At 42.0% G+C, this 108,050-nt stretch overlaps 272 non-coding genes across 272 annotated transcripts; all 272 read left to right on the forward strand.

Annotated features, from left to right (window-relative positions):
• The first annotated feature begins 17,234 nt into the window (after positions 1–17,234).
• Positions 17,235–17,316, forward strand: TRNAL-AAG (transfer RNA leucine (anticodon AAG)). The gene has a single exon. It is a non-coding gene; the product is annotated as a tRNA-Leu (tRNA).
• A 69-nt stretch (positions 17,317–17,385) lies between these two features.
• On the forward strand, positions 17,386–17,468 carry TRNAL-AAG (transfer RNA leucine (anticodon AAG)). The gene has a single exon. It is a non-coding gene; the product is annotated as a tRNA-Leu (tRNA).
• Positions 17,469–17,690: 222 nt separating this feature from the next.
• Positions 17,691–17,772, forward strand: TRNAL-AAG (transfer RNA leucine (anticodon AAG)). The gene has a single exon. It is a non-coding gene; the product is annotated as a tRNA-Leu (tRNA).
• A 221-nt stretch (positions 17,773–17,993) lies between these two features.
• TRNAL-AAG (transfer RNA leucine (anticodon AAG)) lies at positions 17,994–18,076 on the forward strand. The gene has a single exon. It is a non-coding gene; the product is annotated as a tRNA-Leu (tRNA).
• A 221-nt stretch (positions 18,077–18,297) lies between these two features.
• On the forward strand, positions 18,298–18,379 carry TRNAL-GAG (transfer RNA leucine (anticodon GAG)). The gene has a single exon. It is a non-coding gene; the product is annotated as a tRNA-Leu (tRNA).
• Positions 18,380–18,449: 70 nt separating this feature from the next.
• TRNAL-AAG (transfer RNA leucine (anticodon AAG)) lies at positions 18,450–18,531 on the forward strand. Its single transcript has one exon. It is a non-coding gene; the product is annotated as a tRNA-Leu (tRNA).
• Positions 18,532–18,601: 70 nt separating this feature from the next.
• TRNAL-AAG (transfer RNA leucine (anticodon AAG)) lies at positions 18,602–18,683 on the forward strand. The gene has a single exon. It is a non-coding gene; the product is annotated as a tRNA-Leu (tRNA).
• Positions 18,684–18,753: 70 nt separating this feature from the next.
• TRNAL-AAG (transfer RNA leucine (anticodon AAG)) lies at positions 18,754–18,835 on the forward strand. Its single transcript has one exon. It is a non-coding gene; the product is annotated as a tRNA-Leu (tRNA).
• A 222-nt stretch (positions 18,836–19,057) lies between these two features.
• TRNAL-AAG (transfer RNA leucine (anticodon AAG)) lies at positions 19,058–19,139 on the forward strand. The gene has a single exon. It is a non-coding gene; the product is annotated as a tRNA-Leu (tRNA).
• Positions 19,140–19,360: 221 nt separating this feature from the next.
• TRNAL-AAG (transfer RNA leucine (anticodon AAG)) lies at positions 19,361–19,442 on the forward strand. Its single transcript has one exon. It is a non-coding gene; the product is annotated as a tRNA-Leu (tRNA).
• A 70-nt stretch (positions 19,443–19,512) lies between these two features.
• TRNAL-AAG (transfer RNA leucine (anticodon AAG)) lies at positions 19,513–19,594 on the forward strand. Its single transcript has one exon. It is a non-coding gene; the product is annotated as a tRNA-Leu (tRNA).
• Positions 19,595–19,815: 221 nt separating this feature from the next.
• Positions 19,816–19,897, forward strand: TRNAL-AAG (transfer RNA leucine (anticodon AAG)). Its single transcript has one exon. It is a non-coding gene; the product is annotated as a tRNA-Leu (tRNA).
• A 222-nt stretch (positions 19,898–20,119) lies between these two features.
• Positions 20,120–20,201, forward strand: TRNAL-AAG (transfer RNA leucine (anticodon AAG)). The gene has a single exon. It is a non-coding gene; the product is annotated as a tRNA-Leu (tRNA).
• Positions 20,202–20,270: 69 nt separating this feature from the next.
• Positions 20,271–20,352, forward strand: TRNAL-AAG (transfer RNA leucine (anticodon AAG)). The gene has a single exon. It is a non-coding gene; the product is annotated as a tRNA-Leu (tRNA).
• A 374-nt stretch (positions 20,353–20,726) lies between these two features.
• TRNAL-AAG (transfer RNA leucine (anticodon AAG)) lies at positions 20,727–20,808 on the forward strand. The gene has a single exon. It is a non-coding gene; the product is annotated as a tRNA-Leu (tRNA).
• Positions 20,809–20,878: 70 nt separating this feature from the next.
• TRNAL-AAG (transfer RNA leucine (anticodon AAG)) lies at positions 20,879–20,960 on the forward strand. The gene has a single exon. It is a non-coding gene; the product is annotated as a tRNA-Leu (tRNA).
• A 221-nt stretch (positions 20,961–21,181) lies between these two features.
• Positions 21,182–21,264, forward strand: TRNAL-AAG (transfer RNA leucine (anticodon AAG)). The gene has a single exon. It is a non-coding gene; the product is annotated as a tRNA-Leu (tRNA).
• A 221-nt stretch (positions 21,265–21,485) lies between these two features.
• Positions 21,486–21,567, forward strand: TRNAL-GAG (transfer RNA leucine (anticodon GAG)). The gene has a single exon. It is a non-coding gene; the product is annotated as a tRNA-Leu (tRNA).
• Positions 21,568–21,637: 70 nt separating this feature from the next.
• On the forward strand, positions 21,638–21,719 carry TRNAL-AAG (transfer RNA leucine (anticodon AAG)). The gene has a single exon. It is a non-coding gene; the product is annotated as a tRNA-Leu (tRNA).
• A 70-nt stretch (positions 21,720–21,789) lies between these two features.
• Positions 21,790–21,871, forward strand: TRNAL-AAG (transfer RNA leucine (anticodon AAG)). Its single transcript has one exon. It is a non-coding gene; the product is annotated as a tRNA-Leu (tRNA).
• A 70-nt stretch (positions 21,872–21,941) lies between these two features.
• On the forward strand, positions 21,942–22,023 carry TRNAL-AAG (transfer RNA leucine (anticodon AAG)). Its single transcript has one exon. It is a non-coding gene; the product is annotated as a tRNA-Leu (tRNA).
• A 222-nt stretch (positions 22,024–22,245) lies between these two features.
• Positions 22,246–22,327, forward strand: TRNAL-AAG (transfer RNA leucine (anticodon AAG)). Its single transcript has one exon. It is a non-coding gene; the product is annotated as a tRNA-Leu (tRNA).
• Positions 22,328–22,396: 69 nt separating this feature from the next.
• On the forward strand, positions 22,397–22,478 carry TRNAL-AAG (transfer RNA leucine (anticodon AAG)). The gene has a single exon. It is a non-coding gene; the product is annotated as a tRNA-Leu (tRNA).
• A 222-nt stretch (positions 22,479–22,700) lies between these two features.
• Positions 22,701–22,782, forward strand: TRNAL-AAG (transfer RNA leucine (anticodon AAG)). Its single transcript has one exon. It is a non-coding gene; the product is annotated as a tRNA-Leu (tRNA).
• Positions 22,783–22,852: 70 nt separating this feature from the next.
• On the forward strand, positions 22,853–22,934 carry TRNAL-AAG (transfer RNA leucine (anticodon AAG)). The gene has a single exon. It is a non-coding gene; the product is annotated as a tRNA-Leu (tRNA).
• A 70-nt stretch (positions 22,935–23,004) lies between these two features.
• On the forward strand, positions 23,005–23,086 carry TRNAL-AAG (transfer RNA leucine (anticodon AAG)). The gene has a single exon. It is a non-coding gene; the product is annotated as a tRNA-Leu (tRNA).
• A 69-nt stretch (positions 23,087–23,155) lies between these two features.
• On the forward strand, positions 23,156–23,238 carry TRNAL-AAG (transfer RNA leucine (anticodon AAG)). The gene has a single exon. It is a non-coding gene; the product is annotated as a tRNA-Leu (tRNA).
• A 221-nt stretch (positions 23,239–23,459) lies between these two features.
• On the forward strand, positions 23,460–23,541 carry TRNAL-GAG (transfer RNA leucine (anticodon GAG)). The gene has a single exon. It is a non-coding gene; the product is annotated as a tRNA-Leu (tRNA).
• Positions 23,542–23,762: 221 nt separating this feature from the next.
• Positions 23,763–23,844, forward strand: TRNAL-AAG (transfer RNA leucine (anticodon AAG)). Its single transcript has one exon. It is a non-coding gene; the product is annotated as a tRNA-Leu (tRNA).
• Positions 23,845–23,914: 70 nt separating this feature from the next.
• On the forward strand, positions 23,915–23,996 carry TRNAL-AAG (transfer RNA leucine (anticodon AAG)). Its single transcript has one exon. It is a non-coding gene; the product is annotated as a tRNA-Leu (tRNA).
• A 373-nt stretch (positions 23,997–24,369) lies between these two features.
• On the forward strand, positions 24,370–24,451 carry TRNAL-GAG (transfer RNA leucine (anticodon GAG)). The gene has a single exon. It is a non-coding gene; the product is annotated as a tRNA-Leu (tRNA).
• A 221-nt stretch (positions 24,452–24,672) lies between these two features.
• Positions 24,673–24,754, forward strand: TRNAL-AAG (transfer RNA leucine (anticodon AAG)). The gene has a single exon. It is a non-coding gene; the product is annotated as a tRNA-Leu (tRNA).
• Positions 24,755–24,824: 70 nt separating this feature from the next.
• TRNAL-AAG (transfer RNA leucine (anticodon AAG)) lies at positions 24,825–24,906 on the forward strand. The gene has a single exon. It is a non-coding gene; the product is annotated as a tRNA-Leu (tRNA).
• A 70-nt stretch (positions 24,907–24,976) lies between these two features.
• TRNAL-AAG (transfer RNA leucine (anticodon AAG)) lies at positions 24,977–25,063 on the forward strand. Its single transcript has one exon. It is a non-coding gene; the product is annotated as a tRNA-Leu (tRNA).
• A 65-nt stretch (positions 25,064–25,128) lies between these two features.
• On the forward strand, positions 25,129–25,210 carry TRNAL-AAG (transfer RNA leucine (anticodon AAG)). Its single transcript has one exon. It is a non-coding gene; the product is annotated as a tRNA-Leu (tRNA).
• Positions 25,211–25,280: 70 nt separating this feature from the next.
• TRNAL-AAG (transfer RNA leucine (anticodon AAG)) lies at positions 25,281–25,362 on the forward strand. The gene has a single exon. It is a non-coding gene; the product is annotated as a tRNA-Leu (tRNA).
• A 70-nt stretch (positions 25,363–25,432) lies between these two features.
• Positions 25,433–25,513, forward strand: TRNAL-AAG (transfer RNA leucine (anticodon AAG)). Its single transcript has one exon. It is a non-coding gene; the product is annotated as a tRNA-Leu (tRNA).
• A 70-nt stretch (positions 25,514–25,583) lies between these two features.
• Positions 25,584–25,669, forward strand: TRNAR-ACG (transfer RNA arginine (anticodon ACG)). Its single transcript has one exon. It is a non-coding gene; the product is annotated as a tRNA-Arg (tRNA).
• A 66-nt stretch (positions 25,670–25,735) lies between these two features.
• Positions 25,736–25,817, forward strand: TRNAL-AAG (transfer RNA leucine (anticodon AAG)). Its single transcript has one exon. It is a non-coding gene; the product is annotated as a tRNA-Leu (tRNA).
• Positions 25,818–25,887: 70 nt separating this feature from the next.
• Positions 25,888–25,969, forward strand: TRNAL-AAG (transfer RNA leucine (anticodon AAG)). Its single transcript has one exon. It is a non-coding gene; the product is annotated as a tRNA-Leu (tRNA).
• Positions 25,970–26,039: 70 nt separating this feature from the next.
• Positions 26,040–26,121, forward strand: TRNAL-AAG (transfer RNA leucine (anticodon AAG)). The gene has a single exon. It is a non-coding gene; the product is annotated as a tRNA-Leu (tRNA).
• Positions 26,122–26,191: 70 nt separating this feature from the next.
• TRNAF-AAA (transfer RNA phenylalanine (anticodon AAA)) lies at positions 26,192–26,273 on the forward strand. Its single transcript has one exon. It is a non-coding gene; the product is annotated as a tRNA-Phe (tRNA).
• Positions 26,274–26,646: 373 nt separating this feature from the next.
• TRNAL-GAG (transfer RNA leucine (anticodon GAG)) lies at positions 26,647–26,728 on the forward strand. The gene has a single exon. It is a non-coding gene; the product is annotated as a tRNA-Leu (tRNA).
• A 221-nt stretch (positions 26,729–26,949) lies between these two features.
• On the forward strand, positions 26,950–27,031 carry TRNAL-AAG (transfer RNA leucine (anticodon AAG)). Its single transcript has one exon. It is a non-coding gene; the product is annotated as a tRNA-Leu (tRNA).
• A 70-nt stretch (positions 27,032–27,101) lies between these two features.
• Positions 27,102–27,183, forward strand: TRNAL-AAG (transfer RNA leucine (anticodon AAG)). The gene has a single exon. It is a non-coding gene; the product is annotated as a tRNA-Leu (tRNA).
• Positions 27,184–27,253: 70 nt separating this feature from the next.
• TRNAL-AAG (transfer RNA leucine (anticodon AAG)) lies at positions 27,254–27,335 on the forward strand. The gene has a single exon. It is a non-coding gene; the product is annotated as a tRNA-Leu (tRNA).
• A 70-nt stretch (positions 27,336–27,405) lies between these two features.
• On the forward strand, positions 27,406–27,487 carry TRNAL-AAG (transfer RNA leucine (anticodon AAG)). The gene has a single exon. It is a non-coding gene; the product is annotated as a tRNA-Leu (tRNA).
• A 222-nt stretch (positions 27,488–27,709) lies between these two features.
• On the forward strand, positions 27,710–27,791 carry TRNAL-AAG (transfer RNA leucine (anticodon AAG)). The gene has a single exon. It is a non-coding gene; the product is annotated as a tRNA-Leu (tRNA).
• Positions 27,792–28,012: 221 nt separating this feature from the next.
• Positions 28,013–28,094, forward strand: TRNAL-AAG (transfer RNA leucine (anticodon AAG)). Its single transcript has one exon. It is a non-coding gene; the product is annotated as a tRNA-Leu (tRNA).
• Positions 28,095–28,164: 70 nt separating this feature from the next.
• TRNAL-AAG (transfer RNA leucine (anticodon AAG)) lies at positions 28,165–28,246 on the forward strand. The gene has a single exon. It is a non-coding gene; the product is annotated as a tRNA-Leu (tRNA).
• Positions 28,247–28,467: 221 nt separating this feature from the next.
• Positions 28,468–28,549, forward strand: TRNAL-AAG (transfer RNA leucine (anticodon AAG)). The gene has a single exon. It is a non-coding gene; the product is annotated as a tRNA-Leu (tRNA).
• A 222-nt stretch (positions 28,550–28,771) lies between these two features.
• On the forward strand, positions 28,772–28,853 carry TRNAL-AAG (transfer RNA leucine (anticodon AAG)). The gene has a single exon. It is a non-coding gene; the product is annotated as a tRNA-Leu (tRNA).
• Positions 28,854–28,922: 69 nt separating this feature from the next.
• TRNAL-AAG (transfer RNA leucine (anticodon AAG)) lies at positions 28,923–29,004 on the forward strand. The gene has a single exon. It is a non-coding gene; the product is annotated as a tRNA-Leu (tRNA).
• A 374-nt stretch (positions 29,005–29,378) lies between these two features.
• TRNAL-AAG (transfer RNA leucine (anticodon AAG)) lies at positions 29,379–29,460 on the forward strand. The gene has a single exon. It is a non-coding gene; the product is annotated as a tRNA-Leu (tRNA).
• Positions 29,461–29,530: 70 nt separating this feature from the next.
• Positions 29,531–29,612, forward strand: TRNAL-AAG (transfer RNA leucine (anticodon AAG)). The gene has a single exon. It is a non-coding gene; the product is annotated as a tRNA-Leu (tRNA).
• A 221-nt stretch (positions 29,613–29,833) lies between these two features.
• Positions 29,834–29,916, forward strand: TRNAL-AAG (transfer RNA leucine (anticodon AAG)). The gene has a single exon. It is a non-coding gene; the product is annotated as a tRNA-Leu (tRNA).
• Positions 29,917–30,137: 221 nt separating this feature from the next.
• Positions 30,138–30,219, forward strand: TRNAL-GAG (transfer RNA leucine (anticodon GAG)). Its single transcript has one exon. It is a non-coding gene; the product is annotated as a tRNA-Leu (tRNA).
• Positions 30,220–30,289: 70 nt separating this feature from the next.
• TRNAL-AAG (transfer RNA leucine (anticodon AAG)) lies at positions 30,290–30,371 on the forward strand. Its single transcript has one exon. It is a non-coding gene; the product is annotated as a tRNA-Leu (tRNA).
• A 70-nt stretch (positions 30,372–30,441) lies between these two features.
• TRNAL-AAG (transfer RNA leucine (anticodon AAG)) lies at positions 30,442–30,523 on the forward strand. The gene has a single exon. It is a non-coding gene; the product is annotated as a tRNA-Leu (tRNA).
• A 70-nt stretch (positions 30,524–30,593) lies between these two features.
• On the forward strand, positions 30,594–30,675 carry TRNAL-AAG (transfer RNA leucine (anticodon AAG)). Its single transcript has one exon. It is a non-coding gene; the product is annotated as a tRNA-Leu (tRNA).
• A 222-nt stretch (positions 30,676–30,897) lies between these two features.
• Positions 30,898–30,979, forward strand: TRNAL-AAG (transfer RNA leucine (anticodon AAG)). The gene has a single exon. It is a non-coding gene; the product is annotated as a tRNA-Leu (tRNA).
• Positions 30,980–31,048: 69 nt separating this feature from the next.
• On the forward strand, positions 31,049–31,130 carry TRNAL-AAG (transfer RNA leucine (anticodon AAG)). Its single transcript has one exon. It is a non-coding gene; the product is annotated as a tRNA-Leu (tRNA).
• Positions 31,131–31,352: 222 nt separating this feature from the next.
• On the forward strand, positions 31,353–31,434 carry TRNAL-AAG (transfer RNA leucine (anticodon AAG)). Its single transcript has one exon. It is a non-coding gene; the product is annotated as a tRNA-Leu (tRNA).
• A 70-nt stretch (positions 31,435–31,504) lies between these two features.
• TRNAL-AAG (transfer RNA leucine (anticodon AAG)) lies at positions 31,505–31,586 on the forward strand. Its single transcript has one exon. It is a non-coding gene; the product is annotated as a tRNA-Leu (tRNA).
• Positions 31,587–31,656: 70 nt separating this feature from the next.
• Positions 31,657–31,738, forward strand: TRNAL-AAG (transfer RNA leucine (anticodon AAG)). Its single transcript has one exon. It is a non-coding gene; the product is annotated as a tRNA-Leu (tRNA).
• A 69-nt stretch (positions 31,739–31,807) lies between these two features.
• On the forward strand, positions 31,808–31,890 carry TRNAL-AAG (transfer RNA leucine (anticodon AAG)). The gene has a single exon. It is a non-coding gene; the product is annotated as a tRNA-Leu (tRNA).
• Positions 31,891–32,111: 221 nt separating this feature from the next.
• On the forward strand, positions 32,112–32,193 carry TRNAL-GAG (transfer RNA leucine (anticodon GAG)). The gene has a single exon. It is a non-coding gene; the product is annotated as a tRNA-Leu (tRNA).
• Positions 32,194–32,414: 221 nt separating this feature from the next.
• On the forward strand, positions 32,415–32,496 carry TRNAL-AAG (transfer RNA leucine (anticodon AAG)). The gene has a single exon. It is a non-coding gene; the product is annotated as a tRNA-Leu (tRNA).
• A 70-nt stretch (positions 32,497–32,566) lies between these two features.
• On the forward strand, positions 32,567–32,648 carry TRNAL-AAG (transfer RNA leucine (anticodon AAG)). Its single transcript has one exon. It is a non-coding gene; the product is annotated as a tRNA-Leu (tRNA).
• Positions 32,649–33,021: 373 nt separating this feature from the next.
• TRNAL-GAG (transfer RNA leucine (anticodon GAG)) lies at positions 33,022–33,103 on the forward strand. The gene has a single exon. It is a non-coding gene; the product is annotated as a tRNA-Leu (tRNA).
• A 221-nt stretch (positions 33,104–33,324) lies between these two features.
• TRNAL-AAG (transfer RNA leucine (anticodon AAG)) lies at positions 33,325–33,406 on the forward strand. The gene has a single exon. It is a non-coding gene; the product is annotated as a tRNA-Leu (tRNA).
• Positions 33,407–33,476: 70 nt separating this feature from the next.
• Positions 33,477–33,558, forward strand: TRNAL-AAG (transfer RNA leucine (anticodon AAG)). Its single transcript has one exon. It is a non-coding gene; the product is annotated as a tRNA-Leu (tRNA).
• Positions 33,559–33,628: 70 nt separating this feature from the next.
• Positions 33,629–33,715, forward strand: TRNAL-AAG (transfer RNA leucine (anticodon AAG)). Its single transcript has one exon. It is a non-coding gene; the product is annotated as a tRNA-Leu (tRNA).
• Positions 33,716–33,780: 65 nt separating this feature from the next.
• Positions 33,781–33,862, forward strand: TRNAL-AAG (transfer RNA leucine (anticodon AAG)). The gene has a single exon. It is a non-coding gene; the product is annotated as a tRNA-Leu (tRNA).
• A 70-nt stretch (positions 33,863–33,932) lies between these two features.
• On the forward strand, positions 33,933–34,014 carry TRNAL-AAG (transfer RNA leucine (anticodon AAG)). Its single transcript has one exon. It is a non-coding gene; the product is annotated as a tRNA-Leu (tRNA).
• A 70-nt stretch (positions 34,015–34,084) lies between these two features.
• On the forward strand, positions 34,085–34,165 carry TRNAL-AAG (transfer RNA leucine (anticodon AAG)). The gene has a single exon. It is a non-coding gene; the product is annotated as a tRNA-Leu (tRNA).
• A 70-nt stretch (positions 34,166–34,235) lies between these two features.
• TRNAR-ACG (transfer RNA arginine (anticodon ACG)) lies at positions 34,236–34,321 on the forward strand. The gene has a single exon. It is a non-coding gene; the product is annotated as a tRNA-Arg (tRNA).
• Positions 34,322–34,387: 66 nt separating this feature from the next.
• TRNAL-AAG (transfer RNA leucine (anticodon AAG)) lies at positions 34,388–34,469 on the forward strand. The gene has a single exon. It is a non-coding gene; the product is annotated as a tRNA-Leu (tRNA).
• A 70-nt stretch (positions 34,470–34,539) lies between these two features.
• TRNAL-AAG (transfer RNA leucine (anticodon AAG)) lies at positions 34,540–34,621 on the forward strand. The gene has a single exon. It is a non-coding gene; the product is annotated as a tRNA-Leu (tRNA).
• A 70-nt stretch (positions 34,622–34,691) lies between these two features.
• On the forward strand, positions 34,692–34,773 carry TRNAL-AAG (transfer RNA leucine (anticodon AAG)). The gene has a single exon. It is a non-coding gene; the product is annotated as a tRNA-Leu (tRNA).
• A 70-nt stretch (positions 34,774–34,843) lies between these two features.
• Positions 34,844–34,925, forward strand: TRNAF-AAA (transfer RNA phenylalanine (anticodon AAA)). The gene has a single exon. It is a non-coding gene; the product is annotated as a tRNA-Phe (tRNA).
• Positions 34,926–35,298: 373 nt separating this feature from the next.
• On the forward strand, positions 35,299–35,380 carry TRNAL-GAG (transfer RNA leucine (anticodon GAG)). The gene has a single exon. It is a non-coding gene; the product is annotated as a tRNA-Leu (tRNA).
• Positions 35,381–35,601: 221 nt separating this feature from the next.
• Positions 35,602–35,683, forward strand: TRNAL-AAG (transfer RNA leucine (anticodon AAG)). Its single transcript has one exon. It is a non-coding gene; the product is annotated as a tRNA-Leu (tRNA).
• A 70-nt stretch (positions 35,684–35,753) lies between these two features.
• Positions 35,754–35,835, forward strand: TRNAL-AAG (transfer RNA leucine (anticodon AAG)). The gene has a single exon. It is a non-coding gene; the product is annotated as a tRNA-Leu (tRNA).
• A 70-nt stretch (positions 35,836–35,905) lies between these two features.
• TRNAL-AAG (transfer RNA leucine (anticodon AAG)) lies at positions 35,906–35,987 on the forward strand. Its single transcript has one exon. It is a non-coding gene; the product is annotated as a tRNA-Leu (tRNA).
• A 70-nt stretch (positions 35,988–36,057) lies between these two features.
• TRNAL-AAG (transfer RNA leucine (anticodon AAG)) lies at positions 36,058–36,139 on the forward strand. Its single transcript has one exon. It is a non-coding gene; the product is annotated as a tRNA-Leu (tRNA).
• Positions 36,140–36,209: 70 nt separating this feature from the next.
• TRNAL-AAG (transfer RNA leucine (anticodon AAG)) lies at positions 36,210–36,290 on the forward strand. Its single transcript has one exon. It is a non-coding gene; the product is annotated as a tRNA-Leu (tRNA).
• A 70-nt stretch (positions 36,291–36,360) lies between these two features.
• Positions 36,361–36,446, forward strand: TRNAL-GAG (transfer RNA leucine (anticodon GAG)). Its single transcript has one exon. It is a non-coding gene; the product is annotated as a tRNA-Leu (tRNA).
• A 66-nt stretch (positions 36,447–36,512) lies between these two features.
• On the forward strand, positions 36,513–36,594 carry TRNAL-AAG (transfer RNA leucine (anticodon AAG)). Its single transcript has one exon. It is a non-coding gene; the product is annotated as a tRNA-Leu (tRNA).
• A 70-nt stretch (positions 36,595–36,664) lies between these two features.
• On the forward strand, positions 36,665–36,746 carry TRNAL-AAG (transfer RNA leucine (anticodon AAG)). Its single transcript has one exon. It is a non-coding gene; the product is annotated as a tRNA-Leu (tRNA).
• A 69-nt stretch (positions 36,747–36,815) lies between these two features.
• On the forward strand, positions 36,816–36,897 carry TRNAL-AAG (transfer RNA leucine (anticodon AAG)). Its single transcript has one exon. It is a non-coding gene; the product is annotated as a tRNA-Leu (tRNA).
• Positions 36,898–36,967: 70 nt separating this feature from the next.
• On the forward strand, positions 36,968–37,049 carry TRNAL-AAG (transfer RNA leucine (anticodon AAG)). Its single transcript has one exon. It is a non-coding gene; the product is annotated as a tRNA-Leu (tRNA).
• A 70-nt stretch (positions 37,050–37,119) lies between these two features.
• TRNAH-AUG (transfer RNA histidin (anticodon AUG)) lies at positions 37,120–37,201 on the forward strand. The gene has a single exon. It is a non-coding gene; the product is annotated as a tRNA-His (tRNA).
• A 70-nt stretch (positions 37,202–37,271) lies between these two features.
• On the forward strand, positions 37,272–37,353 carry TRNAL-AAG (transfer RNA leucine (anticodon AAG)). Its single transcript has one exon. It is a non-coding gene; the product is annotated as a tRNA-Leu (tRNA).
• A 70-nt stretch (positions 37,354–37,423) lies between these two features.
• TRNAL-AAG (transfer RNA leucine (anticodon AAG)) lies at positions 37,424–37,505 on the forward strand. The gene has a single exon. It is a non-coding gene; the product is annotated as a tRNA-Leu (tRNA).
• Positions 37,506–37,575: 70 nt separating this feature from the next.
• On the forward strand, positions 37,576–37,657 carry TRNAL-AAG (transfer RNA leucine (anticodon AAG)). Its single transcript has one exon. It is a non-coding gene; the product is annotated as a tRNA-Leu (tRNA).
• Positions 37,658–37,727: 70 nt separating this feature from the next.
• Positions 37,728–37,809, forward strand: TRNAL-AAG (transfer RNA leucine (anticodon AAG)). The gene has a single exon. It is a non-coding gene; the product is annotated as a tRNA-Leu (tRNA).
• A 70-nt stretch (positions 37,810–37,879) lies between these two features.
• Positions 37,880–37,961, forward strand: TRNAL-AAG (transfer RNA leucine (anticodon AAG)). Its single transcript has one exon. It is a non-coding gene; the product is annotated as a tRNA-Leu (tRNA).
• Positions 37,962–38,031: 70 nt separating this feature from the next.
• On the forward strand, positions 38,032–38,113 carry TRNAL-AAG (transfer RNA leucine (anticodon AAG)). Its single transcript has one exon. It is a non-coding gene; the product is annotated as a tRNA-Leu (tRNA).
• Positions 38,114–38,183: 70 nt separating this feature from the next.
• On the forward strand, positions 38,184–38,265 carry TRNAL-AAG (transfer RNA leucine (anticodon AAG)). Its single transcript has one exon. It is a non-coding gene; the product is annotated as a tRNA-Leu (tRNA).
• Positions 38,266–38,335: 70 nt separating this feature from the next.
• On the forward strand, positions 38,336–38,417 carry TRNAL-AAG (transfer RNA leucine (anticodon AAG)). Its single transcript has one exon. It is a non-coding gene; the product is annotated as a tRNA-Leu (tRNA).
• Positions 38,418–38,487: 70 nt separating this feature from the next.
• TRNAL-AAG (transfer RNA leucine (anticodon AAG)) lies at positions 38,488–38,573 on the forward strand. The gene has a single exon. It is a non-coding gene; the product is annotated as a tRNA-Leu (tRNA).
• A 66-nt stretch (positions 38,574–38,639) lies between these two features.
• TRNAL-AAG (transfer RNA leucine (anticodon AAG)) lies at positions 38,640–38,721 on the forward strand. The gene has a single exon. It is a non-coding gene; the product is annotated as a tRNA-Leu (tRNA).
• A 70-nt stretch (positions 38,722–38,791) lies between these two features.
• TRNAL-AAG (transfer RNA leucine (anticodon AAG)) lies at positions 38,792–38,873 on the forward strand. The gene has a single exon. It is a non-coding gene; the product is annotated as a tRNA-Leu (tRNA).
• Positions 38,874–38,943: 70 nt separating this feature from the next.
• On the forward strand, positions 38,944–39,025 carry TRNAL-AAG (transfer RNA leucine (anticodon AAG)). Its single transcript has one exon. It is a non-coding gene; the product is annotated as a tRNA-Leu (tRNA).
• A 70-nt stretch (positions 39,026–39,095) lies between these two features.
• On the forward strand, positions 39,096–39,177 carry TRNAL-AAG (transfer RNA leucine (anticodon AAG)). Its single transcript has one exon. It is a non-coding gene; the product is annotated as a tRNA-Leu (tRNA).
• Positions 39,178–39,247: 70 nt separating this feature from the next.
• On the forward strand, positions 39,248–39,329 carry TRNAL-AAG (transfer RNA leucine (anticodon AAG)). The gene has a single exon. It is a non-coding gene; the product is annotated as a tRNA-Leu (tRNA).
• A 70-nt stretch (positions 39,330–39,399) lies between these two features.
• On the forward strand, positions 39,400–39,481 carry TRNAL-AAG (transfer RNA leucine (anticodon AAG)). Its single transcript has one exon. It is a non-coding gene; the product is annotated as a tRNA-Leu (tRNA).
• Positions 39,482–39,551: 70 nt separating this feature from the next.
• On the forward strand, positions 39,552–39,632 carry TRNAL-AAG (transfer RNA leucine (anticodon AAG)). The gene has a single exon. It is a non-coding gene; the product is annotated as a tRNA-Leu (tRNA).
• Positions 39,633–39,702: 70 nt separating this feature from the next.
• TRNAL-GAG (transfer RNA leucine (anticodon GAG)) lies at positions 39,703–39,788 on the forward strand. The gene has a single exon. It is a non-coding gene; the product is annotated as a tRNA-Leu (tRNA).
• A 66-nt stretch (positions 39,789–39,854) lies between these two features.
• Positions 39,855–39,936, forward strand: TRNAL-AAG (transfer RNA leucine (anticodon AAG)). The gene has a single exon. It is a non-coding gene; the product is annotated as a tRNA-Leu (tRNA).
• Positions 39,937–40,006: 70 nt separating this feature from the next.
• Positions 40,007–40,088, forward strand: TRNAL-AAG (transfer RNA leucine (anticodon AAG)). Its single transcript has one exon. It is a non-coding gene; the product is annotated as a tRNA-Leu (tRNA).
• A 69-nt stretch (positions 40,089–40,157) lies between these two features.
• Positions 40,158–40,239, forward strand: TRNAL-AAG (transfer RNA leucine (anticodon AAG)). The gene has a single exon. It is a non-coding gene; the product is annotated as a tRNA-Leu (tRNA).
• A 70-nt stretch (positions 40,240–40,309) lies between these two features.
• TRNAL-AAG (transfer RNA leucine (anticodon AAG)) lies at positions 40,310–40,391 on the forward strand. The gene has a single exon. It is a non-coding gene; the product is annotated as a tRNA-Leu (tRNA).
• A 70-nt stretch (positions 40,392–40,461) lies between these two features.
• On the forward strand, positions 40,462–40,543 carry TRNAL-AAG (transfer RNA leucine (anticodon AAG)). Its single transcript has one exon. It is a non-coding gene; the product is annotated as a tRNA-Leu (tRNA).
• A 70-nt stretch (positions 40,544–40,613) lies between these two features.
• TRNAL-AAG (transfer RNA leucine (anticodon AAG)) lies at positions 40,614–40,695 on the forward strand. The gene has a single exon. It is a non-coding gene; the product is annotated as a tRNA-Leu (tRNA).
• Positions 40,696–40,765: 70 nt separating this feature from the next.
• Positions 40,766–40,847, forward strand: TRNAL-AAG (transfer RNA leucine (anticodon AAG)). Its single transcript has one exon. It is a non-coding gene; the product is annotated as a tRNA-Leu (tRNA).
• A 70-nt stretch (positions 40,848–40,917) lies between these two features.
• TRNAL-AAG (transfer RNA leucine (anticodon AAG)) lies at positions 40,918–40,999 on the forward strand. The gene has a single exon. It is a non-coding gene; the product is annotated as a tRNA-Leu (tRNA).
• A 70-nt stretch (positions 41,000–41,069) lies between these two features.
• Positions 41,070–41,151, forward strand: TRNAL-AAG (transfer RNA leucine (anticodon AAG)). Its single transcript has one exon. It is a non-coding gene; the product is annotated as a tRNA-Leu (tRNA).
• A 221-nt stretch (positions 41,152–41,372) lies between these two features.
• Positions 41,373–41,454, forward strand: TRNAL-AAG (transfer RNA leucine (anticodon AAG)). The gene has a single exon. It is a non-coding gene; the product is annotated as a tRNA-Leu (tRNA).
• A 70-nt stretch (positions 41,455–41,524) lies between these two features.
• Positions 41,525–41,605, forward strand: TRNAL-AAG (transfer RNA leucine (anticodon AAG)). Its single transcript has one exon. It is a non-coding gene; the product is annotated as a tRNA-Leu (tRNA).
• Positions 41,606–41,675: 70 nt separating this feature from the next.
• TRNAL-AAG (transfer RNA leucine (anticodon AAG)) lies at positions 41,676–41,757 on the forward strand. Its single transcript has one exon. It is a non-coding gene; the product is annotated as a tRNA-Leu (tRNA).
• A 69-nt stretch (positions 41,758–41,826) lies between these two features.
• On the forward strand, positions 41,827–41,908 carry TRNAL-AAG (transfer RNA leucine (anticodon AAG)). The gene has a single exon. It is a non-coding gene; the product is annotated as a tRNA-Leu (tRNA).
• A 70-nt stretch (positions 41,909–41,978) lies between these two features.
• On the forward strand, positions 41,979–42,060 carry TRNAL-AAG (transfer RNA leucine (anticodon AAG)). Its single transcript is given in 2 exon segments — positions 41,979–42,016; positions 42,026–42,060. It is a non-coding gene; the product is annotated as a tRNA-Leu (tRNA).
• Positions 42,061–42,130: 70 nt separating this feature from the next.
• TRNAL-AAG (transfer RNA leucine (anticodon AAG)) lies at positions 42,131–42,212 on the forward strand. The gene has a single exon. It is a non-coding gene; the product is annotated as a tRNA-Leu (tRNA).
• A 373-nt stretch (positions 42,213–42,585) lies between these two features.
• On the forward strand, positions 42,586–42,667 carry TRNAL-AAG (transfer RNA leucine (anticodon AAG)). Its single transcript has one exon. It is a non-coding gene; the product is annotated as a tRNA-Leu (tRNA).
• Positions 42,668–42,736: 69 nt separating this feature from the next.
• Positions 42,737–42,818, forward strand: TRNAL-AAG (transfer RNA leucine (anticodon AAG)). The gene has a single exon. It is a non-coding gene; the product is annotated as a tRNA-Leu (tRNA).
• Positions 42,819–43,192: 374 nt separating this feature from the next.
• Positions 43,193–43,274, forward strand: TRNAL-AAG (transfer RNA leucine (anticodon AAG)). Its single transcript has one exon. It is a non-coding gene; the product is annotated as a tRNA-Leu (tRNA).
• A 69-nt stretch (positions 43,275–43,343) lies between these two features.
• TRNAL-AAG (transfer RNA leucine (anticodon AAG)) lies at positions 43,344–43,426 on the forward strand. The gene has a single exon. It is a non-coding gene; the product is annotated as a tRNA-Leu (tRNA).
• Positions 43,427–43,799: 373 nt separating this feature from the next.
• TRNAL-AAG (transfer RNA leucine (anticodon AAG)) lies at positions 43,800–43,881 on the forward strand. The gene has a single exon. It is a non-coding gene; the product is annotated as a tRNA-Leu (tRNA).
• A 69-nt stretch (positions 43,882–43,950) lies between these two features.
• TRNAL-AAG (transfer RNA leucine (anticodon AAG)) lies at positions 43,951–44,032 on the forward strand. Its single transcript has one exon. It is a non-coding gene; the product is annotated as a tRNA-Leu (tRNA).
• Positions 44,033–44,102: 70 nt separating this feature from the next.
• TRNAL-AAG (transfer RNA leucine (anticodon AAG)) lies at positions 44,103–44,184 on the forward strand. The gene has a single exon. It is a non-coding gene; the product is annotated as a tRNA-Leu (tRNA).
• A 70-nt stretch (positions 44,185–44,254) lies between these two features.
• Positions 44,255–44,336, forward strand: TRNAL-AAG (transfer RNA leucine (anticodon AAG)). Its single transcript has one exon. It is a non-coding gene; the product is annotated as a tRNA-Leu (tRNA).
• Positions 44,337–44,404: 68 nt separating this feature from the next.
• Positions 44,405–44,487, forward strand: TRNAI-AAU (transfer RNA isoleucine (anticodon AAU)). Its single transcript has one exon. It is a non-coding gene; the product is annotated as a tRNA-Ile (tRNA).
• A 221-nt stretch (positions 44,488–44,708) lies between these two features.
• On the forward strand, positions 44,709–44,794 carry TRNAL-AAG (transfer RNA leucine (anticodon AAG)). Its single transcript has one exon. It is a non-coding gene; the product is annotated as a tRNA-Leu (tRNA).
• Positions 44,795–44,860: 66 nt separating this feature from the next.
• Positions 44,861–44,942, forward strand: TRNAL-AAG (transfer RNA leucine (anticodon AAG)). Its single transcript has one exon. It is a non-coding gene; the product is annotated as a tRNA-Leu (tRNA).
• A 69-nt stretch (positions 44,943–45,011) lies between these two features.
• On the forward strand, positions 45,012–45,093 carry TRNAL-AAG (transfer RNA leucine (anticodon AAG)). The gene has a single exon. It is a non-coding gene; the product is annotated as a tRNA-Leu (tRNA).
• A 70-nt stretch (positions 45,094–45,163) lies between these two features.
• On the forward strand, positions 45,164–45,245 carry TRNAL-AAG (transfer RNA leucine (anticodon AAG)). The gene has a single exon. It is a non-coding gene; the product is annotated as a tRNA-Leu (tRNA).
• Positions 45,246–45,616: 371 nt separating this feature from the next.
• TRNAL-GAG (transfer RNA leucine (anticodon GAG)) lies at positions 45,617–45,702 on the forward strand. The gene has a single exon. It is a non-coding gene; the product is annotated as a tRNA-Leu (tRNA).
• Positions 45,703–45,768: 66 nt separating this feature from the next.
• TRNAL-AAG (transfer RNA leucine (anticodon AAG)) lies at positions 45,769–45,850 on the forward strand. Its single transcript has one exon. It is a non-coding gene; the product is annotated as a tRNA-Leu (tRNA).
• Positions 45,851–45,920: 70 nt separating this feature from the next.
• TRNAL-AAG (transfer RNA leucine (anticodon AAG)) lies at positions 45,921–46,002 on the forward strand. Its single transcript has one exon. It is a non-coding gene; the product is annotated as a tRNA-Leu (tRNA).
• Positions 46,003–46,072: 70 nt separating this feature from the next.
• On the forward strand, positions 46,073–46,154 carry TRNAL-AAG (transfer RNA leucine (anticodon AAG)). Its single transcript has one exon. It is a non-coding gene; the product is annotated as a tRNA-Leu (tRNA).
• A 222-nt stretch (positions 46,155–46,376) lies between these two features.
• On the forward strand, positions 46,377–46,458 carry TRNAL-AAG (transfer RNA leucine (anticodon AAG)). Its single transcript has one exon. It is a non-coding gene; the product is annotated as a tRNA-Leu (tRNA).
• A 70-nt stretch (positions 46,459–46,528) lies between these two features.
• Positions 46,529–46,610, forward strand: TRNAL-AAG (transfer RNA leucine (anticodon AAG)). Its single transcript has one exon. It is a non-coding gene; the product is annotated as a tRNA-Leu (tRNA).
• Positions 46,611–46,831: 221 nt separating this feature from the next.
• TRNAL-AAG (transfer RNA leucine (anticodon AAG)) lies at positions 46,832–46,913 on the forward strand. Its single transcript has one exon. It is a non-coding gene; the product is annotated as a tRNA-Leu (tRNA).
• A 70-nt stretch (positions 46,914–46,983) lies between these two features.
• Positions 46,984–47,065, forward strand: TRNAL-AAG (transfer RNA leucine (anticodon AAG)). The gene has a single exon. It is a non-coding gene; the product is annotated as a tRNA-Leu (tRNA).
• A 373-nt stretch (positions 47,066–47,438) lies between these two features.
• Positions 47,439–47,524, forward strand: TRNAL-AAG (transfer RNA leucine (anticodon AAG)). The gene has a single exon. It is a non-coding gene; the product is annotated as a tRNA-Leu (tRNA).
• Positions 47,525–47,590: 66 nt separating this feature from the next.
• TRNAL-AAG (transfer RNA leucine (anticodon AAG)) lies at positions 47,591–47,672 on the forward strand. Its single transcript has one exon. It is a non-coding gene; the product is annotated as a tRNA-Leu (tRNA).
• Positions 47,673–47,741: 69 nt separating this feature from the next.
• Positions 47,742–47,824, forward strand: TRNAL-AAG (transfer RNA leucine (anticodon AAG)). The gene has a single exon. It is a non-coding gene; the product is annotated as a tRNA-Leu (tRNA).
• A 221-nt stretch (positions 47,825–48,045) lies between these two features.
• TRNAL-AAG (transfer RNA leucine (anticodon AAG)) lies at positions 48,046–48,131 on the forward strand. Its single transcript has one exon. It is a non-coding gene; the product is annotated as a tRNA-Leu (tRNA).
• Positions 48,132–48,197: 66 nt separating this feature from the next.
• On the forward strand, positions 48,198–48,279 carry TRNAL-AAG (transfer RNA leucine (anticodon AAG)). Its single transcript has one exon. It is a non-coding gene; the product is annotated as a tRNA-Leu (tRNA).
• Positions 48,280–48,349: 70 nt separating this feature from the next.
• On the forward strand, positions 48,350–48,431 carry TRNAL-AAG (transfer RNA leucine (anticodon AAG)). The gene has a single exon. It is a non-coding gene; the product is annotated as a tRNA-Leu (tRNA).
• A 70-nt stretch (positions 48,432–48,501) lies between these two features.
• On the forward strand, positions 48,502–48,583 carry TRNAL-AAG (transfer RNA leucine (anticodon AAG)). The gene has a single exon. It is a non-coding gene; the product is annotated as a tRNA-Leu (tRNA).
• Positions 48,584–48,804: 221 nt separating this feature from the next.
• On the forward strand, positions 48,805–48,886 carry TRNAL-AAG (transfer RNA leucine (anticodon AAG)). Its single transcript has one exon. It is a non-coding gene; the product is annotated as a tRNA-Leu (tRNA).
• Positions 48,887–49,107: 221 nt separating this feature from the next.
• TRNAL-AAG (transfer RNA leucine (anticodon AAG)) lies at positions 49,108–49,189 on the forward strand. Its single transcript has one exon. It is a non-coding gene; the product is annotated as a tRNA-Leu (tRNA).
• Positions 49,190–49,258: 69 nt separating this feature from the next.
• TRNAL-AAG (transfer RNA leucine (anticodon AAG)) lies at positions 49,259–49,340 on the forward strand. The gene has a single exon. It is a non-coding gene; the product is annotated as a tRNA-Leu (tRNA).
• Positions 49,341–49,410: 70 nt separating this feature from the next.
• Positions 49,411–49,492, forward strand: TRNAL-AAG (transfer RNA leucine (anticodon AAG)). Its single transcript has one exon. It is a non-coding gene; the product is annotated as a tRNA-Leu (tRNA).
• Positions 49,493–49,562: 70 nt separating this feature from the next.
• TRNAL-AAG (transfer RNA leucine (anticodon AAG)) lies at positions 49,563–49,644 on the forward strand. Its single transcript has one exon. It is a non-coding gene; the product is annotated as a tRNA-Leu (tRNA).
• Positions 49,645–50,017: 373 nt separating this feature from the next.
• TRNAL-AAG (transfer RNA leucine (anticodon AAG)) lies at positions 50,018–50,099 on the forward strand. The gene has a single exon. It is a non-coding gene; the product is annotated as a tRNA-Leu (tRNA).
• Positions 50,100–50,168: 69 nt separating this feature from the next.
• TRNAL-AAG (transfer RNA leucine (anticodon AAG)) lies at positions 50,169–50,250 on the forward strand. The gene has a single exon. It is a non-coding gene; the product is annotated as a tRNA-Leu (tRNA).
• A 69-nt stretch (positions 50,251–50,319) lies between these two features.
• Positions 50,320–50,402, forward strand: TRNAL-AAG (transfer RNA leucine (anticodon AAG)). The gene has a single exon. It is a non-coding gene; the product is annotated as a tRNA-Leu (tRNA).
• A 220-nt stretch (positions 50,403–50,622) lies between these two features.
• TRNAL-GAG (transfer RNA leucine (anticodon GAG)) lies at positions 50,623–50,708 on the forward strand. The gene has a single exon. It is a non-coding gene; the product is annotated as a tRNA-Leu (tRNA).
• Positions 50,709–50,774: 66 nt separating this feature from the next.
• TRNAL-AAG (transfer RNA leucine (anticodon AAG)) lies at positions 50,775–50,856 on the forward strand. The gene has a single exon. It is a non-coding gene; the product is annotated as a tRNA-Leu (tRNA).
• Positions 50,857–51,381: 525 nt separating this feature from the next.
• Positions 51,382–51,463, forward strand: TRNAL-AAG (transfer RNA leucine (anticodon AAG)). The gene has a single exon. It is a non-coding gene; the product is annotated as a tRNA-Leu (tRNA).
• A 70-nt stretch (positions 51,464–51,533) lies between these two features.
• On the forward strand, positions 51,534–51,615 carry TRNAL-AAG (transfer RNA leucine (anticodon AAG)). Its single transcript has one exon. It is a non-coding gene; the product is annotated as a tRNA-Leu (tRNA).
• A 70-nt stretch (positions 51,616–51,685) lies between these two features.
• Positions 51,686–51,767, forward strand: TRNAL-AAG (transfer RNA leucine (anticodon AAG)). The gene has a single exon. It is a non-coding gene; the product is annotated as a tRNA-Leu (tRNA).
• Positions 51,768–51,836: 69 nt separating this feature from the next.
• Positions 51,837–51,918, forward strand: TRNAL-AAG (transfer RNA leucine (anticodon AAG)). The gene has a single exon. It is a non-coding gene; the product is annotated as a tRNA-Leu (tRNA).
• Positions 51,919–51,988: 70 nt separating this feature from the next.
• Positions 51,989–52,070, forward strand: TRNAL-AAG (transfer RNA leucine (anticodon AAG)). Its single transcript has one exon. It is a non-coding gene; the product is annotated as a tRNA-Leu (tRNA).
• A 70-nt stretch (positions 52,071–52,140) lies between these two features.
• On the forward strand, positions 52,141–52,222 carry TRNAL-AAG (transfer RNA leucine (anticodon AAG)). The gene has a single exon. It is a non-coding gene; the product is annotated as a tRNA-Leu (tRNA).
• A 70-nt stretch (positions 52,223–52,292) lies between these two features.
• Positions 52,293–52,374, forward strand: TRNAL-AAG (transfer RNA leucine (anticodon AAG)). Its single transcript has one exon. It is a non-coding gene; the product is annotated as a tRNA-Leu (tRNA).
• A 70-nt stretch (positions 52,375–52,444) lies between these two features.
• Positions 52,445–52,526, forward strand: TRNAL-AAG (transfer RNA leucine (anticodon AAG)). Its single transcript has one exon. It is a non-coding gene; the product is annotated as a tRNA-Leu (tRNA).
• A 70-nt stretch (positions 52,527–52,596) lies between these two features.
• Positions 52,597–52,678, forward strand: TRNAL-AAG (transfer RNA leucine (anticodon AAG)). The gene has a single exon. It is a non-coding gene; the product is annotated as a tRNA-Leu (tRNA).
• A 70-nt stretch (positions 52,679–52,748) lies between these two features.
• TRNAL-AAG (transfer RNA leucine (anticodon AAG)) lies at positions 52,749–52,830 on the forward strand. The gene has a single exon. It is a non-coding gene; the product is annotated as a tRNA-Leu (tRNA).
• Positions 52,831–53,051: 221 nt separating this feature from the next.
• Positions 53,052–53,133, forward strand: TRNAL-AAG (transfer RNA leucine (anticodon AAG)). Its single transcript has one exon. It is a non-coding gene; the product is annotated as a tRNA-Leu (tRNA).
• A 70-nt stretch (positions 53,134–53,203) lies between these two features.
• Positions 53,204–53,285, forward strand: TRNAL-AAG (transfer RNA leucine (anticodon AAG)). The gene has a single exon. It is a non-coding gene; the product is annotated as a tRNA-Leu (tRNA).
• A 70-nt stretch (positions 53,286–53,355) lies between these two features.
• TRNAL-AAG (transfer RNA leucine (anticodon AAG)) lies at positions 53,356–53,437 on the forward strand. Its single transcript has one exon. It is a non-coding gene; the product is annotated as a tRNA-Leu (tRNA).
• A 69-nt stretch (positions 53,438–53,506) lies between these two features.
• Positions 53,507–53,588, forward strand: TRNAL-AAG (transfer RNA leucine (anticodon AAG)). The gene has a single exon. It is a non-coding gene; the product is annotated as a tRNA-Leu (tRNA).
• A 68-nt stretch (positions 53,589–53,656) lies between these two features.
• On the forward strand, positions 53,657–53,739 carry TRNAL-AAG (transfer RNA leucine (anticodon AAG)). Its single transcript has one exon. It is a non-coding gene; the product is annotated as a tRNA-Leu (tRNA).
• A 372-nt stretch (positions 53,740–54,111) lies between these two features.
• Positions 54,112–54,193, forward strand: TRNAL-AAG (transfer RNA leucine (anticodon AAG)). The gene has a single exon. It is a non-coding gene; the product is annotated as a tRNA-Leu (tRNA).
• A 525-nt stretch (positions 54,194–54,718) lies between these two features.
• Positions 54,719–54,800, forward strand: TRNAL-AAG (transfer RNA leucine (anticodon AAG)). Its single transcript has one exon. It is a non-coding gene; the product is annotated as a tRNA-Leu (tRNA).
• A 70-nt stretch (positions 54,801–54,870) lies between these two features.
• TRNAL-AAG (transfer RNA leucine (anticodon AAG)) lies at positions 54,871–54,952 on the forward strand. Its single transcript has one exon. It is a non-coding gene; the product is annotated as a tRNA-Leu (tRNA).
• A 70-nt stretch (positions 54,953–55,022) lies between these two features.
• Positions 55,023–55,104, forward strand: TRNAL-AAG (transfer RNA leucine (anticodon AAG)). The gene has a single exon. It is a non-coding gene; the product is annotated as a tRNA-Leu (tRNA).
• Positions 55,105–55,174: 70 nt separating this feature from the next.
• TRNAL-AAG (transfer RNA leucine (anticodon AAG)) lies at positions 55,175–55,256 on the forward strand. Its single transcript has one exon. It is a non-coding gene; the product is annotated as a tRNA-Leu (tRNA).
• Positions 55,257–55,326: 70 nt separating this feature from the next.
• On the forward strand, positions 55,327–55,408 carry TRNAL-AAG (transfer RNA leucine (anticodon AAG)). The gene has a single exon. It is a non-coding gene; the product is annotated as a tRNA-Leu (tRNA).
• Positions 55,409–55,478: 70 nt separating this feature from the next.
• Positions 55,479–55,560, forward strand: TRNAL-AAG (transfer RNA leucine (anticodon AAG)). The gene has a single exon. It is a non-coding gene; the product is annotated as a tRNA-Leu (tRNA).
• A 70-nt stretch (positions 55,561–55,630) lies between these two features.
• TRNAL-AAG (transfer RNA leucine (anticodon AAG)) lies at positions 55,631–55,712 on the forward strand. The gene has a single exon. It is a non-coding gene; the product is annotated as a tRNA-Leu (tRNA).
• Positions 55,713–55,933: 221 nt separating this feature from the next.
• TRNAL-AAG (transfer RNA leucine (anticodon AAG)) lies at positions 55,934–56,015 on the forward strand. The gene has a single exon. It is a non-coding gene; the product is annotated as a tRNA-Leu (tRNA).
• A 70-nt stretch (positions 56,016–56,085) lies between these two features.
• TRNAL-AAG (transfer RNA leucine (anticodon AAG)) lies at positions 56,086–56,166 on the forward strand. The gene has a single exon. It is a non-coding gene; the product is annotated as a tRNA-Leu (tRNA).
• Positions 56,167–56,236: 70 nt separating this feature from the next.
• Positions 56,237–56,318, forward strand: TRNAL-AAG (transfer RNA leucine (anticodon AAG)). Its single transcript has one exon. It is a non-coding gene; the product is annotated as a tRNA-Leu (tRNA).
• Positions 56,319–56,387: 69 nt separating this feature from the next.
• On the forward strand, positions 56,388–56,469 carry TRNAL-AAG (transfer RNA leucine (anticodon AAG)). Its single transcript has one exon. It is a non-coding gene; the product is annotated as a tRNA-Leu (tRNA).
• Positions 56,470–56,539: 70 nt separating this feature from the next.
• On the forward strand, positions 56,540–56,621 carry TRNAL-AAG (transfer RNA leucine (anticodon AAG)). The gene is given in 2 exon segments: positions 56,540–56,577; positions 56,587–56,621. It is a non-coding gene; the product is annotated as a tRNA-Leu (tRNA).
• A 70-nt stretch (positions 56,622–56,691) lies between these two features.
• TRNAL-AAG (transfer RNA leucine (anticodon AAG)) lies at positions 56,692–56,773 on the forward strand. Its single transcript has one exon. It is a non-coding gene; the product is annotated as a tRNA-Leu (tRNA).
• Positions 56,774–57,146: 373 nt separating this feature from the next.
• TRNAL-AAG (transfer RNA leucine (anticodon AAG)) lies at positions 57,147–57,228 on the forward strand. The gene has a single exon. It is a non-coding gene; the product is annotated as a tRNA-Leu (tRNA).
• A 69-nt stretch (positions 57,229–57,297) lies between these two features.
• Positions 57,298–57,379, forward strand: TRNAL-AAG (transfer RNA leucine (anticodon AAG)). Its single transcript has one exon. It is a non-coding gene; the product is annotated as a tRNA-Leu (tRNA).
• Positions 57,380–57,449: 70 nt separating this feature from the next.
• On the forward strand, positions 57,450–57,531 carry TRNAL-AAG (transfer RNA leucine (anticodon AAG)). The gene has a single exon. It is a non-coding gene; the product is annotated as a tRNA-Leu (tRNA).
• A 69-nt stretch (positions 57,532–57,600) lies between these two features.
• Positions 57,601–57,683, forward strand: TRNAL-AAG (transfer RNA leucine (anticodon AAG)). The gene has a single exon. It is a non-coding gene; the product is annotated as a tRNA-Leu (tRNA).
• A 373-nt stretch (positions 57,684–58,056) lies between these two features.
• TRNAL-AAG (transfer RNA leucine (anticodon AAG)) lies at positions 58,057–58,138 on the forward strand. Its single transcript has one exon. It is a non-coding gene; the product is annotated as a tRNA-Leu (tRNA).
• A 69-nt stretch (positions 58,139–58,207) lies between these two features.
• Positions 58,208–58,289, forward strand: TRNAL-AAG (transfer RNA leucine (anticodon AAG)). Its single transcript has one exon. It is a non-coding gene; the product is annotated as a tRNA-Leu (tRNA).
• A 70-nt stretch (positions 58,290–58,359) lies between these two features.
• On the forward strand, positions 58,360–58,441 carry TRNAL-AAG (transfer RNA leucine (anticodon AAG)). Its single transcript has one exon. It is a non-coding gene; the product is annotated as a tRNA-Leu (tRNA).
• A 70-nt stretch (positions 58,442–58,511) lies between these two features.
• TRNAL-AAG (transfer RNA leucine (anticodon AAG)) lies at positions 58,512–58,593 on the forward strand. The gene has a single exon. It is a non-coding gene; the product is annotated as a tRNA-Leu (tRNA).
• A 372-nt stretch (positions 58,594–58,965) lies between these two features.
• On the forward strand, positions 58,966–59,051 carry TRNAL-AAG (transfer RNA leucine (anticodon AAG)). The gene has a single exon. It is a non-coding gene; the product is annotated as a tRNA-Leu (tRNA).
• A 66-nt stretch (positions 59,052–59,117) lies between these two features.
• Positions 59,118–59,199, forward strand: TRNAL-AAG (transfer RNA leucine (anticodon AAG)). Its single transcript has one exon. It is a non-coding gene; the product is annotated as a tRNA-Leu (tRNA).
• A 69-nt stretch (positions 59,200–59,268) lies between these two features.
• Positions 59,269–59,350, forward strand: TRNAL-AAG (transfer RNA leucine (anticodon AAG)). The gene has a single exon. It is a non-coding gene; the product is annotated as a tRNA-Leu (tRNA).
• A 70-nt stretch (positions 59,351–59,420) lies between these two features.
• TRNAL-AAG (transfer RNA leucine (anticodon AAG)) lies at positions 59,421–59,502 on the forward strand. The gene has a single exon. It is a non-coding gene; the product is annotated as a tRNA-Leu (tRNA).
• A 371-nt stretch (positions 59,503–59,873) lies between these two features.
• TRNAL-GAG (transfer RNA leucine (anticodon GAG)) lies at positions 59,874–59,959 on the forward strand. Its single transcript has one exon. It is a non-coding gene; the product is annotated as a tRNA-Leu (tRNA).
• Positions 59,960–60,025: 66 nt separating this feature from the next.
• Positions 60,026–60,107, forward strand: TRNAL-AAG (transfer RNA leucine (anticodon AAG)). Its single transcript has one exon. It is a non-coding gene; the product is annotated as a tRNA-Leu (tRNA).
• Positions 60,108–60,177: 70 nt separating this feature from the next.
• On the forward strand, positions 60,178–60,259 carry TRNAL-AAG (transfer RNA leucine (anticodon AAG)). The gene has a single exon. It is a non-coding gene; the product is annotated as a tRNA-Leu (tRNA).
• A 70-nt stretch (positions 60,260–60,329) lies between these two features.
• On the forward strand, positions 60,330–60,411 carry TRNAL-AAG (transfer RNA leucine (anticodon AAG)). Its single transcript has one exon. It is a non-coding gene; the product is annotated as a tRNA-Leu (tRNA).
• A 374-nt stretch (positions 60,412–60,785) lies between these two features.
• On the forward strand, positions 60,786–60,867 carry TRNAL-AAG (transfer RNA leucine (anticodon AAG)). Its single transcript has one exon. It is a non-coding gene; the product is annotated as a tRNA-Leu (tRNA).
• Positions 60,868–60,936: 69 nt separating this feature from the next.
• Positions 60,937–61,018, forward strand: TRNAL-AAG (transfer RNA leucine (anticodon AAG)). Its single transcript has one exon. It is a non-coding gene; the product is annotated as a tRNA-Leu (tRNA).
• A 70-nt stretch (positions 61,019–61,088) lies between these two features.
• TRNAL-AAG (transfer RNA leucine (anticodon AAG)) lies at positions 61,089–61,170 on the forward strand. Its single transcript has one exon. It is a non-coding gene; the product is annotated as a tRNA-Leu (tRNA).
• A 70-nt stretch (positions 61,171–61,240) lies between these two features.
• Positions 61,241–61,322, forward strand: TRNAL-AAG (transfer RNA leucine (anticodon AAG)). Its single transcript has one exon. It is a non-coding gene; the product is annotated as a tRNA-Leu (tRNA).
• A 372-nt stretch (positions 61,323–61,694) lies between these two features.
• On the forward strand, positions 61,695–61,780 carry TRNAL-AAG (transfer RNA leucine (anticodon AAG)). Its single transcript has one exon. It is a non-coding gene; the product is annotated as a tRNA-Leu (tRNA).
• Positions 61,781–61,846: 66 nt separating this feature from the next.
• On the forward strand, positions 61,847–61,928 carry TRNAL-AAG (transfer RNA leucine (anticodon AAG)). Its single transcript has one exon. It is a non-coding gene; the product is annotated as a tRNA-Leu (tRNA).
• A 69-nt stretch (positions 61,929–61,997) lies between these two features.
• Positions 61,998–62,080, forward strand: TRNAL-AAG (transfer RNA leucine (anticodon AAG)). Its single transcript has one exon. It is a non-coding gene; the product is annotated as a tRNA-Leu (tRNA).
• Positions 62,081–62,301: 221 nt separating this feature from the next.
• Positions 62,302–62,387, forward strand: TRNAL-AAG (transfer RNA leucine (anticodon AAG)). The gene has a single exon. It is a non-coding gene; the product is annotated as a tRNA-Leu (tRNA).
• Positions 62,388–62,453: 66 nt separating this feature from the next.
• TRNAL-AAG (transfer RNA leucine (anticodon AAG)) lies at positions 62,454–62,535 on the forward strand. Its single transcript has one exon. It is a non-coding gene; the product is annotated as a tRNA-Leu (tRNA).
• A 70-nt stretch (positions 62,536–62,605) lies between these two features.
• Positions 62,606–62,687, forward strand: TRNAL-AAG (transfer RNA leucine (anticodon AAG)). The gene has a single exon. It is a non-coding gene; the product is annotated as a tRNA-Leu (tRNA).
• Positions 62,688–62,757: 70 nt separating this feature from the next.
• TRNAL-AAG (transfer RNA leucine (anticodon AAG)) lies at positions 62,758–62,839 on the forward strand. Its single transcript has one exon. It is a non-coding gene; the product is annotated as a tRNA-Leu (tRNA).
• A 221-nt stretch (positions 62,840–63,060) lies between these two features.
• Positions 63,061–63,142, forward strand: TRNAL-AAG (transfer RNA leucine (anticodon AAG)). Its single transcript has one exon. It is a non-coding gene; the product is annotated as a tRNA-Leu (tRNA).
• A 221-nt stretch (positions 63,143–63,363) lies between these two features.
• On the forward strand, positions 63,364–63,445 carry TRNAL-AAG (transfer RNA leucine (anticodon AAG)). Its single transcript has one exon. It is a non-coding gene; the product is annotated as a tRNA-Leu (tRNA).
• A 69-nt stretch (positions 63,446–63,514) lies between these two features.
• On the forward strand, positions 63,515–63,596 carry TRNAP-AGG (transfer RNA proline (anticodon AGG)). The gene has a single exon. It is a non-coding gene; the product is annotated as a tRNA-Pro (tRNA).
• Positions 63,597–63,666: 70 nt separating this feature from the next.
• Positions 63,667–63,748, forward strand: TRNAL-AAG (transfer RNA leucine (anticodon AAG)). The gene has a single exon. It is a non-coding gene; the product is annotated as a tRNA-Leu (tRNA).
• A 221-nt stretch (positions 63,749–63,969) lies between these two features.
• TRNAL-AAG (transfer RNA leucine (anticodon AAG)) lies at positions 63,970–64,051 on the forward strand. Its single transcript has one exon. It is a non-coding gene; the product is annotated as a tRNA-Leu (tRNA).
• Positions 64,052–64,120: 69 nt separating this feature from the next.
• Positions 64,121–64,202, forward strand: TRNAL-AAG (transfer RNA leucine (anticodon AAG)). Its single transcript has one exon. It is a non-coding gene; the product is annotated as a tRNA-Leu (tRNA).
• Positions 64,203–64,272: 70 nt separating this feature from the next.
• On the forward strand, positions 64,273–64,354 carry TRNAL-AAG (transfer RNA leucine (anticodon AAG)). The gene has a single exon. It is a non-coding gene; the product is annotated as a tRNA-Leu (tRNA).
• A 525-nt stretch (positions 64,355–64,879) lies between these two features.
• TRNAL-AAG (transfer RNA leucine (anticodon AAG)) lies at positions 64,880–64,961 on the forward strand. The gene has a single exon. It is a non-coding gene; the product is annotated as a tRNA-Leu (tRNA).
• A 69-nt stretch (positions 64,962–65,030) lies between these two features.
• On the forward strand, positions 65,031–65,112 carry TRNAL-AAG (transfer RNA leucine (anticodon AAG)). The gene has a single exon. It is a non-coding gene; the product is annotated as a tRNA-Leu (tRNA).
• A 70-nt stretch (positions 65,113–65,182) lies between these two features.
• TRNAL-AAG (transfer RNA leucine (anticodon AAG)) lies at positions 65,183–65,264 on the forward strand. The gene has a single exon. It is a non-coding gene; the product is annotated as a tRNA-Leu (tRNA).
• A 70-nt stretch (positions 65,265–65,334) lies between these two features.
• Positions 65,335–65,416, forward strand: TRNAL-AAG (transfer RNA leucine (anticodon AAG)). The gene has a single exon. It is a non-coding gene; the product is annotated as a tRNA-Leu (tRNA).
• A 70-nt stretch (positions 65,417–65,486) lies between these two features.
• Positions 65,487–65,568, forward strand: TRNAL-AAG (transfer RNA leucine (anticodon AAG)). The gene has a single exon. It is a non-coding gene; the product is annotated as a tRNA-Leu (tRNA).
• A 68-nt stretch (positions 65,569–65,636) lies between these two features.
• On the forward strand, positions 65,637–65,719 carry TRNAL-AAG (transfer RNA leucine (anticodon AAG)). Its single transcript has one exon. It is a non-coding gene; the product is annotated as a tRNA-Leu (tRNA).
• A 217-nt stretch (positions 65,720–65,936) lies between these two features.
• On the forward strand, positions 65,937–66,022 carry TRNAL-GAG (transfer RNA leucine (anticodon GAG)). The gene has a single exon. It is a non-coding gene; the product is annotated as a tRNA-Leu (tRNA).
• A 66-nt stretch (positions 66,023–66,088) lies between these two features.
• TRNAL-AAG (transfer RNA leucine (anticodon AAG)) lies at positions 66,089–66,170 on the forward strand. The gene has a single exon. It is a non-coding gene; the product is annotated as a tRNA-Leu (tRNA).
• A 677-nt stretch (positions 66,171–66,847) lies between these two features.
• TRNAL-AAG (transfer RNA leucine (anticodon AAG)) lies at positions 66,848–66,929 on the forward strand. The gene has a single exon. It is a non-coding gene; the product is annotated as a tRNA-Leu (tRNA).
• A 676-nt stretch (positions 66,930–67,605) lies between these two features.
• On the forward strand, positions 67,606–67,687 carry TRNAL-AAG (transfer RNA leucine (anticodon AAG)). The gene has a single exon. It is a non-coding gene; the product is annotated as a tRNA-Leu (tRNA).
• Positions 67,688–67,756: 69 nt separating this feature from the next.
• On the forward strand, positions 67,757–67,838 carry TRNAL-AAG (transfer RNA leucine (anticodon AAG)). Its single transcript has one exon. It is a non-coding gene; the product is annotated as a tRNA-Leu (tRNA).
• Positions 67,839–67,908: 70 nt separating this feature from the next.
• TRNAL-AAG (transfer RNA leucine (anticodon AAG)) lies at positions 67,909–67,990 on the forward strand. The gene has a single exon. It is a non-coding gene; the product is annotated as a tRNA-Leu (tRNA).
• Positions 67,991–68,060: 70 nt separating this feature from the next.
• On the forward strand, positions 68,061–68,142 carry TRNAL-AAG (transfer RNA leucine (anticodon AAG)). Its single transcript has one exon. It is a non-coding gene; the product is annotated as a tRNA-Leu (tRNA).
• Positions 68,143–68,513: 371 nt separating this feature from the next.
• On the forward strand, positions 68,514–68,599 carry TRNAL-GAG (transfer RNA leucine (anticodon GAG)). Its single transcript has one exon. It is a non-coding gene; the product is annotated as a tRNA-Leu (tRNA).
• A 66-nt stretch (positions 68,600–68,665) lies between these two features.
• On the forward strand, positions 68,666–68,747 carry TRNAL-AAG (transfer RNA leucine (anticodon AAG)). Its single transcript has one exon. It is a non-coding gene; the product is annotated as a tRNA-Leu (tRNA).
• A 69-nt stretch (positions 68,748–68,816) lies between these two features.
• TRNAL-AAG (transfer RNA leucine (anticodon AAG)) lies at positions 68,817–68,898 on the forward strand. Its single transcript has one exon. It is a non-coding gene; the product is annotated as a tRNA-Leu (tRNA).
• A 70-nt stretch (positions 68,899–68,968) lies between these two features.
• TRNAL-AAG (transfer RNA leucine (anticodon AAG)) lies at positions 68,969–69,050 on the forward strand. Its single transcript has one exon. It is a non-coding gene; the product is annotated as a tRNA-Leu (tRNA).
• Positions 69,051–69,575: 525 nt separating this feature from the next.
• On the forward strand, positions 69,576–69,657 carry TRNAL-AAG (transfer RNA leucine (anticodon AAG)). The gene has a single exon. It is a non-coding gene; the product is annotated as a tRNA-Leu (tRNA).
• Positions 69,658–69,877: 220 nt separating this feature from the next.
• On the forward strand, positions 69,878–69,959 carry TRNAL-AAG (transfer RNA leucine (anticodon AAG)). Its single transcript has one exon. It is a non-coding gene; the product is annotated as a tRNA-Leu (tRNA).
• A 70-nt stretch (positions 69,960–70,029) lies between these two features.
• Positions 70,030–70,111, forward strand: TRNAL-AAG (transfer RNA leucine (anticodon AAG)). Its single transcript has one exon. It is a non-coding gene; the product is annotated as a tRNA-Leu (tRNA).
• Positions 70,112–70,181: 70 nt separating this feature from the next.
• Positions 70,182–70,263, forward strand: TRNAL-AAG (transfer RNA leucine (anticodon AAG)). The gene has a single exon. It is a non-coding gene; the product is annotated as a tRNA-Leu (tRNA).
• Positions 70,264–70,331: 68 nt separating this feature from the next.
• On the forward strand, positions 70,332–70,414 carry TRNAL-AAG (transfer RNA leucine (anticodon AAG)). The gene has a single exon. It is a non-coding gene; the product is annotated as a tRNA-Leu (tRNA).
• A 220-nt stretch (positions 70,415–70,634) lies between these two features.
• TRNAL-GAG (transfer RNA leucine (anticodon GAG)) lies at positions 70,635–70,720 on the forward strand. Its single transcript has one exon. It is a non-coding gene; the product is annotated as a tRNA-Leu (tRNA).
• Positions 70,721–70,786: 66 nt separating this feature from the next.
• Positions 70,787–70,868, forward strand: TRNAL-AAG (transfer RNA leucine (anticodon AAG)). The gene has a single exon. It is a non-coding gene; the product is annotated as a tRNA-Leu (tRNA).
• Positions 70,869–70,938: 70 nt separating this feature from the next.
• TRNAL-AAG (transfer RNA leucine (anticodon AAG)) lies at positions 70,939–71,020 on the forward strand. Its single transcript has one exon. It is a non-coding gene; the product is annotated as a tRNA-Leu (tRNA).
• Positions 71,021–71,090: 70 nt separating this feature from the next.
• On the forward strand, positions 71,091–71,172 carry TRNAL-AAG (transfer RNA leucine (anticodon AAG)). The gene has a single exon. It is a non-coding gene; the product is annotated as a tRNA-Leu (tRNA).
• Positions 71,173–71,544: 372 nt separating this feature from the next.
• TRNAL-AAG (transfer RNA leucine (anticodon AAG)) lies at positions 71,545–71,626 on the forward strand. Its single transcript has one exon. It is a non-coding gene; the product is annotated as a tRNA-Leu (tRNA).
• Positions 71,627–71,847: 221 nt separating this feature from the next.
• TRNAL-AAG (transfer RNA leucine (anticodon AAG)) lies at positions 71,848–71,929 on the forward strand. Its single transcript has one exon. It is a non-coding gene; the product is annotated as a tRNA-Leu (tRNA).
• A 220-nt stretch (positions 71,930–72,149) lies between these two features.
• Positions 72,150–72,235, forward strand: TRNAL-AAG (transfer RNA leucine (anticodon AAG)). Its single transcript has one exon. It is a non-coding gene; the product is annotated as a tRNA-Leu (tRNA).
• A 66-nt stretch (positions 72,236–72,301) lies between these two features.
• Positions 72,302–72,383, forward strand: TRNAL-AAG (transfer RNA leucine (anticodon AAG)). The gene has a single exon. It is a non-coding gene; the product is annotated as a tRNA-Leu (tRNA).
• Positions 72,384–72,452: 69 nt separating this feature from the next.
• TRNAL-AAG (transfer RNA leucine (anticodon AAG)) lies at positions 72,453–72,535 on the forward strand. Its single transcript has one exon. It is a non-coding gene; the product is annotated as a tRNA-Leu (tRNA).
• Positions 72,536–72,908: 373 nt separating this feature from the next.
• Positions 72,909–72,990, forward strand: TRNAL-AAG (transfer RNA leucine (anticodon AAG)). The gene has a single exon. It is a non-coding gene; the product is annotated as a tRNA-Leu (tRNA).
• Positions 72,991–73,060: 70 nt separating this feature from the next.
• Positions 73,061–73,142, forward strand: TRNAL-AAG (transfer RNA leucine (anticodon AAG)). The gene has a single exon. It is a non-coding gene; the product is annotated as a tRNA-Leu (tRNA).
• Positions 73,143–73,212: 70 nt separating this feature from the next.
• TRNAL-AAG (transfer RNA leucine (anticodon AAG)) lies at positions 73,213–73,294 on the forward strand. Its single transcript has one exon. It is a non-coding gene; the product is annotated as a tRNA-Leu (tRNA).
• A 373-nt stretch (positions 73,295–73,667) lies between these two features.
• Positions 73,668–73,753, forward strand: TRNAL-AAG (transfer RNA leucine (anticodon AAG)). Its single transcript has one exon. It is a non-coding gene; the product is annotated as a tRNA-Leu (tRNA).
• Positions 73,754–73,819: 66 nt separating this feature from the next.
• On the forward strand, positions 73,820–73,901 carry TRNAL-AAG (transfer RNA leucine (anticodon AAG)). The gene has a single exon. It is a non-coding gene; the product is annotated as a tRNA-Leu (tRNA).
• Positions 73,902–73,970: 69 nt separating this feature from the next.
• TRNAL-AAG (transfer RNA leucine (anticodon AAG)) lies at positions 73,971–74,053 on the forward strand. Its single transcript has one exon. It is a non-coding gene; the product is annotated as a tRNA-Leu (tRNA).
• Positions 74,054–74,274: 221 nt separating this feature from the next.
• On the forward strand, positions 74,275–74,356 carry TRNAL-AAG (transfer RNA leucine (anticodon AAG)). Its single transcript has one exon. It is a non-coding gene; the product is annotated as a tRNA-Leu (tRNA).
• A 70-nt stretch (positions 74,357–74,426) lies between these two features.
• Positions 74,427–74,508, forward strand: TRNAL-AAG (transfer RNA leucine (anticodon AAG)). The gene has a single exon. It is a non-coding gene; the product is annotated as a tRNA-Leu (tRNA).
• A 372-nt stretch (positions 74,509–74,880) lies between these two features.
• Positions 74,881–74,963, forward strand: TRNAL-AAG (transfer RNA leucine (anticodon AAG)). Its single transcript has one exon. It is a non-coding gene; the product is annotated as a tRNA-Leu (tRNA).
• Positions 74,964–75,184: 221 nt separating this feature from the next.
• TRNAL-AAG (transfer RNA leucine (anticodon AAG)) lies at positions 75,185–75,266 on the forward strand. The gene has a single exon. It is a non-coding gene; the product is annotated as a tRNA-Leu (tRNA).
• A 222-nt stretch (positions 75,267–75,488) lies between these two features.
• On the forward strand, positions 75,489–75,570 carry TRNAL-AAG (transfer RNA leucine (anticodon AAG)). The gene has a single exon. It is a non-coding gene; the product is annotated as a tRNA-Leu (tRNA).
• Positions 75,571–75,640: 70 nt separating this feature from the next.
• On the forward strand, positions 75,641–75,722 carry TRNAL-AAG (transfer RNA leucine (anticodon AAG)). The gene has a single exon. It is a non-coding gene; the product is annotated as a tRNA-Leu (tRNA).
• A 69-nt stretch (positions 75,723–75,791) lies between these two features.
• Positions 75,792–75,873, forward strand: TRNAL-AAG (transfer RNA leucine (anticodon AAG)). The gene has a single exon. It is a non-coding gene; the product is annotated as a tRNA-Leu (tRNA).
• Positions 75,874–75,943: 70 nt separating this feature from the next.
• On the forward strand, positions 75,944–76,025 carry TRNAL-AAG (transfer RNA leucine (anticodon AAG)). The gene has a single exon. It is a non-coding gene; the product is annotated as a tRNA-Leu (tRNA).
• A 524-nt stretch (positions 76,026–76,549) lies between these two features.
• On the forward strand, positions 76,550–76,631 carry TRNAL-AAG (transfer RNA leucine (anticodon AAG)). The gene has a single exon. It is a non-coding gene; the product is annotated as a tRNA-Leu (tRNA).
• The last annotated feature ends 31,419 nt before the right edge of the window (positions 76,632–108,050 follow it).

The raw sequence follows: 108,050 nt of genomic DNA on the forward strand, positions 1-108,050 counted from the left end.
TTTTTAGGATAATTGCAGGCGCGTTTCAGATACTTTTTAGGATAATTGCAGGTGATTTTCAGATAATTTTTATGATCATTGCAGCCGCATTTCAGATACTTTCCAGGATAATTTCAGGAGCGTTTCATATACTTTGTAGGAAAATTGCAGGCGTGTTTCATATACTTTGTAGGAAAATTGCAGGCGTGTTTCAGGTACTTTTCAGGATCATTGCAGGCGCGTTTGAGGTACTTTTTAGGATAATTGCAGGCGCTTTTCATGTACTTTGTAGGCAAATTGCAGTCGCGTTTCAGATACTTTTCAGGATCATTATTGGCGCGTTTCAGATGCTTTGTAAGATCATTGCAGGTGCTTTTCAGATAATTTTTATGATCATTGCAGCCGCATTTCAGATACTTTGTAGGATAATTACAGGCGCGTTTCAGATACTTTTTAGGATAATTGCAGGCGCGTTTCAGATACTTTTTAGGATAATTGCAGGCGCTTGTCATATACTTTGTAGGCAAATTGCAGTCGCGTTTCAGATACTTTTCAGCATCATTATTGGCGGGTTTCAAATGCTTTGTAGGATCATTGCAGGTGCTTTTCAGATAATTTTTAGGATCATTGCAGCCGAATTTCAGATACTTTGTAGGATAATTACAGGCGCGTTTCAGATACTTTGTAGGATAATTGCAGGCGCTTTTCATATACTTTGTAGGAAAATTGCAGGCGCTTTTCATATACTTTGTAGGATAATTGCAGGTGCGTTTCAGATACTTTGTAGGATCATGGCAGCCGCGTTTCAGATACTTCGCAGGATCATTGCAGGAGCATTTCAGATACTCTGTAGGATAATTGCAGGTGCGTTTCAGATACTTTGCAGGGTCATTGCAGCCGCGTTTCAGATTCTTTGTAGGATCATTGCAGGTGCGATTTAGATACTTTTTGGAATAATATCAGATGCGTTTCAGATACTTCGAAGGATCATTGCAGGTGCATTTCAGATATTTCGCAGGATCATTGCAGGTGCATTTCAGATACTTTGTAGGATAATTGCAGGTGCATTTCAGATTCTTTGCAGGATCATTGCAGGCGCGTTTCAGATGCTTTGCAGGGTCATTGCTGGTTTTCCTATCAATTATTGTGAATCAGTCGCCTTATATACCCTAAATTTCCAAAAAGTTTTAAAGAGGCTTACGCTTGAGTTCAAACGTCAACAATAGCTATGTTTAAAATTATTTTAGGAATAAAGTTCCTTAAAACGATTTAACTAGAATTAAGGTAAATTAATGACGATTAAATTAATAAATATCAATTATATTTTTTTTTAATATTTAAAAATAGCCTCTAAATTGCGTCTCGACTTGGAGAGGTTTATTTTGGATTCCCAACTTGTACTCATCCCTTACAAAAATATTAAGCTGTAATTTATCTGAATACACGCTTTTCTGACTTGCTAAAGTAATATCTGAGATGGTCCAACTGTTTAGGTACATGTACAAGTTCTTACCACATCTAGCTAAAAAGGTCTTTTCGTCTATCTAACATCCACAACATACACACTCACAGAACATAATCGAAAAAGTCTTTAAAACTTGTAGCTAAAAATCGATAACAACTGAAGGGAAGGGTCCCGACAGGCTTGTTTTACGTCTATTCGCAACCAGGAAAACTGCTGTAGACTTATATGATAGCGCTAAAGTTCTTTGGTTCGCAATTTCCTTCACATTTCGAGCGCCATGGTGATAGTAGATCTTGTCTTAATCGGTGAAGTTGGACTGCAAAACCGAGTGTATTCAATTCTCGAGTCATTCTCGAACTAGCTCTCAGTAAGTCTCTAGCATTACGAAGTATAGGCAGTGTCATACTTATTGAAATATATCTGATAAACTTTTGATAACTGTATATACAATACTGGCCCTTTTATGACCAAAAATGTTTCAATTTTCTATATTTTATGGTGGTTTAAATATTTTTAGGATCGAGACGTGACAGTATTAGATCAAAAGATCTTATTGAGATGAATGAGTAAAGCTTTTTTAAGATGCCTTTTTAGGCCTAACCAACTGTTTATTCAAAGTTTAGGAAAATAAAAGCAGTAATATTAATACCTAACAGAAGCAGATAAAAATTTATGGAGCGCTCGAAGTTGACTTCCCGTTAGGGATGGCAAAAATTCCGGAATTCCGGAACATATCCGGAATTTTCCGAAAAATTCCGGTACGGAATTTTCCAAAGTTGAAAACCGGAATTCCGTATCATACGGAATACCGGTTTGTACGGAATTCCGGATCATACGGGATACCGGTTTGTACGGAATTCCGGATCATACGGGATACCGGTTTGTACGGAATTCCGGATCATACGGAATACCGGTTTGAACGGAATTCCGGATCATACGGAATACCGGTTTAAACGGAATTCCGGATCATACGGAATACCGGTTTGTACGGAATTCCGGATCATACGGAATGTTTTGAGCCAACATTACTCAAGAATCAAGAGTAAGACACACCACTATTGTCTTCAATCTTCATCTCTTCAAATAATACAAATGGAAACCTTCCATAAACGGCGTCACACTCTTAAAGGGGGGGGGGAGTTTCTGAATTTGTGACAGTCCGTGACAAGGGGCGGGGGTTCAGAATTTGTGACAGTCCGTGACAAGGGGGAGGTTGGCGTAATGCTATTCGTGGCGTCACATTCAACTTTAATTTTGTTAGGAAGTCGGTGTATAAGAGGGGCGGATTGGCTCTCTTTCGTGATAAAATAATAAAAACAAAATTCTAAATTCCACCGTGGGAAACAAACTCAACAATATACAATAATAGCTAATGGTGTTTAGCCTATTTGTCTGTCCATAATTTAACAAAATTTATTTTCCTTGCCTTGATTAGTTATATAGCTAAAGTTAGTTATAGTTATATAGTTAATGTTAATAGCTCCGGTTTTGATATCGGTTAAATTCCGGATTTAGTGTCGGTGTAATTTTGGTTTTGATTCCGAAATTGAAGCCGGTTTGATTCCAGAATTGAAGCCGGTTTGATTCCGGAATTGAAACCGTTTTGATTCCGGAATTGAAACCGTATTGATTCCGGAATTGAAACCGTATTGATTCCGGAATTGAAACCGTATTGATTCCGGAATTGAAACCGTATTGATTCCGGAATTGAAACCGTATTGATTCCGGAATTGAAACCGTATTGATTCCGGAATCAATGCGGTTTGGTTCCGGATTTAAAACCGGATTGATTCCGGGATTTTTCGAAGTGTCAAAAGATTCCGAAATTCCGGTAAATTCCGGATTTGACATCGTCAAATACCGGTTTCGGAATTTTCCGAAAACCGCCATCCCTACTTCCCGTACAAAATTTTTAAGCTGTAATTCATCTGCATACGCGCTTTTTTATCGCTACCACGCTGTAACCATTAAGGCTACATTTCTGCAGCTCAAAAAACGGGAAAATTTCACAGCAATTCTAGAACTGCAAATTGACTGCCGTTTCAACATTTTCTGTTTGTTAACTGTTAACTGTCTAGCCTGGCAGAAATATGCAGCGCAATTCTGCAAACGCTATGCAAAAGTAGAAATACCAGCTGTTAGTTTAAAATTGTCATTTGACCGTTTTTATAGATATGTTACAGGTCTGCAAAAGTGATAGAAAAGTAGAAATCCAGCTGCTAATTTAAAACTGCAATTTGACCACATTTATAGACATGTTACAGGTCTGCAAAAGTGATGGAAAAGTAGAAATGCAACTTCTAATTTAGAACTGTAATTTGACCATTTTTATAGACATGTTACAGGTCTGCAAAAGTGATAGAAAAGTAGAAATCCAGCTGCTAATTTAAAACTGCAATTCTACCACATTTATAGACATGTTACAGATCTGCAAAAGTGATGGAAAAGTAGAAATGCAGCTGCCAATTTAGAACTGTAATTTGACCATTTTATAGACATGTTACAGGTCTGCAAAAGTGATAGAAAAGTAGAAATCCAGCTGCTAATTTAAAACTGCAATTTGACCACATTTATAGGCATGTTACAGGTCTGAAAGAGTGATTGAAAAGTAGAAATCTAGATGCTAATTTAAAACTGCAATTTGACTACATTTAAAGACATGTTACAGGTCTGCAAAAGTGATGGAACAGTAGAAATGCAGCTGCCAATTTAAAACTTTAATTTGACCAAAATTCACCATTTTTATAGACATGTTACAGGTCTGCTAAAGTGGTGGAAAAGTAGAAATTCAGCTACCAACTTAAAACTGTAATTTAACCACATTTAGAGAGATATTGCAGGTATTCAAAAGTAGGAAATTCTACTTTTGAATACCTGCAATATGTCTATAAATGTGGAATAGTTACAGTTTTAAATAGGCAGCTGGATTTCTACTTTTCCATCACTTTTTCAGACTTGTAACATGTCTATAAATATGGTCAAATTACAGTTTTAAATTGGCAGCTGGATTTCTACTTTTCCATCACTTTTTCAGACTTGTAACATGTCTATAAATATGGTCAAATTACAGTTTTAAATTGGCAGCTGGATTTCTACTTTTCCATCACTTTTTCAGACTTGTAACATGTCTATACATGTAGTCAAATTACAGTTTTAAACTAGCATCTGGTATTTCTACTTTTCTATCACTTTTGCACACCTGTAACATGTCTATAAAAATGGCCAAATTACAGTTTTAAATTGGCAGCTGGATTTCTGCTTTTCCATCACTTTTGTAGACCTGTTACATGTCTATAAATTTGGTCAAATTACAGTTTTAAATTGGCAGATGGATTTCTGCTTTTCCATCACTTTTGTAGACCTGTTACATGTCTATAAATGTGGTCAAATTGCAGTTTTAAATTGGCAGCTGAATATCTACTTTTCCATAAGTTTTGCAGACCTGTAACATGTCTATAAATGAGGTGAAATTACAGTTTTAAATTGGCATCTGGATTTCTACTTTTCCATCACATTTGCAGGCCTGTAACATGTCTATAAATGTGGTCAAGTTGCAGTTTTAAACTAGCAGCTGGTATTTCTACTTTTTCATCACTTTTGCAAACCTGTAACATGTCAATAAATATAGTCAAATTGCAGTTTTAAATTGGCAGCTGGATTTCTACTTTTCCATTACTTTTTCAGACTTGTAACATGTCTATAACTGTGGTCAAATTACAGTTTTAAACTAGCAGCTGTTATTTCTACTTTTGCATCGCGTTTGCAGAATCGCGCTGCATATTTCGGCCAGTACAGACAATTAACAGATAATAAACAGAAAATGTAGAAACGGCAGACAATTTGCAGTTCTGGAATTGTTGTTAAATTTTCGCGTTTTTCGAGCTGCAGAAAATGTAGCCTTAATGTATACCTATTACAGCGTGATAGCGATAAAAAAGCGCGTATGCAGATGAATTACAGCCTAAAATTTTTGTACGGGTAGGAAAGTTGGAAGGCGGGTTAAACATTTTTTACGTATCACGATAATACAGGGTGTTTCTGGAAAGTCTGGCACAAATTAACAGACATGTTCCTTGGGTCAAAAGGAGTCCGAAAGGTCCTATGACGTTTTGGGGTAAAGCGCTCCGTTGCGACGTTATGGGCTCTAAAAAGTAGGCCGAAAAACAAGGAGATTTTGCAGAATTATAGCACTAGTATTGTGGCTTTGACCCAATTGTTTTCGATTATTGAGCATAAGGCAATGATCAAAATAATTTCAAACCTAGTGGAAGACCGTGAACGTGTTAAACGGCCAAAAGCGTTAATCCCTTTGTTTTTATTAATGATTGTAATTAAAGGTAAGGAAAGTAGCTCAGATATTGGTTACTTGTTTGTTCAGATGTACTGGTAACTGACCAGTTTTTTATTCTTTATTTGAATTAGACTCATAACCTTTACAATAATTCGAATAAACCCCTTAAGTTTTACAATAATTCGAATGAACCCCTTAAGTTTTACAATAATTCGAATGAACCCCTTAAGTTTTACAATAATTCTAATGGTGGGGTGGCGTAGCGGTTAGCGCTTTCGCCTCGCAGCAAGAGGATCCCGGGTTCGAGCCCGGACTGTGGCACCGGGTGAAAATCTGGGAACAAATCCTTCTGCGTAGAGTTTGCAAGTTCTCTCCCCGCTTGTTAAAGGAGTTTTCCTCCGCGGTCTAACCCGGTTTCTCCTTTCCATCAAAACTTGCAGAGGTTAACGGTAATAGTTAGTATAGGGCGCTGTCGGTTAGCTGTGGCATAGGGGCTAGCCACCACCCCTCTATGCATTGTAAAGGGACCCACCTGTAAACAAGCCACAGGCTTAGTGTGGAAATCCCTTCGTAGGCAAAAGCTTAGATTATTATTATTATTTTAACCCCATTACATTTACAATAATTCTAATGAACCCCATTACATTTACAATAATTCGAATGAACCCCCATTACATTTACAATAATTCGAATGAACCCCATTACATTTACAATAATTCTAATGAACCCCATTACATTTACAATAATTCTAATGAACCCCATTACATTTAGGATAATTTGAATGAACCCCATTACATTTACAATAATTCGAATGAACCCCATTACATTTACAATAATTCTAATGAACCCCATTACATTTACAATAATTCGAATGAACCCCATTACATTTACAATAATTCTAATGAACCCCATTACATTTACAATAATTCTAATGAACCCCATTACATTTACGATAATTCGAATCGAACCCCATTACATTTACGATAATTCGAATCGAACCCCATTACATTTACAATAATTCGAATGAACCCCATTACATTTACAATAATTCTAATGAACCCCATTTCATTTACAATAATTCGAATGAACCCCCATTACATTTACAATAATTCGAATGAACCCCCATTACATTTACAATAATTCGAATGAACCCCCATTACATTTACAATAATTCTAATGAACCCCATTACATTTACAATAATTCTAATGAACCCCATTACATTTACAATAATTCTAATGAACCCCATTACATTTACAATAATTCTAATGAACCCCATTACATTTACAATAATTCTAATGAACCCCATTACATTTACAATAATTCTAATGAACCCCATTACATTTACGATAATTCGAATCGAACCCCATTACATTTACAATAATTTGAATGAACCCCATTACATTTACAATAATTCTAATGAGCCCCATTACATTTACAATAATTCGAATGAACCCCCATTACATTTACAATAATTCGAATGAACCCCCATTACATTTACAATAATTCGAATGAACCCCCATTACATTTACAATAATTCGAATGAACCCCCATTACATTTACAATAATTCTAATGAACCCCATTACATTTACAATAATTCTAATGAACCCCATTACATTTACAATAATTCTAATGAACCCCATTACATTTACAATAATTCTAATGAACCCCATTACATTTACAATAATTCTAATGAACCCCATTACATTTACGATAATTCGAATCGAACCCCATTACATCTACAATAATTTGAATGAACCCCATTACATTTACAATAATTCTAATGAGCCCCATTACATTTACAATAATTCGAATGAACCCCCATTACATTTACAATAATTCGAATGAACCCCCATTACATTTACAATAATTCTAATGAACCCCATTACATTTACAATAATTCTAATGAACCCCATTACATTTACAATAATTCTAATCGAACCCCATACTTTTACAATAATTCGAATGAAACCCAATTGCATTGTTCTACAAAAATTGTTCAAAATGGGCACCATCAACGTTTAAGCAAACTTTCGCGCGTACGCCATGAAGCACGTTAAGGTACACACATTTAAGCCGTCTGTAAAAAACCTACAACTTCTGACGTTGAAAACTACCCTAATGTTTAGACCAACACAGCACGGGAAAAATTCGAATTATTGTAAATGTAATGGGTTCAATTCGAATTATTGTAAATGTAATGGGTTCAATTCGAATTATTGTAAATGTAATGGGTTCAATTCGAATTATTGTCAATGTAATGGGTTCAATTCGAATTATTGTAAATGTAATGGGTTCGATTCGAATTATTGTAAAATTAATGGGTTCGATTCGATTTATTGTAAAATTAATGGGTTCGATTCGATTTATTGTAAAGTTAATGGGTTCGATTCGATTTATTGTAAAATTTAAAGGGGTTTATTCGAATTATTGTAAAAATTAAGGGGTTCATTCGAATTATTGTAAAGGTTAAGGGGTTCTTTCGAATTAATATTGTAAAAGTAATGGGGTTCATTCGAATTATTGTAAAAGTAATGCGTCTAATTCAAATAAAGAATAAAAGACTGGTCAATTACCAGTACATCTGAACAAACAAGTAACCAGTATCTGAGCTACTTTCCTTACCTTTAATTACAGTCAATAATAAAAACGAAGGGATTAACGCTTTTGGCCGTTTAACACGTTCACGGTCTTCCACTAGGTTTGAATTTATTTTGATCATTGCCTTATGCTCAATAATCGAAAACAATTGGGTCAAAACCACAATACTAGTGCTATAATTCTGCAAACTCTCCTTGTTTTTCGGCCTACTTTTGAGAGCCCATAGCGTCGCAACGGAGCGCTTTACCCCAAAACGTCATAGGACCTTTCGGACTCCTTTTGACCCAAGGAACATGCCTGTTAATTTGTGCCAGACTTTCCAGAAACACCCTGTATAAGTTAGTTTCTGATACTTGTTAGTTATGCTATTTTCAACGGTTCCGAGAATAATCGAAAGGCACTGCTTACGGGTCTACGACAATTGGGTGAAAGACATTTGGCTGACGACGATTTGGTGTCCGAAAATTGGAAGCGCGACTATTTAGAACGATGAAAATTGTATGTCCGACTATCGGGGGAGGGGGGATTGAAAATTAGGTATCCGAAAACTGGGAGAATTCAAAGTTGAATGAAAGTGGCAGAGCGTCAATTGGGTGAATAGAAAATATATTTTTTGAAAAGTACATATTTCTAGTAAAACCATGAAAGTTTGACGAAAGATAAAACCTAACCTAACCTGATCAATCTAAACTAAACCTAACCTGACCAATCTAAACCTAACCTGACCTATTTCAACCAAACTTACCTATCTCCACCAAACCAAACCTAACCTACCTCAACCAAACAAAACCTAACCTACCTCAACCAAACCAAACGAAACCCACCTTTACCAAACCAAACGTCACCCATCTCAACCAAACCTAACCTATCTCAACCAAACCTAACCTATCTCAACCAAACCTAACCTATCTCAACCAAACCAAACCAAATCTAACCTATGTCTACCAAACCAAATCTAACCTATCTCTACCAAACCAAATCTAACCTATCTCTACCAAACCAAAACTGACCTAACCTAACCAAACTTAACCTATATCAACAGAATCTAACCGGACCTATCTCAACATAACTTTGGCTCATTGTTTTAAAATAAAATTGAGATATTTGTAATTTTTACAAAATAAAATTTTATTCACCCAATTGACGCTCTGCCAGTTTCATTGACACGAAATTGTCGCTCAACCGATTTTAAATTATTCATATTTTCGGATACCCAGTTTTCAACGCTCCAAATTTTGACGCACCCATTTGTCAGACACTCAAGCGTTGTCACCCAATTGTCGTGCTCCCCTACTAACTACATGAATCTTAGAAAAAGTTACATTTCGTTACTTTATCCTTACAAATAGGAAGACAAATTGCCCCGGGGAAGGATCTCTTTGGAAAGGTTTGGTAAGGTGGATGTGGTGGAAAGTGTCTCCGCCGTTTTCGTTGAGAAACTTGCCGAAGGAAAGCACGATATTCTAGTTCCGGAAGTCTTTCTTCATTTTATGCTTGATGTGGCGTGCGATTTCTTCTTAGACAAACCCAAACTTTTCATTGGCGAAAAATCCCTGGCAACGTTGAAGTACGTTTTCGCGTTTAAAAAAACGATGTTAGATGCTCCTTGGCTCGTGGAGGCTGCATTGGTTATGTAAGTATTACCACAAGTTGGGAAAACCAAAATATTACCTCTCCGTGTCGAGAAGATTATATAAACAAAACTATCCAATGAAAACACTTTTGCCCTCATCCTTTATATATATATAGGAGGCAATGAATGAAATATATCACAATGCACGGGCCTTGATAGATATAGGAGGCAATGAATGAAATATATCACAATGCACGGGCCTTGATAGATATAGGAGGCAATGAATGAAATATATCACAATGCACGGGCCTTGATAGATATAGGATGCAATGAAGGAAGTATATCGCATGCACGGGCCTTGGTAGATATAGGAGGCAATGATAATCTATCTCTTTGCACGAGAGGTTTATCTTTAATATTTAAATAAATATAATTATTTTTAATTATTTTAATCTTCAATAATTAACATTAATAATAGTTAAATCGTTTAAAGTAAAGTTATACCTATTATCTTCTCAAAATTTGCTAATATTGACGTTTAAAGTGAAGGGTACCCCTCTTCCCGCTTTCTTCCAATTTTGGGGTATATATACGATTCGTTTCCATTATAATAGTAAGGAAAAACCGCAAATGCGAAAACCTTTGGTAGCGATCCTGCCTTAGGGAGCGGCTAGACGTTTCTCGTAACCCTAGCTGATCGCCGCGTATATCCTAAAACCAAACGATGATAATGGAGTAGAAGCCAATGATACAGATTGGTGTCTATGTGGAATAGACGGAAGACCAGTGGATGGTGGTGTTAGAAGGCAGTGTAAGTGCAGACGGGTGTCAATGTGGGATTGACAAAGAACAGAAGATAGTGGTGTTTAGAAGCCAGTAAGAACAGACTAGTGTCCATGTGGTATGGACAAAGACCAGAAGATGGTGGTGTGAGAACTCAAGTAGAGGAGCCGTTTCCGAGACTGTGAAAGCAGTTCGGAAATGGCGAACACGTTTGCTCCGATACGCAAACTGCGAACGCGGTCACGTGGGTGTAACAACGGACAGACAGACACACAGACACACACACACACACAGACACGGCCGTTACAGAACCTCTCCTGGACTACGTCACACGGAGAGGTAAAAATAACTTATTGTACGCTGTCACGCAGAAACAATGTATTTCACCATCCCGCTTTTCTATGAAATCCCATGCATGGAGTAATTACTTCAATAGTAATAAAGAGATATAATGTGATTAGCGAACTTTCCTGTGGAGTGAAGTCAACGACGACGGCAGTTCGGCCGGAGATACCAACGTGATAACATAGAATCAATCTCATGCGTGTATTCTTTAATTAGTAATAAATACGATGTAGCATGGCTGCCAGATTCCGGGAGTTTCTACTCCTTGGATCTGGCAGGGTATTAAGCCTCCATGCTACATACTCCTCCTCCAGTTTACTTGTTGAGATAGATCACAAGAAAAGTTTAGTTACGATTAGTCTCGGGTCGAGAGCGGTTCTCTCCCCCTTTTTGTTAAAGTCTTCTAAGACGGAGTTTTTCTGTATAAACCAAGTTAGGTTTCGGGATCGTTGTCCCTTATTTCTTTTTTGAGAATAAACTAAAGAAGATCAGTCTTCTTATATTAGATACTAACAGTAAGTTGTCTTTATTCTTTTTTATGGCCCTCGGGTGGGATTTTTCCCTCGGTTAAATTATCATACAGAGGGTTACATAAATTGGCGCCCGAACAGGTGCCCAATAAATTCCCCTAACAAGAAGCGTGTCGCGTTTCCCTTGAGGATTGAATCAGTCCGAAAAGGGTTCAGTTTATAAAAGGGTTACTATTCCCGTTACTTTTGAACACGCGACAGTTCACGCTAAATTAGATAGTGGGGCCGATGCCTCTTTTGTTAGTCTTGACCAGTGGGAAAAAATTTGTAAACATAGAAATTCTTCAGAATTACCTGAAGATGTACAACTAGATTGTGTTGTTTGGGGCGACGGCCGTTATACGTTTACAAAAGGTTCTCACGAGTTAGAATTTACTCTTAAGTCAATTGACAGTGAGAAACAATTCAAATTTAATTTCTACATAGTTCCTTCCCTTAATAGTGACTTTATATTGGGTCAAGATTTTCTTGAAGAAAACAGGGTCAAATTAGATTTTGAGTCATCTCAATGCTTAGTGGGTAACTTAAGGATCCCTTTTTCAATACCATCAGAAAAGGATCCAATAGATAAGGAGATTGTAGAGAATATTAGGGACGCAGTTTCCGCAGCCCCTATTACTGATGAACAACGTCATCAACTAGAAACCCTTTTATTGAAATTCCCTGAGTTTTTTTCTGATAAAGTAGGAAGAACAGGACTAGTCTTCCACGAGATTCATACGGGTTCTAGTCCGCCCATAAAATCCCAGCCTTATCGAGTTAATGACCAGAAAAGGAAAAATATTGAACAACATGTAAAGGAAATGTTAGATGACGGGATAATTAGACCCTCAGTATCTCCTTGGGCTTCGCCCGTAGTTTTAGTTGATCAAACAAAACGGGGTAAACCCTATAGGTTTTGTATTGATTACAGAAAACTAAATCAAGTTACCATCAAGGACCCTTATCCTTTGCCTAATATAGAGGACATGTTAGCTAGGGTTGGAAGACCTAAATACATCACAACACTTGACCTTAAATCAGGGTACTGCCAAGTGGAAATGCACCCTAAGAGTAGAGAAAATCAGCTTTTGTGACTCATATGGGAAAGTACGAATTCAATGTACTCCCTTTTGGGCTTTGTAATGCCCCTAGCTCCTTTCAGCGTCTAATCGACGAGATTTTTAGAGACACAGATTACTTCCAATTAATAGACTATTTAGATGATTTAATCTCGCTTAGCGAAGATTGGGATCAATATTTAACGTGTTTAGAATATGTCCTAAATAGATTAAAGGAAGCGGGTCTCACCCTTCAGTTAAAAAAATGTCGTTTTGCTCAAAAAGAAGCTACCATATTTGGTCACATAGTCAATGAAACAGGGGTGCATATAGATGCTTCTAAGATAGAAGCCATTCAGAAATTTCCTCCTCCTAAAAATATTAAGGAAGTTCAGAGACTTTTATGGATGGCAGGTTGGCACAATAGGTTTATTAGCCACTATTCTCAAATAGTAGCCCCTATTAATAAGCTTAAAAGAAAGGATCAAAAATTTATTTGGGGTTTCGAACAGCAACAAGCGTTCGAAAAAATTAAGGAAGCCATTTGTAAGGCTCATCCGTTAGCTTCCTTTAGAAGGGATTCCCCGTGCATTTTAACTACAGATGCTAGTGATGCAGGGTTAGGTGCCCTTCTTTTCCAAATTCAGGATAATATAGAAGTCCCTATAGCTTATACTAGCACAGGGCTAAAAGATGCCGAAACTAGGTACTCCACTAGCGAGAAAGACTGTTTAGCCATCTGTTGGGCGGTTAAGAAGTTTAGGCCCTTTCTAGAAGGTCGTAAATTCACTGTCCTTACTGACCATCAGGCTTTACAGTGGTTGTTTAATATTAGGGAACCTAATTCTCGTCTAGTTAAATGGGCAATGTACCTTCAAACATTTGACTTTACAATCAAACATAAGAAAGGAGTAGAAACCGTAGTAGCAGACGCTTTGTCGAGGGCCCCGATAAACCTTCTAAGTATCAATCTTAGTTCCTCTACTTCCAATTCTACTAGTAATTTGGATCCAACTAGTAGTAGTACTAGTCAAAATTCTACCGGTAGTAGTAATTCATCTTCCTCTAGTGATTCTGTTGAAGGTCGGATACGTCCTCCAAGTCCTAGAGCTTTATATTCAGTCTTTACCATAGAAGACGTAAGAAAGTCTCAGAGGGAAGACCCATTTGCTTCCCTTATTATCAATTCCTTGCAAGGACCTAACCCAGTTAGGAATAAAATGTTTGAGTTAAAAAATGATCTTCTTTATAGAAGACCTTACAGGAATCATCCTGAAAAGATTTATTTACCGCCTCGTTTAAGGCTAGAAGCCATGAGGTTATTACACGACCACCCTTTATCGGCTCACAGGGGCAAAGATAAGACCCTTAGTAAAGTTACATATAGATATTGGTGGCCCACTATAGTTAATGACGTCCAGGATTATGTTAGAGGATGCTCCTTATGCCAACAATTTAAGGCTAGAAATAGGAAAAAGCCGGGGCTAATGCAACCCTCAGAAATAACAAGTCCTTGGGACCAAATCAGTGTCGACATAATGGGACCTTTCCCTTCCAGTAGACACCACTATAAATATTTAATAGTCTTTGTCGATTACATGACTAAATTTGTGGAAATGATTCCACTAAAAACTATTACTGCTAAAACCTGTGTACAGGCTTTTAAGTCTATTATTACTATGTTGGGAGCACCGAAAGCTATTCTTAGTGATAAAGGGGTACAGTTTACTTCAAAACTTTGGCTGCAAACTTGCAGAGCATTTCGAACTAACTCAAAGTTTACCACCCCCTATACTCCTAAGGGAAATCCCACTGAAAGAGTAAATAGAGTAATAGGCGAGTTAATATCGTTTTATGTAGGGAATCACCATGATAGATGGGGATGAATCCCTTGACCTTCTTCAGTTCGCAATAAATTCCGCACCCCATGATACGACGGGAAGATCCCCTTTCTTTTTGAACTTAGGGCGGGAGCCACGTCTCCCTTGGGATTTAGATATTGAAGAACCCATTCAGGACAATGATGACCCTAGTCGTAGTAAGGCCTTGAAAGTTCTTATGGAACAATTAGCATTCAGTAATGAATTGTCTAAGTTAGCTAAAGCACACCAGAAGAAATACTATGACCTCCGCCATGACCCTTTAGAGTTTGAGGTAGGAACTTTAGTATGGATGGAAACTCATCCTTTATCCAGTACGACAGGTCAGCTTATGAAAAAGCTTAGTCCTAAATGGGCAGGTCCCTTTAAAATAGTAGCAAAGCATTCTCCCGTTGTCTACGAGTTAGAAGACGCTAACTCAGGGCAAAATGTAGGGAAAGTTAATCTAGAGCATCTGAAACTCTACTGGACTAAAGTAGCTGTCTTCGACAATACCGAAAATGCCCCCCCTTCTCAATCCAACGTTGCAGATGATCCTGAGTCTAGTCCCGCAACTAATGGTGGTACCGCGGCCCACCATCTTACGGAGACTTCCTCAACCACGTCATCAGAATCATCATCATCTTCTACGTCACCGTCACCGCCTCAGGACGGTCCGTAAATCAATCAACCAATTATTCCTGTTATGCCAGATGTCCTTCAAACCTCGACATCAACTACTCTAGAAGATCAAGCAGCTGATCAACAGATCCCTACTGCAGTTCGAGATGATTCACATCAACCTACAGATTCTGATAGTGAACCGAGCATGGCCCTTTTCGAAGACCCACCTCTCCTCCTTTTTACCTATCACGATATGAGAGCTTTTCAGCTCGATCATCCCTCTAACGATAGTCCGCCTTCTGCGGCAGGGGAGGCTTCCCCGTCTGATCATGAATCAGTCGTGGAAACAAAGCTACATACACAAACATCCAGTTTTTCGGAAGAAATTCTAATGCCAGAAGATATATCAACGTCTTCGGAACAATCAGTAACGGACCCGGCGTTACACCAGTCACCTTCTTCTGGTTTTGCGGAGGAAATAGTACCTCCTAAACCGATTTCTACTCCTTCGGAGGAAATATCTAACCCTGAACAGATACCTCAATCGAAATCCCAATCACAGCGTGCGTCAGACAGTTCATCAACCACGTTGTCGGAATCAATGAGAACTCCTAGATTGAATAGGGCCTCCTTACCCGATTGTTATTTAGAACCTTTTAAATTGGGATGGCGACAAGAGGTGTGTAAGAGGGCGACGGTTCAGCCCGGAGGTAATGAAGTAGATATCTACTATCGACCTCCTGATGATAAAAGGTTAAGGTCACCTTATGAGGTTCAAGTTTACCTTAACAATAATAACATAAAGAACCTAAAAAGGGAATATTTCTGTTTCTCCCGAGAGCCAATTTCTGTTTTCCCTTGGGAATTTATTTCCCAAGCAACGAAAAGAAAATACTAACCACTTTTTATTTTAGATGTCCGAAGGGAACGGGAAAAATAAAAGACCTGAAGAGACTCCCTGGTATTTTGAAGTACCTAAAGGAGTTCAAATTAAAGAGAATAGACCTTTGAAACCCCTAAGCTCAACTGGCAAGTCCGTTGAGATATTGACCCTCAAAATCAAGTACATTGCCGAAACTGTGGTGAATTAGGACATGTCGCCAACGATTGCTACGTACCCAATCGATTTAGAAATTCAACATATTCTTGCCCATACTGCTATACCCAAGGGCATTCGGGAACCGATTGTCCTTTCTTGGAGGAGGAATCTCTCGTATTAGAAGTTCCTCAGGAAGAATTAAAAGAATTCCTGAATCCTGAGGGATCGAGTCCCTTGAGTGTGCCTTCTTCGTCTCCCAGGCAAGAAGAAACTGCTGGGGTTACCCTTAATTCAGAAGTGACCTCCCAAGCGGGTTTTGACCCTTTTTCTCTTACTCCGTATTTGCCTCCCAATGATCTACAAACTGCAGTCCGTGAACCAATCACTGCTTACCGTAAATTGAGGGAGCAAGCTAATGCAGACCCTACTCCTATGCACGTCAACGAATCTCCGAATCCACTCCCACTCCCTCCTTCACATAAATGGAAACCTTTACCAGAATCATCTGAGGTGCAGGACGATAACTGGGAACGTTTTGGTTCCATGGGATGGGTTCCCAAAAGAACCTTCCCGAAGACGTTAGTGTATTCCGCTATTCCTGACGCAAGGCGTCCAGTGTTTTGGAACACTGTTATATGCTGGCGATGTCATAAAAACGGCGACCATGTCGTGTCGGACTGTCCAAACAAGAGAAGTAAAGCTAAGGAGAAGCGGAGAGAAGCCCGAAGGATAGCCCGTTTTTATTTTCTAATATTGATATTATGAAGCTTTTGCTTATTTGTCTGAGTTGACTCGAGTGTTCAGGAAGAGTGGCCGAGTGGCCTAAGGCGCTGGTATAAGGTACCAGTCTCTTCGGAGGCGTGGGTTCGAATCCCACCTCTATCAGGCTAATGTCTTTTCTTTGATTAACCTTATGGAATTTTTTCTTTTTAGTAGGAGTTGACTAAAGTGTTCAGGTAGAGTGGCCGAGTGGTCTAAGGCGCCGGTTTCAGGTGCCATCATCTTCGGGAGCGTGGGTTCGAATCTACCTCAATTTGACTGATGGATTTTCTACGATTAATTATATGAAGTTTTTCCTAATTTGTCTGAGTTGACGTGATTGTTCAGGTAGAGTGGCCGAGTGGTCTACGGCGCTGGTTTAAGGCACCAGTCTCTTCGGAGGCGTGGGTTCGAATCCCACCTCTATCAGACTAATGTATTTTCTTTGATTAACCTTATGGACCTTTTGTTTTTTTGGAGGAGTTGACTAAAGTACTCAGGTAGAGTGGCCGAGTGGTCTAAGGCGCTGGTTTAAGGCACCAGGCTCTTCGGAGGCGTGGGTTCGAATCCCACCTCTCTTAGGCGGATTCGTTTTCTTAGATTGATATTATGAAGCTTTTGCTTATTTGTCTGAGTTGACTTGAGTGTTCAGGTAGAGTGGCGGAGGGGTCTAAGGCGCTGGTTTAAGGCACCAGTCTCATGGAAGATGTGGGTTCGAATCCCACCTCTATCAGACTAATGTATTTTCTTTGATTACTAATATGAACCTTTTGCTTTTTAGTTGGAGTTGAGTTTTGCGTTCAGGTAGAGTGGCCGAGTGGTCTAAGGCGCTGGTTTAAGGCACCAGTCTCTTCGGAGGCGTGGGTTCGAGTCCCACTTCAATCAGACTAATGTATTTTCCTTGATTAACCTTATGGACCTTTTGCTTTTTAGTATGAGTTGGCTAAATTGTTCAGGTAGAGTTGCCGAGTGGTCTAAGGCGCTGATTTAAGGCACCAGTCTCTTCGGAGGCGTGGGTTCGAATCCCACGTCTATCAGACTAATGTCTTTTCTTTGATTAACCTTATGGACCTTTTGTTTTTTTGGAGGAGTTGACTAAAGTGCTCAGGTAGAGTGGCCGAGTGGTCTAAGGCGCTGGTTTAAGGCACCAGGCTCTTCGGAGGCGTGGGTTCGAATCCCACCTCTCTTAGGCGGATTCATTTTCTAAGATTGATATTAAGAAGCTTTTGCTTATTTGTCTGAGTTGACTTTAGTGTTCAGGTAGAGTGGCGGAGCGGTCTAAGGCGCTGGTTTAAGGCACCAGATCTTCGGAAGCGTGGGTTCGAATCCGACCTCTATCAGACTAATGTCTTATCTTTGATTAACCTTATGGATCTTTTGTTTTTTTGTAGGAGTTGACTAAAGTGTTCAGGTAGAGTGGCCGAGTGGTCTAAGGCGCTGGTTTGAGGCACCAGTCTCTTCGGAGGAGTGGGTTCGAATCCCACCTCTATCAGACTAATGTCTTTTCTTTGATTAACCTTATGGACCTTTTGCTTTTTAGTATGAGTTGACTAAACTGTTTAGGTAGAGTGGCATAGTGGTCTAAGGCGCTGGTTTAAGGCACCAGTCTCTTCGGAGATGTGGGTTCGAATCCCACCTCTATCAGACTAATGTATTTTCTTTGATTACTAATATGAACCTTTTGCTTTTTAGTTGGAGTTGAGTTTTGCGTTCAGGTAGAGTGGCCGAGTGGTCTAAGGCGCTGGTTTAAGGCACCAGTCTCTTCGGAGGCGTGGGTTCGAGTCCCACTTCTATCAGACTAATGTATTTTCCTTGATTAACCTTATGGACCTTTTGCTTTTTAGTATGAGTTGGCTAAACTGTTCAGGTAGAGTGGCCGAGTGGTCTAAGGCGCTGATTTAAGGCACCAGTCTCTTCGGAGGCGTGGGTTCGAATCCCACGTCTATCAGACTAATGTCTTTTCTTTGATTAACCTTATGGACCTTTTGTTTTTTTGGAGGAGTTGACTAAGGTGCTCAGGTAGAGTGGCCGAGTGGTCTAAGGCGCTGGTTTAAGGCACCAGTCTTTTCCGAGAAGTGGGTTCGAATCCGACCTCTATCAGACTAATGTCTTTTCTTTGATTAACCTTATGGACCTTTTATTTTTTAGTAGGAGTTGACTAAAGTGTTCAGGTAGAGTGGCCTAGTGGTCTAAGTCGCTGGTTTAAGGCACCAGTCTCTTCGGAGGCGTGGGTTCGAATCCCACTTCTATCAGACTATATCTTTTCTCAGATTAACCTTATGGACCTTTTGCTTTTTAATAGGAGTTGAATTTTGTGTTCAGGTAGAGTGGCCTAATGGTCTAAGGCGCTGGTTTAAGGCACCACTCTCTTCGGAGGAGTGGGTTCGAATCCCACCTCTATCAGACTAATGTCTTTTCTTTGATTAACCTTATGGACCTTTTGCTTTTTAGTAGGAGTTGACTAAAGTGTTCAGGTAGAGTGGGCGAGTGGTCTAAGGCGCTGGTTTAAGGCACCAGTCTCTTCGGAGGCGTGGGTTCGAATCCCACCTCTATCAGACTAATGTCTTTTCTTTGATTACTAATATGAACCTTTTGCTTTTTAGTTGGAGTTGAGTTTCGTGTTCAGGTAGAGTGGCCGAGTGGTCTACGGCGCTGGTTTAAGGCACCAGTCTCTTCGGAGGCGTGGGTTCGAATCCCACCTCTATCAGACTAATGTCTTTTCTTTGATTAACCTTATGGACCTTTTGTTTTTTTGGAGGAGTTGACTAAAGAGCACAGGTAGAGTGGCGGTGCGGTCTAAGGCGCTGGTTTAAGGCACCAGATCTTCGGAAGCGTGGGTTCGAATCCGACCTCTATCAGACTAATGTCTTTTCTTTGATTAACCTTATGGACCTTTTACTTTTTAGTAGGAGTTAACTAAAGTGTTCAGGAAGAGTGGCCGAGTGGTCTAAGGCGCTGGTATAAGGCACCAGTCTCTTCGGAGGCGTGGGTTCGAATCCCACCTCTATCAGACTAATGTCTTTGCTTTGATTAACCTTATGGAACTTTTGCTTTTTAGTAGGAATTGACTAAAGTGTTCAGGTAGAGTGGGCGAGTGGTCTAAGGCGCTGGTTTAAGGCACCAGTCTTTTCGGAGGCGTGGGTTCGAATCCGACCTCTATCAGACTAATGTCTTTTCTTTGATTAACCTTATGGACCTTTTATTTTTTAGTAGGAGTTGACTAAAGTGTTCAGGTAGAGTGGCCTAGTGGTCTAAGTCGCTGGTTTAAGGCACCAGTCTCTTCGGAGGCGTGGGTTCGAATCCCACTTCTATCAGACTATATCTTTTCTCAGATTAATCTTATGGACCTTTTGCTTTTTAGTAGGAGTTGAATTTTGTGTTCAGGTAGAGTGGCCTAATGGTCTAAGGCGCTGGTTTAAGGCACCAGGCTCTTCGGAGGCGTGGGTTCGAATCCCACCTCTATCAGACTAATGTCTTTTCTTTGATTACTAATATGAACCTTTTGCTTTTTAGTTGGAGTTGAATTTTGTGTTCAGGTAGAGTGGCCGAGTGGTCTACGGCGCTGCGTTAAGGCACCAGTCTCTTCGAAGGCGTGGGTTCGAATCCCAGCTCTATCAGACTAATGTCTTTTCTTTGATTAACCTTATGGACCTTTTGTTTTCTAGTAGGAGTTGACTAATGTGTTCAGGTAGAGTCGCCGGGTGGTCTAAGGCGCTGGTTTAAGGCACCAGTCTCTTCGGAGGCCTGGGTTAGAATCCCACCTGTATCAGACTAATGTCTTTTCTTTGATTAACCTTATGGACCTTTTGTTTTTTAGTAGGAGTTGACTAAAGTGTTCAGGTAGAGTGGCCTAGTGGTCTAAGGCGCTGGTTTAAGGCACCAGTCTCTTCGGAGATGTGGGTTCGAATCCCACCTCTATCAGACTAATGTATTTTCTTTGATTACTAATATGAACCTTTTGCTTTTTAGTTGGAGTTGAGTTTTGCGTTCAGGTAGAGTGGCCGAGTGGTCTAAGGCGCTGGTTTAAGGCACCAGTCTCTTCGGAGGCGTGGGTTCGAGTCCCACTTCAATCAGACTAATGTATTTTCCTTGATTAACCTTATGGACCTTTTGCTTTTTAGTATGAGTTGGCTAAATTGTTCAGGTAGAGTTGCCGAGTGGTCTAAGGCGCTGATTTAAGGCACCAGTCTCTTCGGAGGCGTGGGTTCGAATCCCACGTCTATCAGACTAATGTCTTTTCTTTGATTAACCTTATGGACCTTTTGTTTTTTTGGAGGAGTTGACTAAAGTGCTCAGGTAGAGTGGCCGAGTGGTCTAAGGCGCTGGTTTAAGGCACCAGGCTCTTCGGAGGCGTGGGTTCGAATCCCACCTCTCTTAGGCGGATTCATTTTCTAAGATTGATATTAAGAAGCTTTTGCTTATTTGTCTGAGTTGACTTTAGTGTTCAGGTAGAGTGGCGGAGCGGTCTAAGGCGCTGGTTTAAGGCACCAGATCTTCGGAAGCGTGGGTTCGAATCCGACCTCTATCAGACTAATGTCTTATCTTTGATTAACCTTATGGATCTTTTGTTTTTTTGTAGGAGTTGACTAAAGTGTTCAGGTAGAGTGGCCGAGTGGTCTAAGGCGCTGGTTTGAGGCACCAGTCTCTTCGGAGGAGTGGGTTCGAATCCCACCTCTATCAGACTAATGTCTTTTCTTTGATTAACCTTATGGACCTTTTGCTTTTTAGTATGAGTTGACTAAACTGTTTAGGTAGAGTGGCATAGTGGTCTAAGGCGCTGGTTTAAGGCACCAGTCTCTTCGGAGATGTGGGTTCGAATCCCACCTCTATCAGACTAATGTATTTTCTTTGATTACTAATATGAACCTTTTGCTTTTTAGTTGGAGTTGAGTTTTGCGTTCAGGTAGAGTGGCCGAGTGGTCTAAGGCGCTGGTTTAAGGCACCAGTCTCTTCGGAGGCGTGGGTTCGAGTCCCACTTCTATCAGACTAATGTATTTTCCTTGATTAACCTTATGGACCTTTTGCTTTTTAGTATGAGTTGGCTAAACTGTTCAGGTAGAGTGGCCGAGTGGTCTAAGGCGCTGATTTAAGGCACCAGTCTCTTCGGAGGCGTGGGTTCGAATCCCACGTCTATCAGACTAATGTCTTTTCTTTGATTAACCTTATGGACCTTTTGTTTTTTTGGAGGAGTTGACTAAGGTGCTCAGGTAGAGTGGCCGAGTGGTCTAAGGCGCTGGTTTAAGGCACCAGTCTTTTCCGAGAAGTGGGTTCGAATCCGACCTCTATCAGACTAATGTCTTTTCTTTGATTAACCTTATGGACCTTTTATTTTTTAGTAGGAGTTGACTAAAGTGTTCAGGTAGAGTGGCCTAGTGGTCTAAGTCGCTGGTTTAAGGCACCAGTCTCTTCGGAGGCGTGGGTTCGAATCCCACTTCTATCAGACTATATCTTTTCTCAGATTAACCTTATGGACCTTTTGCTTTTTAATAGGAGTTGAATTTTGTGTTCAGGTAGAGTGGCCTAATGGTCTAAGGCGCTGGTTTAAGGCACCAGGCTCTTCGGAGGCGTGGGTTCGAATCCCACCTCTGTCAGACTAATGTCTTTTCTTTGATTACTAATATGAACCTTTTGCTTTTTAGTTGGAGTTGAATTTTGTGTTCAGGTAGAGTGGCCGAGTGGTCTACGGCGCTGCGTTAAGGCACCAGTCTCTTCGAAGGCGTGGGTTCGAATCCCAGCTCTATCAGACTAATGTCTTTTCTTTGATTAACCTTATGGACCTTTTGTTTTTTAGTAGGAGTTGACTAATGTGTTCAGGTAGAGTCGCCGGGTGGTCTAAGGCGCTGGTTTAAGGCACCAGTCTCTTCGGAGATGTGGGTTCGAATCCCACCTCTATCAGACTAATGTATTTTCTTTGATTACTAATATGAACCTTTTGCTTTTTAGTTGGAGTTGAGTTTTGCGTTCAGGTAGAGTGGCCGAGTGGTCTAAGGCGCTGGTTTAAGGCACCAGTCTCTTCGGAGGCGTGGGTTCGAGTCCCACTTCTATCAGACTAATGTATTTTCCTTGATTAACCTTATGGACCTTTTGCTTTTTAGTATGAGTTGGCTAAATTGTTCGGGTAGAGTGGCCGAGTGGTCTAAGGCGCTGATTTAAGGCACCAGTCTCTTCGGAGGCGTGGGTTCGAATCCCACGTCTATCAGACTAATGTCTTTTCTTTGATTAACCTTATGGACCTTTTGTTTTTTTGGAGGAGTTGACTAAAGTGCTCAGGTAGAGTGGCCGAGTGGTCTAAGGCGCTGGTTTAAGGCACCAGGCTCTTCGGAGGCGTGGGTTCGAATCCCACCTCTCTTAGGCGGATTCATTTTCTAAGATTGATATTAAGAAGCTTTTGCTTATTTGTCTGAGTTGACTTGAGTGTTCAGGTAGAGTGGCGGAGCGGTCTAAGGCGCTGGTTTAAGGCACCAGTTCTTCGGAAGCGTGGGTTCGAATCCGAACTCTATCAGACTAATGTTTTATCTTTGATTAACCTTATGGATCTTTTGTTTTTTTGTAGGAGTTGACTAAAGTGTTCAGGTAGAGTGGCCGAGTGGTCTAAGGCGCTGGTTTGAGGCACCAGTCTCTTCGGAGGAGTGGGTTCGAATCCCACCTCTATCAGACTAATGTCTTTTCTTTGATTAACCTTATGGACCTTTTGTTTTTTGGAGGAGTTGACTAAAGTGCTCAGGTTGAGTGGCCGAGTGGTCTAAGGCGCTGGTTTAAGGCACCAGTCTCTTCGGAGGCGTGGGTTTGAGCCGCACCTCTATCAGACTAATGTATTTTCTTTTATTAACCTTATGGACCTTTTGCTTTTTAGTATGAGTCGACTAAACTGTTCAGGTAGAGTGGCATAGTGGTCTAAGGCGCTGGTTTAAGGCACCAGTCTCTTCGGAGATGTGGGTTCGAATCCCACCTCTATCAGACTAATGTATTTTCTTTGATTACTAATATGAACCTTTTGCTTTTTAGTTGGAGTTGAGTTTTGCGTTCAGGTAGAGTGGCCGAGTGATCTAAGGCGCTGGTTTAAGGCACCAGTCTCTTCGGAGGCGTGGGTTCGAGTCCCACTTCTATCAGACTAATGTATTTTCCTTGATTAACCTTATGGACCTTTTGCTTTTTAGTACGGAGCTGACCAAAGTGCTCAGGTAGAGTGGCCGAGTGGTCTAAGGCGCTGGTTTAAGGCACCAGGCTCTTCGGAGGCGTGGGTTCGAATCCAACCTCTCTTAGGCGGATTCATTTTCTAAGATTGATATTAAGAAGCTTTTGCTTATTTGTCTGAGTTGACTTGAGTGTTCAGGTAGAGTGGCGGAGCGGTCTAAGGCGCTGGTTTAAGGCACCAGATCTTCGGAAGCGTGGGTTCGAATCCGACCTCTATCATACTAATGTCTTATCTTTGATTAACCTTATGGATCTTTTGTTCTTTGTAGGAGTTGACTAAAGTGTTCAGGTAGAGTGGCCGAGTGGTCTAAGGCGCTGGTTTGAGGCACCAGTCTCTTCGGAGGAGTGGGTTCGAATCCCACCTCTATCAGACTAATGTCTTTTCTTTGATTAACCTTATGGACCTTTTGTTTTTTGGAGGAGTTGACTAAAGTGCTCAGGTTGAGTGGCCGAGTGGTCTAAGGCGCTGGTTTAAGGCACCAGTCTCTTCGGAGGCGTGGGTTTGAGTCGCACCTCTATCAGACTAATGTATTTTCTTTTATTAACCTTATGGACCTTTTGCTTTTTAGTATGAGTTGACTAAACTGTTCAGGTAGAGTGGCCGAGTGGTCTAAGGCGCTGGTTTAAGGCACCAGTCTCTTCGGAGGCGTGGGTTCGAATCCCACCTCTATCAGACTAATGTCTTTTATTTGATTAACCTTATTGACCTTTTATTTTTTAGTAGAAGTTGACTAAAGTGTTCAGGTAGAGTGGCCTAGTGGTCTAAGGCGCTGGTTTAAGGCACCAGTCTCTTCGGAGATGTGGGTTCGAATCCCACCTCTATCAGACTAATGTCTTTTCTTTGATTACTAATATGAACCTTTTGCTTTTTAGTTGGAGTTAAGTTTTGCGTTCAGGTAGAGTGGCCGAGTGGTCTAAGGCGCTGGTTTAAGGCACCAGTCTCTTCGGAGGCGTGGGTTCGAATCCCACCTCTATATGACTAATATCTTTTCTTTGATTAACCTTATGGACCTTTTGTTTTTTAGTAGGAGTTGACTAAAGTGTTCAGGTAGAGTGGCCGGGTGGTCTAAGGTACTGGTTTAAGGCACCAGTCTCTTCGGAGGCATGGGTTCGAATCCCACCTCTATCAGACTAATGTCTTTTCTTTGATTAACCTTATGGACCTTTTGTTTTTTTGGAGGAGTTGACTAAAGTGCTCAGGTAGAGTGGCCGAGTGGTCTAAGGCGCTGGTTTAAGGCACCAGTCTCTTCGGAGGCGTGGGTTCGAGTCCCACTTCTATCAGACTAATGTATTTTCCTTGATTAACCTTATGGAACTTTTGCTTTTTAGTATGAGTTGACTAAACTGTTCAGGTAGAGTGGCCGAGTGGTCTAAGGCGCTGGTTTAAGGCACCAGATCTTCGAAAGCGTGGGTTCGAATCCGACCTCTATCAGACCAATGTCTTTTCTTTGATTAACCTTATGGATCTTTTGTTTTTTTGTAGGAGTTGACTAGAGTGTTCAGGTAGAGTGGCCGAGTGGTCTAAGGCGCTGGTTTACGGCACCAGTCTCTTCGGAGGCGTGGGTTCGAATCCCACCTCTCTTAGCCGGATTCATTTTCTAAAATTTATAATATGAAGCTTTTGCTTATTTTTCTGAGTTGACGTGAGTGTTCAGGTAGAGTGGCCGAGTGGTCTGAGGCGCTGGTTTAAGGCACCAGTCTCTTCGGAGGCGTGGGTTCGAATCCCACCTCTATCAGACTAATGTGTTTTCTTTGATTAACCTTATTGACCTTTTATTTTTTAGTAGGAGTTGACTAAAGTGTTCAGGTAGAGTGGCAGAGTGGTCTAAGGCGCTGGTTTAAGGCACCAGTCTCTTCGGAGATGTGGGTTCGAATCCCACCTCTATCAGACTAATGTCTTTTCTTTGATTACTAATATGAACCTTTTGCTTTTTAGTTGGAGTTGAGTTTTGCGTTCAGGTAGAGTGGCCGAGTGGTCTAAGGCGCTGGTTTAAGGCACCAGTCGCTTCGGAGGCGTGGGTTCGAGTCCCACTTCTATCAGACTAATGTATTTTCCTTGATTAACCTTATGGACCTTTTGCTTTTTAGTATGAGTTGGCTAAACTGTTCAGGTAGAGTGGCCGAGTGGTCTAAGGCGCTGATTTAAAGCACCAGTCTCTTCGGAGGCGTGGGTTCGAATCCCACGTCTGTCAGGCTAATGTCTTTTCTTTGATTAACCTTATGGACCTTTTGTTTTTTTGGAGGAGTTGACTAAAGTGCTCAGGTAGAGTGACCGAGTGGTCTAAGGCGCTGGTTTAAGGCTCCAGGCTCTTCGGAGGCGTGGGTTCGAATCCCACCTCTCTTAGGCGGATTCATTTTCTAAGATTGATATTAAGAAGCTTTTGCTTATTTGTCTGAGTTGACTTGAGTGTTCAGGTAGAGTGGCGGAGCGGTCTAAGGCGCTGGTTTAAGGCACCAGATCTTCGGAAGCGTGGTTTCGAATCCGACCTCTATCAGACTAATGTCTTATCTTTGATTAACCTTATGGATCTTTTGTTTTTTTGTAGGAGTTGACTAAAGTGTTCAGGTAGAGTGGCCGAGTGGTCTAAGGCGCTGGTTTGAGGCACCAGTCTCTTCGGAGGAGTGGGTTCGAATCCAACCTCTATCAGACTAATGTCTTTTCTTTGATTAACCTTATGGACCTTTTGTTTTTTGGAGGAGTTGACTAAAGTGCTCAGGTTGAGTGGCCGAGTGGTCTAAGGCGCTGGTTTAAGGCACCAGTCTCTTCGGAGGCGTGGGTTTGAGTCGCACCTCTATCAGACTAATGTATTTTCTTTTATTAACCTTATGGACCTTTTGCTTTTTAGTATGAGTTGACTAAACTGTTCAGGTAGAGTGGCCGAGTGGTCTAAGGCGCTGGTTTAAGGCACCAGTCTCTTCGGAGGCATGGGTTCGAATCCCACCTCTATCAGACTAATGTCTTTTATTTGATTAACCTTATTGACCTTTTATTTTTTAGTAGAAGTTGACTAAAGTGTTCAGGTAGAGTGGCCTAGTGGTCTAAGGCGCTGGTTTAAGGCACCAGTCTCTTCGGAGGCATGGGTTCGAATCCCACCTCTATCAGACTAATGTCTTTTCTTTGATTAACCTTATGGACCTTTTGTTTTTTTGGAGCAGTTGACTAAAGTGCTCAGGTAGAGTGGCCGAGTGGTCTAAGGCGCTGGTTTAAGACACCAGTCTCTTCGGAGGCGTGGGTTCGAGTCCCACTTCTATCAGACTAATGTATTTTCCTTGATTAACCTTATGGACCTTTTGCTTTTTAGTATGAGTTGACTAAACTGTTCAGGTAGAGTGGCCGAGTGGTCTAAGGCGCTGGTTTAAGGCACCAGTCTCTTCGGAGGCGTGAGTTCGAATCCCACCTCTATCAGACTAATGTCTTTTCTTTGATTAACCTTATGGACCTTTTGTTTTTTTGGAGGAGTTGACTAAGGTGCTCAGGTAGAGTGGCCGAGTGGTCTAAGGCGCTGGTTTAAGGCACCAGTCTTTTCCGAGAAGTGGGTTCGAATCCGACCTCTATCAGACTAATGTCTTTTCTTTGATTAACCTTATGGACCTTTTATTTTTTAGTAGGAGTTGACTAAAGTGTTCAGGTAGAGTGGCCTAGTGGTCTAAGTCGCTGGTTTAAGGCACCAGTCTCTTCGGAGGCGTGGGTTCGAATCCCACTTCTATCAGACTATATCTTTTCTCAGATTAACCTTATGGACCTTTTGCTTTTTAATAGGAGTTGAATTTTGTGTTCAGGTAGAGTGGCCTAATGGTCTAAGGCGCTGGTTTAAGGCACCACTCTCTTCGGAGGAGTGGGTTCGAATCCCACCTCTATCAGACTAATGTCTTTTCTTTGATTAACCTTATGGACCTTTTGCTTTTTAGTAGGAGTTGACTAAAGTGTTCAGGTAGAGTGGGCGAGTGGTCTAAGGCGCTGGTTTAAGGCACCAGTCTCTTCGGAGGCGTGGGTTCGAATCCCACCTCTATCAGACTAATGTCTTTTCTTTGATTACTAATATGAACCTTTTGCTTTTTAGTTGGAGTTGAGTTTCGTGTTCAGGTAGAGTGGCCGAGTGGTCTACGGCGCTGGTTTAAGGCACCAGTCTCTTCGGAGGCGTGGGTTCGAATCCCACCTCTATCAGACTAATGTCTTTTCTTTGATTAACCTTATGGACCTTTTGTTTTTTTGGAGGAGTTGACTAAAGAGCACAGGTAGAGTGGCGGTGCGGTCTAAGGCGCTGGTTTAAGGCACCAGATCTTCGGAAGCGTGGGTTCGAATCCGACCTCTATCAGACTAATGTCTTTTCTTTGATTAACCTTATGGACCTTTTACTTTTTAGTAGGAGTTAACTAAAGTGTTCAGGAAGAGTGGCCGAGTGGTCTAAGGCGCTGGTATAAGGCACCAGTCTCTTCGGAGGCGTGGGTTCGAATCCCACCTCTATCAGACTAATGTCTTTGCTTTGATTAACCTTATGGAACTTTTGCTTTTTAGTAGGAATTGACTAAAGTGTTCAGGTAGAGTGGGCGAGTGGTCTAAGGCGCTGGTTTAAGGCACCAGTCTTTTCGGAGGCGTGGGTTCGAATCCGACCTCTATCAGACTAATGTCTTTTCTTTGATTAACCTTATGGACCTTTTATTTTTTAGTAGGAGTTGACTAAAGTGTTCAGGTAGAGTGGCCTAGTGGTCTAAGTCGCTGGTTTAAGGCACCAGTCTCTTCGGAGGCGTGGGTTCGAATCCCACTTCTATCAGACTATATCTTTTCTCAGATTAATCTTATGGACCTTTTGCTTTTTAGTAGGAGTTGAATTTTGTGTTCAGGTAGAGTGGCCTAATGGTCTAAGGCGCTGGTTTAAGGCACCAGGCTCTTCGGAGGCGTGGGTTCGAATCCCACCTCTATCAGACTAATGTCTTTTCTTTGATTACTAATATGAACCTTTTGCTTTTTAGTTGGAGTTGAATTTTGTGTTCAGGTAGAGTGGCCGAGTGGTCTACGGCGCTGCGTTAAGGCACCAGTCTCTTCGAAGGCGTGGGTTCGAATCCCAGCTCTATCAGACTAATGTCTTTTCTTTGATTAACCTTATGGACCTTTTGTTTTTTAGTAGGAGTTGACTAATGTGTTCAGGTAGAGTCGCCGGGTGGTCTAAGGCGCTGGTTTAAGGCACCAGTCTCTTCGGAGGCCTGGGTTAGAATCCCACCTGTATCAGACTAATGTCTTTTCTTTGATTAACCTTATGGACCTTTTGTTTTTTAGTAGGAGTTGACTAAAGTGTTCAGGTAGAGTGGCCTAGTGGTCTAAGGCGCTGGTTTAAGGCACCAGTCTCTTCGGAGATGTGGGTTCGAATCCCACCTCTATCAGACTAATGTATTTTCTTTGATTACTAATATGAACCTTTTGCTTTTTAGTTGGAGTTGAGTTTTGCGTTCAGGTAGAGTGGCCGAGTGGTCTAAGGCGCTGGTTTAAGGCACCAGTCTCTTCGGAGGCGTGGGTTCGAGTCCCACTTCAATCAGACTAATGTATTTTCCTTGATTAACCTTATGGACCTTTTGCTTTTTAGTATGAGTTGGCTAAATTGTTCAGGTAGAGTTGCCGAGTGGTCTAAGGCGCTGATTTAAGGCACCAGTCTCTTCGGAGGCGTGGGTTCGAATCCCACGTCTATCAGACTAATGTCTTTTCTTTGATTAACCTTATGGACCTTTTGTTTTTTTGGAGGAGTTGACTAAAGTGCTCAGGTAGAGTGGCCGAGTGGTCTAAGGCGCTGGTTTAAGGCACCAGGCTCTTCGGAGGCGTGGGTTCGAATCCCACCTCTCTTAGGCGGATTCATTTTCTAAGATTGATATTAAGAAGCTTTTGCTTATTTGTCTGAGTTGACTTTAGTGTTCAGGTAGAGTGGCGGAGCGGTCTAAGGCGCTGGTTTAAGGCACCAGATCTTCGGAAGCGTGGGTTCGAATCCGACCTCTATCAGACTAATGTCTTATCTTTGATTAACCTTATGGATCTTTTGTTTTTTTGTAGGAGTTGACTAAAGTGTTCAGGTAGAGTGGCCGAGTGGTCTAAGGCGCTGGTTTGAGGCACCAGTCTCTTCGGAGGAGTGGGTTCGAATCCCACCTCTATCAGACTAATGTCTTTTCTTTGATTAACCTTATGGACCTTTTGCTTTTTAGTATGAGTTGACTAAACTGTTTAGGTAGAGTGGCATAGTGGTCTAAGGCGCTGGTTTAAGGCACCAGTCTCTTCGGAGATGTGGGTTCGAATCCCACCTCTATCAGACTAATGTATTTTCTTTGATTACTAATATGAACCTTTTGCTTTTTAGTTGGAGTTGAGTTTTGCGTTCAGGTAGAGTGGCCGAGTGGTCTAAGGCGCTGGTTTAAGGCACCAGTCTCTTCGGAGGCGTGGGTTCGAGTCCCACTTCTATCAGACTAATGTATTTTCCTTGATTAACCTTATGGACCTTTTGCTTTTTAGTATGAGTTGGCTAAACTGTTCAGGTAGAGTGGCCGAGTGGTCTAAGGCGCTGATTTAAGGCACCAGTCTCTTCGGAGGCGTGGGTTCGAATCCCACGTCTATCAGACTAATGTCTTTTCTTTGATTAACCTTATGGACCTTTTGTTTTTTTGGAGGAGTTGACTAAGGTGCTCAGGTAGAGTGGCCGAGTGGTCTAAGGCGCTGGTTTAAGGCACCAGTCTTTTCCGAGAAGTGGGTTCGAATCCGACCTCTATCAGACTAATGTCTTTTCTTTGATTAACCTTATGGACCTTTTATTTTTTAGTAGGAGTTGACTAAAGTGTTCAGGTAGAGTGGCCTAGTGGTCTAAGTCGCTGGTTTAAGGCACCAGTCTCTTCGGAGGCGTGGGTTCGAATCCCACTTCTATCAGACTATATCTTTTCTCAGATTAACCTTATGGACCTTTTGCTTTTTAATAGGAGTTGAATTTTGTGTTCAGGTAGAGTGGCCTAATGGTCTAAGGCGCTGGTTTAAGGCACCAGGCTCTTCGGAGGCGTGGGTTCGAATCCCACCTCTGTCAGACTAATGTCTTTTCTTTGATTACTAATATGAACCTTTTGCTTTTTAGTTGGAGTTGAATTTTGTGTTCAGGTAGAGTGGCCGAGTGGTCTACGGCGCTGCGTTAAGGCACCAGTCTCTTCGAAGGCGTGGGTTCGAATCCCAGCTCTATCAGACTAATGTCTTTTCTTTGATTAACCTTATGGACCTTTTGTTTTTTAGTAGGAGTTGACTAATGTGTTCAGGTAGAGTCGCCGGGTGGTCTAAGGCGCTGGTTTAAGGCACCAGTCTCTTCGGAGATGTGGGTTCGAATCCCACCTCTATCAGACTAATGTATTTTCTTTGATTACTAATATGAACCTTTTGCTTTTTAGTTGGAGTTGAGTTTTGCGTTCAGGTAGAGTGGCCGAGTGGTCTAAGGCGCTGGTTTAAGGCACCAGTCTCTTCGGAGGCGTGGGTTCGAGTCCCACTTCTATCAGACTAATGTATTTTCCTTGATTAACCTTATGGACCTTTTGCTTTTTAGTATGAGTTGGCTAAATTGTTCAGGTAGAGTGGCCGAGTGGTCTAAGGCGCTGATTTAAGGCACCAGTCTCTTCGGAGGCGTGGGTTCGAATCCCACGTCTATCAGACTAATGTCTTTTCTTTGATTAACCTTATGGACCTTTTGTTTTTTTGGAGGAGTTGACTAAAGTGCTCAGGTAGAGTGGCCGAGTGGTCTAAGGCGCTGGTTTAAGGCACCAGGCTCTTCGGAGGCGTGGGTTCGAATCCCACCTCTCTTAGGCGGATTCATTTTCTAAGATTGATATTAAGAAGCTTTTGCTTATTTGTCTGAGTTGACTTGAGTGTTCAGGTAGAGTGGCGGAGCGGTCTAAGGCGCTGGTTTAAGGCACCAGTTCTTCGGAAGCGTGGGTTCGAATCCGAACTCTATCAGACTAATGTTTTATCTTTGATTAACCTTATGGATCTTTTGTTTTTTTGTAGGAGTTGACTAAAGTGTTCAGGTAGAGTGGCCGAGTGGTCTAAGGCGCTGGTTTGAGGCACCAGTCTCTTCGGAGGAGTGGGTTCGAATCCCACCTCTATCAGACTAATGTCTTTTCTTTGATTAACCTTATGGACCTTTTGTTTTTTGGAGGAGTTGACTAAAGTGCTCAGGTTGAGTGGCCGAGTGGTCTAAGGCGCTGGTTTAAGGCACCAGTCTCTTCGGAGGCGTGGGTTTGAGCCGCACCTCTATCAGACTAATGTATTTTCTTTTATTAACCTTATGGACCTTTTGCTTTTTAGTATGAGTCGACTAAACTGTTCAGGTAGAGTGGCATAGTGGTCTAAGGCGCTGGTTTAAGGCACCAGTCTCTTCGGAGATGTGGGTTCGAATCCCACCTCTATCAGACTAATGTATTTTCTTTGATTACTAATATGAACCTTTTGCTTTTTAGTTGGAGTTGAGTTTTGCGTTCAGGTAGAGTGGCCGAGTGATCTAAGGCGCTGGTTTAAGGCACCAGTCTCTTCGGAGGCGTGGGTTCGAGTCCCACTTCTATCAGACTAATGTATTTTCCTTGATTAACCTTATGGACCTTTTGCTTTTTAGTACGGAGCTGACCAAAGTGCTCAGGTAGAGTGGCCGAGTGGTCTAAGGCGCTGGTTTAAGGCACCAGGCTCTTCGGAGGCGTGGGTTCGAATCCAACCTCTCTTAGGCGGATTCATTTTCTAAGATTGATATTAAGAAGCTTTTGCTTATTTGTCTGAGTTGACTTGAGTGTTCAGGTAGAGTGGCGGAGCGGTCTAAGGCGCTGGTTTAAGGCACCAGATCTTCGGAAGCGTGGGTTCGAATCCGACCTCTATCATACTAATGTCTTATCTTTGATTAACCTTATGGATCTTTTGTTCTTTGTAGGAGTTGACTAAAGTGTTCAGGTAGAGTGGCCGAGTGGTCTAAGGCGCTGGTTTGAGGCACCAGTCTCTTCGGAGGAGTGGGTTCGAATCCCACCTCTATCAGACTAATGTCTTTTCTTTGATTAACCTTATGGACCTTTTGTTTTTTGGAGGAGTTGACTAAAGTGCTCAGGTTGAGTGGCCGAGTGGTCTAAGGCGCTGGTTTAAGGCACCAGTCTCTTCGGAGGCGTGGGTTTGAGTCGCACCTCTATCAGACTAATGTATTTTCTTTTATTAACCTTATGGACCTTTTGCTTTTTAGTATGAGTTGACTAAACTGTTCAGGTAGAGTGGCCGAGTGGTCTAAGGCGCTGGTTTAAGGCACCAGTCTCTTCGGAGGCGTGGGTTCGAATCCCACCTCTATCAGACTAATGTCTTTTATTTGATTAACCTTATTGACCTTTTATTTTTTAGTAGAAGTTGACTAAAGTGTTCAGGTAGAGTGGCCTAGTGGTCTAAGGCGCTGGTTTAAGGCACCAGTCTCTTCGGAGATGTGGGTTCGAATCCCACCTCTATCAGACTAATGTCTTTTCTTTGATTACTAATATGAACCTTTTGCTTTTTAGTTGGAGTTAAGTTTTGCGTTCAGGTAGAGTGGCCGAGTGGTCTAAGGCGCTGGTTTAAGGCACCAGTCTCTTCGGAGGCGTGGGTTCGAATCCCACCTCTATATGACTAATATCTTTTCTTTGATTAACCTTATGGACCTTTTGTTTTTTAGTAGGAGTTGACTAAAGTGTTCAGGTAGAGTGGCCGGGTGGTCTAAGGTACTGGTTTAAGGCACCAGTCTCTTCGGAGGCATGGGTTCGAATCCCACCTCTATCAGACTAATGTCTTTTCTTTGATTAACCTTATGGACCTTTTGTTTTTTTGGAGGAGTTGACTAAAGTGCTCAGGTAGAGTGGCCGAGTGGTCTAAGGCGCTGGTTTAAGGCACCAGTCTCTTCGGAGGCGTGGGTTCGAGTCCCACTTCTATCAGACTAATGTATTTTCCTTGATTAACCTTATGGAACTTTTGCTTTTTAGTATGAGTTGACTAAACTGTTCAGGTAGAGTGGCCGAGTGGTCTAAGGCGCTGGTTTAAGGCACCAGATCTTCGAAAGCGTGGGTTCGAATCCGACCTCTATCAGACCAATGTCTTTTCTTTGATTAACCTTATGGATCTTTTGTTTTTTTGTAGGAGTTGACTAGAGTGTTCAGGTAGAGTGGCCGAGTGGTCTAAGGCGCTGGTTTACGGCACCAGTCTCTTCGGAGGCGTGGGTTCGAATCCCACCTCTCTTAGCCGGATTCATTTTCTAAAATTTATAATATGAAGCTTTTGCTTATTTTTCTGAGTTGACGTGAGTGTTCAGGTAGAGTGGCCGAGTGGTCTGAGGCGCTGGTTTAAGGCACCAGTCTCTTCGGAGGCGTGGGTTCGAATCCCACCTCTATCAGACTAATGTGTTTTCTTTGATTAACCTTATTGACCTTTTATTTTTTAGTAGGAGTTGACTAAAGTGTTCAGGTAGAGTGGCAGAGTGGTCTAAGGCGCTGGTTTAAGGCACCAGTCTCTTCGGAGATGTGGGTTCGAATCCCACCTCTATCAGACTAATGTCTTTTCTTTGATTACTAATATGAACCTTTTGCTTTTTAGTTGGAGTTGAGTTTTGCGTTCAGGTAGAGTGGCCGAGTGGTCTAAGGCGCTGGTTTAAGGCACCAGTCGCTTCGGAGGCGTGGGTTCGAGTCCCACTTCTATCAGACTAATGTATTTTCCTTGATTAACCTTATGGACCTTTTGCTTTTTAGTATGAGTTGGCTAAACTGTTCAGGTAGAGTGGCCGAGTGGTCTAAGGCGCTGATTTAAAGCACCAGTCTCTTCGGAGGCGTGGGTTCGAATCCCACGTCTGTCAGGCTAATGTCTTTTCTTTGATTAACCTTATGGACCTTTTGTTTTTTTGGAGGAGTTGACTAAAGTGCTCAGGTAGAGTGACCGAGTGGTCTAAGGCGCTGGTTTAAGGCTCCAGGCTCTTCGGAGGCGTGGGTTCGAATCCCACCTCTCTTAGGCGGATTCATTTTCTAAGATTGATATTAAGAAGCTTTTGCTTATTTGTCTGAGTTGACTTGAGTGTTCAGGTAGAGTGGCGGAGCGGTCTAAGGCGCTGGTTTAAGGCACCAGATCTTCGGAAGCGTGGTTTCGAATCCGACCTCTATCAGACTAATGTCTTATCTTTGATTAACCTTATGGATCTTTTGTTTTTTTGTAGGAGTTGACTAAAGTGTTCAGGTAGAGTGGCCGAGTGGTCTAAGGCGCTGGTTTGAGGCACCAGTCTCTTCGGAGGAGTGGGTTCGAATCCAACCTCTATCAGACTAATGTCTTTTCTTTGATTAACCTTATGGACCTTTTGTTTTTTGGAGGAGTTGACTAAAGTGCTCAGGTTGAGTGGCCGAGTGGTCTAAGGCGCTGGTTTAAGGCACCAGTCTCTTCGGAGGCGTGGGTTTGAGTCGCACCTCTATCAGACTAATGTATTTTCTTTTATTAACCTTATGGACCTTTTGCTTTTTAGTATGAGTTGACTAAACTGTTCAGGTAGAGTGGCCGAGTGGTCTAAGGCGCTGGTTTAAGGCACCAGTCTCTTCGGAGGCATGGGTTCGAATCCCACCTCTATCAGACTAATGTCTTTTATTTGATTAACCTTATTGACCTTTTATTTTTTAGTAGAAGTTGACTAAAGTGTTCAGGTAGAGTGGCCTAGTGGTCTAAGGCGCTGGTTTAAGGCACCAGTCTCTTCGGAGGCATGGGTTCGAATCCCACCTCTATCAGACTAATGTCTTTTCTTTGATTAACCTTATGGACCTTTTGTTTTTTTGGAGCAGTTGACTAAAGTGCTCAGGTAGAGTGGCCGAGTGGTCTAAGGCGCTGGTTTAAGACACCAGTCTCTTCGGAGGCGTGGGTTCGAGTCCCACTTCTATCAGACTAATGTATTTTCCTTGATTAACCTTATGGACCTTTTGGTTTTTAGTATGAGTTGACTAAACTGTTCAGGTAGAGTGGCCGAGTGGTCTAAGGCGCTGGTTTAAGGCACCAGTCTCTTCGGAGGCGTGAGTTCGAATCCCACCTCTATCAGACTAATGTCTTTTCTTTGATTAACCTTATGGACCTTTTGTTTTTTTGGAGGAGTTGACTAAAGTGCTCAGGTAGAGTGGCCGAGTGGTCTAAGGCGCTGGTTTAAGGAACCATATCTTCGGAAGCGTGGGTTCGAATCCCACCTCTATCAGATTAATGTCTTTTCCTTGATTAACCTTATGGATCTTTTGTTTTTTTGTAGGAGTTGACTAAAGTGTTCAGGTAGAGTGGCCGAGTGGTCTAAGGCGCTGGTTTGAGGCACCAGTCTCTTCGGAGGAGTGGGTTCGAATCCCACCTTTCTTAGCCGGATTCATTATCTAAGATTGATATTATGAAGCTTTTGCTTATTTGTCTGAGTTGACGTAAGTGCTCAGGTAGAGTGGCCGAGTGGTCTAAGGCGCTGGTTTAAGGCACCAGTGTCTTCGGAGGCGTGAGTTCGAATCCCACCTCTATCAGACTAATGTCTTTTCTTTGGTTAACCTTATGGACCTTTTGCTTTTTAGTATGAGTTGACTAAATTGTTCAGGTAGAGTGGCCGAGTGGTCTAAGGCGCTGGTTTAAGGCACCAGTCTCTTCGGAGGCATGGGTTCGAATCCCACCTATATCAGACTAATGTCTTTTCTTTGATTAACCTTATGGACCTTTTGTTTTTTGGAGGAGTTGACTAGAGTGCTCAGGTAGAGTGGCCGAGTGGTCTAAGGCGCTGGTTTAAGGCACCAGTCTCTTCGGAGGCGTGGGTTTGAGTCGCACCTCTATCAGACTAATGTATTTTCTTTTATTAACCTTATGGACCTTTTGCTTTTTAGTATGAGTTGACTTAACTGTTCAGGTAGAGTGGCCGAGTGGTCTAAGGCGCTGGTTTAAGGCACCAGTCTCTTCGAAGGCGTGGGTTCGAGTCCCACTTCTATCAGACTAATGTATTTTCCTTGATTAACCTTATGGACCTTTTGCTTTTTAGTATGAGTTGACTAAACTGTTCAGGTAGAGTGGCCGAGTGGTCTAAGGCGCTGGTTTATGGCACCAGTCTCTTCGGAGGCGTGGGTTTGAGTCGCACCTCTATCAGACTAATGTATTTTCTTTTATTAACCTTATGGACCTTTTGCTTTTTAGTATGAGTTGACTAAACTGTTCAGGTAGAGTGGCCGAGTGGTCTAAGGCGCTGGTTTAAGGCACCAGTCTCTTCGGAGGCGTGGGTTCGAGTCCCACTTCTATCAGACTAATGTATTTTCCTTGATTAACCTTATGGACCTTTTGCTTTTTAGTATGAGTTGACTAAACTGTTCAGGTAGAGTGGCCGAGTGGTCTAAGGCGCTGGTTTAAGGCACCAGTCTCTTCGGAGGCGTGGGTTCGAGTCGCACCTCTATCAGACTAATGTATTTTCTTTTATTAACCTTATGGACCTTTTGCTTTTTAGTATGAGTTGACTAAACTGTTCAGGTAGAGTGGCCGAGTGGTCTAAGGCGCTGGTTTAAGGCACCAGTCTCTTCGGAGGCGTGGGTTCGAGTCCCACTTCTATCAGACTAATGTATTTTCCTTGATTAACCTTATGGACCTTTTGCTTTTTAGTATGAGTTGACTTAACTGTTCAGGTAGAGTGGCCGAGTGGTCTAAGGCGCTGGTTTAAGGCACCAGTCTCTTCGAAGGCGTGGGTTCGAGTCCCACTTCTATCAGACTAATGTATTTTCCTTGATTAACCTTATGGACCTTTTGCTTTTTAGTATGAGTTGACTAAACTGTTCAGGTAGAGTGGCCGAGTGGTCTAAGGCGCTGGTTTAAGGCACCAGTCTCTTCGGAGGCGTGGGTTTGAGTCGCACCTCTATCAGACTAATGTATTTTCTTTTATTAACCTTATGGACCTTTTGCTTTTTAGTATGAGTTGACTAAACTGTTCAGGTAGAGTGGCCGAGTGGTCTAAGGCGCTGGTTTAAGGCACCAGTCTCTTCGGAGGCGTGGGTTCGAGTCCCACTTCTATCAGACTAATGTATTTTCCTTGATTAACCTTATGGACCTTTTGCTTTTTAGTATGAGTTGACTAAACTGTTCAGGTAGAGTGGCCGAGTGGTCTAAGGCGCTGGTTTAAGGCACCAGTCTCTTCGGAGGCGTGGGTTCGAGTCCCACTTCTATCAGACTAATGTATTTTCTTTTATTAACCTTATGGACCTTTTGCTTTTTAGTATGAGTTGACTAAACTGTTCAGGTAGAGTGGCCGAGTGGTCTAAGGCGCTGGTTTAAGGCACCAGTCTCTTCGGAGGCATGGGTTCGAATCCCACCTCTATCAGACTAATGTCTATTCTTTGATTAACCTTATGGACCTTTTGTGTTTTAGTAGGAATTGGCTAAAGTGTTCAGGTAGAGTGGCCGGGTGGTCTAAGGCGCTGGTTTAAGGCACCAGTCTCTTCGGAGGCGTGGGTTCGAATCCCACCTCTCTTAGCCGGATTCATTTTCTAAAATTGATATTAGGAAGCTTTTGCTTTTTTTTCTGAGTTGACGTGAGTGTTCAGGTAGAGTGGCCGAGTGGTCTAAGGCGCTGGTTTAAGGCACCAGTCTCTTCGGAGGCGTGGGTTCGAATCCCACCTCTATCAGACTAATGTCTTTTATTTGATTAACCTTATTGCCCTTTTATTTTTTAGTAGAAGTTGACTAAAGTGTTCAGGTAGAGTGGCCTAGTGGTCTAAGGCGCTGGTTTAAGGCACCAGTCTCTTCGGAGATGTGGGTTCGAATCCCACCTCTATCAGACTAATGTCTTTTCTTTGATTACTAATATGAACCTATTGCTATTTAGTTGAAGTTAAGTTTTGCGTTCAGGTAGAGTGGCCGAGTGGTCTAAGGCGCTGGTTTAAGGCACCAGTCTCTTCGGAGGCGTGGGTTCGAATCCCACCTCTATCAGACTAATGTCTTTTCTTTGATTAACCTTATGGACCTTTTGTTTTTTAGTAGGAGTTGGCCAAAGTGTTCAGGTAGAGTGGCCGGGTGGTCTAAGGCGCTGGTTTAAGGCACCAGTCTCTTCGGAGGCATGGGTTCGAATCCCACCTCTATCAGACTAATGTCTTTTCTTTGATTAACCTTATGGACCTTTTGTTTTTTTGGAGCAGTTGACTAAAGTGCTCAGGTAGAGTGGCCGAGTGGTCTAAGGCGCTGGTTTAAGACACCAGTCTCTTCGGAGGCGTGGGTTCGAGTCCCACTTCTATCAGACTAATGTATTTTCCTTGATTAACCTTATGGACCTTTTGCTTTTTAGTATGAGTTGACTAAACTGTTCAGGTAGAGTGGCCGAGTGGTCTAAGGCGCTGGTTTAAGGCACCAGTCTCTTCGGAGGCGTGAGTTCGAATCCCACCTCTATCAGACTAATGTCTTTTCTTTGATTAACCTTATGGACCTTTTGTTTTTTTGGAGGAGTTGACTAAAGTGCTCAGGTAGAGTGGCCGAGTGGTCTAAGGCGCTGGTTTAAGGAACCATATCTTCGGAAGCGTGGGTTCGAATCCCACCTCTATCAGATTAATGTCTTTTCCTTGATTAACCTTATGGATCTTTTGTTTTTTTGTAGGAGTTGACTAAAGTGTTCAGGTAGAGTGGCCGAGTGGTCTAAGGCGCTGGTTTGAGGCACCAGTCTCTTCGGAGGAGTGGGTTCGAATCCCACCTTTCTTAGCCGGATTCATTATCTAAGATTGATATTATGAAGCTTTTGCTTATTTGTCTGAGTTGACGTAAGTGCTCAGGTAGAGTGGCCGAGTGGTCTAAGGCGCTGGTTTAAGGCACCAGTGTCTTCGGAGGCGTGAGTTCGAATCCCACCTCTATCAGACTAATGTCTTTTCTTTGATTAACCTTATGGACCTTTTGCTTTTTAGTATGAGTTGACTAAATTGTTCAGGTAGAGTGGCCGAGTGGTCTAAGGCGCTGGTTTAAGGCACCAGTCTCTTCGGAGGCATGGGTTCGAATCCCACCTATATCAGACTAATGTCTTTTCTTTGATTAACCTTATGGACCTTTTGTTTTTTGGAGGAGTTGACTAGAGTGCTCAGGTAGAGTGGCCGAGTGGTCTAAGGCGCTGGTTTAAGGCACCAGTCTCTTCGGAGGCGTGGGTTTGAGTCGCACCTCTATCAGACTAATGTATTTTCTTTTATTAACCTTATGGACCTTTTGCTTTTTAGTATGAGTTGACTTAACTGTTCAGGTAGAGTGGCCGAGTGGTCTAAGGCGCTGGTTTAAGGCACCAGTCTCTTCGAAGGCGTGGGTTCGAGTCCCACTTCTATCAGACTAATGTATTTTCCTTGATTAACCTTATGGACCTTTTGCTTTTTAGTATGAGTTGACTAAACTGTTCAGGTAGAGTGGCCGAGTGGTCTAAGGCGCTGGTTTAAGGCACCAGTCTCTTCGGAGGCATGGGTTCGAATCCCACCTATATCAGACTAATGTCTTTTCTTTGATTAACCTTATGGACCTTTTGCTTTTTAGTATGAGTTGACTAAACTGTTCAGGTAGAAAGGCCGAGTGGTCTAAGGCGCTGGTTTAAGGCACCAGTCTCTTCGGAGGCGTGGGTTCGAGTCCCACTTCTATCAGACTAATGTATTTTCCTTGATTAACCTTATGGACCTTTTGCTTTTTAGTATGAGTTGACTAAACTGTTCAGGTAGAGTGGCCGAGTGGTCTAAGGCGCTGGTTTAAGGCACCAGTCTCTTCGGAGGCATGGGTTCGAATCCCACCTCTATCAGACTAATGTCTTTTCTTTGATTAACCTTATGGACCTTTTGTTTTTTTGGAGCAGTTGACTAAAGTGCTCAGGTAGAGTGGCCGAGTGGTCTAAGGCGCTGGTTTAAGACACCAGTCTCTTCGGAGGCGTGGGTTCGAGTCCCACTTCTATCAGACTAATGTATTTTCCTTGATTAACCTTATGGACCTTTTGCTTTTTAGTATGAGTTGACTAAACTGTTCAGGTAGAGTGGCCGAGTGGTCTAAGGCGCTGGTTTAAGGCACCAGTCTCTTCGGAGGCGTGAGTTCGAATCCCACCTCTATCAGACTAATGTCTTTTCTTTGATTAACCTTATGGACCTTTTGTTTTTTGGAGGAGTTGACTAAAGTGCTCAGGTTGAGTGGCCGAGTGGTCTAAGGCGCTGGTTTAAGGCACCAGTCTCTTCGGAGGCGTGGGTTTGAGTCGCACCTCTATCAGACTAATGTATTTTCTTTTATTAACCTTATGGACCTTTTCCTTTTTAGTATGAGTTGACTAAACCGTTCAGGTAGAGTGGCCGAGTGGTCTAAGGCGCTGGTTTAAGGCACCAGTCTCTTCGGAGGCATGGGTTCGAATCCCACCTCTATCAGACTAATGTCTTTTCTTTGATTAACCTTATGGACCTTTTGTTTTTTTGGAGGAGTTGACTAAAGTGCTCAGGTAGAGTATCCGAGTGGTCTAAGGCGCTGGTTTAAGGCACCAGATCTTCGGAAGCGTGGGTTCGAATCCCACCTCTATCAGATTAATGTCTTTTCCTTGATTAACCTTATGGATCTTTTGTTTTTTTGTAGGAGTTGACTAAAGTGTTCAGGTAGAGTGGCCGAGTGGTCTAAGGCGCTGGTTTAAGGCACCAGTCTCTTCGGAGGCATGGGTTCGAATCCCACCTCTATCAGACTAATGTCTTTTCTTTGATTAACCTTATGGACCTTTTGTTTTTTGGAGGAGTTGACTAAAGTGCTCAGGTAGAGTGGCCGAGTGGTCTAAGGCGCTGGTTTAAGGCACCAGTCTCTTCGGAGGCGTGGGTTTGAGTCCTACCTCTATCAGACTAATGTATTTTCTTTTATTAACCTTATGGACCTTTTGCTTTTTAGTATGAGTTGACTAAACTGTTCAGGTAGAGTGGCCGAGTGGTCTAAGGCGCTGGTTTAAGGCACTAGTCTATTCGGAGGCGTGGGTTCGAGTCCCACTTCTATCAGACTAATGTATTTTCCTTGATTAATCTTATGGACCTTTTGCTTTTTAGTATGAGTTGACTAAACTGTTCAGGTAGAGTGGCCGAGTGGTCTAAGGCGCTGGTTTAAGGCACCAGTCTCTTCGGAGGCGTGGGTTTGAGTCGCACCTCTATCAGACTAATGTATTTTCTTTTATTAACCTTATGGACCTTTTGCTTTTTAGTATGAGTTGACTAAACTGTTCAGGTAGAGTGGCCGAGTGGTCTAAGGCGCTGGTTTTATACACCAGTCCCTTCGGAGGCGTGAATTCGAGTCCCACTTCTATCAGACTAATGTATTTTCCTTGATTAACCTTATGGACCTTTTGCTTTTTAGTATGAGTTGACTAAACTGTTCAGGTAGAGTGGCCGAGTGGTCTAAGGCGCTGGTTTAAGGCACCAGATCTTCGGAAGCGCGGGTTCGAATCCGACCTCTATCAGACTAATGTATTTTCTTTTATTAACCTTATGGACCTTTTGCTTTTTAGTATGAGTTGACTAAACTGTTCAGGTAGAGTGGCCGAGTGGTCCAAGGCGCTGGTTTAAGGCACCAGTCTCTTCGGAGGCATGGGTTCGAATCCCACCTCTATCAGACTAATGTCTTTTCTTTGATTAACCTTATGGACCTTTTGTTTTTTGGAGGAGTTGACTAAAGTGCTCAGGTAGAGTGGCCGAGTGGTCTAAGGCGCTGGTTTAAGGCACCAGTCTCTTCGGAGGCGTGGGTTTGAGTCGCACCTCTATCAGACTAATGTATTTTCTTTTATTAACCTTATGGACCTTTTGCTTTTTAGTATGAGTTGACTAAACTGTTCAGGTAGAGTGGCCGAGTGGTCTAAGGCGCTGGTTTAAGGCAACAGTCTCTTCGGAGGCGTGGGTTCGAGGCCCACTTCTATCAGACTAATGTATTTTCCTTGATTAACCTTATGGACCTTTTGCTTTTTAGTATGAGTTGACTAAACTGTTCAGGTAGATTGGCCGAGTGGTCTAATGCGCTGGTTTAAGGCACCAGTCTCTTCGGAGGCGTGGGTTTGAGTCGCACCTCTATCAGACTAATGTATTTTCTTTTATTAACCTTATGGACCTTTTGCTTTTTAGTATGAGTTGACTAAACTGTTCAGGTAGAGTGGCCGAGTGGTCTAAGGCGCTGGTTTAAGGCACCAGTCTCTTCGGAGGCGTGGGTTCGAGTCCCACTTCTATCAGACTAATGTATTTTCCTTGATTAACCTTATGGACCTTTTGCTTTTTAGTATGAGTTGACTAAACTGTTCAGGTAGAGTGGCCGAGTGGTCTAAGGCGCTGGTTTAAGGCACCAGGCTCTTCGGAGGCGTGGGTTCGAATCCCACCTCTCTTAGGCGGATTCATTTTCTAAGATTGATATTATGAAGCTTTTGCTTATTTGTCTGAGTTGACTTGAGTGTTCAGGTAGAGTGGCGGAGCGGTCTAAGGCGCTGGTTTAAGGCACCAGATCTTCGGAAGCGTGGGTTCGAATCCGACCTCTATCAGACTAATGTCTTTTCTTTGATTAACCTTATGGATCTTTTGTTTTTTTGTAGGAGTTGACTAAAGTGTTCAGGTAGAGTGGCCGAGTGGTCTAAGGCGCTGGTTTAAGGCACCAGTCTCTTCGGAGGAGTGGGTTTGAATCCCACCTCTCTTAGCCGGATTCATTATCTAAGATTGATATTATGAAGCTTTTGCTTATTTGTCTGAGTTGACGTGAGTGTTCAGGTAGAGTGGCCGAGTGGTCTAAGGCGCTGGTGTAAGGCACCAGTCTCTTCGGAGGCGTGGGTTCGAATCCCACTTCTATCAGACTATATCTTTTCTCAGATTAACCTTATGGACCTTTTGCTGTTTAGTAGAAGTTGACTAAAGTGTTCAGGTAGAGTGGCCTAGTGGTCTAAGGCGCTGGTTTAAGGCACCAGTCTCTTCGGAGGCGTGGGTTCGAATCCCATCTCTATCACACTAATGTCTTTTCTATGATTACTAATATGAACCTTTTGCTTTTTAGTTGGAGTTGAGTTTTGCGTTTAGGTAGAGTGGCCGAGTGGTCTAAGGCGCTGGTTTAAGGCACCAGTCTCTTCGGAGGCGTGGGTTCGAGTCCCACTTCCATCAGACTAATGTATTTTCCTTGATTAACCTTATGGATCTTTTGCTTTTTAGTATGAGTTGACTAAACTGTTCAGGTAGAGTGGCCGAGTGGTCTAAGGCGCTTGTTTAAGGCACCAGTCTCTTCGGAGGCGTGGGTTCGAATCCCACCTCTATCAGACTAATGTCTTTTCTTTGATTAACCCTATGGACCTTTTGTTTTTTGGAGGAGTTGATTAAAGTGCTCAGGTAGAGTGGCCGAGTGGTCTAAGGCGCTGGTTTAATGCACCAGGCTCTTCGGAGGCGTGGGTTCGAATCCCACCTCTCTTAGGCGGATACATTTTCTAAGATTGATATTATGAAGCTTTTGCTTATTTGTCTGAGATGACTTGAGTGTTCAGGTAGAGTGGCGGAGCGGTCTAAGGCGCTGGTTTAAGGCACCAGATCTTCGGAAGCGTGGGTTCGAATCCGACCTCTATCAGACTAATGTCTTTTCTTTGATTAACCTTATGGATCTTTTGTTTTTTTGTAGGAGTTGACTAAAGTGTTCAGGTAGAGTGGCCGAGTGGTCTAAGGCGCTGGTTTAAGGCACCAGTCTCTTCGGAGGAGTGGGTTCGAATCCCACCTCTCTTAGCCGGATTCATTATCTAAGATTGATATTATGAAGCTTTTGCTTATTTGTCTGAGTTGACGTGAGTGTTCAGGTAGAGTGGCCGAGTGGTCTAAGGCGCTGGTTTAAGGCACCAGTCTCTTCGGAGGCGTGGGTTCGAATCCCACTTCTATCAGACTATATCTTTTCTCAGATTAACCTTATGGACCTTTTGCTGTTTAGTAGGAGTTGACTAAAGTGTTCAGGTAGAGTGGCCTAGTGGTCTAAGGCGCTGGTTTAAGGCACCAGTCTCTTCGGAGGCGTGGGTTCGAATCCCACCTCTATCACACTAATGTCTTTTCTATGATTACTAATATGAACCTTTTGCTTTTTAGTTGGAGTTGAGTTTTGCGTTCAGGTAGAGTGGCCGAGTGGTCTAAGGCGCTTGTTTAAGGCACCAGTCTCTTCGGAGGCGTGGGTTCGAATCCCACCTCTATCAGACTAATGTCTTTTCTTTGATTAACCCTATGGACCTTTTGTTTTTTGGAGGAGTTGACTAAAGTGCTCAGGTAGAGTGGCCGAGTGGTCTAAGGCGCTGGTTTAACGCACCAGGCTCTTCGGAGGCGTGGGTTCGAATCCCACCTCTCTTAGGCGGATTCATTTTCTAAGATTGATATTATGAAGCTTTTGCTTATTTGTCTGAGATGACTTGAGTGTTCAGGTAGAGTGGCGGAGCGGTCTAAGGCGCTGGTTTAAGGCACCAGATCTTCGGAAGCGTGGGTTCGAATCCGACCTCTATCAGACAAATGTCTTTTCTTTGATTAACCTTATGGATCTTTTGTTTTTTGTAGGAGTTGACTAAAGTGTTCAGGTAGAGTGGCCGAGTGGTCTAAGGCGCTGGTTTGAGGCACCAGTCTCTTCGGAGGAGTGGGTTCGAATCCCACCTTTCTTGGCCGGATTTATTATCTAAGATTGATATTATGAAGCTTTTGCTTATTTGTCTGAGTTGACGTGAGTGTTCAGGTAGAGTGGCCGAGTGGTCTAAGGCGCTGGTTTAAGGCACCAGTCTCTTCGGAGGCATGGGTTCGAATCCCACCTCTATCAGACTAATGTCTTTTCTTTGATTAACCTTATGGACCTTTTGTTTTTTTGGAGGAGTTGACTAAAGTGCTCAGGTAGAGTGGCCGAGTGGTCTAAGGCGCTGGTTTAAGGCACCAGTCTCTTCGGAGGCGTGGGTTTGAGTCGCACCTCTATCAGACTAATGTATTTTCTTTTATTAACCTTATGGACCTTTTGCTTTTTAGTATGAGTTGACTAAACTGTTCAGGTAGAGTGGCCGAGTGGTCTAAGGCGCTGGTTTAAGGCACCAGTCTCTTCGGAGGCGTGGGTTCGAATCCCACCTCTATCAGACCAATGTCTTTTCTTTGATTAACCTTATGGACCTTTTGCTTTTTAGTATGAGTTGACTAAAGTGCTCAGGTAGAGTGGCCGAGTGGGTTAATTCGCTGGTTTAAGGCACCAGGCTCTTCGGAGGCGTGGGTTCGAATCCCACCTCTCTTAGGCGGATTCATTTTCTAAGATTGATATTATGAAGCTTTTGCTTATTTGTCTGAGTTGACGTGAGTGTTCAGGTAGAGTGGCCGAGTGGTCTAAGGCGCTGGTTTAAGGCACCAGTCTCTTCGGAGGCCTGGGTTAGAATCCCACCTGTATCAGACTAATGTCTTTTCTTTGATTAACCTTATGGACCTTTTGTTTTTTAGTAGGAGTTGACTAAAGTGTTCAGGTAGAGTGGCCTAGTGGTCTAAGGCGCTGGTTTAAGGCACCAGTCTCTTCGGAGGCGTGGTTTCGAATCCCACTTCTATCAGACTATATCTTTTCTCTCATTCACCTTATGGACCTTTTGCTTTTTAGTAGGAGTTGACTAAAGTGTTCAGGGTGAGTGGGCGAGTGGTCTAAGGCGCTGGTTTAAGGCACCAGTCTCTTCGGAGGCGTGGGTTCGAATCCCACCTCTATCAGACTAATGTCTTTTCTTTGATTACTAATATGAACCTTTTGCTTTTTAGTTGGAGTTGAGTTTTGTGTTCAGGTAGAGTGGCCGAGTGGTCTATGGCGCTGGTTTAAGGCACCAGTCTCTTCGGAGGCGTGGGTTCGAGTCCCACTTCTATCAGACTAATGTATTTTCTTTGATTAACCTTATGGACCTTTTGCTTTTTAGTATGAGTCGACTAAACTGTTCAGGTAGAGTGGCCGAGTGGTCTAACGCGCTGGTTTAAGGCACCAGTCTCTTCGGAGGCGTGGGTTCGAGTCCCACCTCTATCAGACTAATGTCTTTTCTTTGATTAACCTTATGGACCTTTTGCTTTTTAGTATGAGTTGACAAAAGTGCTCAGGTAGAGTGGCCGAGTGGTCTAAGGCGCTGGTTTAAGGCACCAGGCTCTTCGGAGGCGTGGGTTTGAATCCCACCTCTCTTAGGCGGATTCATTTTCTAAGATTGATATTATGAAGCTTTTGCTTATTTGTCTGAGTTGACTTGAGTGTTGAGGTAGAGTGGCGGAGAGGTCTAAGGCGCTGGTTTAAGGCACCAGATCTTCGGAAGCGTGGGTTCGAATCCGACCTCTATCAGACTAATGGCATTTCTTTGATTAACCTTATGGATCTTTGTTTTTTTTGTAGGAGTTGACTAAAGTGTTCAGGTAGAGTGGCCGAGTGGTCTAAGGCGCTGGTTTAAGGCACCAGTCTCTTCGGAGGAGTGGGTTCGAATCCCACCTCTCTTAGCCGGATTCATTATCTAAGATTGATATTATGAAGCTTTTGCTTATTTGTCTGAGTTGACGTGAGTGTTCAGGTAGAGTGGCCGAGTGGTCTAAGGCGCTGGTTTAAGGCACCAGTCTCTTCGGAGGCGTGGGTTCGAATCCCACCTCTATCAGACTAATGTCTTTTCTTTGATTAACCTTATGGACCTTTTGTTTTTTAGTAGGAGTTGACTAAAGTGTTCAGGTAGAGTGGCCTAGTGGTCTATGGCGCTGGTTTAAGGCACCAGTTTCTTCGGAGGCGTGGGTTCGAATCCCACCTCTCTTAGGCGGATTCATTTTCTAAGATTGATATTATGAAGCTTTTGCTTATTTGTCTGAGTTGACTTGAGTGTTCAGGTAGAGTGGCGGAGAGGTCTAAGGCGCTGGTTTAAGGCACCAGATCTTCGGAAGCGTGGGTTCGAATCCGACCTCTCTTAGCCTGATTCATTATCTAAGATTGATATTATGAAGCTTTTGCTTATTTGTCTGAGTTGACGTGAGTGTTCAGGTAGAGTGGCCGAGTGGTCTAAGGCGCTGGTTTAAGGCACCAGTCTCTTCGGAGGAGTGGGTTCGAATCCCACCTTTCTTAGCCGGATTTATTATCTAAGATTGATATTATGAAGCTTTTGCTTATTTGTCTGAGTTGACGTGAGTGTTCAGGTAGAGTGGCCGAGTGGTCTAAGGCGCTGGTTTAAGGCACCAGTCTCTTCGGAGGCATGGGTTCGAATCCCACCTCTATCAGACTAATGTCTTTTCTTTGATTAACCTTATGGACCTTTTGTTTTTTTGGAGCAGTTGACTAAAGTGCTCAGGTAGAGTGGCCGAGTGGTCTAAGGCGCTGGTTTAAGACACCAGTCTCTTCGGAGGCGTGGGTTCGAGTCCCGCTTCTATCAGACTAATGTATTTTCCTTGATTAACCTTATGGACCTTTTGCTTTTTAGTATGAGTTGACTAAACTGTTCAGGTAGAGTGGCCGAGTGGTCTAAGGCGCTGGTTTAAGGCACCAGTCTCTTCGGAGGCGTGAGTTCGAATCCCACCTCTATCAGACTAATGTCTTTTCTTTGATTAACCTTATGGACCTTTTGTTTTTTGGAGGAGTTGACTAATGTGCTCAGGTTGAGTGGCCGAGTGGTCTAAGGCGCTGGTTTAAAGCACCAGTCTCTTCGGAGGCGTGGGTTTGAGTCGCACCTCTATCAGACTAATGTATTTTCTTTTATTAACCTTATGGACCTTTTGCTTTTTAGTATGAGTTGACTAAACTGTTCAGGTAGAGTGGCCGAGTGGTCTAAGGCGCTGGTTTAAGGCACCAGTCTCTTCGGAGGCATGGGTTCGAATCCCACCTCTATCAGACTAATGTCTTTTCTTTGATTAACCTTATGGACCTTTTGTTTTTTTGGAGGAGTTGACTAAAGTGCTCAGGTAGAGTATCCGAGTGGTCTAAGGCGCTGGTTTAAGGCACCAGATCTTCGGAAGCGTGGGTTCGAATCCCACCCCTATCAGATTAATGTCTTTTCCTTGATTAACCTTATGGATCTTTTGTTTTTTTGTAGGAGTTGACTAAAGTGTTCAGGTAGAGTGGCCGAGTGGTCTAAGGCGCTGGTTTAAGGCACCAGTCTCTTCGGAGGCATGGGTTCGAATCCCACCTCTATCAGACTAATGTCTTTTCTTTGATTAACCTTATGGACCTTTTGTTTTTTGGAGGAGTTGACTAAAGTGCTCAGGTAGAGTGGCCGAGTGGTCTAAGGCGCTGGTTTAAGGCACCAGTCTCTTCGGAGGCGTGGGTTTGAGTCCTACCTCTATCAGACTAATGTATTTTCTTTTATTAACCTTATGGACCTTTTGCTTTTTAGTATGAGTTGACTAAACTGTTCAGGTAGAGTGGCCGAGTGGTCTAAGGCGCTGGTTTAAGGCACCAGTCTATTCGGAGGCGTGGGTTCGAGTCCCACTTCTATCAGACTAATGTATTTTCCTTGATTAATCTTATGGACCTTTTGCTTTTTAGTATGAGTTGACTAAACTGTTCAGGTAGAGTGGCCGAGTGGTCTAAGGCGCTGGTTTAAGGCACCAGTCTCTTCGGAGGCGTGGGTTTGAGTCGCACCTCTATCAGACTAATGTATTTTCTTTTATTAACCTTATGGACCTTTTGCTTTTTAGTATGAGTTGACTAAACTGTTCAGGTAGAGTGGCCGAGTGGTCTAAGGCGCTGGTTTAAGGCACCAGTCTCTTCGGAGGCGTGAATTCGAGTCCCACTTCTATCAGACTAATGTATTTTCCTTGATTAACCTTATGGACCTTTTGCTTTTTAGTATGAGTTGACTAAACTGTTCAGGTAGAGTGGCCGAGTGGTCTAAGGCGCTGGTTTAAGGCACCAGATCTTCGGAAGCGCGGGTTCGAATCCGACCTCTATCAGACTAATGTATTTTCTTTTATTAACCTTATGGACCTTTTGCTTTTTAGTATGAGTTGGCTAAACTGTTCAGGTAGAGTGGCCGAGTGGTCTAAGGCGCTGGTTTAAGGCACCAGTCTCTTCGGAGGCATGGGTTCGAATCCCACCTCTATCAGACTAATGTCTTTTCTTTGATTAACCTTATGGACCTTTTGTTTTTTGGAGGAGTTGACTAAAGTGCTCAGGTAGAGTGGCCGAGTGGTCTAAGGCGCTGGTTTAAGGCACCAGTCTCTTCGGAGGCGTGGGTTTGAGTCGCACCTCTATCAGACTAATGTATTTTCTTTTATTAACCTTATGGACCTTTTGCTTTTTAGTATGAGTTGACTAAACTGTTCAGGTAGAGTGGCCGAGTGGTCTAAGGCGCTGGTTTAAGGCACCAGGCTCTTCGGAGGCGTGGGTTCGAATCCCACCTCTCTTAGGCGGATTCATTTTCTAAGATTGATATTATGAAGCTTTTGCTTATTTGTCTGAGATGACTTGAGTGTTCAGGTAGAGTGGCGGAGCGGTCTAAGGCGCTGGTTTAAGGCACCAGATCTTCGGAAGCGTGGGTTCGAATCCGACCTCTATCAGACTAATGTCTTTTCTTTGATTAACCTTATGGATCTTTTGTTTTTTGTAGGAGTTGACTAAAGTGTTCAGGTAGAGTGGCCGAGTGGTCTAAGGCGCTGGTTTGAGGCACCAGTCTCTTCGGAGGAGTGGGTTCGAATCCCACCTTTCTTGGCCGGATTTATTATCTAAGATTGATATTATGAAGCTTTTGCTTATTTGTCTGAGTTGACGTGAGTGTTCAGGTAGAGTGGCCGAGTGATCTAAGGCGCTGGTTTAAGGCACTAGTCTCCTCGGAGGCATGGGTTCGAATCCCACCTCTATCAGACTAATGTCTTTTCTTTGATTAACCTTATGGACCTTTTGTTTTTTTGGAGGAGTTGACTAAAGTGCTCAGGTAGAGTGGCCGAATGGTCTAAGGCGCTGGTTTAAGGCACCAGTCTCTTCGGAGGCGTGGGTTTGAGTCGCACCTCTATCAGACTAATGTATTTTCTTTTATTAACCTTATGGACCTTTTGCTTTTTAGTATGAGTTGACTAAACTGTTCAGGTAGAGTGGCCGAGTGGTCTAAGGCGCTGGTTTAAGGCACCAGTCTCTTCGGAGGCGTGAATTCGAGTCCCACTTCTATCAGACTAATGTCTTTTCTTTGATTAACCTTATGGACCTTTTGCTTTTTAGTATGAGTTGACTAAAGTGCTCAGGTAGAGTGGCCGAGTGGGTTAATTCGCTGGTTTAAGGCACTAGTCTCTTCGGAGGCATGGGTTCGAATCCCACCTATATCAGACTAATGTCTTTTCTTTGATTAACCTTATGGACCTTTTGTTTTTTGGAGGAGTTGACTAGAGTGCTCAGGTAGAGTGGCCGAGTGGTCTAAGGCGCTGGTTTAAGGCACCAGTCTCTTCGGAGGCGTGGGTTTGAGTCGCACCTCTATCAGACTAATGTATTTTCTTTTATTAACCTTATGGACCTTTTGCTTTTTAGTATGAGTTGACTTAACTGTTCAGGTAGAGTGGCCGAGTGGTCTAAGGCGCTGGTTTAAGGCACCAGTCTCTTCGAAGGCGTGGGTTCGAGTCCCACTTCTATCAGACTAATGTATTTTCCTTGATTAACCTTATGGACCTTTTGCTTTTTAGTATGAGTTGACTAAACTGTTCAGGTAGAGTGGCCGAGTGGTCTAAGGCGCTGGTTTAAGGCACCAGTCTCTTCGGAGGCGTGGGTTTGAGTCGCACCTCTATCAGACTAATGTATTTTCTTTTATTAACCTTATGGACCTTTTGTTTTTTGGAGGAGTTGACTAGAGTGCTCAGGTAGAGTGGCCGAGTGGTCTAAGGCGCTGGTTTAAGGCACCAGTCTCTTCGGAGGCGTGGGTTTGAGTCGCACCTCTATCAGACTAATGTATTTTCTTTTATTAACCTTATGGACCTTTTGCTTTTTAGTATGAGTTGACTTAACTGTTCAGGTAGAGTGGCCGAGTGGTCTAAGGCGCTGGTTTAAGGCACCAGTCTCTTCGAAGGCGTGGGTTCGAGTCCCACTTCTATCAGACTAATGTATTTTCCTTGATTAACCTTATGGACCTTTTGCTTTTTAGTATGAGTTGACTAAACTGTTCAGGTAGAGTGGCCGAGTGGTCTAAGGCGCTGGTTTAAGGCACCAGTCTCTTCGGAGGCGTGGGTTTGAGTCGCACCTCTATCAGACTTATGTATTTTCTTTTATTAACCTTATGGACCTTTTGCTTTTTAGTATGAGTTGACTAAACTGTTCAGGTAGAAAGGCCGAGTGGTCTAAGGCGCTGGTTTAAGGCACCAGTCTCTTCGGAGGCGTGGGTTCGAGTCCCACTTCTATCAGACTAATGTATTTTCCTTGATTAACCTTATGGACCTTTTGCTTTTTAGTATGAGTTGACTAAACTGTTCAGGTAGAGTGGCCGAGTGGTCTAAGGCGCTGGTTTAAGGCACCAGTCTCTTCGGAGGCATGGGTTCGAATCCCACCTCTATCAGACTAATGTCTTTTCTTTGATTAACCTTATGGACCTTTTGTTTTTTTGGAGCAGTTGACTAAAGTGCTCAGGTAGAGTGGCCGAGTGGTCTAAGGCGCTGGTTTAAGACACCAGTCTCTTCGGAGGCGTGGGTTCGAGTCCCACTTCTATCAGACTAATGTATTTTCCTTGATTAACCTTATGGACCTTTTGCTTTTTAGTATGAGTTGACTAAACTGTTCAGGTAGAGTGGCCGAGTGGTCTAAGGCGCTGGTTTAAGGCACCAGTCTCTTCGGAGGCGTGAGTTCGAATCCCACCTCTATCAGACTAATGTCTTTTCTTTGATTAACCTTATGGACCTTTTGTTTTTTGGAGGAGTTGACTAAAGTGCTCAGGTTGAGTGGCCGAGTGGTCTAAGGCGCTGGTTTAAGGCACCAGTCTCTTCGGAGGCGTGGGTTTGAGTCGCACCTCTATCAGACTAATGTATTTTCTTTTATTAACCTTATGGACCTTTTCCTTTTTAGTATGAGTTGACTAAACCGTTCAGGTAGAGTGGCCGAGTGGTCTAAGGCGCTGGTTTAAGGCACCAGTCTCTTCGGAGGCGTGGGTTTGAGTCGCACCTCTATCAGACTAATGTATTTTCTTTTATTAACCTTATGGACCTTTTGCTTTTTAGTATGAGTTGACTAAACTGTTCAGGTAGAGTGGCCGAGTGGTCTAAGGCGCTGGTTTAAGGCAACAGTCTCTTCGGAGGCGTGGGTTCGAGTCCCACTTCTATCAGACTAATGTATTTTCCTTGATTAACCTTATGGACCTTTTGCTTTTTAGTATGAGTTGACTAAACTGTTCAGGTAGAGTGGCCGAGTGGTCTAAGGCGCTGGTTTAAGGCACCAGTCTCTTCGGAGGCGTGGGTTCGAGTCCCACTTCTATCAGACTAATGTATTTTCCTTGATTAACCTTATGGACCTTTTGCTTTTAGTATGAGTTGACTAAACTGTTCAGGTAGAGTGGCCGAGTGGTCTAAGGCGCTTGTTTAAGGCACCAGTCTCTTCGGAGGCGTGGGTTCGAATCCCACCTCTATCAGACTAATGTCTTTTCTTTGATTAACCCTATGGACCTTTTGTTTTTTGGAGGAGTTGATTAAAGTGCTCAGGTAGAGTGGCCGAGTGGTCTAAGGCGCTGGTTTAAGGCACCAGGCTCTTCGGAGGCGTGGGTTCGAATCCCACCTCTCTTAGGCGGATTCATTTTCTAAGATTGATATTTTGAAGCTTTTGCTTATTTGTCTGAGATGACTTGAGTGTTCAGGTAGAGTGGCGGAGCGGTCTAAGGCGCTGGTTTAAGGCACCAGATCTTCGGAAGCGTGGGTTCGAATCCGACCTCTTTCAGACTAATGTCTTTTCTTTGATTAACCTTATGGATCTTTTGTTTTTTGTAGGAGTTGACTAAAGTGTTCAGGTAGAGTGGCCGAGTGGTCTAAGGCGCTGGTTTGAAGCACCAGTCTCTTCGGAGGAGTGGGTTCGAATCCCACCTTTCTTGGCCGGATTTATTATCTAAGATTGATATTATGAAGCTTTTGCTTATTTGTCTGAGTTGACGTGAGTGTTCAGGTAGAGTGGCCGAGTGGTCTAAGGCGCTGGTTTAAGGCACTAGTCTCCTCGGAGGCATGGGTTCGAATCCCACCTCTATCAGACTAATGTCTTTTCTTTGATTAACCTTATGGACCTTTTGTTTTTTTGGAGGAGTTGACTAAAGTGCTCAGGTAGAGTGGCCGAATGGTCTAAGGCGCTGGTTTAAGGCACCAGTCTCTTCGGAGGCGTGGGTTTGAGTCGCACCTCTATCAGACTAATGTATTTTCTTTTATTAACCTTATGGACCTTTTGCTTTTTAGTATGAGTTGACTAAACTGTTCAGGTAGAGTGGCCGAGTGGTCTAAGGCGCTGGTTTAAGGCACCAGTCTCTTCGGAGGCGTGAATTCGAGTCCCACTTCTATCAGACTAATGTCTTTTCTTTGATTAAACTTATGGACCTTTTGCTTTTTAGTATGAGTTGACTAAAGTGCTCAGGTAGAGTGGCCGAGTGGGTTAATTCGCTGGTTTAAGGCACTAGTCTCTTCGGAGGCATGGGTTCGAATCCCACCTATATCAGACTAATGTCTTTTCTTTGATTAACCTTATGGACCTTTTGTTTTTTGGAGGAGTTGACTAGAGTGCTCAGGTAGAGTGGCCGAGTGGTCTAAGGCGCTGGTTTAAGGCACCAGTCTCTTCGGAGGCGTGGGTTTGAGTCGCACCTCTATCAGACTAATGTATTTTCTTTTATTAACCTTATGGACCTTTTGCTTTTTAGTATGAGTTGACTTAACTGTTCAGGTAGAGTGGCCGAGTGGTCTAAGGCGCTGGTTTAAGGCACCAGTCTCTTCGAAGGCGTGGGTTCGAGTCCCACTTCTATCAGACTAATGTATTTTCCTTGATTAACCTTATGGACCTTTTGCTTTTTAGTATGAGTTGACTAAACTGTTCAGGTAGAGTGGCCGAGTGGTCTAAGGCGCTGGTTTAAGGCACCAGTCTCTTCGGAGGCGTGGGTTTGAGTCGCACCTCTATCAGACTAATGTATTTTCTTTTATTAACCTTATGGACCTTTTGCTTTTTAGTATGAGTTGACTAAACTGTTCAGGTAGAAAGGCCGAGTGGTCTAAGGCGCTGGTTTAAGGCACCAGTCTCTTCGGAGGCGTGGGTTCGAGTCCCACTTCTATCAGACTAATGTATTTTCCTTGATTAACCTTATGGACCTTTTGCTTTTTAGTATGAGTTGACTAAACTGTTCAGGTAGAGTGGCCGAGTGGTCTAAGGCGCTGGTTTAAGGCACCAGTCTCTTCGGAGGCATGGGTTCGAATCCCACCTCTATCAGACTAATGTCTTTTCTTTGATTAACCTTATGGACCTTTTGTTTTTTTGGAGCAGTTGACTAAAGTGCTCAGGTAGAGTGGCCGAGTGGTCTAAGGCGCTGGTTTAAGACACCAGTCTCTTCGGAGGCGTGGGTTCGAGTCCCACTTCTATCAGACTAATGTATTTTCCTTGATTAACCTTATGGACCTTTTGCTTTTTAGTATGAGTTGACTAAACTGTTCAGGTAGAGTGGCCGAGTGGTCTAAGGCGCTGGTTTAAGGCACCAGTCTCTTCGGAGGCGTGAGTTCGAATCCCACCTCTATCAGACTAATGTCTTTTCTTTGATTAACCTTATGGACCTTTTGTTTTTTGGAGGAGTTGACTAAAGTGCTCAGGTTGAGTGGCCGAGTGGTCTAAGGCGCTGGTTTAAGGCACCAGTCTCTTCGGAGGCGTGGGTTTGAGTCGCACCTCTATCAGACTAATGTATTTTCTTTTATTAACCTTATGGACCTTTTCCTTTTTAGTATGAGTTGACTAAACCGTTCAGGTAGAGTGGCCGAGTGGTCTAAGGCGCTGGTTTAAGGCACCAGTCTCTTCGGAGGCATGGGTTCGAATCCCACCTCTATCAGACTAATGTCTTTTCTTTGATTAACCTTATGGACCTTTTGTTTTTTTGGAGGAGTTGACTAAAGTGCTCAGGTAGAGTATCCGAGTGGTCTAAGGCGCTGGTTTAAGGCACCAGATCTTCGGAAGCGTGGGTTCGAATCCCACCTCTATCAGATTAATGTCTTTTCCTTGATTAACCTTATGGATCTTTTGTTTTTTTGTAGGAGTTGACTAAAGTGTTCAGGTAGAGTGGCCGAGTGGTCTAAGGCGCTGGTTTAAGGCACCAGTCTCTTCGGAGGCATGGGTTCGAATCCCACCTCTATCAGACTAATGTCTTTTCTTTGATTAACCTTATGGACCTTTTGTTTTTTGGAGGAGTTGACTAAAGTGCTCAGGTAGAGTGGCCGAGTGGTCTAAGGCGCTGGTTTAAGGCACCAGTCTCTTCGGAGGCGTGGGTTTGAGTCCTACCTCTATCAGACTAATGTATTTTCTTTTATTAACCTTATGGACCTTTTGCTTTTTAGTATGAGTTGACTCAACTGTTCAGGTAGAGTGGCCGAGTGGTCTAAGGCGCTGGTTTAAGGCACTAGTCTATTCGGAGGCGTGGGTTCGAGTCCCACTTCTATCAGACTAATGTATTTTCCTTGATTAATCTTATGGACCTTTTGCTTTTTAGTATGAGTTGACTAAACTGTTCAGGTAGAGTGGCCGAGTGGTCTAAGGCGCTGGTTTAAGGCACCAGTCTCTTCGGAGGCGTGGGTTTGAGTCGCACCTCTATCAGACTAATGTATTTTCTTTTATTAACCTTATGGACCTTTTGCTTTTTAGTATGAGTTGACTAAACTGTTCAGGTAGAGTGGCCGAGTGGTCTAAGGCGCTGGTTTAAGGCACCAGTCCCTTCGGAGGCGTGAATTCGAGTCCCACTTCTATCAGACTAATGTATTTTCCTTGATTAACCTTATGGACCTTTTGCTTTTTAGTATGAGTTGACTAAACTGTTCAGGTAGAGTGGCCGAGTGGTCTAAGGCGCTGGTTTAAGGCACCAGATCTTCGGAAGCGCGGGTTCGAATCCGACCTCTATCAGACTAATGTATTTTCTTTTATTAACCTTATGGACCTTTTGCTTTTTAGTATGAGTTGACTAAACTGTTCAGGTAGAGTGGCCGAGTGGTCCAAGGCGCTGGTTTAAGGCACCAGTCTCTTCGGAGGCATGGGTTCGAATCCCACCTCTATCAGACTAATGTCTTTTCTTTGATTAACCTTATGGACCTTTTGTTTTTTGGAGGAGTTGACTAAAGTGCTCAGGTAGAGTGGCCGAGTGGTCTAAGGCGCTGGTTTAAGGCACCAGTCTCTTCGGAGGCGTGGGTTTGAGTCGCACCTCTATCAGACTAATGTATTTTCTTTTATTAACCTTATGGACCTTTTGCTTTTTAGTATGAGTTGACTAAACTGTTCAGGTAGAGTGGCCGAGTGGTCTAAGGCGCTGGTTTAAGGCACCAGTCTCTTCGGAGGCGTGGGTTCGAGTCCCACTTCTATCAGACTAATGTATTTTCCTTGATTAACCTTATGGACCTTTTGCTTTTTAGTATGAGTTGACTAAACTGTTCAGGTAGAGTGGCCGAGTGGTCTAAGGCGCTGGTTTAAGGCACCAGGCTCTTCGGAGGCGTGGGTTCGAATCCCACCTCTCTTAGGCGGATTCATTTTCTAAGATTGATATTATGAAGCTTTTGCTTATTTGTCTGAGTTGACTTGAGTGTTCAGGTAGAGTGGCGGAGCGGTCTAAGGCGCTGGTTTAAGGCACCAGATCTTCGGAAGCGTGGGTTCGAATCCGACCTCTATCAGACTAATGTCTTTTCTTTGATTAACCTTATGGATCTTTTGTTTTTTTGTAGGAGTTGACTAAAGTGTTCAGGTAGAGTGGCCGAGTGGTCTAAGGCGCTGGTTTAAGGCACCAGTCTCTTCGGAGGAGTGGGTTTGAATCCCACCTCTCTTAGCCGGATTCATTATCTAAGATTGATATTATGAAGCTTTTGCTTATTTGTCTGAGTTGACGTGAGTGTTCAGGTAGAGTGGCCGAGTGGTCTAAGGCGCTGGTGTAAGGCACCAGTCTCTTCGGAGGCGTGGGTTCGAATCCCACTTCTATCAGACTATATCTTTTCTCAGATTAACCTTATGGACCTTTTGCTGTTTAGTAGGAGTTGACTAAAGTGTTCAGGTAGAGTGGCCTAGTGGTCTAAGGCGCTGGTTTAAGGCACCAGTCTCTTCGGAGGCGTGGGTTCGAATCCCATCTGTATCACACTAATGTCTTTTCTATGATTACTAATATGAACCTTTTGCTTTTTAGTTGGAGTTGAGTTTTGCGTTTAGGTAGAGTGGCCGAGTGGTCTAAGGCGCTGGTTTAAGGCACCAGTCTCTTCGGAGGCGTGGGTTCGAGTCCCACTTCTATCAGACTAATGTATTTTCCTTGATTAACCTTATGGATCTTTTGCTTTTTAGTATGAGTTGACTAAACTGTTCAGGTAGAGTGGCCGAGTGGTCTAAGGCGCTTGTTTAAGGCACCAGTCTCTTCGGAGGCGTGGGTTCGAATCCCACCTCTATCAGACTAATGTCTTTTCTTTGATTAACCCTATGGACCTTTTGTTTTTTGGAGGAGTTGATTAAAGTGCTCAGGTAGAGTGGCCGAGTGGTCTAAGGCGCTGGTTTAATGCACCAGGCTCTTCGGAGGCGTGGATTCGAATCCCACCTCTCTTAGGCGGATACATTTTCTAAGATTGATATTATGAAGCTTTTGCTTATTTGTCTGAGATGACTTGAGTGTTCAGGTAGAGTGGCGGAGCGGTCTAAGGCGCTGGTTTAAGGCACCAGATCTTCGGAAGCGTGGGTTCGAATCCGACCTCTATCAGACTAATGTCTTTTCTTTGATTAACCTTATGGATCTTTTGTTTTTTTGTAGGAGTTGACTAAAGTGTTCAGGTAGAGTGGCCGAGTGGTCTAAGGCGCTGGTTTAAGGCACCAGTCTCTTCGGAGGAGTGGGTTCGAATCCCACCTCTCTTAGCCGGATTCATTATCTAAGATTGATATTATGAAGCTTTTGCTTATTTGTCTGAGTTGACGTGAGTGTTCAGGTAGAGTGGCCGAGTGGTCTAAGGCGCTGGTTTAAGGCACCAGTCTCTTCGGAGGCGTGGGTTCGAATCCCACTTCTATCAGACTATATCTTTTCTCAGATTAACCTTATGGACCTTTTGCTGTTTAGTAGGAGTTGACTGAAGTGTTCAGGTAGAGTGGCCTAGTGGTCTAAGGCGCTGGTTTAAGGCACCAGTCTCTTCGGAGGCGTGGGTTCGAATCCCACCTCTATCACACTAATGTCTTTTCTATGATTACTAATATGAACCTTTTGCTTTTTAGTTGGAGTTGAGTTTTGCGTTCAGGTAGAGTGGCCGAGTGGTCTAAGGCGCTTGTTTAAGGCACCAGTCTCTTCGGAGGCGTGGGTTCGAATCCCACCTCTATCAGACTAATGTCTTTTCTTTGATTAACCCTATGGACCTTTTGTTTTTTGGAGGAGTTGACTAAAGTGCTCAGGTAGAGTGGCCGAGTGGTCTAAGGCGCTGGTTTAACGCACCAGGCTCTTCGGAGGCGTGGGTTCGAATCCCACCTCTCTTAGGCGGATTCATTTTCTAAGATTGATATTATGAAGCTTTTGCTTATTTGTCTGAGATGACTTGAGTGTTCAGGTAGAGTGGCGGAGCGGTCTAAGGCGCTGGTTTAAGGCACCAGATCTTCGGAAGCGTGGGTTCGAATCCGACCTCTATCAGACAAATGTCTTTTCTTTGATTAACCTTATGGATCTTTTGTTTTTTGTAGGAGTTGACTAAAGTGTTCAGGTAGAGTGGCCGAGTGGTCTAAGGCGCTGGTTTGAGGCACCAGTCTCTTCGGAGGAGTGGGTTCGAATCCCACCTTTCTTGGCCGGATTTATTATCTAAGATTGATATTATGAAGCTTTTGCTTATTTGTCTGAGTTGACGTGAGTGTTCAGGTAGAGTGGCCGAGTGGTCTAAGGCGCTGGTTTAAGGCACCAGTCTCTTCGGAGGCATGGGTTCGAATCCCACCTCTATCAGACTAATGTCTTTTCTTTGATTAACCTTATGGACCTTTTGTTTTTTTGGAGGAGTTGACTAAAGTGCTCAGGTAGAGTGGCCGAGTGGTCTAAGGCGCTGGTTTAAGGCACCAGTCTCTTCGGAGGCGTGGGTTTGAGTCGCACCTCTATCAGACTAATGTATTTTCTTTTATTAACCTTATGGACCTTTTGCTTTTTAGTATGAGTTGACTAAACTGTTCAGGTAGAGTGGCCGAGTGGTCTAAGGCGCTGGTTTAAGGCACCAGTCTCTTCGGAGGCGTGGGTTCGAATCCCACCTCTATCAGACCAATGTCTTTTCTTTGATTAACCTTATGGACCTTTTGCTTTTTAGTATGAGTTGACTAAAGTGCTCAGGTAGAGTGGCCGAGTGGGTTAATTCGCTGGTTTAAGGCACCAGGCTCTTCGGAGGCGTGGGTTCGAATCCCACCTCTCTTAGGCGGATTCATTTTCTAAGATTGATATTATGAAGCTTTTGCTTATTTGTCTGAGTTGACGTGAGTGTTCAGGTAGAGTGGCCGAGTGGTCTAAGGCGCTGGTTTAAGGCACCAATCTCTTCGGAGGCCTGGGTTAGAATCCCACCTGTATCAGACTAATGTCTTTTCTTTGATTAACCTTATGGACCTTTTGTTTTTTAGTAGGAGTTGACTAAAGTGTTCAGGTAGAGTGGCCTAGTGGTCTAAGGCGCTGGTTTAAGGCACCAGTCTCTTCGGAGGCGTGGTTTCGAATCCCACTTCTATCAGACTATATCTTTTCTCTCATTCACCTTATGGACCTTTTGCTTTTTAGTAGGAGTTGACTAAAGTGTTCAGGTTGAGTGGGCGAGTGGTCTAAGGCGCTGGTTTAAGGCACCAGTCTCTTCGGAGGCGTGGGTTCGAATCCCACCTCTATCAGACTAATGTCTTTTCTTTGATTACTAATATGAACCTTTTGCTTTTTAGTTGGAGTTGAGTTTTGTGTTCAGGTAGAGTGGCCGAGTGGTCTATGGCGCTGGTTTAAGGCACCAGTCTCTTCGGAGGCGTGGGTTCGAGTCCCACTTCTATCAGACTAATGTATTTTCTTTGATTAACCTTATGGACCTTTTGCTTTTTAGTATGAGTCGACTAAACTGTTCAGGTAGAGTGGCCGAGTGGTCTAACGCGCTGGTTTAAGGCACCAGTCTCTTCGGAGGCGTGGGTTCGAGTCCCACCTCTATCAGACTAATGTCTTTTCTTTGATTAACCTTATGGACCTTTTGCTTTTTAGTATGAGTTGACAAAAGTGCTCAGGTAGAGTGGCCGAGTGGTCTAAGGCGCTGGTTTAAGGCACCAGGCTCTTCGGAGGCGTGGGTTTGAATCCCACCTCTCTTAGGCGGATTCATTTTCTAAGATTGATATTATGAAGCTTTTGCTTATTTGTCTGAGTTGACTTGAGTGTTCAGGTAGAGTGGCGGAGAGGTCTAAGGCGCTGGTTTAAGGCACCAGATCTTCGGAAGCGTGGGTTCGAATCCGACCTCTATCAGACTAATGGCATTTCTTTGATTAACCTTATGGATCTTTGTTTTTTTGTAGGAGTTGACTAAAGTGTTCAGGTAGAGTGGCCGAGTGGTCTAAGGCGCTGGTTTAAGGCACCAGTCTCTTCGGAGGAGTGGGTTCGAATCCCACCTCTCTTAGCCGGATTCATTATCTAAGATTGATATTATGAAGCTTTTGCTTATTTGTCTGAGTTGACGTGAGTGTTCAGGTAGAGTGGCCGAGTGGTCTAAGGCGCTGGTTTAAGGCACCAGTCTCTTCGGAGGCGTGGGTTCGAATCCCACCTCTATCAGACTAATGTCTTTTCTTTGATTAACCTTATGGACCTTTTGTTTTTTAGTAGGAGTTGACTAAAGTGTTCAGGTAGAGTGGCCTAGTGGTCTATGGCGCTGGTTTAAGGCACCAGTTTCTTCGGAGGCGTGGGTTCGAATCCCACCTCTCTTAGGCGGATTCATTTTCTAAGATTGATATTATGAAGCTTTTGCTTATTTGTCTGAGTTGACTTGAGTGTTCAGGTAGAGTGGCGGAGAGGTCTAAGGCGCTGGTTTAAGGCACCAGATCTTCGGAAGCGTGGGTTCGAATCCGACCTCTCTTAGCCTGATTCATTATCTAAGATTGATATTATGAAGCTTTTGCTTATTTGTCTGAGTTGACGTGAGTGTTCAGGTAGAGTGGCCGAGTGGTCTAAGGCGCTGGTTTAAGGCACCAGTCTCTTCGGAGGAGTGGGTTCGAATCCCACCTTTCTTAGCCGGATTTATTATCTAAGATTGATATTATGAAGCTTTTGCTTATTTGTCTGAGTTGACGTGAGTGTTCAGGTAGAGTGGCCGAGTGGTCTAAGGCGCTGGTTTAAGGCACCAGTCTCTTCGGAGGCATGGGTTCGAATCCCACCTCTATCAGACTAATGTCTTTTCTTTGATTAACCTTATGGACCTTTTGTTTTTTTGGAGCAGTTGACTAAAGTGCTCAGGTAGAGTGGCCGAGTGGTCTAAGGCGCTGGTTTAAGACACCAGTCTCTTCGGAGGCGTGGGTTCGAGTCCCGCTTCTATCAGACTAATGTATTTTCCTTGATTAACCTTATGGACCTTTTGCTTTTTAGTATGAGTTGACTAAACTGTTCAGGTAGAGTGGCCGAGTGGTCTAAGGCGCTGGTTTAAGGCACCAGTCTCTTCGGAGGCGTGAGTTCGAATCCCACCTCTATCAGACTAATGTCTTTTCTTTGATTAACCTTATGGACCTTTTGTTTTTTGGAGGAGTTGACTAATGTGCTCAGGTTGAGTGGCCGAGTGGTCTAAGGCGCTGGTTTAAAGCACCAGTCTCTTCGGAGGCGTGGGTTTGAGTCGCACCTCTATCAGACTAATGTATTTTCTTTTATTAACCTTATGGACCTTTTGCTTTTTAGTATGAGTTGACTAAACTGTTCAGGTAGAGTGGCCGAGTGGTCTAAGGCGCTGGTTTAAGGCACCAGTCTCTTCGGAGGCATGGGTTCGAATCCCACCTCTATCAGACTAATGTCTTTTCTTTGATTAACCTTATGGACCTTTTGTTTTTTTGGAGGAGTTGACTAAAGTGCTCAGGTAGAGTATCCGAGTGGTCTAAGGCGCTGGTTTAAGGCACCAGATCTTCGGAAGCGTGGGTTCGAATCCCACCCCTATCAGATTAATGTCTTTTCCTTGATTAACCTTATGGATCTTTTGTTTTTTTGTAGGAGTTGACTAAAGTGTTCAGGTAGAGTGGCCGAGTGGTCTAAGGCGCTGGTTTAAGGCACCAGTCTCTTCGGAGGCATGGGTTCGAATCCCACCTCTATCAGACTAATGTCTTTTCTTTGATTAACCTTATGGACCTTTTGTTTTTTGGAGGAGTTGACTAAAGTGCTCAGATAGAGTGGCCGAGTGGTCTAAGGCGCTGGTTTAGGGCACCAGTCTCTTCGGAGGCGTGGGTTTGAGTCCTACCTCTATCAGACTAATGTATTTTCTTTTATTAACCTTATGGACCTTTTGCTTTTTAGTATGAGTTGACTAAACTGTTCAGGTAGAGTGGCCGAGTGGTCTAAGGCGCTGGTTTAAGGCACCAGTCTCTTCGGAGGCATGGGTTCGAATCCCACCTCTATCAGACTAATGTCTTTTCTTTGATTAACCTTATGGACCTTTTGTTTTTTTGGAGGAGTTGACTAAAGTGCTCAGGTAGAGTATCCGAGTGGTCTAAGGCGCTGGTTTAAGGCACCAGATCTTCGGAAGCGTGGGTTCGAATCCCACCCCTATCAGATTAATGTCTTTTCCTTGATTAACCTTATGGATCTTTTGTTTTTTTGTAGGAGTTGACTAAAGTGTTCAGGTAGAGTGGCCGAGTGGTCTAAGGCGCTGGTTTAAGGCACCAGTCTCTTCGGAGGCATGGATTCGAATCCCACCTCTATCAGACTAATGTCTTTTCTTTGATTAACCTTATGGACCTTTTGTTTTTTGGAGGAGTTGACTAGAGTGCTCAGGTAGAGTGGCCGAGTGGTCTAAGGCGCTGGTTTAAGGCACCAGTCTCTTCGGAGGCGTGGGTTTGAGTCCTACCTCTATCAGACTAATGTATTTTCTTTTATTAACCTTATGGACCTTTTGCTTTTTAGTATGAGTTGACTAAACTGTTCAGGTAGAGTGGCCGAGTGGTCTAAGGCGCTGGTTTAAGGCACCAGTCTATTCGGAGGCGTGGGTTCGAGTCCCACTTCTATCAGACTAATGTATTTTCCTTGATTAATCTTATGGACCTTTTGCTTTTTAGTATGAGTTGACTAAACTGTTCAGGTAGAGTGGCCGAGTGGTCTAAGGCGCTGGTTTAAGGCACCAGTCTCTTCGGATGCGTGGGTTTGAGTCGCACCTCTATCAGACTAATGTATTTTCTTTTATTAACCTTATGGACCTTTTGCTTTTTAGTATGAGTTGACTAAACTGTTCAGGTAGAGTGGCCGAGTGGTCTAAGGCGCTGGTTTAAGGCACCAGTCTCTTCGGAGGCGTGAATTCGAGTCCCACTTCTATCAGACTAATGTATTTTCCTTGATTAACCTTATGGACCTTTTGCTTTTTAGTATGAGTTGACTAAACTGTTCAGGTAGAGTGGCCGAGTGGTCTAAAGCGCTGGTTTAAGGCACCAGATCTTCGGAAGCGCGGGTTCGAATCCGACCTCTATCAGACTAATGTATTTTCTTTTATTAACCTTATGGACCTTTTGCTTTTTAGTATGAGTTGACTAAACTGTTCAGGTAGAGTGGCCGAGTGGTCTAAGGCGCTGGTTTAAGGCACCAGTCTCTTCGGAGGCATGGGTTCGAATCCCACCTCTATCAGACTAATGTCTTTTCTTTGATTAACCTTATGGACCTTTTGTTTTTTGGAGGAGTTGACTAAAGTGCTCAGGTAGAGTGGCCGAGTGGTCTAAGGCGCTGGTTTAAGGCACCAGTCTCTTCGGAGGCGTGGGTTTGAGTCGCACCTCTATCAGACTAATGTATTTTCTTTTATTAACCTTATGGACCTTTTGCTTTTTAGTATGAGTTGACTAAACTGTTCAGGTAGAGTGGCCGAGTGGTCTAAGGCGCTGGTTTAAGGCAACAGTCTCTTCGGAGGCGTGGGTTCGAGTCCCACTTCTATCAGACTAATGTATTTTCCTTGATTAACCTTATGGACCTTTTGCTTTTTAGTATGAGTTGACTAAACTGTTCAGGTAGAGTGGCCGAGTGGTCTAAGGCGCTGGTTTAAGGCACCAGTCTCTTCGGAGGCGTGGGTTCGAGTCCCACTTCTATCAGACTAATGTATTTTCCTTGATTAACCTTATGGACCTTTTGCTTTTTAGTATGAGTTGACTAAACTGTTCAGGTAGAGTGGCCGAGTGGTCTAAGGCGCTTGTTTAAGGCACCAGTCTCTTCGGAGGCGTGGGTTCGAATCCCACCTCTATCAGACTAATGTCTTTTCTTTGATTAACCCTATGGACCTTTTGTTTTTTGGAGGAGCTGATTAAAGTGCTCAGGTAGAGTGGCCGAGTGGTCTAAGGCGCTGGTTTAAGGCACCAGGCTCTTCGGAGGCGTGGGTTCGAATCCCACCTCTCTTAGGCGGATTCATTTTCTAAGATTGATATTATGAAGCTTTTGCTTATTTGTCTGAGATGACTTGAGTGTTCAGGTAGAGTGGCGGAGCGGTCTAAGGCGCTGGTTTAAGGCACCAGATCTTCGGAAGCGTGGGTTCGAATCCGACCTCTATCAGACTGTCTTTTCTTTGATTAACCTTATGGATCTTTAGTTTTTTGTAGGAGTTGACTAAAGTGTTCAGGTAGAGTGGCCGAGTGGTCTAAGGCGCTGGTTTGAGGCACCAGTCTCTTCGGAGGAGTGGGTTCGAATCCCACCTTTCTTGGCCGGATTTATTATCTAAGATTGATATTATGAAGCTTTTGCTTATTTGTCTGAGTTGACGTGAGTGTTCAGGTAGAGTGGCCGAGTGGTCTAAGGCGCTGGTTTAAGGCACTAGTCTCTTCGGAGGCATGGGTTCGAATCCCACCTCTATCAGACTAATGTCTTTTCTTTGATTAACCTTATGGACCTTTTGTTTTTTTGGAGGAGTTGACTAAAGTGCTCAGGTAGAGTGGCCGAATGGTCTAAGGCGCTGGTTTAAGGCACCAGTCTCTTCGGAGGCGTGGGTTTGAGTCGCACCTCTATCAGACTAATGTATTTTCTTTTATTAACCTTATGGACCTTTTGCTTTTTAGTATGAGTTGACTAAACTGTTCAGGTAGAGTGGCCGAGTGGTCTAAGGCGCTGGTTTAAGGCACCAGTCTCTTCGGAGGCGTGAATTCGAGTCCCACTTCTATCAGACTAATGTCTTTTCTTTGATTAACCTTATGGACCTTTTGCTTTTTAGTATGAGTTGACTAAAGTGCTCAGGTAGAGTGGCCGAGTGGGTTAATTCGCTGGTTTAAGGCACCAGGCTCTTCGGAGGCGTGGGTTCGAATCCCACCTCTCTTAGGCGGATTCATTTTCTAAGATTGATATTATGAAGCTTTTGCTTATTTGTCTGAGTTGACTTGAGTGTTCAGGTAGAGTGGCGGAGAGGTCTAAGGCGCTGGTTTAAGGCACCAGATCTTCGGAAGCGTGGGTTAGAATCCGACCTCTATCAGACTAATGTCTTTTCTTTGATTAACCTTATGGACCTTTTGTTTTTTTGGAGGAGTTGAGTAAAGTGCTCAGGTAATGTGGCCGAGTGGTCTAAGGCGCTGGTTTAAGGCACCAGGCTCTTCGGAGGCGTGGGTTCGAATCCCACTTCTATCAGACAATATCTTTTCTCTGATTCACCTTATGGACCTTTTGCTTTTTAGTAGGAGTTGACTTAAGTGTTCAGGTTGAGTGGGCGAGTGGTCTAAGGCGCTGGTTTAAGGCACCAGTCTCTTCGGAAGCGTGGGTTAGAATCCGACCTCTATCAGACTAATGTCTTTTTTTTTATTAACCTTATGGACCTTTTGTTTTTTTGGAGGAGTTGACTAAAGTGCTCAGGTAAAGTGGCCGAGTGGTCTAAGGCGCTGGTTTAAGGCACCAGGCTCTTCGGAGGCGTGGGTTCGAATCCCACCTCTCTTAGGCGGATTCATTTTCTAAGATTGATATTATGAAGCTTTTGCTTATTTGTCTGAGTTGACTTGAGTGTTCAGGTAGAGTGGCGGAGCGGTCTAAGGCGCTGGTTTAAGGCACCAGATCTTCGGAAGCGTGGGTTCGAATCCGACCTCTATCAGACTAATGTCTTTTCTTTGATTAACCTTATGGATCTTTTGTTTTTTTGGAGGAGTTGACTAAAGTGTTCAGGTAGAGTGGCCGAGTGGTCTAAGGCGCTGGTTTAAGGCACCAGTCTCTTCGAAGGAGTGGGTTCGAATCCCACCTCTCTTAGCCGGATTCATTATCTAAGATTGATATTATGAAGCTTTTGCTTATTTGTCTGAGTTGACGTGAGTGTGCAGGTAGAGTGGCCGAGTGGTCTAAGGCGCTGGTTTAAGGCACCAGTCTCTTCGGAGGCGTGGGTTCGAATCCCACTTCTATCAGACTATATCTTTTCTCAGATTAACCTTATGGACCTTTTGCTGTTTAGTAGGAGTTGACTAAAGTGTTCAGGTAGAGTGGCCTAGTGGTCTAAGGCGCTGGTTTAAGGCACCAGTCTCTTCGGAGGCGTGGGTTCGAATCCCACCTCTATCACACTAATGTCTTTTCTATGATTACTAATATGAACCTTTTGCTTTTTAGTTGGAGTTGAGTTTTGCGTTCAGGTAGAGTGGCCGAGTGGTCTAAGGCGCTGGTTTAAGGCACCAGTCTCTTCGGAGGCGTGGGTTCGAGTCCCACTTCTATCAGACTAATGTATTTTCCTTGATTAACCTTATGGATCTTTTGCTTTTTAGTATGAGTTGACTAAACTGTTCAGGTAGAGTGGCCGAGTGGTCTAAGGCGCTTGTTTAAGGCACCAGTCTCTTCGGAGGCGTGGGTTCGAATCCCACATCTATCAGACTAATGTCTTTTCTTTGATTAACCCTATGGACCTTTTGTTTTTTGGAGGAGTTGACTAAAGTGCTCAGGTAGAGTGGCCGAGTGGTCTAAGGCGCTGGTTTAACGCACCAGGCTCTTCGGAGGCGTGGGTTCGAATCCCACCCCTCTTAGGCGGATTCATTTTCTAAGATTGATATTATGAAGCTTTTGCTTATTTGTCTGAGATGACTTGAGTGTTCAGGTAGAGTGGCGGACCGGTCTAAGGCGCTGGTTTAAGGCACCAGATCTTCGGAAGCGTGGGTTCGAATCCGACTTCTATCAGACTAATGTCTTTTCTTTGATTAACCTTATGGATCTTTTGTTTTTTGTAGGAGTTGACTAAAGTGTTCAGGTAGAGTGGCCGAGTGGTCTAAGGCGCTGGTTTGAGGCACCAGTCTCTTCGGAGGAGTGGGTTCGAATCCCACCTTTCTTGGCCGGATTTATTATCTAAGATTGATATTATGAAGCTTTTGCTTATTTGTCTGAGTTGACGTGAGTGTTCAGGTAGAGTGGCCGAGTGGTCTAAGGCGCTGGTTTAAGGCACCAGTCTCTTCGGAGGCATGGGTTCGAATCCCACCTCTATCAGACTAATGTCTTTTCTTTGATTAACCTTATGGACCTTTTGTTTTTTGGAGGAGTTGACTAAAGTGCTCTGGTAGAGTGGCCGAGTGGTCTAAGGCGCTGGTTTAAGGCACCAGTCTCTTCGGAGGCGTGGGTTTGAGTCGCACCTCTATCAGACTAATGTATTTTCTTTTATTAACCTTATGGACCTTTTGCTTTTTAGTATGAGTTGACTAAACTGTTCAGGTAGAGTGGCCGAGTGGTCTAAGGCGCTGGTTTAAGGCACCAGTCTCTTCGGAGGCGTGGGTTCGAATCCCACCTCTATCAGACCAATGTCTTTTCTTTGATTAACCTTATGGACCTTTTGCTTTTTAGTATGAGTTGACTAAAGTGCTCAGGTAGAGTGGCCGAGTGGGTTAATTCGCTGGTTTAAGGCACCAGGCTCTTCGGAGGCGTGGGTTCGAATCCCACCTCTCTTAGGCGGATTCATTTTCTAAGATTGATATTATGAAGCTTTTGCTTATTTGTCTGAGTTGACTTGAGTGTTCAGGTAGAGTGGCGGAGAGGTCTAAGGCGCTGGTTTAAGGCACCAGATCTTCGGAAGCGTGGGTTAGAATCCGACCTCTATCAGACTAATGTCTTTTCTTTGATTAACCTTATGGACCTTTTGTTTTTTTGGAGGAGTTGAGTAAAGTGCTCAAGTAATGTGGCCGAGTGGTCTAAGGCGCTGGTTTAAGGCACCAGGCTCTTCGGAGGCGTGGGTTCGAATCCCACCTCTCTTAGGCGGATTCATTTTCTAAGATTGATATTATGAAGCTTTTGCTTATTTGTCTGAGTTGACGTGAATGTTCAGGTAGAGTGGCCGAGTGGTCTAAGGCGCTGGTTTAAGGCACCAGTCTCTTCGGAGGCGTGGGTTCGAATCCCACCTCTATCAGACTAATGTCTTTTCTTTGATTAACCTTATGGACCTTTGTTTTTTAGTAGGAGTTGACTAAAGTGTTCAAGTAGAGTGGCCTAGTGGTCTAAGGCGCTGGTTTAAGGCACCAGTCTCTTCGGAGGCGTGGTTTCGAATCCCACTTCTATCAGACTATATCTTTTCTCTCATTCACCTTATGGACCTTTTGCTTTTTAGTAGGAGTTGACTAAAGTGTTCAGGTTGAGTGGGCGAGTGGTCTAAGGCGCTGGTTTAAGGCACCAGTCTCTTCGGAGGCGTGGGTTCGAATCCCACCTCTATCAGACTAATGTTTTTTCTTTGATTACTAATATGAACCTTTTGCTTTTTAGTTGGAGTTGAGTTTTGCGTTCAGGTAGAGTGGCCGAGTGGTCTAAGGCGCTGGTTTAAGGCACCAGTCTCTTCGGAGGCGTGGGTTCGAGTCCCACTTCTATCAGACTAATGTATTTTCCTTGATTAACCTTATGGATCTTTTGCTTTTTAGTATGAGTTGACTAAACTGTTCAGGTAGAGTGGCCGAGTGGTCTAAGGCGCTTGTTTAAGGCACCAGTCTCTTCGGAGGCGTGGGTTCGAATCCCACCTCTATCAGACTAATGTCTTTTCTTTGATTAACCCTATGGACCTTTTGTTTTTTGGAGGAGTTGACTAAAGTGCTCAGGTAGAGTGGCCGAGTGGTCTAAGGCGCTGGTTTAAGGCACCAGGCTCTTCGGAGGCGTGGGTTCGAATCCCACCTCTCTTAGGCGGATTCATTTTCTAAGATTGATATTATGAAGCTTTTGCTTATTTGTCTGAGATGACTTGAGTGTTCAGGTAGAGTGGCGGAGCGGTCTAAGGCGCTGGTTTAAGGCACCAGATCGTCGGAAGCGTGGGTTCGAATCCGACCTCTATCAGACTAATGTCTTTTCTTTGATTAACCTTATGGATCTTTTGTTTTTTGTAGGAGTTGACCATAGTGTTCAGGTAGAGTGGCCGAGTGGTCTAAGGCGCTGGTTTGAGGCACCAGTCTCTTCGGAGGAGTGGGTTCGAATCCCACCTTTCTTGGCCGGATTTATTATCTAAGATTGATATTATGAAGCTTTTGCTTATTTGTCTGAGTTGACGTGAGTGTTCAGGTAGAGTGGCCGAGTGGTCTAAGGCGCTGGTTTAAGGCACCAGTCTCTTCGGAGGCATGGGTTCGAATCCCACCTCTATCAGACTAATGTCTTTTCTTTGATTAACCTTATGGACCTTTTGTTTTTTTGGAGGAGTTGACTAAAGTGCTCAGGTAGAGTGGCCGAGTGGTCTAAGGCGCTGGTTTAAGGCACCAGTCTCTTCGGAGGCATGGGTTCGAATCCCACCTCTATCAGACTAATGTATTTTCTTTTATTAACCTTATGGACATTTTGCCTTTTAGTATGAGTTGACTAAACTGTTCAGGTAGAGTGGCCGAGTGGTCCAAGGCGCTGGTTTAAGGCACCAGTCTCTTCGGAGGCGTGGGTTCGAATCCCACCTCTATCAGACCAATGTCTTTTCTTTGATTAACCTTATGTACCTTTTGCTTTTTAGTATGAGTTGACTAAAGTGCTCAGGTAGAGTGGCCGAGTGGTCTAATTCGCTGGTTTAAGGCACCAGGCTCTTCGGAGGCGTGGGTTCGAATCCCACCTCTCTTAGGCGGATTCATTTTCTAAGATTGATATTATGAAGCTTTTGCTTATTTGTCTGAGTTGACTTGAGTGTTCAGGTAGAGTGGCGGAGAGGTCTAAGGCGCTGGTTTAAGGCACCAGATCTTCGGAAGCGTGGGTTAGAATCCGACCTCTATCAGACTAATGTCTTTTCTTTGATAAACCTTATGGACCTTTTGTTTTTTGGAGGAGTTGAGTAAAGTGCTCAGGTAATGTGGCCGAGTGGTCTAAGGCGCTGGTTTAAGGCACCAGTCTCTTCGGAGGCGTGGGTTCGAATCCCACTTCTATCAGACTATATCTTTTCTCTGATTCACCTTATGGACCTTTTGCTTTTTAGTAGGAGTTGACTAAAGTGTTCAGGTTGAGTGGGTGAGTGGTCTAAGGCGCTGTTTTAAGGCACCAGTCTCTTCGGAGGCGTGGGTTCGAATCCCACCTCTATCAGACTAATGTATTTTCTTTGATTACTAATATGAACCTTTTGCTTTTTAGTTGGAGTTGAGTTTTGTGTTCAGGTAGAGTGGCCGAGTGGTCTATGGCGCTGGTTTAAGGCACCAGTCTCTTCGGAGGCGTGGGTTCGAGTCCCACTTCTATCAGACTAATGTATTTTCTTTGATTAACCTTATGGAACTTTTGCTTTTTAGTATGAGTCGACTAAACTGTTCAGGTAGAGTGGCGGAGAGGTCTAAGGCGCTGGTTTAAGGCACCAGATCTTCGGAAGCGTGGGTTCGAATCCGACCTCTATCAGACTAATGGCATTTCTTTGATTAACCTTATGGATCTTTGTTTTTTTGTAGGAGTTGACTAAAGTGTTCAGGTAGAGTGGCCGAGTGGTCTAAGGCGCTGGTTTAAGGCACCAGTCTCTTCGGAGGAGTGGGTTCGAATCCCACCTCTCTTAGCCGGATTCATTATCTAAGATTGATATTATGAAGCTTTTGCTTATTTGTCTGAGTTGACGTGAGTGTTCAGGTAGAGTGGCCGAGTGGTCTAAGGCGCTGGTTTAAGGCACCAGTCTCTTCGGAGGCGTGGGTTCGAATCCCACCTCTATCAGACTAATGTCTTTTCTTTGATTAACCTTATGGACCTTTTGTTTTTTAGTAGGAGTTGACTAAAGTGTTCAGGTAGAGTGGCCTAGTGGTCTATGGCGCTGGTTTAAGGCACCAGTTTCTTCGGAGGCGTGGGTTCGAATCCCACCTCTCTTAGGCGGATTCATTTTCTAAGATTGATATTATGAAGCTTTTGCTTATTTGTCTGAGTTGACTTGAGTGTTCAGGTAGAGTGGCGGAGAGGTCTAAGGCGCTGGTTTAAGGCACCAGATCTTCGAAAGCGTGGGTTCGAATCCGACCTCTATCAGACTAATGTCTTTTCTTTGATTGACCTTCTGGATCTTTTGTTTTTTTGTAGGAGTTGACAAAAGTGTTCAGGTAGAGTGGCCGAGTGGTCTAAGGCGCTGGTTTAAGGCACCAGTCTCTTCGGAGGAGTGGGTTCGAATCCCACCTCTCTTAGCTGGATTCATTATCTGAGATTGATATTATGAAGCTTTTGCTTATTTGTCTGAGTTGACGTGAGTGTTCAGGTAGAGTGGCCGAGTGGTCTAAGGCGCTGGTTTAAGGCACCAGTCTCTTCGGAGGCGTGGGTTCGAGTCCCACCTCTATCAGACTAATGTCTTTTCTTTGATTAACCTTATGGACCTTTTGTTTTTTAGTAGGAGTTGACTAAAGTGTTCAGGTAGAGTGGCCGAGTGGTCTATGGCGCTGGTTTAAGGCACCAGTCTCTTCGGAGGCGTGGGTTCGAGTCCCACTTCTATCAGACTAATGTATTTTCTTTGATTAACCTTATGGACCTTTTGCTTTTTAGTATGAGTCGACTAAACTGTTCAGGTAGAGTGGCCGAGTGGTCTAACGCGCTGGTTTAAGGCACCAGTCCCTTCGGAGGCGTGGGTTCGAATCCCACCTCTATCAGACTAATGTCTTTTCTTTGATTAACCTTATGGACCTTTTGCTTTTTAGTATGAGTTGACAAAAGTGCTCAGGTAGAGTGGCCGAGTGGTCTAAGGCGCTGGTTTAAGGCACCAGGCCCTTCGGAGGCGTGGGTTTGAATCCCACCTCTCTTAGGCGGATTCATTTTCTAAGATTGATATTATGAAGCTTTTGCTTATTTGTCTGAGTTGACTTGAGTGTTCAGGTAGAGTGGCGGAGAGGTCTAAGGCGCTGGTTTAAGGCACCAGATCTTCGGAAGCGTGGGTTCGAATCCGACCTCTATCAGACTAATGGCTTTTCTTTGATTAACCTTATGGATCTTTTGTTTTTTTGTAGGAGTTGACTAAAGTGTTCAGGTAGAGTGGCCGAGTGGTCTAAGGCGCTGGTTTAAGGCACCAGTCTCTTCGGAGGAGTGGGTTCGAATCCCACCTCTCTTAGCCGGATTCATTATCTAAGATTGATATTATGAAGCTTTTGCTTATTTGTCTGAGTTGACGTGAGTGTTCAGGTAGAGTGGCCGAGTGGTCTAAGGCGCTGGTTTAAGGCACCAGTCTCTTCGGAGGCGTGGGTTCGAATCCCACCTCTATCAGACTAATGTCTTTTCTTTGATTAACCTTATGGACCTTTTGTTTTTTAGTAGGAGTTGACTAAAGTGTTCAGGTAGTGTGGCCTAGTGGTCTATGGCGCTGGTTTAAGGCACCAGTCTCTTCGGAGGCGTGGGTTCGAATCCCACCTCTCTTAGGCGGATTCATTTTCTAAGATTGATATTATGAAGCTTTTGCTTATTTGTCTGAGTTGACTTGAGTGTTCAGGTAGAGTGGCGGAGAGGTCTAAGGCGCTGGTTTAAGGCACCAGATCTTCGGAAGCGTGGGTTCGAATCCGACCTCTATCAGACTAATGTGTTTTCTTTGATTAACCTTATGGATCTTTTGTTTTTTTGTAGGAGTTGACTAAAGTGTTCAGGTAGAGTGGCCGAGTGGTCTAAGGCGCTGGTTTAAGGCACCAGTCTCTTCGGAGGCGTGGGTTCGAATCCCACCTCTATCAGACTAATGTCTTTTCTTTGATTAACCTTATGGACCTTTTGTTTTTTAGTAGGAGTTGACTAAAGTGTTCAGGTAGAGTGGCCGAGTGGTCTATGGCGCTGGTTTAAGGCACCAGTCTCTTCGGAGGCGTGGGTTCGAGTCCCACTTCTATCAGACTATATCTTTTCTCTGATTAACCTTATGGACCTTTTGCTTTTTAGTAGGAGTTGACTAAAGTGTTCAGGTTGAGTGGGCGAGTGGTCTTAGGCGCTGGTTTAAGGCACCAGTCTCTTCGGAGGCGTGGGTTCGAATCCCACCTTTATCAGACTAATGTCTTTTCTTTGATTAACCTTATGGACCTTTTGCTTATTTGTCTGAGTTGACTTGAGTGTTCAGGTAGAGTGGCGGAGAGGTCTATGGCGCTGGTTTAAGGCACCAGTCTCTTCGGAGGCGTGTGTTCGAATCCCACCTCTATCAGACTAATGTCTTTTCTTTGATTAACCTCATGGACCTTTTGCTTTTTAGTATGAGTTGACTAAAGTGCTCAGGTAGAGTGGCCGAGTGGTCTAAGGCGCTGGTTTAAGGCACCAGGCTCTTCGGAGGCGTGGGTTCGAATCCCACCTCTCTTAGGCGGATTCATTTTCTAAGATTGATATTATGAAGCTTTTGCTTATTTGTCTGAGTTGACTTGAGTGTTCAGGTAGAGTGGCGGAGAGGTCTAAGGCGCTGGTTTAAGGCACCAGATCTTCGGAAGCGTGGGTTCGAATCCGACCTCTATCAGACTAATGTCTTTTCTTTGATTAACCTTATGGATCTTTTGTTTTTTTGTAGGAGTTGACTAAAGTGTTCAGGTAGAGTGGCCGAGTGGTCTAAGGCGCTGGTTTAAGGCACCAGTCTCTTCGGAGGCGTGGGTTCGAATCCCACCTCTATCAGACTAATGTCTTTTCTTTGATTAACCTTATGGACCTTTTGTTTTTTAGTAGGAGTTGACTAAAGTGTTCAGGTAGAGTGGCCGGGTGGTCTAAGGCGCTGGTTTAAGGCACCAGGCTCTTCGGAGGCGTGGGTTCGAATACCACCTCTCTTAGGCGGATTCATTTTCTAAGATTGATATTATGAAGCTTTTGCTTATTTGTCTGAGTTGACGTGAGTGTTCAGGTAGAGTGGCCGAGTGGTCTAAGGCGCTGGTTTAAGGCACCAGTCTCTTCGGAGGCGTGGGTTCGAATCCCACCTCTATCAGACTAATGTCTTTTCTTTGATTAACCTTATGGACCTTTTGTTTTTTTGGAGGAGTTGAGTAAAGTGCTCAGGTAAAGTGGCCGAGTGGTCTAAGGCGCTGGTTTAAGGCACCAGTCTCTTCGGAGGCGTGGGTTCGAATCCCACTTCTATCAGACTATATCTTTTCTCTGATTCACCTTATGGACCTTTTGCTTTTTAGTAGGAGTTGACGTGAGTGTTCAGGTAGAGTGGCCGAGTGGTCTAAGGCGCTGGTTTAAGGCACCAGTCTCTTCGGAGGCGTGGGTTCGAATCCCACCTCTATCAGACTAATGTTTTTTCTTTGATTAACCTTATGGACCTTTTGTTTTTTAGTAGGAGTTGACTAAAGTGTTCAGGTAGAGTGGCCTAGTGGTCTAAGGCGCTGGTTTAAGGCACCAGTCTCTTCGGAGGCGTGGGTTCGAATCCCACTTCTATCAGACTATATCTTTTCTCTGATTAACCTTATGGACCTTTTGCTTTTTAGTAGGAGTTGACTAAAGTGTTCAGGTTGAGTGGGCGAGTGGTCTTAGGCGCTGGTTTAAGGCACCAGTCTCTTCGGAGGCGTGGGTTCGAATCCCACCTCTATCAGACTAATGTCTTTTCTTTGATTAACCTTATGGACCTTTTGCTTATTTGTCTGAGTTGACTTGAGTGTTCAGGTAGAGTGGCGGAGAGGTCTAAGGCGCTGGTTTAAGGCACCAGATCTTCGGAAGCGTGGGTTAGAATCCGACCTCTATCAGACTAATGTCTTTTCTTTGATTAACCTTATGGACCTTTTGTTTTTTTGGAGGAGTTGAGTAAAGTGCTTAGGTAAAGTGGCCGAGTGGTCTAAGGCGCTGGTTTAAGGCACCAGGCTCTTCGGAGGCGTGGGTTTGAATCCCACCTCTCTTAGGCGGATTCATTTTCTAAGATTGATATTACGAAGCTTTTGCTTATTTGTCTGAGTTGACGTGAGTGTTCAGGTAGAGTGGCCGAGTGGTCTAAGGCGCTGGTTTAAGGCACCAGTCTCTTCGGAGGCGTGGGTTCGAATCCCACCTCTATCAGACTAATGTCTTTTCTTTGATTAACCTTATGTCAAGAGCTTATTACAGATTAAATAGGAAGATGCGTATAATAATGATTTTATTTACGGGAAGAGAAAGCAATAACTGATTATTGTGACCCGCGTCATATCACACAGCACAAATAATAAGAATAATAAAGGAAAAAAATATAAAAGATAGAATATAAAGAAAAATAAGACAACAAACGAAAATTAATTAATAAAAAGACTCAAACAAAACACAATAAATTAGCACTTGCACAAAGAAAGTAGCCTCAAAAAGATTGCCACCAATCACGAAATTTGTCCAGTCTAGATTTAAAAGCAGCCACGGACGACTGCTGTTTAACCCCGCTAGATAGGTAGTGTCATACTTATGGAACATATCTTATAAACTTATGGTCACGTCCTTTTCCCAGTTTCGGTGGAATTTGAGGGGCTGGGATAGGTGAAGGTGTAGTTATAAGTTTTACTAGCCCCTCCTCTTCCATTTTATATAAATTCATAAGAATTAAATTATTATAAAATGCACATAAGCATAAAAATATAAAGTTTTCATTTGGGTTTAGTAGGAGGAACCCGTTCAATAGAGCTACCAAGTCAGCGTGAAGATCGCGGGCGCCTAAAAAAACGACTTTCAGGGGACGGCAGCTTTGGCCTATAAAACTCGTAATTCCTCCACTGTGAGTCGTAGAGAAACTTTACTTTCCCGCCAACTATCCTCCATACTTCGATTTGGGGGAAAGGATAGTTTTTGAAAAGGGGTTTCGCTAGTTTTGTGTTGAAAATTTCGCGGGGTGCGCGATGGACGCTGTAAAAGGGCCCCGTTTATTGGCAGGCCCACCTTTGACTACTCACCCACCGTTCAATTGAATGGAATTCGCCTGAGAAACTCAAGTTACATTCACTTTTCTTGTGCTTTCTGCATCGATAAGAGTTCATTTTTCTTTACTTTTTAAAGTTAAATTTTAGCACAAACAGTTTTTTTAAAAACTTCTTAAACCTTTATTTTTTTCCACGAGAAATATTTTTTATTAAATTTTTTGAACTCTGAGTTTTTTAAGCTCGGAGAGTTCCTAGTTCGCAATTTTTAAGTGAACTTTTTGATTTTTGACTTTTATTTTTTTTTCGTTCTGCAGTATGTCAAGCCAAGCTTCTTTGTCTTTTGATTCCTCTTTGGACAATCAGTCTCCAAGAGGGAGTGCCACCAATTCTGGGTCGAGCAATTTCAGCCTGGACGAGTTGAGGACCAATACAGTATTAATCAAAAATGTCTTGATTAGAATCAAGTCCTAAAAAGTATCGATAAGACTGAGGTTATCACTTGACTGAAGGATCAGATATTAATTTTTCTTTTAATTGAAACTTAAAGGCATGCTTAAGAAAAAAACAACGTTCCATTACCGTTTTCCGTTGAAATAACTTATTTTACAGGTAATCAATTTCAAAAATTTACTTATCTCGGGTTTTCGGGCACAATTCCATTCCCCCAAAACATTTTATCATTACATTAATTACTTTTGAGAGATAACGTGTCAAAATAAGCTTTAAAACAGTAGAAAACTGAATGAGCGGTCTGTTTAGCCATGACCAAAACCTTCAAATCAGTGTTGCTAATGTAAGAAAGTGGATGTTCCCACTTCCATTTTAAAAATTTGCTGCATTTCCCACACCCCCTTTTTTACAGTCATATTTATCTGGACTATTTTATCATACTAAGTTTAATATGGAATATCACTCCGCATGGCTTTGGCAATATGTACAAATGCTATAAAGCTTTAAAATTCTCAAAATATGCTTTCTTTTTTTTCAGTGCCAAACTTAAAATCACCGAATTTATTTCAAAATGTCGCTTAAAATTATTAAACCGGATAAAATTTTTGAAAATTTGATTGATTTCGGAAAAATATTACTTTTTCCCCACAGAGCCTAAAACCAAACCTAAATCTCCCACGATGTGGGAAATTACCCACACATTGGCAACACTGCTTTAAAAACTTACAACAAGCACACTTTCGAGACATGTTCTGAACAAATTAGTGCTTAACCCGCTAATAGTACGACCACGGAGAATTGATGTGTTTCGGAACAGGACAATATGGTCTCGCCGCATTGGTCTCACCGATTTGGTCTCGGTACTATTTGGTCTCGTGATTTTTTGGTCTCGGGACGGTTTGGTATCGTGATAATTTGGTCTCGGGACTATTTGGTAACGTGATTATTTGGTCTCGGGACGGTTTGGTCTCGTGATTATTTGGTTACCTAATTAGTTGCCTCCTTTTCCAAAGCAGTGGTCCCAATAATTCGTTGCCACCTTTTCCAAAATAATGGTTCCTATGATTCGTTGCCACCTTTTCCAAAATATTCTCCTATTAATTATCTGACACCTTAAAAAAATAAATCTATCCCTGGTTTTATTAAGTTGGTTATTTGTAGTATTTTTAGGGTGAGTAAAACCCATTAAAACCGTGGGTTTTTGGGGTGGGTTTATAATTCGAACCTTGGTCAGGGAACCAATTAATTTCCAATTATTTAATGTTTTTCATTGTCACTCGCAAATAAGAAGAGTACATTGATTTCAATTTATGGACCATGAAAATATACTGTCAAGATACAGGGAGAGGTTTTCATAATTATTTTGCGACTCTTATCAAAAATAGGCCTATATGCAAGTTTGATAAATTAACAAATATGTTAAACTTCCTCACCCAAGAACTGCATTTTTCATGCCAGAATCACCAGATGGTGACGGTGACCGAGTCAATTTCAGAATTTTTATTTATTCAGATTTCAGACCCGCAAAATATACTCAAAATTATACATTATCTGTCTAAATAAACCATCTGTTAAAAAAGTGTACCCTCTTCTTGGTGGTGAAATCTTGCGTCTAACTCTCAAAAAATATCCACCACGTAATATTAAGCTACATAGAGATTAACATTACGATTTCAAAAAAATTTCGATTATAAACACTTTCAACAAATCGGCTTTGATACAGCTGTCCATCAAATGAAACCTTAACTTGTGGGTTGCTACCATAATACCGGATGAATTCTTTGACGATGCCAATGTTTTTCCTTTCCTAATACTTCCAAGAGCCTGAAGCGGATCTCTTCTTAAAAGGGCAAACTTGTTTTTTTGTTTATCAGCAGTCACAGTAGCCAATATAAACTCGTATGATAGAACCAATGTATTTTATTTCGCAATTCCTTCAAATTACGACCTCCGAAGTGATACTGACCTTCGCTTATTCGGTTAAGAGAACATGGTATCTAAAACACTTAGTTACGGAGATATGGGTTTCCAAAACATTTGACTTGAAAATTGCGTTTTATTGCCTTGTTATATTATAATGACACAAAAATGCAAATAGTCAAAAATTCGAAACTCATTAAAGTGTTGATTACAAAGGCGTATCGGTCAGGAATATAGAATAATAAGAGGTATGCTCCTTTGTAAACATCACTTTCATGTTTCTTAAAAGAACAAACACAATTCTTTTCCCAATTTTAAGTATAACAATGGACCTACACGTACAGATGAACATCTTTCTCTAGAATTAAATATGCATTTTCCGTGTTAAAATGTCAGGGAAGCTTTCTACATCTGAAATTGGATCATTTTCAGAGGTTTCGAATGAATACTTCCGTGTTGAATCTTTAGAATTTTAAACTCAAGTCAATACTATCTACTTAAATTTATCATTTTTGATGCATTTCTTAAACGTAAAAAGAAAGAATTTCCAGGACTCCCTCAAGTATTACTTAGATATTTCAGAAAATGATTTGTAGAGTTAAGTCTTAGACCAAAGGATAATAAGATAACTGGAAGTTCTGCAATATTTTAGGCAAATAAGGCGATGATAAACACGTGAGACAAAACCCTTTCATTTCTTCAGCATAAGATCTACCTTTTTATATTTGCAATTAGTCTATGAAATGAAAGTCATTAGAGGAAAGGTCAAAGCAATCAGAATACCTATGAGTTTATGATAATTAACATTTCATATGACACACTTCAGCCACGTTTACATTAGTCATTTTGAAATCGTTTTTAACCGCCTGAGAAAGGTCGAAATCGGTCGAAATGCAACAATATAGATTCTTCACAAAAAATGTTCAACCAACACTACCAACGACGGGAGAAGGAGGATTGGGGGTTTAAGTCGCAACAGATTGGCCAAAAAATTGTACTACAAACTGTCCTCTAGTGAGCATCTTGATAAGGAACAAGCTGGTTGAGCAAGACCATAACATATTTGCACACCAAATAAATTTATAGGACATTGGTCTAGTGAGACAGTGACCCCTATAGGAGTCTCAAAGTTATATTATTTCCGTCCCAGCTAAAAAGAAAACCGACATAATAGCACGGTTCATACAACTTTTGGAAAACAAATTTCCCTGAGATTTCCAGGTTTTTCCCCATATAGTTGCCTGAGTTTCCTAGATTTTTCCCGTATATGGAGTATCCTATGGAGCAAATGTTAACGAAGGAGGAGGGGTAAATAGGACTATTACATAATCAAAGGGCATCCCCGTATCTCTAATATAACCAGAGTTGTGAGCCTCCAAAAAATAGTGTAATGTTCACGAACATTTTGCTTAATTACTCGGTCCCTGTTTGACGAAATCCCAAGTTTTTGGTATCGTTGGATTGGGGGTAAATAAGACTATAACATACTTGAAGGACATCCCCTTATCTCCAGTAGAACCAGAGTTATGAGCCTCCAAAGTATAGTGTAATGTTAATCCTACGGAGGGGATTTTTATGAACATTTTGCTTAATTACTCGACCCCTGTTTGACGCAAAGTTCTCTGATTTCAATGAATTTTACTAAAAATTCTAAATTTCCAGGAGTTTTCCCTGAGGTTTTCGACCACTATTTATTTTCCTGATTTTTCCAGGTTTTCCCTGTTTCCAGGTTGTATGAACCCTGACCTGGCCTGTTGTTGTTGTTGGTGGTGGTGGTGGTGGTGATGGTGGCGTCGTGTAAAAGAACCGTATTAAGCAGTATAAATTTTTTCCTTCGTCCTTGAAGGGAGAGAATTGTGGTGAGGTGATATTTTTCGTTCGTGTATTTTAAAAGGATGGGGATTAAAATAGTAAGTTTAAGCATCGCATTTAATTTTACTAGTAAGGTAAAGCATTGTAAATTGTGTTTTACGTTTGCTCGATATATTTAAAGCGAGAGAGAGGATTATGGTATTGCCTTAATTTAAATGGACGGTTTAATACTCCTTTTAAAATTGCTGTCACCCGTCGATAATATGGGGTTACACGCTTTCAATACCGCTCCCCTATTTCAGAATTCAACGAAATCGAGGGGAATTTTTAAAAAGCAAAGGCAAGTAAATACTGACGTTATATACGTCTATTTCTCCATAAATCGAGAAGAGTTTTAAAAGAAAGTACTAGCTTGGGGTCCCGGATATTTCAATTGTAACGTAAGTAAATTTATTGATGTAAGGATTAAGGGTTATAATTTTTTGTTAGGGCATCGAGGGGTAAAGGTTTTGATTCGTGTCGCCATTTTATAGTCTACACTCGCTGAGCGTATGTGGTAAGCCTTGGTTGGTACTCGCTTGTGATTTTGAAATTATAGAAATTAGAACCACGTGGCTTTGTGATATTTATATGTCGAAACTCGATACAAAATTACTAGGCCTAATAGGAAAAATTATGAAGTATACATATCTTTTGGGATAAAAGATAACAGAATAACTTCAATCGCCGCATTGTTCTCATACTTTGCGGGTTTGTTTTCTCGTTTTTCACCCAGTGAAAACCGACACGCGTCAATAAAAACCCCAGCCGCGAAATTTACGTTTTCGCTTTATTTTGCGATATTTTTGCGCAACGAAAAACGCCCAGTGAAAACCCAGTGTTAAGGAATTAGCCATAAACACAACTACAGGTTTTAGGTGTTTACCATTATTTGATGTTTCTGGATATGAGAAACGTTTAGTCTCCCCATGGAAGGGCTTCCACATAAGGTTCACGCAATTGCGGGTTTTCTGACCGTTTAATGTGAATCAATCGCCTTATATACCCTAAAATTACAAAAATTGTTAAAGAGGCATACACTGGAATTGAATCGTCAACGATAGCTAAATTTTTAATGATTTTAGGAATAACCTTTCTTAAAACGACTTAACTAACACTAAGGTAAATTAAAGACGATAAAAATAATTAATATCAATTATATTTATTTAATACTTCAAGAAAAACCTCTTTATTGTGTCTCGACACGGAGAGGTTTAAATTGGTTTCCCCACTTCTTAATGTTTGTATTAACGTTTGCAGGTTATTGATGTGAGTATCATGGCTTATTCAGTAGATCCTGGAAACGTTTTTCTGTATCACATTTCTCCATCCGTCATTATGGGTGATAATCGCATTGCAACGTGCCTGAACACAGTAAATGAACACGACACGCGTTTATCCGTGAATGGTTTAGATCCGCCCACGTGGTGCTTGATCGCAACGGCATTGCTCATCATGTCTATGGTATCGTCGTTGGCTAAATCCTTTTCTGTAGCGGAAAGTTTCAGAATTCGCAGAGGTATATACGCGTGTTTAAAAGGCAACATTTTATTTAAGAGCCAGCTATTTTTACGTGCCACGAACATAGTTATTTCACTTTTAATGGAACTTTTTCTAGGGTGGATACCTGCTTTTACGACTAACTTCAATCAGTGTTTGGCAATATTTATCGAATTTCCTAGAAAACAGTTTCGAGAACATAAATTGGAAATCACCGACGTTCTTGCTGTGCGGGTGTACGGTGTTGTCCAGATGCTTTTCGGGTGCTTTGAAATCAGAACTGCTATTAACCAAAACAAAGTACATAAATACCATTGACGATCTTTTTGAGCAGAAAGACATTACTTTAATGATAAAGGAGAATCATGCTATTCACTCGTCGCTGAAGGTAACACTTCATTTTTACTAGATGTGATTACGTAATCGCATATAGCTTTGCGATGGTGTTTTGTGGGTGGGTGTGGCCCCGGACAAACGAAAAACAAGCGGGGATAGAAACCGATTAATGCAAGATCCACGATAACCTTGGAGCTCGTAATCTGAAAGAAATTGCAAAAGAAAATGTATTAGCGCTATGGTATGAGTTAACAGCAGTTTTACAACTTGGGATGGACGTAAAACTAGTTTGTTGGGCCGCTTGTTAAGAAAAGATCGTCTTTCGACTCTTGGATGTATTGGGAAAGAAAAGAAATATTTATCAACTAAGATCCGCCTTTTCCTTATTTTTGGCATTTCTAAATTTTTCTTTACGCAATATTTCGGAAATTTCTCAGATTACTTTTCGATCCCGGTACCAAAAATGAATGGTTTTGGTATATTCAGTAGGTCTTAAAATTTCCATAGCTATACTTCCGTCGCGAGTCCTTGAAGTTCTTATAGTTGCCCTTCCCCCGGCATATTATGAAAGATTGAGTGCATAATGCGTTTAGTCTATAGCGGTAAGTACATGCAATTTTAAAATTTCCAAAAATTTTTGGACCAACTTGCGGCGGGTTTAGAATTTTTTCACTATTTTTTCCGAAGTCCCCGTGGTCTAATTAGTCAGTAACCGCTGTTAGTTGAGTTAGTTGGATAAAGTGCAATCCTACCGCAGCGTATGAACAAAAAGAGAGATCAGAGTCATTTTTGTCAATATCCGGTAATTCCGCTGTCTGCAAAACAAAATGGCTCGTGTTTGCAGTATGATACGAAGGCGCTCACAAATAAATAATTTAGCGATATTCTCGGTTTTATTACTTAATCACCGAAAACGATTGAAAAGGAAAAGAAGGATTTGGGTCAGGGAAGTATTCTTGGAGAGACAAAACGTCGGAGATTATCATAACTTAATTCCCAATTATGAACTTTATGCGGACTATGTTCAATATTGCCGACTGGTTCCAGCACAATTTGATTATTTGTTGAGATTGCTAAAGGTACATCTCACAAAACAAGATACGCATTTACGAAAAAGTATATCAGCTTAAGAAAGGCTGTACTTAACATTAGGGTAAAATAACTACATAAATGAAATAGGCATTATTTAAGCCGCTAATTTACACATTTGGAATTGTAGATATTTAGCGACTGGTGATAATTATCGATCTCTCTCTTTGGCGTTTCGTATGGGAAAGTCAACTGTCGCCGAAATCATTCCAGAAACTTGCAGGGTCATATGGGGTGTCCTCCAGCCAACATATTTACCACCAATGACGAAAGAATCAATGCTAAACACAGCCCTAGATTTTTTAAAAAAGTGGAACTTTCCCAATTGTGTTGGTGCCATTGATGGCAAACACGTGCAATTAGTAGCTCCTCGTAATGCCGGATCACCGTACTTTAACTATAAAGGGCACCACAGTATTGTTTTAATGGCTTCATGTGATGCAAATTATAAATTCAATTACGTTGATATTGGAAATTTCTAACGGATAAGTGATGGTGGAGTATTTGCTGCTTGTGATTTGGGAAAAGCTATTCTGGACGATGAGTTTTTCCCGAGCCCAAGGAAAGTGGAAAAAGATGGCCTTGATCTTCCTTTCTGTTTTGTGGGGTAATGTGATATAATGGACTCGCAGATATGTTTAAGACTCGTTACTTTATTGACTTCATTCCACAAGATCCAAACGACAACTAATTTTATTTACATTGCTAGACTAAAGGAAAGCTGCCCTTTGTCCCCGCGTGATCTTATCTTATCTCTCGACTACTATGTTTAGTCTGTTGTTTTTATGTCTATTATTATGTCTATTAACGGTTTAAAACGGTTTCAAAGTGTCTCGTGTAAACGCGGCTTATATCTCCCACGTTGGTTTCTATCACCAATTCGGGTTCGACTTCAGTCGACTTGCCATTTTCACATACTTGTACGCTATTTTTTTGGATTAGTCATTCTACTTGTTGTTCTAAAACAAAACAGAGTTCATTTAAATCAAACGGCAAATGAAGAAACAATCAGTTTTACATACTTTCTAGGTTTGATGGTATCCTTCAGAAATTCCATTAACTCAAACAGTTCCCATTTGTCCCTTGATGATATTCCACTTCCACTTAACTGTGAAGCGGTTATAGACTTTTTCTCTCTAACATATTTATCTCTAAGCTGCTTCCATTTTGCCTTCAATTCTTCCAATAAAAAGACGAAAATAATACTTAGATTATAAGTTTAAACAACAAATTTGTATCTAAGCCTTGGTCATACTTACTAGGATATTTCATCCTCTCCAAAATTCTAATCCATACTGCGTCTTTATTTTTAGTATTTTTGTAGATCTGCAGTTTAGTATCCCACAGCTCGGAAAAACTTCTCACTTCATTAATTATTTCTTCCTCGTTGATTGCTAAATTATCACGGCAACTCATTTTCCCGCCCGGTACTTTCCAAGAGTTCTACGATTTTTTTTAGCAGAGAGATCGCAGACCGGAAGCCGGATATAGTAAGGTGCGCGAATGCTGCGCAGAAGCTCTTCAAATGGTCGCGCGGGCGCGATCTGTGCGAAAATCTTTGACACGCCAAAGATTTTTGCTTCGTTCGCAGAGATCTACGCTTTCAGCTTAGAGGCGTATTTTTGATGTGGGAACGAAGTTCGCCAAAGGCGTACCACGCGCGCGCGAGCGTTACGTAACGAGCAAAGCGAAGAAAATCATGTAGTCTGGACAAGCCTTATGTTCCACTATATGATGTGTGGCTCGGGTTTTTTTTAAGGTCTATTAGAGACTTGAGGGCAGGTTCGTCTCTTTGGGCTCTCCTGATATCCTCAAGGGTAATGGTACATAGCATGAGAGGGAAATGTAATTCTTTGGGGGTCCTCACTGGAGGATTCCGCGGTTGAGGCGCTAGCTTCCTCGCTCCCTGAAAGATCCTGAGACTCCAAAGTCTCCCCTGTATCCCGATATGATGTTATACTGCCTACGCCGATAACCAAGAGACTCATGGGGCCCTCGATATTGCATCCGCCACTACATTTTCCACACCTTTTTTATGGACAACTTTAAAATCTAATTAAGGACTGGAGATTACTAGCCCACCGAACTAATCTGGAGTTGGGTTCCCTAAGGTTAAATAGCCATTGTAAAGCGTTGTGGGTCCGTGATCACCGTAAAGGGATGGTTCTCTAAATACGGCATGGTAGAATAATGTATTTCCACGCCTTTCAAGAGGGTACCGGTGTAGGCGCGTTCCTGCTTCTGGGACAGAAAAGACCTTAATCCTTCCTCACTCGCATCTGTGGTCAAAATGCATGGTAGTTGGGGTTATAAGCCCCAAGTTGGAAGCCTTGCATATAGCTTCTTTCAGTTTAGAAAAGGACTCCTCCTCCTCGGGTCCCCATACAAAGGGAATATTCATTCGTTTTAATTTTATCAAGGGGGCCGCAATTTGCGAAAAATGGGAGATAGACCGGTAATGCCACCCGGCCATGCCCAGAAAGCGTTGAACGCCTTTCACATTGGAAGGTCTAGACCTTCGCAATGACCTCAAGTTTTGTCGGATCTATAAGGATACCGGACGCAATAATAATATGTGCCAAGACTACACCCTCCGATTGACCAAATTTACACTTTCTCAACTGTAAGGTTAACCCGGCATCTTCGAGGCGATGAAAAACGTATTCAAAGGCCTCCAGATGTTCTTCCCAGGTCGAAGAGGGTATTATGATATCGTCTAAATACACAAAGACGGAGTAATGATCTCCCTCCTTGAATATCTCATCCACCTGCGTTGAAAACTTGAGGGGGCATTACAGAGGCCAAAAGGCATCACGTTTAACTCATATTTCCCGGAATGAGTATTGAAGGCAGTTTTGCATTTGCTGTCTGGATGCAATTCCATTTGCCAATACCCGGATTTTAAGTCTAGAGCAGAGATACCTTAGGGCAACCTAATTTTTCTAGTGTCTCGTCAATCCGGGGTATAGGATAAGGATCTTTGACGGAGCAGGACAATTTGGTCTCGCCGATTTGGTCTCGGTACTATTTGGTGTCGGTACTATTTGGTCTCGGGACTATTTGGTCTCGGGAATATTTTTGCCTCGGGACTATTTGATCTCGGGACTATTTGGTCTCGGGACTATTTGGTCTCGGGACTATTTGGTCTCGGGACTATTTGGTCTCGGGACTATTTGGTCTCGTGATTATTTGGTCTCGTGATTATTTGGTCTCGGGACTATTTGGTATCGTGATTATTTGGTCTCGGGACTATTTGGTATCGTGACTATTTGGTCTCGGGACTATTTGGTCTCGTGATTATTTGGTCTCGGGACTATTTGGTATCGTGACTATTTGGTCTCGGGACTATTTGGTATCGTGATTATTAGGTCTCGGGACTATTTGGTATCGTGATTATTTTGTCTCGGGACTATTTGGTCTCGTGATTATTTGCTTACCTAATTAGTTGCCTCCTTTTCGAAAGCAATGGTCCCAATAATTCGTTGCCACCTTTTCCAAAATTTTCTCCGATTAATTCGTTGCCACCTTTACCAAAATTTTCTCCTATTAATTAGCTGACACCTTTTCCAAAACATTCTTCTTCTAATTAGCTGCCACCTTTTCCAAAACATTCTCCTACTAATTAGCTGTCACCTTTTTGCAAAATATTCTCCTAATAGTTAGCTGCCACATTTTCCCAAATATTCTCCTATTAATTAGCTGTCACCTTTTTGTAAAATATTCTCCTAACAGTTAGCTGCCACCTTTTCCAAAATATTCTCCTAATAGTTAGCTGCCACATTTTCCAAAATATTCTCCTATTAATTAGCTGCCACCTTTTCCAAAACATTCTCCTATTAATTAGCTGCCACCTTTTCCAAAACATTCTCCTATTAATAAGCTGCCACCTTTTCCAAAAGAATCTCCTACTAATTAGCTACCACCTTTTCCAAAAGAATCTCCTACTAATTAGCTACCACCTTTTCCAAATCTTTCTCCTACTAATAGCTGTCACCTTTTTGCAAAATATTCTCCTAATAGTTAGCTGCCACCTTTTCCAAAATATTCTCCTATTAATTAGCTGCCACCTTTTCCAAAACATTCTCCTATTAATTAGCTGCCACCTTTTCCAAAACATTCTCCTACTAATTAGCTGTCACCTTTTTGCAAAACATTCTCCTACTAATTAGCTGTCACCTTTTTGCAAAACATTCTCCTACTAATTAGCTGTCACCTTTTTGCAAAATGTTCTCCTAATAGTTAGCTGCCACCTTTTCCAAAATATTCTCCTATTAATTATTTGACACCTTTTCCAAAATATTTCGATTATTGCTAATAAATTGTTCGTGGTAAGAGGCGGGCTTTTAATACTCATATAAATAATCTTCTTACCTCCAAGCAAGGTTGGGTTGGGTTAGGTCCCGAGACCCATTTGTCCCGAAAAACAATTGTCCCGAGAAATAATTGTCCCGAGAAACAATTGTCTCGAGACGCATTTGTCCCGAGACGAATTTGTCCCGAGACGCATTTGTCCCGAGACGCATTTGTCCCGAGACACATTTGTCCCGAGACCCATTTGTCCCGAGACCCATTTGTCCCGAGACCCATTTGTCCCGAGACCCAATTGTGCCGAGACTCAATTGTCCCGAGACCCAATTGTCCCGAGACCCAATTGTCCCGAGACCCAATTGTCCCGAGACCCAATTGTCCCGAGACCCATTTGTCCCGAGACCCATTTGTCCCGAGACCCAATTGTTCCGAGACCCATTTGTCCCGAGACCAAAACGGCGAGACCAAATCGGCAAGACCAAATTGTCGCGTACCGCGGATTTTAAGTCTAGAGCAGAGATACCTTAGGGCAACCTAATTTTTCTAGTGTCTCGTCAATCCGGGGTATAGGATAAGGATCTTTGACGGTGACCCGATTTAGCTTCCTAAAATCTATACAAAACCGGATTTTAGTTCCTTTTTCCTCAATTAATACTACTGGCGAGGCCCATGGGCTAAGGGAAGGTCGAATTATCCCATCCCGGACCATTTTTCTGATATGTTCCTCGATGATCTTTTTCTTAGACTCACTTGCCCGATATGCTCTAATTGCTATCGGGGAAGCATCCCCAGTTCTAATTTCATGGTTAGCTAGATGACACCTTCCTACTTCATCCGAAAACAACCGAGGGATTTTAGTAAGAACTCAACTCGGCTCTTTCCTTTGTCTCCCATTTAAAGTGGTCGAGTCTATGGCCTTGTCAATATTGTCTATCATAACTGGGGGAGTTTGCCCCTGATTTTCATCGGATGGCAGTATGAAGGGAATCTCCGCCCCCGCGATTCTACAGAGCAGACGATCAAAATCTAAAAGAACCTTTTATTTAAATAGAAAATTCTTTCCTATGATAAAATCACAAAATAAAAAGGGTACGACAAAAAAGTCATGGGTAAAGTTTATAGATCCTATTTGGAAGGATAACTTCACATTTCCCCGCGTAAACATTTAATGTCCGTCACTTAGATGACCGTTCGCGACTCATAGGGAATATCCGGATCATCAATCCCTCGAGCCTTACAGATATCCCTCCACTGACCCATAAGAATAAAAGTGGCCTGGGCACACGAATCTAAGTAAGGAATGACCCATGCTCATATTCAACAGTGATAGCTATCTGTGGGTTCTCCTGGGCTGGATTGGACATTCGGACAAGGGCTAAGGGGGATTTCTTTACTGTGCGGAAGGCTTTTCCCCTTCTCCAGCCTCCGCGTTTCCTTTTCCCGACAGGGAAGTCTGGGTGGTTTTTTCCGTACAATCTTGGGTGTGATGTCACCAATAACCTGGGGAAGGGGGAGGTGATGGAGGCTGCGTCTTCCTCGAGCCCCTCTGTCCCTTCCGTGCTTTTGAGGTGACCTGAGCCACAATCTTTTGGGGCCACGAAACTGTTGTCCCTTATATCAAGCGTCTCCCTTTTGATTCTTCCTTCCGGAAAACCTGTCCTCTATCCCTAGGGATCCGTTTCACCACATCCTCTTATTCATGACAATATTCACAGAACTGTCTCATGGTGGGCTGGTTCTTAAGAAGTAGTTGGGTATAGATTTGAGGATCTAAATTGCGTTTCATTATTTCAATTAGATCTCCCTCCCCATAAGGACTAGTTAGGAATTGGTTAAGTTGTATGATTGTGCTAATGTAAGAATCAACCGATTCACCGGAGAGTTGTTTGCGTTGGTTGATCTCCCTTTTGGTATTATGCTCCGTGGTGCTAGTGTAGAAAGTACTTCGAAATTGCCTTTTTACTTCTGTCCACGTGAGACAGGGGGCTAGATCTTTTTGCTGACGAAACCAGATGAGGGCCCTTTCCTGTAGTACCAGGGGAATAAGTTCTAGGATATCACCATCCCCCATAGAATAATAAGACACGTACTCAGTGAAGGACAGGAGGAATTTCGGGGCATTGTCCCCCTTCCTCCCACTTAAAACCAAATGGAGGGGCGGCTTTGGTCTTCTTGCTCTAGACTGGGTCACCGGAGGAGGTTGTGGATGCTGGGGGATTACATAAGGGGTCCGGATTATCCCGAAGTTCCCCCTTACTTCATACCGTAAATTCCTTCTATTCTCATTAAGATGACGAACTACTTGAAGTAACTTATGAAGGATCCGAGTTAACCCTATCGTCTCAGAAGAAGAAAGTTCTTCTCCCTCTTTATCTCCCTACCAATCCCAGTCATCCCCACCCCAGGGGATATTTGTACTCTCCTCACGACCTTTCGCCATTGGGCCACTCGTTTGTCCTAATTACCGACTAGGGTCCTGGCAAGGTCGCCAAATTCTGTAACCGTTCTGTTAAACCCCGGTCAGAATTACCCAGATTAAAATAAATAAGATCCGATCTTAGTTTAAGTCTTTAAGAAGACACGTATTTAAATTAGAACAAAGTAGCCTTTCATAATTACCACAAGTCCATGCTTATTGAAAAAAAGATACAACTGAGTCAATTAATACCGGCTTAACGACCCGTAAAATCACTACTCGTGAACTCTCCCCTTTAAGCGTTGACCATGACTTTTTATACTGTTGGTAAAAATAGAGCTATGCCTTTCTTGTCTAGGAAGGGCTATACATATTCCCGGGAAGGAAGTTTTTTAAGAATTTTTTTTCATTGAACTGTGAACAAACAGTTTTCATTGAACTGTGAACAAACAGTTTTCATTGAACTGTGCACAAACAGTTTTCATTGAATTGTGCACAAACAGTTTTCATTGAATTGCGCACAAACAGTTTTCACTGAATTGTGCAAAGACAGTTTTCATTGAATTGCGCACAGACAGTTTTCATTGAATTGCGCACAAACAGTTTTCATTGAATTGCGCACAAACAGTCTTCATTGAATTGCGCACAAACAGTCTTCATTGAATTGCGCACAAACAGTTTTCATTGAATTGCGCACAAACAGTTTTCATTGAATTGCGCACAAACAGTTTTCATTGAATTGCGCACAAACAGCTTTCATTAAATTGCGCACAAACAGTTTTCATTGAATTGCGCACAAACAGTTTTCATTGAATTGTGCACAAACAATTTTCATTGAATTGTGCACAAACAATTTTCATTGAATTTTGCACAAACAGAAGTCAAAGACATGGGCACAAAATGAAATCTTTACATAGATTTATTCACCAACATATGTCATAGACCGGTGCCCTAAAAGCTACCGTATACCTGTGCAGTGGGCACATAAAGATTCCGTAGACCTGTGCAGTGGGCACATAAAGATTCCATAGACCTATGCACCAAAAGACTCCATAGACTTGAGCACGAATGATTCCATTGACCGGTGCTCAAATTTCGTCAATAGACCGGTGCTCAAATTGATTCAATAGACTGGTGCTCAAATTGATTCAATAGACTGGTGCTCAAATTGATTCAATAGACTGGTGCTCAAATTGATTCAATAGACTGGTGCTCAAATTGATTCAATAGACTGGTGCTCAAATTTATTCAATAGACTGGTGCTCAAATTTATTCAATAGACTGGTCCTCAAATTGATTCAATAGACTGGTGCTCAAATTGATTCAATAGACTGGTGCTCAAATTGATTCAATAGACCGGTGCTCAATTTGAGTCCATAGACCCGTACACAAAAAGATTTCATACCCCTTTGCACAAAAATATTTTATACCCCTTTGCACAAAAATATTCTGTAGATCTGTGCATAAACAGATTTTAAACCCCTTACCAAAAAATAATCTGTAGTCTGCTCAAAAACAGATTCCGTTGGCCAGTGCACAAAAAATGCCATAGATTTGAGAATAAATTCCACTGACTTATCACAAACAGAACTCTTAAACTTGTGAGCAAGCAGATGTTACAGACATTGGTATTCTAGTCTAATTATTTTTAATCGGAAATCTAGTTTAATTATCTGTAATCGGTAATGCAGTTTAATTAGCTTTCATCGGTAATGCAGTTTAATTAGCTTTCATCGGTAATGCAGTTTAATTACCTTTAATTAGTGATCTAGTTTAATTATGTTTAATTAGTGATCTAGTTTAATTATGTTTAATTAGTGATCTAGTTTAATTATGTTTAATTAGTAATCTTGTTTAATAATGTTTAATTAGTAATCTAGTTTAACAATCTTTAATTAGTAATCTAGTTTAATATTATTTAATTAGTAATCTAGTATAATATTATTTAATTAGTAATCTAGTTTAATAATCTTTATTTAGTAATCTTATATAATTATTTGAACTGGAAAATTTGTTTAATTATGTTTAATTTTTAATTCAGATTAAATATCTTAAATTGGAAGTTCAATTAACTATCTTTAATTGTTAATCCAGTTTAATTAGCTATAATCTGTACTTTGTAACTATACATTAGTTGGACGAGCAAAAGTTAAAATGACAATTCCACAAAAACGACAATACTTAACCCATGGTAAAAAGTCAAAATTGAACGTTTAATTTTTAAAATTCCATGAAGTAGCAGTTCTTATTGAAATTAACAAAATTATGTGTGTTAATTTTAAAAGGGTAGTTACAAAATGGGTAAGTTTGGAAAATTTTCCATGTTTGGGCAAAAGTAACACCTGTGTTCGTGATGGGGTGAGAGCGCGATTTGCATCTCCCGCTACGTTCATAAGGTGGCACCAAATACAAATGTGGGAATTCGAGACTTTTTTATAATATGAATACTTTTACATTATTTTTTCCCTTCAAAGAATCATCTACCTTAGTTTACTCATTAACTAGTACATGTGTTTTCTTAAGCTCTAAAAGTCTTATTATTCTTACTATACTTTATTTAGTGATGAAATTCTCAGTGGCTGCAACGTTCTTTTATTACACCTATTTTACCACTTTTGTTAATGGTCCTAGTGCCAGGAGTAAAGAAAAGCAGCAACAAACGTTCTCTCCGTTTTCACTGAGAACAAAGTTTTTCGTTATACTCCAGTGAACTCGGGCTACAGTATCAACCTGGCATAGCGATAATTATCCGCGTTCGTTTTAAGTTTGAAAGTAAATTGCCAAGTATATCCGGATTTGAACTAAATATTCTACCGGTTCATATACCTATACTATAAACGAGGAATATTGAAACAAAAGCCCTGAAAACATATTTTAAGAACTCTGACAGTATTATAGCAAAAAGCCTTTTTCTTTAAGTCCTACTTGTAGATAACAACAGGTGTACCTTACTTTTTGGTTAAGTAACGAAATATATCGTCTCTTCCTCCAATGTCATCAACAAAACCGCCCTGAAATATTTAAATTTAAAAAAGTCAAATAAACGCTCTAGAAACTTAAGGACAGCAGCATGTGGGGATTCTTATTAAAATTTCGCTAAAGGATGAAAACGGGTTTTGGCAGGCAGTGGCGTACATTGTACCCCCCTAAAATGTTACTAGGGCGCTAAAATAGGTCTGAAAGGGCGCCAAAATGATATTGAAATAGAAAAATGTATTGAATAGACCATTTCGGTATTACGCGCAGTGCCGTTTCCCGACCTAGTGTGAAGCTAAGAGCCCGTCTTTTGTAAGGCATAAAAAGGCTTATTGAGCTTATCAATGACAGCCTCACAAATTTGGGGCGCTGAAGACCGTTCGCCTTCATAGAGATTAATACCGAAATGGTCTTCTGTGAAAATAAAGCGGACTCGGAGAAAACTTGTTTCAAAGGCAATGGCAGCAGGAAAGTTGGACGACGAAACCCAGTCTTTTTCTGTTTGCAACTCAATTCGTCTCTTTCTTGTTGTGCCTGCCACTTACACTTCTGCAGAAAGAAGTTTCTCTATATTGAAGCTTTTAAAAACGTACTAATAGCAAGGTCCCAAAAGTCCTATAATTCCCATAAAATCCTATATTTTAGAAAGTATCCTATAATTTTACAAATAGTTCTATAAAGTCCTATTTTTGGTAGTTTGATGTAACTATTTATAGTCCGAGCTGTATGACGTTTTAAAACTCAGAATTAGCCAAGGTCTCATTTGGTCAGACAAAACAATCCCCGAGCTTGCTTGGCTCGCTCAGGTAATTTTTACCTTCAATTTTCCCTTAATTGAATTTTAATTTTTTTAGTTTTTATTTGAAATTATAGCAATTACTTTCCATTCTGTGCTTCGTGGCAATTTAAGTTCGCCTAAGGCCTTTCAGATGAATTGTCTGAGCTCAAAGATTAAGCTTTATTTTAGCACAGACCTTTAATTATTAAAAAGATATTTTATAAATAGGGTTTTCTCTGAAAAATATTTTTCCTATCTGACCCTTTTAAATAGTTTGATTTGGTAACTTTTTAATCACTTTTTAGTCTTTTTTTTGCATATAGTTGTATTTTTTTAATTATTAGTCAATTTCCTAGCAAATAATTTGTGTCTTCTGTGTGAGCCCTTCAGTATTTGATTAAATCTAGGTGATATAACGCTCTTTATGACATCTTACATTTCCACTTAAATAAAATAATCCACTTTCTAGGTCTTATCATTTATGAGTCCAATATAATCCTATAATTTTAAGAATCTGGTCCTATAAAATCTTATAATTTAGCAAAAACGATCCTATTTTTCCTATTAAAAAATTCTCTAAAAGGGCAACAATTACTCAAAAAAGACTAAATCGTTTAGCAATGATCTAAACATATCCAAAGACGATTGATAAAAATTCATTGTGCAAATCGATTTGAACAACCAGCACCTATCGGATAACAGTTTTTGAACTCGCCATTTCACTTGTCACTGCAATTAAAATACTATGTTTCAATCTTGTTCAAAATATTTTTGGTCATTTTTCTTATTTTTGGGAAGGGGGTGCCCAAATCCATATTTAAACTGTACCCCCCCTTAAATTCTAAACGTTCATATGCGCCTGTTTTACGGGATTACTGGTATCGGGGATATATGGATTTTAAATAATTGAAAAACATTTCTTGCGAAGTCTATGATTCACGTGAAGTAATAAAAGGTTAATGAAATACTTACCTTGTGGGTTAACACCGTAATTAACGATCCATTAAACTCTTTATTTCTGGTATAAATAAACAACAAGAAATATTATATTTATAAATATGCAAATTAATCATCGTGAACGGATAAATGGCTGAAGAGGGAAAGCTCCAGGTTTAAAGTTTTAATTTAAATAAAACCATTTAAGAATTTCATGAAGTAGCAGTATTCATTTTGAAAATTATTTTTGATAAAACCATGGATCAGAATTTTAGTATTATGAAGTTAAGAAATAAGTGCCCATAAATCTGTAAAAATTGAGTACCTATCGCTGGCGAAATTGACACATGGAAGTGAGATTTTCTTGAGAACCTAAAACGTGAAAATCATTACGTAATTTCATAGAAAAGCATAATTACTTGTTTTTAACTTGCCAAAGTGTATGGTGCACTAATAATCATTTCCAATTAACTTCCTCTCTAAAACTACTCTAAAAAGTCTACGTTTAAAGTCTGATAACCATTTAAAAACTAATCAGGTTCGGTCAATTTAATCCCAACTTAAGTAAATCAGTCTAATTGTTAGCATTCTACACTACAATTATATCTATAAATTTTAGAAAATTTGTTTTCCACCCCTAGAAACTAGGCCTATCTATTTCAACAGGAATTTCTGAATTAATCCTTTTTACAGAAAATACGAGAATCCATTTTATACTGTCAACGTGTGGACTCGATATGCCGCGAAAAGTCTAAAGAACACTCGCGTTTTGAACTCATTTCTAGGCCGCTTAGCAGAGCCATAAGTAACGTAACAATACTAAATATGATAATTAAATAAGGTAATGTAGCCGTGTTTCCAAACAAAACGTGATAATCATTGTCAAATATTTCTTAGAACTGACCAATTATAAAACAGAGCCAACAGATATATACACCAACAGGTAATATGGCTTTGAAGTTGCGCTTCTTCATTTTGCATTCACACAAAACAAATATGTAAGATAGACAGTTGGGAAGTAACAATACTAAGGTATTGGAAATGTTCTATTGAAAGTGTCATATTTACAGTTATTATGATATTATTTGCTTGTTAAATCGACGTTGCGCTCTGATTACTTTATGAAAATAACTTAAGTATATAATCCATATCTATATAATCAAGAATAGCTGAATCTACCATGGTCGGTGAAAATAGGTTTTAAGCCTTGTTTTCACGGACCAAAGTTTCACTGAACCAAAGGAAATTTTCACCATTTTCTTCGTTTTCATTGAAATTGAACTATTAGCGCGAGCTGCATTGTGGAGACCATGGCTTAGCTTAAATGTTGTGAATTGTACTATTAGCAAGTTAGCAACCTAATAATTTTGCGAAAAGTCTTAGTTTTATTATATGAATAACGACGAAGCAGAACTTAACTATTGTTAAAAACTCGACAATCCAAACGCCTTCACTTCAATACAAGTTGGGAAACCAAAACAAACCTCTCCGAGTCGAGACGCAATTAAGAGGTTTTCGTTAAATAAATAAATAAATATAAATTATACTAATTATTTTAATCGTCGATACTTTAGCTTAATTGTAGTTAAATCGTTTTAAGAAACTTCATTCCTAAAATCATTTTAAGCATAGTTATTTTAGACGTTTCAATTCAAGAGTAATCATTTTTGGAAATTTCGGTTATATAAGGCGATTCATTCACTATAAATGACATAAAACCCGCAATTGCGTGAACCTTTGGTGGAAGCTCTGCCAATTGGAGGCTAGACGTTTCTCTTAAATCTAGCCGATCGCCACGTATATTATATCCCTAACGATGATAATGGAGTAGAAGCTAATATTGCTTTCTGCGAACGCGGTGACAGACGCACACAAACACGTCCAGTCACGACCTCTCTGTGACGTCATCTTCACTCAAAGAGGAACCAATGGCACAAAAAGCACTTCTGAGGTGCTGACCAAAACCACGTCTATGTCGTTAAGAATTCATCTCTTCCACCGCATAAATTTCAGTAAAATTTTCCTAAAAAATAGAAAACCAATTCAGCCAACCTGAAAACGAGATAATTTGCATTAAGATACCTCTGAAATAAGTTTAATTTTTCCCCTCGTTTTTGGCCAGTGAAAACCAGCCTTACCATAAACCGCAACAAGCTTTCATTATATGTCCTTAATGTTAAGTTTAATGGTACATTAATTCTGAAGAGCATTACATTTATAATAGAGATAAACAATTCAAATTAAGCTAGCTCAAAACCTTTTAACTTAATTAAATTGAAAACATTTTAAAAGTTTGTTTACATTTTATGTCCTTAATGTTTAGTTTAACGAAACATTTCTCCTGTAGAGCATTACATTTATAGTTCAAAAAAACAATTTAACTTAACCTTTAAAATTCATTACCTTCAAAACATTTTTAAATGTCGCTTACATTTTTGGTAGGTGTTTTTATGGAACTAGACCTTGCTTTCAGATAGCGTTTTGTGCGTTTGCATTACTATACTTATGAGGACCGCGACGAGAAAACACACCAATACTGTGGGGACCGTAGTCACTTATGGGGACGCACACCCCGGCCCCTGTTAAACCCAAAAAAACATAAGCTCAAATTAATTATTTTTTGATTTTAATTGCTTAAAATTAGTTTTTAAGGTGGTCGCCACAAAGGCGGTAAATTACACATTGCCGATTTTGTGTAACACACGGACTGATAATAGCGCCCCCTTATCGGTCCTCGCAAGAACTAGAAAGCACACACTACTACTTCCGGTATGAGTGAAGTTCCCATAAGAGCGGTATTTCAACAATGATCATAAAAATTAAACACAAACGCACCGATTTCTTTATTTTGAGAAGATTAGCACATGAATTCTTGCTATCTAAAGTAGCTCTTACATAAAACGACTTTGGAAAGGCAAATGTGTTGCCAGTGGTACTGTATTAATAAAAATTTAAGAACTTTTAATTTCAAATGATAATAATAGTATGAATAAAATTGTACGGTTTAGGCAATATTTAAGTTTATTTAGGCCTCTAAGATAACACAGCATAACGCCTCTAAAGTATAATATATATAGATAAACACCTATAGATTACTAATTTCCATTAGGTCGGAAAATACCAAAACTGAAAGGTTCTTAAAGTCCATAACGGAGCTAAGAAATCAAGATCTGAATACTTAATGGGTAACTTGAAGTGTACCATACAATGCCTTATTAAATTTTGTAATTCCCTTTAAACAGAGAAAAAACCACATGAAAATCGTTAATGAATTTTCCCATATTAGATGCAAAAGTGACAAATTAAACATAAAATTAGATTTATTAAGAATAATAATAATTTTGGAACACCTCAAAAAATCGAACTGTTTTAAGTGTAATAGGAGATAGCTCGTGAAATTTTCGACGAAAAAATGTATAACCGTTATAACAAGGGTCCTCATAACGCGTATAAACAGTCAAAATTAAACACAAAAAGGGATTAATTCTCAATTTGAAAAATAGAGGTATATGTCAAACATTTTAGCCTATTTTAAGTCCACCATTGGGCATCTATTTAGTTAATCTAAAAACAAATGAAAACCCTTGGAACAACGATCAGCATAACGGACGTAAACAGTTAGAGACGAGATGGAACATTTCTGGATTCAAGTAAATAAGATATTGAAAACACAAGGCTATATTAAATATTTTATACCTTTGAAAAGAAATTTCAAGATTTCTGTGCATAGCATTATGAAAAAACTAAAAACCGTTGATTCTGGAGGTGAAAAGTCAAAGTTAAAAACAAATCCAGATTTACTCTAGATTTCAATTAAACATTATATCTAAATTATGATTCTAATTTACTGCATGATTCAGAAGCTGCTGGCCCATTGGGCCGAATTCCATTAGATCGAATGTCCCATTGAACCGAATCCCGTTGGACCGCATATAGCCAAAATGTGCGGGTTTTTTATCTTAAAATTTTTATTGCTATTAAACGATATATTTTTAACGCCGTATTTTAAAACCGAATTAAAAATACCTCTTTTGTTTTAAAGAAAATGCCCTTGTCCTTAAGCTTGCGTCTATTAATACACTTTCCTACATAAATAATGATACTGTGATGGTCAAATCCCAAGTTTAAAAGGATGCCTCTATTGTAACCGAGCCGAATCAAAGCCAACCTGAAATGACCCGTAAAACAATCAATATTTTGGAAAATGCATATATTTATTGTTCAAAGAACTTAATAAATGCAGCGTTAATTGTTCCAGAATCTTTATAAAAATAATTTGTTGGAAAAGGCCCGCTTTTATTATGCAAGGACCTCAATTAAAATAAAAAATATTTTGGAAAATCGGTTATCCTACCACTTCCAAACCTAACCTAACCTAACCTGATTTGACCTAACCTTATTCCTCTAAAATATTACCGTAATTTTAATAAAATTTACGCAAAATATTTCAAATACTCAAAGGCCATTATTGCAATAGTATTTTTTATTACTTTATAGTTTCCCTCAGTGTCTAACGCAACTGCAATTATGTTCAAATGAAATTAATAATCAATTGCATGAAACTAGTATTACGTAGTTTACTTTTTCTTTCGGGGAATCGATCCAAGGACTGTCGCACGGTTGTCCGATACTCTTCCACTGCGCCACGGTGAGACGAAAGTTCCTATCGCTAAATTAACTTATAAAGCCTTATAAGTAATAATAATATTCCTAATAAAAAAATCCCAATAGACAGAAACCGCACAAACGGCGGGATTTAAAATCATATTTCAGATAAAATCGGTCGATTGGGAATTGGGTCGAATGGGATTCGATCCAATGGAAGGACACCGGGATCCGGCCATTTCGGTATCGACAATTTCGGTGGCGGATGCATCGGTGCGGTCGGTTCGGTGGAGGTCGGCTTGGTGCATAGGCTATTGCGGTGGGTAGGTTGTTTCGGTGTGCGCACCGAAATGACCTACGATTTTACTTTTCAAACGTTTTTAATTAAACTTTAACGTTTCCATTTTATAACCAATTATACATATAAATAGCTTAATATTTTTAGTATTATAATCAGTTATGCCATTGTTCTTGAAATGGCCTATGATGCTCATGTGGTACCATTCATAATGTGTACCAATTTTCATAATTTTTGAAGAAGAACGTGGAATACATTTTAGCTGTAATTCCCGGCGGCCATTTTCCAAGATGGAGGCGAAAGCTCGCGCTCTACAGCAGGGGACTTTTAGTATATTTTTTGTTGGGTCGAAAATAACACATGTACCAATTTTCATCTTTATGTTCAAATGTTCTAGGTCAAACCCTAAAAGTCCTGGGCTAAAGAGACAGCCCCGATTTCCCATAGAGACATGGAACCATTACGATGACGTTCTTCAAGGTGTAGAGAAGTCAAATAATGCAGTGGAAGCTTGGCACCGTGGTTTATCCTCTCATATTTTCGCTACTCACCCCAACATTTGGAAATTTTTGTGAAAACTCAAGAAACAAGAAGCGCTTGCCAGTACAGATTTGGCGAAACTCAACAGAGGGGAACGAACAAAGACAAAAGAAAAATGTATAAAGAAACACAGGAATAGTTATAATGTAGAGGAGTCAATTTCTTATTTACAAGGAGTTGCCCATTACTTTGATTTTTAATTCAACATGAATAAAATATTTATTTGCAATTTTTTACTTTGATTTTTAATTCAACATGAATAAAATATTTATTTGCAATTTTTATTATATGTTTTATTGCGCACCTAAACAGGCCACACCTAATCTACCTCCACACCGTAATGACCTACACACCTAAATCGCAAACACCGAAGTGGAAGCACCGTAACAGTCTACAGCTAAAGAAGCCGCACCGAAATGGTCTATTTTACTAAACTATGAACCGCTGAACCCAATTTAATAATTCAATAACTTAACATGGTCTGAACTCTAGTGACTATTTTACTGGACTCTGAACCGCTGAACCATATTTAATAGTTCTGTAGGTTAACACAAAGTGTTTTCTGTGTGAGCCCCTCAGTATTTGTTTGGCTCAACTCGAGCTCGGGCTCAGTCAATTTAGTAAGCTTAAGCTCAAGTTGGTCACATATTTCCGGAGACGTTTTTTCCAAACAGTGTATTTGTTGAAATAAATAATTTTAGAGCTATTTTTTCGCAATAAATGAAAAACAGGAATATTTATTTACCATCCAAATGTCTTGCAATGGTTTTGTATTAAAAAAAACTTCAAAACTTCATCTACCAATGAGCTACACTAGTTTCTGTTTCCAATAAATGTGGCGCTGAAAGCAGTCTCAAATCAGTGAGCGCCCTTTCAAAATGAGCGAGCTCATAGATATAAATCGGCCTCGCTCAAGCTCAAGAAAGCCAAAAAATTTGTTATAGGGCTCGGCGCAAGCTCTCGTTAATTTTTCACTTATATTTGGGCTCAGCTCGCTCCACTGTTCTGTGATATATTGTGAGCCCCTGCTGAAGCTCAGAAATGTTTTTCATAAACTTTTAGGCTCGGCTCGGGCTCGTGAGCTTTTCAATTATTTTGAAGAGCCTCGCTCAATTCGCGCTCGGGCTAGCTGAAATGAGGTAAGCGCGGACAGCTACGCCAATGTAAGACATCAAGTTGTATTTTACATTGGAAATTTCAATTTAAATCGTAAGGACGCCTACGAAAAGCTCGGTAGCTAGTAGGTTTAACATCTACAGTAACATAACTTACAATTTGTCTGGTAATCAACTACAGCTTTACCGAGAGATTTAAAAATTTTCTGGGACGTTTATCTTAAGTAGTAGGCGAACAGTTAGAAAGATATGTGTCAACCCCTCACTATCTTGAAATAAATGGCGGCCCGAAAAGCATAAATCTTCTTCATAGAAATACGTCCACGCGTTTCAACCGAATCAGTAATATTTATTACTGGTTCCAATATACTTAAGACTGACTTTATGTCTCTTGGAGCCTTAGTTAAAAATGGTGGCCTTTTTTGCTACTCTGTAAATACTGAAAATGATTTTTTTCTAAATATTCAAGGTGGCCTTTTCACTAAATATTCAAGATGTATTTTTTCTATACATTCATGATTTGATATCTTTAAAACTTCTTCTGCAAATTTAATACATAAATAAAAAAAAACATTTCCCCTCCCCCGAAAAACCTCCTTACCAAACCTATGGGAGGTCAAGTAAAGAGTATTTAACTCTACATTGCCGCCCATTAAAATTCTCATTTCAAGTAAGAAATTCAATGCGCCTTAGATTACTGCGTAAATCTAAATGTCCTGCTAACTAAATAGACTATGGAATGTAAACTTTAACTTGTAATAGAATAACATAAAATTATTTCAGAGGAAATAGTCAAGGTTATTAATGGAAGGAAACTCTCTTTAGTTTTTTGCTACAGTCGGTGGTGATCTTAGTTTGGACCCAATTGCCGAAAGGAAAATATAGATATTAAATTCTCACTGTCACAAACCAAAAGGCGCTTACCGACTAAATAGGCTAATAGCTGGAAAAGTGATGGACATTGAAAGTGGTATTTTCTAAGTGAAACAATATATACGCTGAAAAACAACACAATTGCAAAAGATGCCCTGTTTATCGTTAGGAGGGTCTCTCTGTTTTAGATCTATTTTCTAAAACCAGCCTAAGTTAAAAAAACAAAATTCTTAATTAAAGTTAGTTTAAAGGTATAGTTATAGCTTAAAATTGGTAATAATTTAGAGTCTGATCCAGAAAATATTGCCACAGTTTTCGGTCAGCACTTCTCGGCAATTTCTAAGGACAAATCAAAACACAGACCCGATAATAGATTTACTTCGCCTGACATAGCGACAAGTCACTACACTGGCGAAATATTTTTGCAATCAGAAGTCTCTAAGGCGATCGACCGGCTCCCTGCTAAGTTTTCGACAGGGGTGGATGGCATTCCGACTTTCGTCATTAAAGGATGTCGAGATGTCATTTTACCCCTATTTACACATATCTTTAATTTGTCCTTGCGTACGCGTTGCTTTCCCACCCTATGGAAAAAATCAGTAGTGGTTCCTGTTTACAAATCAGGACCTTCGACCGATCAAGCTAACTATAGGCCAATCTCTCTCCTGTGTGTTTTAGCTAAGGTTTTTGATTCGGGTATGCATTTGCGACTGCAGCGTTGGTTCGATTACTTCCCTAATAACTGCCAGCATGGTTTTGTGCCAGGCAAAAGTGTCGATACAAATTACGCTATGTTCATGGATCTTGTGGCATCAGAGGTGGTTAACCAGGGACAGGTTAACGTTGTTTATCTGGACCTCGCTAAGGCTTTCGATCGAGTGTCCCATGATATTCTAGTCAAAAAAATGCAAGTCTTAGGCATCCGTGGTGACTTGCTGGGCTGGATTGACGATTACCTTCGCTATCGCGTTAATGTCCTTAAATGCAATGGCTTTCTAACTCAGGTTACTTATTCGGTACAATGTGGCGTTCCGCAGGGCTCATCCCTAGGGCCACTGCTTTTTAATATCTACTTATACGATCTCCATTTTGAAGTACGCCACTCGCAACTTATCCAATTTGCTGACGACAATAAAGTCTGTAAAATTGTAAATTCAATAGCTGATTGTCATTTGCTGCAGGATGATCTTTGTATTGATAGTTAAAAATCATCTTCATTATTTTTTAACCAATCATTATGTTAAAAAACACAATTAATATTAATCTTATCTTTGTACACTTTGACCTATCGTATAATCTATGCGAGGTTTCTTTACGACGAATGTAATAAACATCTGTCAGAGTTGTCTGGGTTGCGTACTAATAAACATGAGTTTTATCTAACTACAACATGAGTCTTTGCTAAGTTAGAACTAGCTTCACAGTAGCTTAGTGAAACAGTACATGGTGTCAGAATAGAGCACGGATCCTCGCCGTCACGTTACGCCTTCGCTTTCGCTCACCTATGGACGGACTGAAAGCTCCACTGGAACTCTCGTTCACTGGGAACGCCGCCAAGTCATGGAGGGACTTTCGACAACGGTTTGAGTTGTTCGAAGCTGCAACAGCCTCCGGGGACGGCCGTCGCGACGCACAGAAACTCTCCCTTTTCCTGCACATCGCCGGCCAGGAAGCCATCGACGTTTTTAACACATTCACATTCTCAGAAGACTTATACGAACACGCTAGCGAAGTTCGAAACGTACTGCACTCCAAGGAAAAATGAGACCTACGAGCGGTCCATCTTTCGCAGTCGGATGCAAAAGCCGGGCGAAGGCATCACCCAGTTCGTCGGCGACTTGAGACTCAAGGTCAAATCCTATAATTTCGGAGATTTAGAAGAATCTCTCATCCGGGATCAAGTAGTATACGGCATCACTGATCAGAAAGTGAGACGTACATTGCTGGCAGAGAAAAACCTCACACTCACTCGGGCGGTTCAAGTATGTCAGGCGACAGAAACAATGGCGCAGCAGATGTAAAGCTGGTCCGATGGAACCGTAGTACCCAAGGAGGAGAACGTCGATGCAATCACACGACACGGTCGTAAGCTTAGTCACAAAGAGCGACCACCGACGAAAGGGTCCCGACATCAACCGTCCACGACCAAGACCAGTCGCTACGACCAGGACAGACACAGTCGTTCTATCCTCGTACAAGACTGCCGGTTCTGTCACAAGGCCCATGAGCGAAATAAGTGCCCGGCACATGGGAAGATTTGTCGAAACTGCAGGGGACGGAATCACTTTGCGGTGGCTTGTCCAGAGGCACAAGTCGATGAGATACAACATGCATCGGAGAGTGAAGATGATTTTATAATCGATATGGTCGAGGCACCACGGAGAGACCGGAAGGATTGGATAGTACCCATACTCATCAATGGAGTTTCGGTACCGTGCAAATTGGACACAGGCGCTCAAGCCAATCTCTTGCCGCTAAATTATCTCGAGGGCATGTCACCGAAACCCCGGCCGCGCAGAACAGTCGGGCTCAACGCATAAAGAGGAAGCAAAATCAAAACTTTCGGTGAGATTAGCGTCCGAGCTCAAGTCAAGTCCAGGACGATCATCACGGAGATGGTCCTGGTAGAACAGGGGGAAAGGCCCATACTAGGTCGGGAAACATGTGTGGACCTTGCACTTGTAAGACTAATCTATGAGGTGGTAGAAGACGCTAGCAAGCCGGAGACGGAAAAGGCCCAGGAAAGCAATGAGGGGTTCCGCAAAACAATCACGCAGGAGTTCCCGGAGGTATTCAAAGGCATTGGATGCTTGCAAACGTCGTGCCGAATTCAGTTGAAGGACGACGCAATTCCAAAGATTTTCCCACCCCGGCGAATTCCATACTCGCTGCAAGGAAAACTACGAACCAAACTGGTTCGACTGGAAAAACAGCGAATAATTCGCAAAGTCAACGAGCCAACGCCGTGGATTAGTCCTCTGGTCATACGTGAAAAGAAGGACGGATCGCTACGCCTATGTTTGGACCTGAAGTCGCTAAACGAAAACATTCAGCGAGAACACTATCAATTGCCGACGAGAGAAGAAATCGAAGCCGAACTAGCCGGTGCCAAGTATTTCACAAAACTCGATGCAGCGTCGGGCTTATACCAAATCCCGCTCGATACAGAGAGCCAGCTGCTAACAACATTCAACACGCCATTCGGAAGGTATTGCTTCGAGCGGCTTCCGTTCGGAATCGCGTCCGCACCGGAGGTATTCTTCAAACACTTCAGCCAAATCTTTGACGACATACCGAACGCAAGACCGCTTCATGATGACGTTATAGTATGGGGGAAGACAGGAGCGGAGCATGATAAATGTCTCAGGCAAGCGCTGAGAAAACTCAAAGAAGCCAAAGCGACACTAAACTTGAAGAAATGCGTCTTCAAGGCAGCTGAAGTAGTCTATATGGGAGAAATCATCTCGCGAAGCGGGGTCAAGCCGGACCCCAAGAAAATTGAAGCAATTCTAAATATGCCCACCCCGACATCAAAGATAGAGGTTCAGCGAGCTCTGGGCGTCGTGAACTTCGTGGGGAAATACATACCACATCTTTCGGCACACACCACGCATCTACGAAGTCAAAAGAACAAGAACGTCGACGACCAGCAGATCTTACCAGAACACCACCAGGAATGGGAGCAGATCAAGAGGGTCCTAACAAACCATCCGGTATTGAAATTCTGTGACCCGGAGAAGCCCACGAAAATATCCACGGACGCGTCAAAAGATGGACTAGGCGCTGTTCTAATGCAGTTGCATGGACAGGATTGGTGGCCGGTCGCGTACGCCTCACGAACCTAAAGTCAAGCGGAAACACGGTATGCGCAAATAGAGAAAGAGAGCTTGGGACTCGTATTCGGATGCCAAAGGTTCCACAACTACATATATGGCAAGGAGCTAATTCTGGAGACAGACCATAAACCGCTGCTGGCGATGGCCAGCAGAGTGCTTGCCGAGGTACCACCTCGTCTGCAGAGGCTGTTCCATAAGTTAATGAAGTACCAGTTTAAAATCATCTTCACTCCAGGGAAGTGCCTCGTACTGGCCGACGCACTATCCCGATCTAGTCTACCAACAGGAACAGCAGAAGACGAAGATACTCAGAAGGAAGTCGAAATCCACGTAAATGCAATAGTCCAGTCATTGCCGGTGACTCAAACCATGATGGGGCGGCTGAGAGATGAAACGGCTAAAGATGAAGAACTTCAAGGAGTTATACGACAGATACGGAGCGGCTGGGAACAAAAGGGCCTAGAAGCAGCCGGTTACGCAAATGTGCAATCGGAGCTCACGGAAGCGAGTGGCCTGGTACTCAAAGGGTCTAGAATTGTGGTTCCAAAATCACTAAGAAGTCACATGCTCAAGGTAGTCCACGACGGACACTTGGGCATAGAAAAATGTCGGCGAAGGGCTCGGAAATGCATCTATTGGCCTGATATAAACAACCAGATAGAAAGCCTGTGCAAACAGTGTCCCACGTGCAACACGTATCAGTACACACAGCGGCAAGAACCATACCTCATCAGCATCATTTTCCGCATCTGTTTCTTCGGGTTCACC

This window comes from Phalangium opilio, unplaced genomic scaffold, assembly GCF_054372755.1.
Source record: "Phalangium opilio isolate 3A_F unplaced genomic scaffold, DU_Popi_V2 ptg000194l_1, whole genome shotgun sequence".
In the NCBI taxonomy this organism is placed as follows: Eukaryota; Metazoa; Arthropoda; class Arachnida; order Opiliones; family Phalangiidae; genus Phalangium; species Phalangium opilio.